The sequence below is a fragment of the Monodon monoceros genome, unplaced genomic scaffold (assembly GCF_005190385.1).
Source record: "Monodon monoceros isolate NGI ecotype Baffin Bay Population unplaced genomic scaffold, NGI_Narwhal_1 Super_Scaffold_3, whole genome shotgun sequence".
In the NCBI taxonomy this organism is placed as follows: Eukaryota; Metazoa; Chordata; class Mammalia; order Artiodactyla; family Monodontidae; genus Monodon; species Monodon monoceros.
Genome location: NW_021703780.1, coordinates 39,497,673 through 39,639,107, shown reverse-complemented (window position 1 = coordinate 39,639,107; position 141,435 = coordinate 39,497,673). Strand labels below are relative to the sequence as shown.

The 141,435-nt window shown below is 51.1% G+C and overlaps 3 protein-coding genes across 5 annotated transcripts in view; 1 reads left to right on the top strand and 2 right to left on the bottom strand.

The window, feature by feature from the left end:
* LOC114907390 (40S ribosomal protein S10) overlaps positions 1–2,361 on the bottom strand; it is a 5,796-nt gene extending 3,435 nt beyond the window's left edge. The window contains exons 1-3 of the mRNA XM_029242987.1: positions 2,298–2,361; positions 1,313–1,462; positions 916–1,087 (exon numbers count right to left, since the gene is read on the bottom strand). Coding sequence (XP_029098820.1) covers positions 916–1,087; positions 1,313–1,462 — 322 coding nt within the window. The 5' untranslated portion in view covers positions 2,298–2,361. The remainder of the gene's footprint in view (positions 1–915; positions 1,088–1,312; positions 1,463–2,297) is intronic.
* Positions 2,362–39,893: 37,532 nt separating this feature from the next.
* Positions 39,894–100,943, top strand: PACSIN1 (protein kinase C and casein kinase substrate in neurons 1). 2 transcript variants are annotated; one of them, XM_029244442.1, is made up of 10 exons: positions 39,894–40,079; positions 95,109–95,233; positions 96,157–96,313; positions 97,251–97,486; positions 97,886–98,041; positions 98,146–98,321; positions 98,695–98,815; positions 98,914–99,041; positions 100,007–100,194; positions 100,688–100,943. In XM_029244442.1, exons 2-10 carry the CDS (start codon positions 95,171–95,173, stop codon positions 100,795–100,797), a joined length of 1,335 nt encoding a protein of 444 aa, XP_029100275.1. In that variant the 5' UTR covers positions 39,894–40,079; positions 95,109–95,170; the 3' UTR covers positions 100,798–100,943. The 2 variants fall into 2 exon arrangements, with proteins under 2 accessions (XP_029100275.1, XP_029100277.1); XM_029244444.1 differs by lacking the exon at positions 39,894–40,079 and having other exon boundaries at positions 95,096–95,233.
* Positions 100,944–106,010: 5,067 nt separating this feature from the next.
* Positions 106,011–122,864, bottom strand: SPDEF (SAM pointed domain containing ETS transcription factor). 2 transcript variants are annotated; one of them, XM_029243963.1, is made up of 6 exons: positions 122,459–122,864; positions 112,596–113,066; positions 110,277–110,474; positions 108,859–108,906; positions 108,600–108,746; positions 106,011–106,683 (listed from the first exon to the last, which is right to left on the bottom strand). In XM_029243963.1, exons 2-6 carry the CDS (start codon positions 113,035–113,037, stop codon positions 106,505–106,507), a joined length of 1,014 nt encoding a protein of 337 aa, XP_029099796.1. In that variant the 5' UTR covers positions 113,038–113,066; positions 122,459–122,864; the 3' UTR covers positions 106,011–106,504. The 2 variants fall into 2 exon arrangements, with proteins under 2 accessions (XP_029099796.1, XP_029099798.1); XM_029243965.1 differs by lacking the exons at positions 108,859–108,906; positions 122,459–122,864 and having other exon boundaries at positions 106,505–106,683; positions 112,596–113,037.
* Positions 122,865–141,435: the final 18,571 nt, after the last annotated feature.

Sequence of the window (141,435 nt, the reverse complement as noted above, 5' to 3'; positions counted from 1 at the left end):
GATTTGAAAATGGACTTTTTTAGATTGAATCTGTAGTAAGTGGCCAAAGTAAATAAACGCCAGGCCCCACCTATGGCAAACTGGAATCTGTGTGGGAACAAACAATGGCATTGGCAACACTCCCATGCCCCCAAAGATTCCAAGATGCAGTGAAGAACCTTTGCTCTAAAGACATGTAATCCTGCCTAACCACCTAGGGAGCTTTCATAAAAAATGCAGATTCCTGAGCTCCATGAAGTGCCATTCCAGGGAACCTGACAGTCTGATTATCATCTGTTTTTAGGAATCTCTGCATCTCACCTCATCAAACTCACAAACTGCTCTTTCTACAGAGTTCCAGTGACAAATTTTTTCAAAACCTAAGGAAAAGGAACCATAGCCCTGAAAAATGCCAACTGTAAGCCAACAATGACCTCGAGTCAGAAGGTAATTCCCCACACACAGACCCCTTGCACACTGCTAATATACACACACGCACTCTCTACATCCATTCTCCCCTATCTGTCGTGATTATTTCTGCTCCCACTGCCAAGAAACTCTAGACAACTCTTCATTTATTTCACATGGTAAACAGCTTTGCTTTGGACTTCTTGGGGGGGATAAGCACCTCGCTCTACTGGAAAAATTTCAGGAGAAAATTTCAGTAATACTCTATCACATTTATCTTGCCACAGAATAATATCCTGTGTTTAATACCATTTCTAGGGATTGCCTAAAGACCTGAGTCCGGTTCCATTAAAGGTTCTAGGACTTGACCTAGGTCTTGCGTGTCAGAGTCCCTCAAGAGCTGATTCCAATGTTATATTACTAAGACCACCTCCATGCCCCACACAAAAAAACCCACTGTTTCACCTCTCTCCCCAGAAAGAGCAACTTCAGAGAATGCCTTCTCTGTGCATTATGTGGGCACTATACCTTTGGGCCGCGGCCTGCCAGTCTCAGGACGACTGCGGCGCAGGGTGGCAGGCACGATTTCAGGGGGCAGGTGAAGGTAATCCCGGAGATACTGGATACCCTCGTTGGTTAGGTACCAGTAGAAATGTCTCCAGGCAAACTGTTCCTTCACGTAGCCTCGTGATTTGAGAGACTGTAAGACAGAAAACCACGGTTAAGACATAACTAGAGGCTAGAAAAGCAGTGCAAATGGGAAGCTCAACTTCACAGTAGACAAATTTTCACAGTGTATCTACCTCACAGCCCTTCAAGGCAGCAAGCAGCTCTGGCTGTCCTGACTTCTCCTTGGAATTTGCCTTGAACACCAGTGGAAAATCCCTCCATCTGCCCCAGCAGCCACCCCCCCCACCCCCGCTACCTGCATGGCCTTCATGACATGAAGATTGGGCACATTCTTGTCTGCCAGCTCGGGGTGCTTAGGCATGTGGACGTCCTTCTTGGCCACCATCACTCCCTCCTTAAAAAGGAGTTCATAAATGGCGATCCGGTTCTTCTTAGGCATCAACATCTGCAGGAAGGAAGCGATTATCAAGAGCATTTTTGAGCAGTGTGGCCACGGGCCAGTAACCCAGTTCATCACCCCCAAAGACCACACACACACACACACACATCACTGTCCAATGGACTGAAATCTCAAACACACCATGAAAAACAAGAATTCAAACTCCGCTAACTTAAGTCCAACAGTGACTAGTTCCTTCCCCCACCCTCGAAAACACGATTCAGCTGAGAAATTGCCAGGACGTTAAAATAAAACGATGGAGGTACATACTCGCTGCAAGACTTTCACACTCACAACAAAGGTATAAAACGGGAAGCAGACCCTGTACGCTCGGACTATTTGGGGACCCTCAGCAACAGTACCTAATGCGGAATGGGCGCGGCGGTACCTTCAGGTGCGCGGGAATGACCCAGAGGAAAGCCCTCGATTCATAACAGGCCGCTGACCCCAAACCAAAGGGCTGAAACCTTCACAGCCTACCACTCTTCTCCCAAACTGAACTTCCATGACCAGGCAAAGAGGCAACTCAGGGTGCGGGGTTCTGCCCCGAAAAACAACGTGCAAGTGGAGCAGTCTCCCTAGCCTCGCCCGGATCTTCCCCGCCACGCAGGAGCTTCATCTTCCTCTCCCCTCCGCCTTCCACTATCGGGACGCCAATCTTCGCCTGCCAGGGCCCCACTACCCAGCGAAGTGCGGCCCTGGCTCCTCTCATTGCTCAGAAATGGACGTGAGGGGAGCGGGAGCGAGCAGCCTCCGCCACAACCCCGGGGAGGAGCAACGACTACGGCGGCGAGAAAGCCAGGATGGGGGCCGATGGAACCCGAACTCCAGAGGAACTAACCGCGACGGCTGCTGGGCCCGGGGCCGGAGCTGGAAAGGAAGGAGTATGTGCGGCGCGGCGTCTCTTCCGGGCTGCCGTGCCCCGCCCCCTGTCAGGACCCGCGCGCTGCCTGAGGTGGCCTCGGCGGTGCCTGAGGGACTGGCGTCTCCGGGCGACCGCGAACCCTGGCTGCCTTGAGGACGAACGCACGTGGAAACCGCCGCTGGGGGCTTCTGACACTGCGTGCTTTATCAATAAATGGTCAGTTTTATTGCGTGGGTAGGCCCTTTAGAAAGCCGTTACGTGTTTCTTTTGTTTCCCGTCGGTAACTTAACTTATTATTATGTAAATAATATATGGTCTTTGGGGGGGGGAAGAGAAACCAGACGGAATAATAATAACTGCAATAATAATAATAAAAGAATAAAAATAGAATCCCATCAACCGAAGGATCGCTATTAACATTTTGGTATATATTCTTACAAACTCAAAGGAAGTGTATTTTTTAACAAAAGTGGGATGTTTTGTATGTACGTTATGGTATGATGTTTGGAAACCTGCTTTTTTCATTTACTAATACATCATGAATCTCTTCTTGTTAATTAATACCTTCAATTGTAATGACTACGTAGTAGTCCGCTGATGGATGGTTTAATCAACACTCTATGACTGGATATATATTTTCGAATTTTTTCACTATTATAACTAACGATGCCACACACCTGCACACTTCTCAAATATTTTCCTTAGGACAAAGTCCTGGCAGTGTAATTGTTGAGTAACAAAGTACACATTTTTAGGTTTTTGACACATGCCACATTGACTTCTGGAAGGCGTTATCAATTACATTCTGGTCAGCTGTTATCAACAAGGCTCACTTCCTCATTATTAACCCTGCCGACATTGGACATTCATTTTTCTCAGTCTGATAGATAAGAAATATTAATCTCATTGCTCTTTTGATTTGCTTTTCTTGATTACTTCTGTGGTTAAATAGTTTTTCTTTTTAGGCATTTGTGTTCCTTCTTTTATAAATTCACTTCCATTATCTGTTGTCCTATTAAGTTTTTTCTTATTAATTTGAAATTACTCTATGTATTAAAGCTATTAACCCTTTGTCACATATTTTTCAAGAATTTCTCCCAGTTTTTTTTTCATTTGTTCAATTTAAATAGTATTTCGAAGAAGTTTCACTTTTTTTTCACATTTCTTTGTATTCAAATCTTTATGGTTTCAGACTTTGGTACAATGCTTAAAAAGTCACTCCACATCTGAATATCATATAAATATTCACCTAGGGACTTCCCAGGTGGTGCAGTGGTTAACAATCTGCCTGCCAATGCAGGGGACACGGGGTTGAGCCCTGGTGGGGTTGAGCCCTGGTCCGGGAAGATTCCACATGCCGCGGGGCAACTAAGCCCATGCGCCACAACTACTGAGCCTGCGCTCTAGAGCCTGTGCTCTGCAACAAGAGAAGCCACCGCAATGAAAAGCCCGTGCACCGCAACAAAGAATAGCCCCAGCTTGTCCCAACTAGAGAAAGCCCGCGCGCAGCAACGGGGGCCAATGAAGACCCAATGCAACCAAAAATAAATAAATTAATAAATTAATTTTAAAAATATTCACCTATGTTTCTTCAAGTATTTTTGTGGTTTCACTGTTTAAAAATAAGTATTTGTCAGTTTTGCAGGATGGAAAGAATTCTGGAGATTGGGTGCACAACAATGTGAATTACTTAACGCTACGGAAATGTACACTTAAAATGGTTAAGATGGTAAATTTTATGTGTATTTTGTCATAAGTTAAAAAATAAGTATTCATAACATGTTTACAGAAAATTTTTTTAAAACCTTGGACAACAAGAAACAAGGAAGAAGGAAAAACATAATCTAAGGACTGGTAAAGCAGATTTGGAAAAGAATACAATAAAATTCCTAGTAATGAAAACTAAAATGATTGAAATTTAAAACAATTTAAAAAAAAGAATAAACAATAGATCTGACACACTTGAAGAGAAAAATCATGAAAGGGAAGATAGATGTGAAAAAACAGAACATTCACAATGTAGTCCAGAGATTAAAAGAGATGGAATAAGTGGGTGTGGGCAGGAATAAATTAGGAGGCTGGAATTAACAAATACACACTACTATGTATAAAATAGATAGCCAACAAGGACCTACTGTATAGCACAGGGAACTCTACTCAATATTACATAATAACCTATAAGGGAAAAGAATCTGAAAAAGAATATATGTATATATGTATAACTGAATCACTGTGCTGTACATCTGAAACTTACACAATATTGTAAATCAACTATATTTCAGTAAAAAAATTTTTTTAATAAAAATATATATAACTGGAAAAAAAAAGAGATGGGATAGTTGAAAGAAAGGATTTGAGGTGTGAAGGATAGAGAGGGAAAGTCTAATACATGTCTATGTGAAGTCACATAAAATGATAGAGAATATGGGAAAGAGACACTGTCAGTATCCTCAAGAATTCTTGGAAGACAACACACTTCAGAGTCACTGTGATCATCAACTCTCAAGTTGGATAAATAAAAACAGATCCATGCCTAAACATATCATAATGAATTTGCAGGACATCAGAGACAAAGAGAAGACCTTGAAAGCAGCCAGCAGGAAGACACAGGGGTGATGGCTCACTTCCCAGCAGCAGCTCTGGGATGCAGTTTACTGAAATACAGTCTCGCAGGTCTCTTCCCTTACTGTGGCTAGAGTGATCCTGCTACAACATCAGACCATGTCACTCCTCTGCTTAAAATCCTCCAAGGACTCCCCAGTTCACTTACAAAAATATTCAAAGTCTTTACATGACTAAATTGTTTATGTTTAAATCTTTTAGGGACTTCCCTGGTGGTGCAGTGGTTAAGAATCTGCCTGCTAAATGCAGGGTACACGGGTTCAAGCCCTGGGCTGGGAAGGTCCCATCTGCCGAGGGGCAGCTAAGCCCATGTGCCACAACTACTGAGCCTCTGCTCTAGAGCCCAAGAGCCACAACTACTGAGCCCATGCACCTAGAGCCCAGGCTCCGCAGCAAGAGAAGCCACTGCAATGAGAAGCCCGCGCACTGCAACGAAGAGTAGCCCCTGCTCGCCGCAACTAGAGAACAGCCTGTGTACAGCAACGAAGACCCAACGCAGCCAAAAATAAGATTGATTAATTAATTAATTAAAAAATAAATCTTTTATCCTCCTGGAATGTCTTCTGGTATAAAAATTTTTCCTCCAAAGGGTAATATGGTTTCTCAGCATCATTACCTCAATAAGCTATGCTTTTATCTGAAATATCACTAAATTGTTTAGGAGAGATGGATTCAGTTTTAGATTCTGTTGCATTTGTGCCTGTGAGACACACTGGTGAAAACCAGGATGATTTTTTTTTCTTTTTTTATCTCCCTGTACTATGCAGCTGCTTCCCACTAGCTATCTACATTTGGTAGTGTATATATGTCAATGCTACTCTCACTTCATCTCAGCTTACCCTTCCCCCTCCCCATGTCCTCAAGTCCGTTCTCTACGTCTGCATCTTTATTCCTGTCCTGCCCCTAGGTTCATCAGAACCTTTTTATTTATTTTTTAAGATTCCATATATATGTGTTAGCACATGGTATTTGTTTTCCTCTTTCTGACTTACTTCACTCTGTATGACAAACTCTAGGTCCACCCACCTCACTACAAATAACTCGATTTTGTTTCTTTTTATGGCTGACTAATATTCCATTGTATATATATATATATATGCCACATCTTCTTCATCCATTCACCTATGGATGGACACTTAGATTGCTTCCATGTCCTGGCTATTGTAAATAGTGCTGCAATGAACATTGGGGTACATGTCTCTTTTTGAATTATGGTTTTCTCAGGGTATATGTCCAGTAGTGGGATTGCTGGGTCATACGGTAGTTCTGTTTTTAGTTTTTTAAGAAACCTCCATACTGTTCTCCATAGTTGCTGTATCAATTTACATTCCCACCAACAGTGCAAGAGGGTTCCCGTATCTCCACACCCTCTCCAGCATTTATTCCTTGTAGATTTTTTGGTGATGGCCATTCTGACCACTGTGAAGTGATACCTCATTGTAGTTTTGATTTGCATTTCTCTAATGATCAGTGATGTTGAGCATCCTTTCATGTGTTTGTTGGCAATCTGTATATCTTCTCTGGAGAAATGTCTATTCAGTTCTTCTGCCCATTTTTGGATTGGGTTGTTTGTTGTTTTTGATATTGAGCTGCATGAGCTGCTTGTATATTTTGAAGATTAACCCTTTGTCAGTTGTTTCGTTTACAAATATTTTCTCCCATTCAGAGGGTTGTCTTTTCGCCTTGCTTATGGTTTCCTTTGCTGTGCAAAAGCTTTTAAGTTTCATTAGGTCCCATTTGTTTATTTTTGTTTTTATTTCCATTTCTCTAGGAGGTGGATCAAAAAAGATCTTGCTGTGATTTATGACAAAGAGTGTTCTTCCTATGTTTTCCTCTAAGAGTTTTATATTGTCTGGTCTTACATTTAGGTCTCTAATCCATTTTGAGTTTATTTTTGTGTATGGTGTTAGGGAATGTTCTAATTTCATTCTTTTACATGTAGCTGTCCAGTTTTCCCAGCATCACTTATTGAAGAGATTGTGTTTTCTCCATTGTATATCCTTGCCTCCTTTGTCATAGATTAGTTGACCATAGGTGCGTGGGTTTATCTCTGGGCTTTCTATCCTGTTCCATTGATCTATATTTCTGTTTTGGTGCTGGTACCATATTGTCCTGATTACTGTAGCTTTGTAGTATAGTCTGAAGTCAGGGAGTCTGATTTCTCCAGCTCCATTTTTTTCCCTCAAGACTGCTTTGGCTATTCGCGGTCTTTTGTGTCTCCATAGAAATTTTAAGATTTTTTGTTCTAGTTTTGTAAAAAATGTCACTGGTAATTTGATAAGGATTGCATTGAATCTGTAGATTGCTTTGGGTAGTGTAGTCATTTTCATAGTGTTGATTCTTCCAATCCAAGAACATGGTATATCTCTCCATCTGTTTGTGTCGTCTTTGATTTCTTTCATCAGTGTCTTATAGTTTTCTGAGTACAGGTCTTTTGTCTCCCTAGGTAGGTTTATTCCTAGGTATTTTATTCTTTTTGTTGCAGTGGTGAATGGGATTGTTTCCTTAATTTCTCATTCTGATCTTTCATTGTTAGCGTATAGGAATGCAAGATATTTCTGTGCATTAATTTTGTATCCTGCAACCTTACCAAATTCATTGATGAGCTCTAGTAGTTTTCTGGTGGCACCTTTAGGATTCTCTATGTATGGTATCATGTCATCTGCGAATAGTGACAGTTTTACTTCCTTTTTCCAATTTGTATTCATTTTATTTCTTTTTCTTCTCTGATTTCTGTGGCTAGGACTTCCAAAACTATGTTGAATAATAGTGGCAAGAGTGGACATCCTGATCTTAGTGGAAATGGTTTCAGTTTTTCACCATTGAGAATGATGTTTTCTGTGGGTTTGTCGTATATGGCCTTTATTATGTTGAGGTAGGTTCCCTCTATGCCCACTTTCTGGAGAGTTTTTATCATAAATGGGTGTTGAATTTTTTCAAGAGCTTTTTCTGCATCTATTGAGATGATCATATGGTTTTTCTTCTTCAATTTGTTACAATGGTGTATCGCATTGATTGATTTGCATATACTGAAGGATCCTTGCATCCCTGGGATAAATTTTTTTTTTGCGGTACGCGGGCCTCTCACTGCTACGGCCTCTCCCGTTGAGGAGCACAGGCTCCGGATGCGCAGGCTCAGCGGCCATGGCTCACGGGCCCAGCCGCTCCGCGGCACGTGGGATCTTCCCGGACCGGGGCACGAACCCGTGTCCCCTGCATCGGCAGGCGGACTCTCAACCACTGCGCCACCAGGGAAGCCCATGATCCTTTAATGTTTTGTTGGATTCTGTTTCCTTGTATTTTATTTGAGGATTTTTGCATCTATATTCATCAGTGATATTGGTCTGTAATTTTCTTTTTTTGTAGTATGTTTGTCTGCTTTGGTATCAGGGTGATGGTGGGCTCATAGAATGAGTTTGGGAGTTTTCCTTCCTCTGCAATTTTTTGGAAGCTTTTGAGAAGGATGGGTGTTAGCTCTTCTCTAAATGTTTGATAGAATTCACCTGTGAAGCCATCTGGTCCTGGACTTTTGTTTGTTGGAAGATTTTTAATCACAGTTTCAATTTCGTTACTTGTGATTGGTCTGTTCATATTTTCTGTTTCTTCCTGGTTCAGTCTTGGAAGGTTATGCCTTTCTAAGAATTGTCCATTTCTTCCAGGTTGTCCGTTTTATTGGCATAGAGTTGCTTGTAGTAGTCTCTTAGGATGCTTTGTATTTCTGCAGTGTCTGTTGTAACTTCTCCGTTTTCATTTCTAATTTTATTGATTTGAGTCCTCTCCCTCTTTTTCTTGGTGTGTCTGGCTAATGGTTTATCAATTTTGTTTATCTTCTCAAAGAACCAGCTTATAGTTTTATTGATCTTTGCTATTGTTTTCTTTGTTTTTATTTCACTTACTTCTGCTCTGATCTTTATGATTTCTTTCCTTCTACTAACTTGGGGTTTTGTTTGTTCTTCTTTCTCTAGTTCCTTTAGGTGTAAGGTTAGATTGTTTATTTGAGATGTTTCTTGTTTCTTGAGGTAGGATTGTATTGCTATAAACTTCCCTGTTAAAACTGCTTTTGCTGTATCCCATAGGTTTTGGATCATCGTGTTTTCATTGTCATTTGTCTCTAGGTATTTTTTGATTTCCTCTTTGATTTCTTCAGCGATCTCTTGGTTATTCAGTAACGTATTGTTTAGCCTCCATGTGTTTGTGTTCTTTTCGTTTTTTTTCCCTGTAATTGATTTCTAATCTCATAGCATTGTGGTCAGAAAAGATGCTTGACATGATTTCAATTTTCTTAAATTTACCAAGGCTTGATTTGTGACCCAAGGTGTGATCTATCCTGGAGAATGTTCCATGTGCACATGAGAAGAAAGTGCAATCTGCTGTTTTTGGATGGAATGTCCTATAAATATCAATTAAATCTATCTGGTCTATTGTGTCATTTAAAGCTTGAGTTTCCTTATTAATTTTCATTTTGGATGATCTGTCCATTGGTGAAAGTGGGGTGTTAAACTCCCCTAGTATGATTGTGTTACTGTTGATTTCCTCTTTTATAGCTGTTAGCAGTTGCCTTATGTATTGAGGTGCTCCTATGTTGGGTGCATATATATTTATAATCATTATATCTTCTTGGATTGATCCCTTGATCATTATGTAGTGTCCTTCCTTGTCTCTTGTAACTTTCTTTATTTTAAAGTCTATTTTATCTGCTATGAGTATTGCTACTTCAGCTTTCTTTTGATTTCCATTTGCATGGAATATCTTTTTCCATCCCCTCACTTTCAGTCTGTATGTGTCCCTAGGTCTGAAGTGGGTCTCTTGTAGATGGCATATATATGGGTCTTGCTTTTGAATCCATTCAGTGAGCCTGTGTCTTTTGGTTGGAGCATTTAATCCATTCATGTTTAAGGTAATTATTGATATGTATGTTCTTATTACCATTTTCTTAATTGTTATGGGTTTGTTTTTGTAGGTCCTTTTCTTCTCTTGTGTTTCCCACTTAGAGAAGTTCCTTTAGCATTTGTTGTAGAGCAGGTTTGGTGGTGCTGAATTCTCTTAGCTTTTGCTTGCCTATTAAGCTTTTGATTTCTCCGTGGAATCTGAATGAGATCCTTGCCAGGTCGAGTAATCTTGGTTGTAGGTTCTTCCCTTTCATCACTTTAAATATGTTCTGCCACTCCCTTCTGGCTTGTAGATTTTCTGCTGAGAAATCAGCTGTTAACCTTATGGGAGTTCCCTTGTATGCTATTTGTCGTTTTTCCCTTGTTGCTTTCAATAATTTTTTCTTTGTCTTTAATTTTTGCCAATTTGATTACTATGTGCCTCAGCATGTTTCTCCTTGGGTTTATCCTGCCTGGGACTCTCTGTGCTTCCTGGACTTGGGTGGCTATTTCCTTTCCCATGTTAGGGAAGTTTTTGACTATAATCTCTTCAAATATTTTCTCGGGTCCTTTCTCTCTCTCTTCTCCTTCTGGGACCCATATAATGCGAACGTTGTTGCATTTAATGTTGTCCCAGAGGTCTCTTAGGCTGTCTTAACCTCTTTTCATTCTTTTTTCTTTATTCTGTTCCGTGGCAGTGAATTCCACCATTCTGTCTTCCAGGTCATTTATCCATTCTTCTGCCTCAGTTATTCTGCTATTGATTCCTTCTAGTGTATTTTTCATTTCAGTTAGTATATTATTCATCTCTGTTTGTTTTTTCTTTAATTCTTCTAGGTCTTTGTTAAACACTTCTTGCATTCTCAATCTTTGCCTCCATTCTTTTTCCGAGGTCCTGGATCATCTTCACTATCGTTATTCTGAATTCTTTTTCTGGAAGGTTGCCTATCTCCACTTCATTTTGTTGTTTTTCTGGGGCTTTATCTTGTTCTTTCATCTGGTCCAAAGTCCTCTGCCTTTTCATTTTGTCTGTCTTTCTGTGAATGTAGTTTTCCTTCCACAGGCTGCAGAATTGTAGTTCTACTTGTTTCTGCTGTCTGCCCTCTGGTGGATGAGGCTATCTAAGAGGCTTGTGCAAACTTCCTGATGGGAGGGACTGGTGGTGGGTAGAGCTCCCCAGGCTGATTTTAGATAAAGAGCTCAGAATTTGTCCTGTGGGAGAGAGCTGCATTACATTAGGTCAGGGAATCACCTAAGACCCTGTGAGGCTCTGAGATCACCTGGAGAGGATGTGGAGTGAGAAGAGGATGCGGAGGGACACTGCAGCACTTCCCAGCTCATCCTCAGATGAGGTTTCTGTGGTGTCTCCAGCCCTGGATGGAGCCTTCTCATGGGCAGGGGCCATGCCTTGCTCCTCTCTTTGTCCTCTCCAGCAGTTAGCATGATGTCTCACACATGATTGGGATACTAAATGTTTCAGGAGTAAACAGCAAACTCATGGTGAGCAGAGGATATTAGAGGTTACTGAGTCAGGAAGGAGGACGAATAATAATACCCTCTGACATTTAGAAAAGACTTCTCAAATGACAGCGCACCCTTGAGTTCACTGAATTCCATTCAGCCCTGGGCCAGGTGATGGGGTAAAAGTGGAGGCAAGAACACACTTGGATCCCACGCCCGGCAACAAATACCTCTATTATGTACTGGGAGCTATGAAGAAAAGGATCAGGGCGTGGTGACCCAAAGCTTGGGTTGAGAAAAACCAGGAGGAACAATTCCACTGCAAGGCCCTGCTGCAAAGAAGGGCTTGAACTGAGAGGCAAGCCAGCGGCCAGGACATGGTGAGCATGGTGAACCTGGACAGGCATGGTGGCCTCAGGAAGAGGTAGGATTTTATTCAAAGTGCGATGAAGAGCCACGGAAAGGTTTCAGGCAGTCGTGACAGTATCAGATGTATATTTTAAAGAGATTACCGTTATAAAGACCAACCCCATTTTTACCACTCCTGCGCTGTATTGTGCGTGAGATATAGGTCTATCACCTGCCCCGTGTTAACGACACACACACACACACAAACCCAAAAAACAAACGAACAAAAAACAGGCTTAGAGAAACAGATGTTTCTTGGTCAAGGTCGCAGAAGTAAGAATTGATGGAACTGGACTCTGTCTGCAGAGCCCGGAGCCTTTCCTGCTACCTCAGGCTGCCCCTCTGCAATGGGATGTTCCTCCTGGGGCCAAGGTCAGGGGCAGGGAGCCAGAGCCCAGGGTTCAGAAAAGTGAGAGGAAGGGCTCCGGCTCTTGCAGGGTTTGGTCTCATGCCTGCTGCTCAGTAGAACCCTTTGGGAAGCTTTTAAAAATCCATTTACCCAGGCCAAACCCCAGGCTGAGTTAAGTCAGACACAGGGGGTGGGGTCAAGGCATCAGTATTTTGCTTTTTTTTTTTTTTTTTTGGCTGCACCACGAGACTTGTGGGATCTTAGTTCCATCCACCCAGGGATGGAACCTGGGTCCCCTTCAGTGGCAGTGCAAAGTCCTAACCACTGGACCACCAGGGAATTCCCCCATTATTTTGCTTTCTAATTTTTCTTGATGTGTAGTATACTTACAGTACAATGCACAAATGTTAAGGTTACAACTCAATGTATTTTTATGTGTGTGTGTGTGTGTGTGTGTGTGTGTGTAAATCCATGTTAACTACCATTCAGATCAAGAGAGAGGATCTGACCAGTACCCCAGAAGTCTCCCTTTCTGGTCAGTGCCCCACCCCCACTCCCAGATACACACTATCCTGATGTCACCACAGTACGTATTGGTTTGTGTCTGGCTACCCGTCCCTCTCCATCATCAGGTCTGTGAGAATCCCCGTCACAGGCATCAGTACTTTGTTCCTTTTGGCTGCAGAGTGGCATTTCATTGTACAGCTACAGCACAATTTGTTCATCCATTTACCAGTTGATGGACCACCACCTAAGTGGTTTCCAGCATTTACAAATAAAACTGCTAAGGATGTACTTCGACATGTTTTCTGGTGAACATGGGTATGGGCAGCAGCAGTTTTAAAGCCACCAACATTGAGAACCACCGACTTTGCGAAGCTATAAAATCCTGCGGGCTGCTGGAAAGATGGAAGAATGGAAGTCAGGGTCTAGGTCCCCAGAGACCCCCTGGAGTCCCCCCAGATTGGAAATGAATAAACTACCTTATAGAGATTTTCTAGTTGCAGTTCCTTTTCTTTTGAGGTTCCAGAGCCTTGAATAAAATCTCCCTGGTCACAGAGGAAAGGGAAGGAGTCCTGGAGAGCAGTGCCCTCAGTGGTCAGCATGGTGGCCTCTATTTCTGTGACTCAGGGAACAGAGTGGAGGGCACCCTCTTAGGGCCCAGGTACAGTGAGGCCCTGGCTGTGACAACAGTAAACCAGATGTCCTCAATAGACACTATCTAGAATAGCTTCCTAATGCTGTAGCATGACACCTCCTCCCACTCCAGAAGAAAGCTCCTCGAAAGAGCCATCTCTGCTGTGAATTTTCATTTATAGCTCCCAAGGCATATATGAGTTTGTGATCTGTAGGTAGATGGCTGCTGATACATTCCCGGACACACACACACACACACACACACACACACACACACACACACACAGTCACCCACATCTGTTGCCATGGGGCTGAGGGTGTAATTTATTCTCTAAATGGAGCCTGACCCTCCCCTCCACATGGGCAAACCACACCGCAGATGACCTCTCCCTAATCAACTACCACCTCTTTGCCTGTCATTGTTTGGGGCAGCTCCTCTGACCTCACTTGCCTGAGGCTGCTGTGATTATTTTCCTGAATTATTTGATAATAAGCAATGTGGAGGCAAAAACTGCAGACAGAGTTCAGGGAATGCCACCTGTTGACAGCCTGTTGGATCTGTTGCCTGCAGAGGTGATCCATGTTGCTGTCAAGGTCTGGTTCATCCATTGTCACCTGTAACCCTCTGAGCATTTCTCATATTCCCTTGTTTTCTTTTTCACTGCCTAACTATTGGGTTGGCCAAAAAGTTTGTTCAGTTAGTGAATACATTAGTCAATAAAATTCTTGGTGAAAATGAAAAATGTGTCTTTTATTTTTATTTAAACCAAATGAACTTTTTGGCCAACCCAATACATTTTTGAGTACCCATTTTACAGCTGGAAAAACTGAGGCATGGGAAGGTTTGGAATCTCAGCTCCACAAGGGCACGGATTTGTGCCTGTGGTGCTGATGGCTGGACCCTCAGCAGCTTGGGACAGTGCCTGGCACACAGGAGAGGCTCAGTAAATATTTCTTTAGGAAATGAATGAAGCTTGTGATGCATTTTGGTTTTGAAACGTCTATCTCGATTTCCTCTTCCTGCTGGGCCTCCTTCCTCAGCACAGTCCACCAGGACAAGCAAGGCAGCCACACTTCCCTTGGGAGCGTTTCCTCTCCCATTGCCCATTGGAGCCTCTTTACCTCTGCATTTGAGAGCACAGAATCGAGAGCTACACTGCCTGGCAAACCTCTGCCACTGTGGGGCCTCTTAGCCTCTCTGTGCCTTGCTTTCTTCATTTCTTTGCTGGAAATAACAGTACCAACCTGGTGGAGTTGTAGGAAGGATTCAAAGAGTTTGTATAAATGATGCATTTGGAGCTGTGCCTTGCATGTGGCAGGTGCTCAAGAAAGTCAGTTATTAATATTACTTTAAATAAAAAAAAACTTTCCCCCTAGCTTTAATGAGGTATGATTGACAAATAAACATTGTATATACTTAAGGTCTAAGGCCTGATGTTTTGATATCCTCTTTTCTGAAAGATTTTTTCAAATCTTCTGCCCATTTAAATTTATTTTTCAGTTGTGGTAAAATATACACACCATAAAATTTACAATCTTAACCATATTTAAGTATACAGTTCAGTCTTTTGCCTGTTTTAAAAACTGGATCATTTTACTTCTTAATATTGAGTTGTAGGAGTTATTTATATAATCTGGATACCAGTCTTTTTTTCAGATATATGTAAATATTATGAATATTTTCTCCTAGTCTGTGGCTTATCTTTTTATCTTCTTAACAATGGCTTTTGAAGACCAGAAGCTTTCTTTTTTTTTTTTTTAAATAAATTTTATTGGAGTCTAGTTGATTTACAATGTTGTGTTAGTTTCAGGTATACAGCAAAGTGAATCAGTTATACATATACGTATAACCACTCTTTTTTTAAAATTAATTAATTAATTAATTAATTTTGGCTGCACCATGCGGCTCGTGGGGTTTTAGTTCCCCAACCAGGGATCGAACCCGGGCCCTTGGTAGTGAGACTTAAGAGTCCTAACCACTGGACCGCCAGGGAATTCCCTATCCACTCTTTTTTTAGATTCTTTTCCCATATAGGTCATTACAGAGTATTGAGTAGAGTTCCCTGTGCTATACAGTAGGTCTTTATTAGTTATCTATTTTATATGTAGGAGTGTGTATCTCAATCCCAATCTCCCAGAAGTTCTTTCTTTTTTTTTTAAACACAAAGATATAATTTTATTCATGCAAGAATATGAATACTGTTCAACATGTAGGGCTTTTTTCTGCCTGTTTAAATTGAATTTCAATCTGAACATCTAATATTGACAAGCATCAAGCTATTTTAATCAGGTTACTTTTTACGTTTATAAAAGTGGCACAAATGTCTCTGAATACCACTCCAGAGATACTAATACACAAGGCAAACAACTACCCAACTCCTCTTTAGCCTCATATCACAAAACAATGCAAAGACAGATGGAATAACATTCCCTGTGCTCTAGGGAAGGCACAATACAGGAAGAGGGTAAGAGGGTTTCTGGGTCCCTGCCACTGTTTCACATGCTTCTTTCATCTTCTGTCTTCCTTCCCCAGGCACGACGGGGCTCCTTTGATGGAAGGCAAGATGGCTGCTATCCCCAGAAGTTTTCAATTAATTAATTTATTAATAGACTAATTTGTTAATTTTTTAAATGACCTGTGCTTTTTGTGTCCTAAGAAATCTTTGCTTAGCCCAAGCTTACGAGAATATCCTCTTACGTTTTCCTTAGAAGAGTTTTTAGTACCCACCCTCCACCCCCGGCATGGCTTGTGGGATCTTAGCTCCTGGGCCAGGGATAGAACCCATGCCCCCTGCAGCGGAAGTGCAGAGTCCTAACCACTGGACCACCAGGGGATTCCCATTTTTTTAGTTTTTTGGTTTTTTTTTTAACATCTTTATTGGAGTATAATTGCTTTACAATGGTGTGTTAGTTTCCGCCGTATAACAAAGTGAATCAGCTATACATATACATATATCCCCATATCTCCTCCCTCTTGGGTCTCCCTCCCACCCTCCCTATCCCACCCCTCTAGGTGGACACAAAGCACAGAGCTGATCTCCCTGTGCTATGCGGCTGCTTCCCACTAGCTAGCTATTTTATATTTGGTAGTGTATATATGTCCATGCCACTCTCTCACTTCGTCCCAGCTTACTCTTCGCCCTCCCCGTATCCTCAAGTCCATTCTCTGTGTCTGCGTCTTTATTCCTGTCCTGCCCCTAGGTTCTTCATGACCTGTTTTTTTTTTTTTAGATTCCATATATATGTGTTAACATACGATATTTGTTTTTCTCTTTCTGACTTACTTCACTCTGTATGACAGACCCTAGGTCCATCCACCTCATTACAAATAACTCAATTTCGTTTCTTTTTATGGCTGAGTAATATTGCATTGTATATATGTGCCACATCTTCTTTATCCAGTCATCTGTCGATGGACACTTAGGTTGCTTCCATGTCCCGGCTATTGTAAATAGAGCTGCAATGAACATTGTGAATTTTTTTAGTTTTAACTTTTACACTTATGTCTATGATCGACTTCAAATTAAATTTTGTGTGTGGTATAAGGATTGAGATTCTTTTTGTTTCAAACGAATATCTAGTTCTTCCAGCATCATTTGTTGAAAAGACTATTCTTTCCGCATTGAATTAACTTTGTTGAAAATTAATAGATCACACATCAGTGGCTCTACTTCTGGGCTCTTTTTTCTCTTCCACTGATCTGTAGTGTTATCCTTACACCAACAGCACACTTTCTTGGTACTGTTGCTTTATAGATAGACTTGAAATCAGGTGGCATAAGTCTTCCAACTTCATTCATCCTTTAAAAGAAAATTGTTTTGGCTTGCTCGTTAAAAAAATATTTTGATCTGTGTCATAAAAGATGAGGAAAAATAGATAACCAACAAAGACCTACTGTATAGCACAGGGAACTATGCTCAATATTTTATAATAACCTATAAGGGGAAAGAATCTGGAAAAGATATATATAGATAGATAGATAGATCTGAATCACTGTGCTGTACACCTGAAACTAACACGATATTGTAAATCAACTGTACTTCAATTAAAAAAAAATTCAAGAAAAAAATTCCAAGGAATTCTCTGGCAGTCCAGTGGTTAGGACTCCGTGTTTTCACTGCCAAGGGCCCAGGTCCAATTCCTGGTCAGGGAACTGAGATCCCACAAGCTGCTCAGCGTGGCAAAAAAAAAAAAAAAAAAAAAAAGATGAGGAAAGCGTACAGATTGAAATAGACTAAGCAGAAATAACAACTAAATGCAATGTGGGATCATGGATCAGATCCCGGAAGCAAAAAGGGACATTAGTGGGAAATTCATATTAAAGTAAGGTCTGTAGTTTAACGAGTAATATTATACCAATGTTAACTTCCTATTCTCGATTATATAGATATTAATATTGAGGGAAGAAAGGTGAAGATACCAGAAAACTCTTTATTCTTGTAACTTTTCTCTAAGTCTAAAATTAGTTCAAAATAAAAAAATTTTTTAATTGTACAAATATTGATTGTAACAAATGTACCACTATGGTACTGGATTTGATAGTGGGGGAAGCTGAGAGGAGAGGGGCAGGGGGTACATGAGAACTCTTTGTACTTTCTGCTCAATTTTGCTATCCACCTAAAACTGCTCTACAACACAAGGTCTACTTAAAAACGAAAAAAGAGAAAAAAAGGTGCACATGAAAAAGAATGAGATAAGAAAAAAACTTGATGTTGTTTTTTTGCATATATTTTCCCCTTAATGTAAAAAATTGTGGTAAAATACACACAACAAAACATTTACTAGCTCAACCATTTTTAAGTGTATAGTTTGATGGTATTAAGTATATTCATATTGTTTTGCAACCATCACCACCATCCAGAACTCTTTTCATCTTACAAAACTGAAACTCTATACCCATTAAACAATAACTTCCCATTTGCCCCTCCAACCAGCCACTGAAAACTACCGTCTACTTTCTGTCTATGTTTTTGACTACTCTAAGTACCTCATATAAATGGAATCATACGTGTTTGTCTCCTGTGGCTGGTTTATTTTCACTTAGCATAATGTCCTCAAGGTTTATCCACACACAAAAAAGGGCACAAATAAAAAGAATGAGATAGAAGAAAAAAGTTGATGTCTTTTAAGTCTCTTTTAATCTATAGGTTCTCCCTCTGTATTAGTTTTTCTATGCTGTGTAACAAATTATCACAAATTTAGTGGGTTAAAACAACACACACATAGGGAATTCCCTGACGGTCCAGTAGTTAAGACTCCTTGCTTTCACTGCCGAGGGCCCGGGTTCAATCCCTGGTCAGGGAACTAAGATCCCGCAAGCTGTGAGACACAGCCAAAAAAAAAGAGAAAGAAACAAAAAAAACACACATATATTATCTCTCAGCTTCCATGGGTCAAAAGCCTGGGCACCACTGAGCTGGATCGTCCTCTCAGGGGCTCACAGGCTGCATTTAAGGTGTTGGTCAGGCTGCATTCTCATCTGGAGACTCAACTAGGGAAGAATCCACTTCTAAGCTCATTCTGGCTGGTTGGCAGTGCTCATTTCCTTGCAACTGCAAAACCGTGGTCTCCAGATGCTTCCCAGTGATTGCTGGAGACGGCCCTTAAGTTCTAGAAGCTGCCCCAAATTTCTTGTCATGTGGCCCTCTCCATATGCTGTTCATAGCCTGGATGTTTTCTTATTTAAGACTAATAGGGGAAATGGTGCTGGGAAAACTGGACAGGTACATGTAAAAGTATGAGATTAGATCACTCCCTAACACCATACACAAAAATAAGCTCAAAATGGATTAAAGACCTAAATGTAAGGCCAGAAACTATCAAACTCTTAGAGGAAAGCATAGGCAGAACACTCTATGACATAAATCACAGCAAGATCCTTTTTGACCCACCTCCTGGAGAAATGGAAATAAAAACAAAAATAAACAAATGGGACCTAATGAAACTTCAAAGCTTTTGCACAGCAAAGGAAACCATAATCAAGACTAAAAGACAACCCTCAGAATGGGAGAAAATATTTGCAAATGAAGCAACTGACAAAGGATTAATCTCCAAAATTTACAAGCAGCTCATGCAGCTCAATAACAAAAAAACAAACAACCCAATCCAAAAATGGGCAGAAGACCTAAATAGACATTTCTCCAAAGAAGATATACAGATTGCCAACAAACACATGAAAGAATGCTCAACATCATTAATCATCAGAGAAATGCAAATCAAAACTACAATGAGATATCATCTCACACCAGTCAGAATGGCCATCATCAAAAAATCTAGAAACAATAAATGCTGGAGAGGGTGTGGAGAAAAGGGAACACTCTTGCACTGCTGGTGGGAATGTGAATTGGTTCAGCCACTATGGAGAACAGTATGGAGGTTCCTTAAAAAACTACAAATAGAACTACCATATGACCCAGCAATCCCACTACTGGGCATATACCCTGAGAAAACCAAAATTCAAAAAGAGTCATGTACCAAAATGTTCATTGCAGCTCTATTTACAATAGCCCGGAGATGGAAACAACCTAAGTGCCCATCATCGGATGAATGGATAAAGAAGATGTGGCACATATATACAATGGAATATTACTCAGCCTTAAAAAGAAACTAAATTGAGCTATTTGTAATGAGATGGATAGACCTAGAGTCTGTCATACAGAGTGAAGTAAGTCAGAAAGAAAAAGACAAATACCATATGCTAACACATATATATGGAATTTAAGAAAAAAAAATGTCATGAAGAACCTAGGGGTAAGACAGGAATAAAGACGCAGACCTACTGGAGAACGGACTTGAGGATATGGGGAGGGGGAAGGGTGAGCTTTGACAGGGCGAGAGAGAGTCATGGACATATACACACTAACAAACGTAGTAAGGTAGATAGCTAGGGGGAAGCAGCCGCAAGGCACAGGGATATTAGCTCGGTGCTTTGTGACAGCCTGGAGGGGTGGGATAGGGAGAGTGGGAGGGGGGGAGACGCAAGAGGGAAGACATATGGGAACATATGTATATGTATAACTGATTCACTTTGTTATAAAGCAGAAACTAACACACCATTGTAAAGCAATTATACCCCAGTAAAGATGTTTAAAAAAAAAAAAAAAAGAATTTCAGGTAGGAACAATAGGATCTATTAAAAAAAAAAAAAAAAAAGACTAATAGGGGAGGACTTTGCTGGTGGTCCAATGGTTAAGACTCCGTGCTTCCACTGCAGGGGGTGTGTGGGTTTGATCCCTAGTCAGGGACGTTCTGCATGCTGCGTGGTAACGCCAAAAAAAAAAAAGAAAAAGAAAAAAAACAAACAAACAGGGGAGTCTCCCCTTCCAGTCTGCTAAGATGGAGTCATATAACAAAACATGCTTATGGGGGTGCCATCCTCTCACCTTTGCCATGGTCTATTGGTTAAGGGCAAGTTGCAGGTCGTACCCACACTCAAGAGGAAGAGATTATACAAGGGCACAACTCATTGGGGGGGGTCAGTTAGGGTATGTTGGCCGTACTCTCCATGCCCCCGCCCGCCCTTTTTTTTCCTTTACAATTAATTTGTTGGAGTATCTGAGTTGTTTGACCTGTAGATTTTCCCTTGGTCTAGATTTCGCTGATTGTACACACAGTGCAGTTCAACATGCTCCTCTGTCACCTGCATTTCTGGCAAACGGGCAGCTGGACCCCAAGGACTGATCAGACTCAGGTTGGATCCTTTTGGCAACATTTCAGGTGGTGACGTGGTCTTCCCTTGGGAGGCACATGGTGTCTGGCTGTCTCTCTTTTTGTGATATTAGCAGCCACTGATGTTCAATGTCTACACCAGTTAATTCACAGAGGGTAACAAAATGATGATGTCCTAATTCTATTATTTCATTTACTGGTTGCAATACTTTTATAAAGAGATGCTTCCCCTTATCTATTATTTGGTTACCCAGTGGCATAAGTCATATTGGGAAGGCAGGATAAATGCTTGATTCATTTCTTTTGTTTTTAAAATTAATTTATTCATTTATTTATTTTTGGCTGTATTGGGTCTTTGTTGTTGCATGCAAGCTTGTCTTTAGTTGTGGTGAGCGGGGGCTACTCTTTGTTGTGGTGCGTGGGCTTCTCATTGCGGTGGCTTCTCTTGTTGCGGAGCACAGGCTCTAGGCACATGGGCTTCAGTAGTTGTGGCATGCAGGCTCAGTAGTTATGGCTTGCGGGCTCTAGAGCGCAGGCTCAGTAGTTGTGGTGCACGGCCTTAGTTGCTCCGCGGCAGGCAGAATCTTCCCAGACCAGGGCTCGAACCCGTGTCCCCTGCATTGACAGGCAGATTCTTAACCGCTGAGCCACCAGGGAAGTCCTGATTCATTTCTTTTCTTTTATTTACCTGTTTCCAAGATAATAAATTGCCTCCCTATCAAGATGACCAATTAATTTTTAATAGCATTATGAAGCACAGATTTAAACATATTTGATTGATTTGAATCCATTGCAATTCTTATCCTTATTAAAGCTCACATGGGCCAGTGGGAGCCTCTTCAAACTGGCTTCTGAGTCCTTTTGACATCCTATTAGCCTTCAAGAGTCTCCTGCTAGCTGCTACATCAAGGTGGTCCAGCCTAATCTTGTATTTTTTTACCTTCCCGCTCCAGACTTGAAAAAGGCATTTCTCTAAGAAGCCCTGTCTTCTTTTTTTATTTTGTAATTTCTTTTTTCTTTCCTTTTCTCTTTCTTTTTTCTCCTGACTTCTTTTCATAGGAAATGGTATTTCAAGACCACATTTTGGGCTCTAGTGATGCTCATTGCTGTTGGGTCGATCACTGTGTCTAGCTTTCTGGCGGACAGAACTAGGAAATGTATACAGTTCCTTGTGAGCTCCTCTGCTATGAGGAAGAAAAGGGGTGTTGGAGCTGAGAGGCAATATATTCATCACTGGCACATCCACTTTTTTTCTGGCTCTTCTCTTTCTTTCATTTCTGTTGTCCCTATTCTGTAGCTCAATCTTATTCCACAAGCAGCAGTTTCTCTCCAGTGTGGGGTTCTGTCCTCACAGGGCAGGGAGCCTTGGGGCTGTTTCAGAAGTTTATAGCACCTCGACCGCTCAGCCCCTTCAAGCCCCTTGCTCTGAGCCACACTCCGGTGTCAGCTGTTCTTCTCAAACTGGCCACGGTGCTTTACCAGGAATATCTGTTGCTTATTTTGGGGTTCTCCTGTTTCCAGGTCACCAGATGCTGCACCATACCCCCTTGCTTCCTTCTGCTTCTTCCCCTACAGATGCAAGTCTTGTAGCTGTCCTTGCTTTGTCCTCACCCTTGTATTTTAAGCTTCATGGAGACAGCTTGTCACCCATTGCGTTGTGAACCTTGTTTGTGGTTTTTGGTCACAGCTAGGGTCACTCCCTCGGCTGGTGTCTGGGGCTAGGCTGGAAGGTCCAGCAGGCCTCACCTGGCATTTCCTCCACGTGGCCTTCCTTCCCCATGTGGAGGCTGGGCGTTCAGTCATGTAAGCTTCTTTAAAGCATGGTGGTGGCTTCCCAGGGAGAGAGTGCAGAAGCAGAAGCCGCTAGGTATCCGAGAAAGGTCACTCTCATTCCCTTCGGTTGATCAAAGCAAGTCACAAGACCCGCCCAGATTTCAGGGGAGGAGACAGACCCCACCCCCCATGGGAGGAGCAGCAGGTGCCGGCTGGTCTGAACCGGAGCCCAAGCTGATGCCCTTAGGAGACTGGGACCAACGGAGGCCTGCACCAGCCACTAAGGGGTGGGGCGGGGAGGGAGGGGTGGGTGGCCGCCAGTCCCAGAAGGAAATTCCAGTGTTCAACTTCACCCGGTATGGAGTTTCCACCTGGGGCTCTGGGGCACAGGGGGATGGGTGGGGCCCTCCTCCCGCGGGGCCAGCGCTGTGCAAAGGAAAGGAATTAGCTTTCAACTTTCCTCTCAACCCCTGTCACTTACAGGCCCTCGAGGGCTGGCAGGACATATGGCCCTGCCGGTGGTAAATCAAGCCGGGAGGCCGGCCAGGGAGAGCCAGATGGAGCAGGAGGCAGGCGCAGAACAACCCCGTGGCTAACGCTCCCGGGCGGCGTGGCAGCTCTGCGGTCCCGGTTCACCGGCCTTGGAGTATCCAGGCTGGGCTCCCTCCCTCGACCACGCCGCCTGGCAGACTAGCTCCTTGTGGTCTGCAGGGCCGGGGCTGCTGAAAGGGAAGGAAGATGATTTGACGACGTGTAAGGGCCACTCCAGCAGTCACGATTCTGTTCCTACCTCGCTGCTCCTCCGCGCGTGGGGCTGAGCCTACTGACTGAGTGTGGAGACAAGTCCGCCTGGAGCCCTGACATTGTGATGGACGAAAGGCAGGGCATTTTCCTCTCTGACACCTCAGCGTTTTTCTGCGGCTGTCTCGGAGCGCCGGCAAGGCTGAGGCCATATGGCAGTTCCACGTCCTCAGCAAGAGAAGTGGATTTTAGCAGATTGGAGAGCCGTTCCAGCTGTCTTTCTGTGCCTTCAAGGTGAAGATTTGACTTTCTGCCTCCGGGCAGATTCCACAGGCTATGCCTTTCGTCCTTAAGAAGCAGAAACAGGGAGTTCCTCCTGCCAGAACTCCCCAGATATCTTTGCCGGCAGGCTCTTGTTGTCAGGAGGATCAGAGGGGGCAAAGATGAGCGCGGATGAGCACCCTGAACTGTGGGAGCTCCGTGCTCCCTCCTCCCTTTGTGGGGCTTGTTCCCCCCAAACTCGGTGTCATTGAGTTGTTTTGAACTGGGAAACACCTTACAGCTCTGATTCTCGCTAGCCCAGGTGCCATCAAGGAATCACGTGGGGAGCTTTACAAAATGTCAGCTTCCAAATCAAAACCACCATGAGATACCACTTGACACCGGTTAGGATGGTTACTATTTAAAAAAACAACAGAAAACAGAGTGTGGGTGAGGGTGTGGAGAAATGGGAACCCTGGTGCACTATTGGTGGTGATGTAAAATGGGGCAGCCACTATGGAAAACAGTATGGAGGTTCCTCAAAAAAATTTTTTTTAAAAAATAAATTTTATTTATTTATTTTTGGCTGTGTTGGGTGTTCGTTCCTGCGCGTGGGCTTTCTCTAGTTGCGGCGAGCGGGGGTCTACTCTTCGTTGCAGTGCCAGGGCTTCTCATTGTGGTGGCTTCTCTCCTTGTGGAGCACCGGCTCTAGGTGTGCGGGCTTCAGTAGTTGCGGCACGCGGGCTCAATAGTTGTGGCACACTGGCTTAGTTGCTCTGCGGCATGTGGGATCTTCCTGGACCAGGGATCAAACACGTGTCCCCTGCATTGGCAGGCAGATTCTTAACCACTGCGCCACCAGGGAAGCCCCCTCAAAATATTAAAAATAGAATTACCCTATGATCCAGCAATCCCACTTCTGGGTATATACCGCAAAGAATTGAAAGCAGGGTCTCAAAGAGACGTTTGTACACCCATGTTCATTGCAGCTATTCACAATAGCCAAGAGGTGGAAGCAACCCACATGTCCATCAGTGGATGAAAGGATAAAGAGAAAGTGGTATGTATGTATGTATGTGATGGAGTATCATGCAGCCTTAAAAAGGAAATTCTGTCACATGGTACAACATAGATGAACCTCAAGGACATTACGCTAAACAAAATAAACCAGTCACAAAAGGACAAATACTGTATGATTCCACTCATATGAAGTACCTGAAGTAGTCAAAATTATAGCAACAGAAAATAGAATGGTGGTTGCCAAGAGCTGGGGGAGAGGAGAAGGGGAATTAGCGTTTAATGGGTATAGAGTTTCAGTTTTGTTTTTTTTTTAAGAGTTTCAGTTTTGCAAGATGAAAAAGTTCTCGAGATCTATTGCACAACAATGTAAATATACTTAACACGACTGAACTGTACACTAAAAACTAGTTAAGATGGTAAATTTAATGTTTTGTGTGTGTGTGTGTGTGTGTGTGTGTTTACCACAACTTTTTTAAAAAAGGGAACTCATTTACATTTGGAAATGCAAACATTAAAAAAAAAAAAGGCAAATTCCTGGGCTTTGCCAGACCTCTAGAATCATAATACCTACAAAAGAGGTTCAGGAAGCTGCTTTTTAAACAAGTCCTCAAGTAATTCTTAAGCCCAGTAATATTTCTTGTCTTAGATGTCGTGCTTAAGAAAACAGGCCCTAGGGCTTCCCTCGTGGTGCAGTGCTTAAGAATCCGCTTGCTAATGCAGGGGACACCGGTTCAAGCCCTGGTCCAGGAAGATCCCATACGCCGAGGAGCAACTAAGTGCGTGAGCCACAACTACTGAGCCTGCGCTCTGGAGGCTACGAGCCACAGCTACTGAGCCCCCGCACCTAGAGCCCATGCTCTGCAACAGGGGAAGCCACCACAGTAATAAGCCAGCACACCGCAACAAAGAGTAGCCCCGGGGCTTCCCTGGTGGTGCAGTGGTTGAGAATCTGCCTGCTGGTGCAGTGGACAGGGGTTCGAGCCTTGGTCTGGAAAGATCCCACATGCCGCGGAGCAACTAGGCCCGTGAGCCATAACTACTGAGCCTGCGCATCTGGAGGTTGTGCTCTGCAACAAGAGAGGCCGCGACAGTGAGAGTGCACCACGATGAAGAGTGGCCCCCGCTTGCCGCAACTAGAGAAAGCCCATGCACATAAACGAAGACCCAACACAGCCAAAAATAAATAAATAAATAAAATTAAAAAAAAAAAAAAGAGTAGCCCCTGCTCGCCGCAACTAGAGAAAGCCTGCGCACAGCAACTAAGACCCAACGCAGCCAAAAATAATTAATTAAAAAAAAAAAAGAAAAGAAAACAGACCCTGAAATCAAACTGCTGGGCAACCCAAACAACCCTAGAAAAACGACTTGTCCTCTCTGTGCCTTAGTTTTCTCATCTGCATAATGGGACTCACAGATAGGAGTGCTGTAAGGATTAAATTAGTTAATAATCACAAAGCATTTGATCCATGCATATATCATGACTATCAAAAATCGAGCGCCTCCTTTTGCCCGAAGGGAACTGAGGCCCAGAGTGGGGAGATGCCAGGTCTAAGCCCACCCCCCAATCCGGCACCAGAGCCAGGAGGAGGACACGGCTCCCAGGCCACAGTCACATGTGCCTCAGTCCCTGGGGTCCAGGCCCAGGGACCCAGAGTCCACAGCTCCTTCCTTGACTCGATGCATTGCAGGTGGGGTGAAGGGGACAAAGTGGGGTGAGGGGAACTGATGGGGCTCAGCGCCTCTATGTCCTGCCCAGCCTCCCTCCCCTTAGGGCTACTGCAGATTCAGCTGTCTGGGACAGGAACCCAGAGGCAGAGATGAGGGAAAGAAGGGAGAGGGACTCTTTTCTGCAGCAAGTGCCACACTCTCCTTCCCAGTACAGATCCCAAGTTTCCAGGAGAAAAATCCTTCCCTTCAGGAGGTGGAGTGCCTACTCGAATAGCAGAGCAATTTTATGGAGCATCGACTCTGCCCTCACAGTATTGCTAGTCCTTCTGACAACACAGCAAAGTGAACTGAGCTGTTCACTCCATTTTTCAGATGGGAAAGTTGAGCCCTGGGGGATCAGCCTGGGCCCAGGCTCACTCTCACACTGCCAGCATGTGGCAGGGCCAGGGTGAGGGCTTAGGACCACCTGGGCCCAAGGCTGTGCAGGCTTCTCCTGGACAGGCCAGGGGGCCTCAAAGAGGTAAGAAAAGGGGCTTCATGATAAACAGATTCAGTGTAATCCCTGTTAAGAGCCCAATAGTGTTTTTTACAGAAATAGAAAAGCTCATCATAAAATTCATATAGAATCTCAAGTGACTCCAGATAGACAAAACAACATTGAAAAAGGTCAGAGTTGGAGATCTCACACTTCCTGATTTCAAAACATACTTTGGAGTGACAGTAATCAAGATGGTACGGTACTGGTATAAAGACAGACATAGAGACAAATGGAACAGAATAGAGAGCCCAGAAATAAACACTTGTGGATATGGCCAAATGATTTCCGACAAGGGTACCAAGACTATGCAATAGGGAAAGGACAGTTTCTTTAACAAATGGCATTGGGAAAACTGGATATCCACACACCAAGGAATGAAGTTGGACCCCTACCTAACACCATGTACAAAAATTAACTCAAAATGCATCAAAGACCTAAACATAAGAGCTAAAACTAGAAAATTCTTAGAAGAAAACATAGGGGAAAATCTTCACGACATTGGATTTGGCAATAATTTCTTGGATATGACACCAAAAGCACAGGCAACAGAAGAAAAAAATAGATAAATTGGACTTCATCAAAATTAAAACCTTTTGGGAATTCCCTGGTGGTCCAGTGGTTAAGACTTGGCACTTCCACGGCTTGGGGCCCGGGTTCAACCCCTGGTCAGGGAACTGAGATCCCACAAGCCACGCGGTGCAGCCAAAAAAAAAAAAAAAAAAAATTAAAAACTTTTGTGCATCAAAGGACACTATCAAGAGAGTAGGGGAGGGAGGGGCAATATTCGGGGAGGGGATTAAGAGGTACAAACTATTAGGTGTAAAATAAGCTACAAGGATATATCGTACAACATGGGGAATATAGCCAATATTTTATAATAACTATAAATGGAGTATAACCTTTAAAAATTGTGAATCATTATATTTTATACCTGTAACATGTAATATTACTGTACAAGAAATATACTTCAATAAAAAATTTTTAAACATTTTTTAATTAAAAAAGAGTAGGGGAAAAATCTGACTGGTTTTTGCCATTTTTAACTGATATAATTCACTTAACATAATAAATTATATGAGATAATTCACATAAAATAAAATGCACCATTTTAAAGCATATAATTCAGTAGCATTTAGCATATTCAGAATGCTGTGCAACCATCACTACTGCTGAATTCCAGAACATTTCCATCACCCCAAAAAGAAATCCCATACCCTTTAGCAGTTATTCCCTCTTCACCCCTCTTCTCACCCCCTGGCAACCACTGATCTACTTTCTGTCTCTATGAATTTGTCAACTGACCTTATTTTTTTTAATATAAAATTTTAAACAGATTTATTTCCATTGTCAATTATCATTGAGAAAATATTTTCCAGAGTAAATGGTATTAACACAAGATCATTTTTCGAGCAATTTTCTATAGCATGCAGTAAAAAATTTTCCATTTTGATTTTTACCACGCTGAGATTATTGCCATTGGGATCCATTCTTTTCTAATCATTTAAAAAATTCCATATGATGTATTGCCTTTTTTTTTTTTTCCTGGGGGAGAGTACATATTAAGTTCCACTGTTTAGAGGTCTTGCAATTGTGAGTTTTCTTTGTGGTTGTATTTCAACTAAGTGTAATTTCCCCGATCAAATTTTGCAGATGTGAGTTTTGTCAAGTTTTGACGTACTGATGATTTCTCAGAACATTCACTGACCTCCCTTACAAAGAATATGCCGTCTCGAACTCTTGAACCCCTGCTATTCTTCATAGCACGATCACCACCTGACATTATTTTATATTTATTTGTGTATATGCTTATCATCTATCTTCCTACCAGACTGTGAGTTCCGTGAAGGTGGGAATTTTGACTGTCTTATGCATGACTGTGTTCCCAGCACCCAGAACAGTTCATGGGCCACAGTAGGCCCTCAATAGATGGAATCAAGGAAAAAATGAAGTATGGCTTGGATAGAACGCTACCAATCTGTATTTGTGTCTTAGTCTATGAGTAAAATCACAAGGAACTTTATTAGACAGAGAGAGAAATGATGCAGGATGGAGAAGGGTCCAGGGCCCACATGATGGGGCCAAACCATCCCACTCCACACTGAGGATAGGCCAAGTCCCAAAGAGCTTCCAGTATTCCCAGGGAGACAGATAATCAACAGAGCAGCCTCTGCTCCACTGGTTGACTTAACTGATGCGATAAAGTGGTGATTTATGGCTTAGGGGCAGCAGGGCACATGGTCAGCAAGACCGGAGATGGTGTGATGGTGCCACCAGACTATGAGGGCAAAAGGAGAGACAAGGGGGTGGAGCTTGGACAACACTTGAGCTGCCATCTCAAGTAGTCACTGGGCACCCAGAATGAAGGCAGGTGGAGAAACAGACCCCACCACTTGGACGAGCACGCGGATGGGAGCTAGTGTTGGGGACAGCTTGGGAAAATACACTCAGTCAGAGCCAAGATAAATAAAGATTTCCCACTTTGCAGGCCACTCGACTCTTCAAAGGGCTTTCGTGCCCACTCTCATCACATACCCGTGAGGGGCGTGGACTGGCTGTGAATGTGAGACAGTACAGCAGTGTGAGGCCACACCAAGCACCACTGCTTCCTTCCTGCATGACCTGCGCAAGCTATTCCACCTCTCTGTGCCCCAGTTTCCTCATCTGTAAAATGGGAGGATAATAATAACGAGTTCCTCATAGCCTTGTTGTGAGAACTAAGTGAGATATTGGCTGTGGTGCGCTTGGAATAGGATCGAGGATAGAGCAAGACCATGTGACCGGTGCTTATCATTACTCTCCCCTTGTATTCATTTTTATCTTTAAATGTACAATTGAATTTTTTGGAATAGGTGATACATTCAAACGGTTCAAACATCAAAAAGGAATACGAGGGTCCACAGAGCGGAGTCTCCCTGCCCTGCATCTGGCCACCCAATTCTCTTCTGGGGAGGTGTCCACTCCTTCCAGGTCCTTGTGTCCTGCCAGGAACGCCCTCTGCATTTACAAGCAGATATGGATATATATTCTTCCGCCATCACTTCGGACACATATATAGGCATGTAGTGACTGTACTCACAGCTTTGCACCTTTGCTTTTTCCTCTTGAAGCAGATATCTGGTGACTGTTTCATACCAGAATGTTAAGGACTGCCTCATTCTTTTTTTTTTTTTAATCACTATCTAACATGATATTTTCTAGCTATTTGTAGTTCTTTTCTGAATTTTTGAATTTTATTTATTTTTTAATACAGCAGGTTCTTATTAGTTATCCATTTTATACATATTAGTGTATGTATGTCAATCTCAATCTCCCAAATTCATCACACCACCCCCCCCACACCACCCCCTCCGCTTTCCCCCCTTGGTGTCCATACGTTTGTTCTCTACATCTGTGTCTCTATTTCTGCCCTGCAAACCAGTTCATCTGTGCTATTTTTCCAGGTTGCACATATATGCGTTAATATACGATATTTGTTTTTCTCTTTCTGACTTACTTCACTCTGTATGACAGTCTCCAGATCCATCCACATCTCTACAAATAACCCAGTTTCATTCCTTTTATGGCTGAGTAATATTCCATTGTATATATGTACCACATCTTCTTTATCCGTTCGTCTGTCGATGGGCATTTAGGTTGTTTCCATGTCCTGACTATTGTAAATAGAGCTACAATGAACATTGTGGTACACGACTCTTTTTGAATTATGGTTTTCTCTGGGTATATGCCCAGTAGTGGGATTGCTGGGTCATATGGTAATTCTATTTTTAGTTTTTTAAGGAACCTCCATACTGTTCTCCATAGTGGCTGTATCAATTTACACTCCCACCGACAGTGCAAGAGGGTTCCCTTTTCTCCACACCCTCTCCAGCATTTGTTGTTTCTAGATTTTTTGATGATGCCCATTCTAACTGGTGTGAGGTGATACATCATTGTAGTTTTGATTTGCATTTCTCTAATGATTAGTGATGTCGAGCAGCTTTTCATGTGCCTCTTGGCCATCTGTATGTCTTCTTTGGAGAAATGTCTGTTTAGGTCTTCTGCCCATTTTTGGATTGGGTTGTTTGTCTTTTTAATATTGAGCTGCATGAGCTGTTTATATATTTTGGAGATTAATACTTTTTTTTTTTTTTTTTTTTTTGCGGTACGCGGGCCTCTCACTGCTGTGGCCCCTCCTGCTGCGGAGCACAGGCTCCTGACGCGCAGGCTCAGTGGCCATGGCTCACGGGCCTAGCCGCTCCGCTGCATGTGGGATCTTCCCGGACCGGGGCACAAACCCGTGTACCCTGCATCGGCAGGTGGACTCTCAATCACTGTGCCACCAGGGAAGCCCCGGAGATTAATCCTTTGTCCGTTGATTCATTTGCAAATAATTTCTCCCATTCTGAGGGTTGTCTTTTTGTCTTGTTTATAGTTTCCTTTGCTGTGCAGAAGCTTTTAAGTTTCATTAGGTCCCATTTGTTTATTTTTGATTTTATTTCCATTACTCTAGGAGGTGGATCAAAAAAGATCTTGCTGGGCTTCCCTGGTGGCGCAATGGTTGAGAGTCCGCCTGCTGATGCAGGGGACACGGGTTCATGCCCCGGTCTGGGAAGATCCCACATGCCGCGGAGCGGCTGGGCCCGTGAGCCATTGCCGCTGAGCCTGCGCATCCGGAGCCTGGGCTCCGCAATGGGAGAGGCCACAACAGTGAGAGGCCCGTGTACTGCAAAAAAAAAAAAAAAATTATCTTGCTGTGATTTATGTCAAAGAGTGTTCTTCCTATGTTTTCCTCTAAGAGTTTTATAGTGTCCAGTCTTACATTAGGTCTCTAATCGATTTTGAGTTTATTTTTGTGTATGGTGTTAGGGAGTGTTCTAATTTCATTCTTTTACATGTAGCTGTCCAGTTTTCCCAGCACCACTTATTGAAGAGACTGTCTTTTATCCATTGTATATGCTTGCCTTCTTTGTCATAGATTAGTTGACCATAGATGTGTGGGTTTATTTCTGGGCTTTCTATCCGGTTCGGTTGATCTATATTTCTGTTTTTGTGTTGGTACTATATTGTCTCGATTACTGTAGCTTTGTAGTATAGTCTGAAGTCAGGGAGTCTGATTTCTCCAGCTCCGTTTTTTTCCCTCAAGACTGCTTTGGCTATTTGGGGTCTTTTGTGTCTCCATACAAATTTTAAAATTTTTTGTTCTAGTTCTGTAAAAAGTGCCATTGGTAATTTGATAGGGATTGCAATGAATCTGTAGATTGCTTTGGGTAGTATAGTCATTTTCACAATATTGATTCTTCCAATCCAAGAACATGGTATATCTCTCCATCTGTTTGTATCGTCTTTCATTTCTTTTATCAGTGTCTTATAATTTTCTGCATACAGGTCTTTTGTCTCCTTAGGTAGGTTTATTCCTAGGTATTTTATTCTTTTTGTTGCAATGGTAAATGGGAGTGTTTCCTTAATTTCTCTTTCAGATTTTTCATCATTAGTGTATAGGAATGCAAGAGATTTCTGTGCATTAATTTTGTATCCTGCTACTTTACCAAATTAGTTAGCTCTAGTAGTGTTCTGGTAGCATCTTTAGGATTCTCTATGTATAACATCACGTCATCTGCAAACAGTGACAGTTTTACTTCTTCTTTTCCAATTTGTATTCCTTTTATTCCTTTTTTTCTATGATTGCCATGGCTAGGACTTCCAAAACTATGTTGAATAATAGTGGTGAGAGTGGACATCCTTGTCCACTGACGAATGCTTTCAGTTTTTCACCATTGAGAATGATGTTTGCTGTGGGTCTGTCATATACGGCTTTTATTATTTTGAGGTAGGTTCCCTCAATGCCCACTTTCTGGAGAGTTTTTTATCATAAATGGATGTTGAATTTTGTCAGAAGCCTTTTCTGCATCACTTTTTTGCCCCAGTCTTTTTTTTTTTAATTAATTAATTTATTTATTTTTGGCTGCATTGTGTCCTCATTGCTGCTCGCGAGCTTTTCTCTAGCTGTGCCGAGTGGGGCCACTCCCCGCCGCAGTGCATGGGCCTCTCATTGCGGTGGCTTCTCTTGTTGCAGAGCACAGGCTCTAGGCACACGGGCTTCAGTAGTTGTGGCGTACGGGCTTAGTTGCTCCATGGCATGTGGAATCCTCCCCCACCAGGGTTCGAACTTGTGTCCCCTTCATTGGCAGGCGGATTCTTAACCACTGTGCCACCAGGGAAGTCCTCATTCTTTTTTATCAGCTGTATAATATTCCACTGCATGGCTGCACCATGATGTGTCTAAGAAACCAGCCATGGGGGGACTCAGGTGGTTTGCAGTCTTCATTGTAACACACCATGTTGTGATGCATCCCCATTGTGTTGGTGAGGAAACTGAGATCTGAGAGGCAAAGTGTCCTACCCCAGGCCACGTGGTGAGTTTGTGGCAGAACCAGGACCAGATCGCAGTGCCCGGCCCTACACCCCATGATGTATTCCCATCTCATCTGGGTTTGGGCCTCCTGGTTCTGGGACATGGAGGAGCTGGCATGAAAAGGGATGGGGGCCAGAGGGTGAGGGTGTTGAGAAGGCAAATGTACCAGAGCTGTTGTTTTCTTCTCCTTGGTCTAACACTTGGCTGCATGAGGAAGGAGAAACGGGAGGAAGGAACACCCCAGGCTCAGACTGAAAAGAAGCAAAGCAGAGACCATGGGCTGGAGTAGTGCTTTGCAAAAGTGAGCCTCGTGGCAGTGCTTTTGACTGACCTCATTTTCTCCTTCAGGTGAGGTTTGCTTTGGAGGAAGTAGAAGCTGAAACACTGCTCAGGATTGGAGAGGAACTCAGCCCTACAATTGAGGAGGCCCAGGATCGAGACCCAGGACAGCCACTGACTCACGAGATCTAGTCACCCAGACTCTCTGGGCCTGGAAGTGGGGGCTTTGACCCAATGGGCCTTTCCTGTCACAAGATCCAGGTTCTGGAGCCACCAGGGGTAGGTTCCAATGCCAACGCAATCGAGCTTCCTTGACAAGTCTCATTTCCTCATCAAAAAAAGTAGGAGTCAAAGTAATGCTGGGTGCAGTAAGAGTCCAATGGGACAATGTATATGGAAGCCCTTGGAAAAACTAAAAATCAACACATCATACAGATTCCCTTTCCCCCAGGTATTAATTCTGAAGCTGATATTACAAATGTTGAACTCTGCTCACAACCACGTCTTCATTATAAAAGATTATTATGAGCAAACCACACCTCTTTGTTGTTCAGAACACAGAAACTAAAAACCAAAGCAAACACAAATACAAAATCTATGTTGAACTCGGCACCCAGCACCTGCTTAGGTATTCTGCCTGCATTTAAGGTATACTGCCACTAGGTGGCGATAGTGTGCAGGCCCTGAAGTCTATTCCAGAGCAGATTCCTTAAGGATCATCTGAAACGTCCTTCCTTTTTATACTTTGAGCAGCTTCACCAAAGGACCCGCTGAGCCTCAGTTTCCTCATCTGTAAAATGGGGATAATAGTACTAAGATCATGTAAAATCCTCCTGTGCACAGCAAGACACTCAGTAAATGTCTGCTTCTTTCCTAGCTGAGTGATTATGACCCTGGCTTTTGGAACCAGAATGCCTGGGTTTGAATCCCAGCTCCACTACTTACCAGCTGTGTGACCTTGGGCAAATTACCTAGCCTCTCTGGGCCTTAGTTTCCTTGTTGGTAAATGGATCTAGTAATCGTAGTTTATATGTGTAAGGTGCTTACAAGTGCCTGGTCCAAGAAAAGTGCTTTGAGTTTGCCACTGTCTATGTATGTGCTGGGGTGAACCCTCTCTCAAGCATAGTCTGGGTCCTAACCCTGGGCACCTCCTAAGATTCAGTGCCTTGTCAAGATCATATGTCTTCAGGGCTTTTTTAACACCCCTGGCATCAGTCATGGACAGAGAAAGCTACAATTCCAAGAGTCCTAACACCCTGGTCTCCGGATTCAAGGTACAGCTGGCAACAGCCTCTGTCCACCAGGCAGGTGATAGAAACCAATTTGCAAGTGTGAAGCCAGCTGGTGGGAAGACAAGGAGGGGGCCGAAAGGGCTGTGAGGCTCTTTTTAAAAATAATTAATTAATTAGTTTCTTGGCTGCGTTGGGTCTCCGTCGCTGCTGGCAGGCCCCCCCAGGCTGCGAGGAGTGGGGGCCACTCTTCGCGGTGCGTGAGCTTCTCATTGCGGTGGCCTCCCCGCGTTGCGGAGCACAGGCTCCAGGCACACGGTCCTCAGCAGCTGTGGCTCGCGGGCTCCAAAGTGCAGGCTCAGCAGTTGTGGCGCACGGGCCCAGTTGCTCCGCGGCACGTGGGATCCTCCCGGACCAGGGCTCGATGCCATGTCCCCTGCATTGGCAGGCGGATTCTCAACCACTGTGCCACCAGGGAAGCCCTGTGAGGCTCTTTTTAAAGTACTTTTGTTCCTTGGCGGTGTGCTGCTCACCTCTGTGCCTACTGCTGGGAGGCAGCTCAGAAAATGAAACACCCTGGGGCTACAGGGCCAATCACTTTCCCGCTGGGTCGGGCCCCACCTCCATGCAGATTTGCGGGGGAGGTAGAGGAATCTGGTGACGACAGCACCTGACCGGAAGTCAGATCTGTTTTTAGCCCAGCTCTGTTACAGATGTGCTGTGTGACCTTGAAAGAGTCACTTTTCCTCTCTGGGCTTCAGTCCTGCTCTGCCAAAATTGGGACACACTCCCTGTCCTTCCTTTCCAACCAGCGATATGGTGAGAATAGAGGAAGTCCTCAAAATGTCACCTCCTCCTTGAAGCCTTCCATATCAGACAGAATTAAAGGGAACTGAAATCCTCCCCACCTCCTTCCATCTCTCCCAGGCTAAACATGCAATATTAACCACCAATTCGCTCGTTGATTAATTGAATCCACATGCATGTTCAGTGCTGGTCTGCCCTCCTGTCTACACGCCCTTTCTGTCTTGTTTGCAAAACTCCTCTGAAGTGGGCTGTGCCTGCCTCCTTGCTCTGAATGGCATGGAGAGTCTAGCAGAGGAGGCCTCTGACTGAGGGATGGCTCGGGGCTCCAGGTGAGAAACGAAGGTCCCATGGAATCCCAGATGGATCAGAACTTAATGAGGGCTTCCCTGGTGGTGCAGTGGTTAAGAATCCACCTGCCAATGCAAGGGACACAGGTTTGAGCCCTGGTGCAGGAAGATCCCACATGCCACAGAGCAACTAAGCCTGTGCGCCACAACTACCGAGCCTGAGCTCTAGAGCCTGCAAGCCACAACTACTGAGCCCACGTGCCACAACTACTGAAGCCTGCACGCCTAGAGCCCGTGCTCCGCAACAAGAGAAGCCACGACAATGAGAAGTCAGCGCACCGCAACAAAGAGTAGCCCCCACTCACCACAACTAGAGAAAGCTGGCACACAGCAACAAAGACCCAACACAGCCAAAAATAAATAAATAAACAAGTAAATTTATTTTTTTTAAAAAAAGAACTTAATAAGACTGAGAAAAGTAAGTTTTGGGGGAGATCAGAGATGGGAAAAGCACTTTGAAAAGTGAAAAGAGGAGATTCCCTGGTGGTCCAGTGGTTAGGATTCCGGGTTCTCACTGCCGAGGGCTGGGGTTCAATCCCTGGTCAGGGAACTAAGATCCTGCAAGCTGTGCAGTGCAGCCAAAAAAAAAAAAAAGAAAGAAAAAGTAAAAGAAAAAAAAGTGAAAGTGAAAAGAACTATGAAAATGGGAGAAAGTCTTAGTCTCTGGACAAGGGCACAACACAATAAGAGAGGGAGATGGGGAGGGGGGTTAGTTTAGCTTTGATGAATGCTAAGTTTTGCAGTAAGAAAATCTAGAAGGAAGCTAGTTTAATTTTAGGAAGCATGGAAGTTCTGTGTCAGTTTCCAAAATAACATTTTATTTTGGATTACACATGGGCAAGGGATGTGTGTGTGTGTGTGTGTGTGTGTGTGCTTTCCACTCATTTTTTTCAGGGCTTGGGGCTGCTAAGGTCTTAATTCAATGCTAGGCATACCTCAACTTCAAATGGAATAAGCCCAGCTCTTCTGCTCATCACCCCCTCTCCCCACCACCTACCCCCTCTCTCTATCATCTGCCTAATCAGGTCTCCGCCTCCAAGACCCGCCCCACGACGGCCCCAAACCGGGCCAGCTTCTGTGAACCTCCAGTCTCCAGCCTCTCGGAGCGCTTTGAATTATGACCCCATCACCTGTGAATACCTGCGCCCTTCCTGCTCTTGCCATCCTCCACCAAATGCCCGGCTGCCAAGGGACATTGAGTGTCCCGTGTTTTGGACTTCACTGCCTTTTCAAAACTTACCCCTCCTGGGCCCCATTCCATCTATACCAAAGCCCCGGATGACACACGTATAGTAGGGGAGGGGCACATATTCTAGTCTTTCCATCCTAGATTGCACTTTAAGACCCTCTTGGGGAATTAGCCTCTCACGGAAAGAATGTTCTGTCTGGGACTTCCCTGGTGGTCCAGTGGTTAAGACTCCGCGCTCCCAATGCAAGGGGCACAGGTTCAGGGAACTAAGATCCCGCATGCTACACTGTACAGCCAAAAAAAAAGCTCTGTCTAACAGGGGAATTTCGTAGCACTGAAGGAGACCAAAAGGAGAGATTTATTATCACTAACATGTAGTTAGTGATAATATAATCGACACCAATAACTGCACAACTGTGAAGTTCCAGGCACTATGCTAGGTGCATTACATTCTTTTTCTAATTCCGACAACCCTATGAGGCAAGTGTAATTATCATCATAATAAAGACAACAAAATTAACCGAGTACTTACATGCTAAGCGGTTCACCTGGATTGTCCTGTATAACACATAGCCTGTGAGGTAGGTGCTATTGCTGTTCCATTTTCCAAACGAGGGAACCAAGGCATAGATCAGTTAAGTAAGTTGTCACACAGCTATTAAAATAAGGGGTCTGAAAAAATAAAATAAAATAAAATAAGGGGTCTGAACCTCAGAGAGTTTAAGTAACATGTCCATCTTTACCCAGCAAACAAGCAACGGAGAAAAGTCTATGTTTTCCCCACTGCATGCTCACCATGCCTCCTCCTGGGGCAATGGAAAATGCCAGGTTGAGGTGAGGGCAGCTGGGACCAAGTACTGCTGGGGTGGAGATAGGGGTGGGACTTCGTCAGCTCCAGACATCAGCATACCCCTGACACAGAGGGTGTCCAGAAATGCTCCAGGACCCCAACTCCAGCCACCTGCCAAAAGTCCCTGGCTTTGCTGGCCTTTCCCAGTAATCCTTCCCTGCCTCCTGCCCATCTGGCTCATTAGAATCACAGCTATTGTTCAGCACCCCATTGGAATGCTGCCTCCTCCAGGAAGCCTCCTGGATGGCTTTAACCCAGAGCCATCTGACCTTCTCCGGAACATTGTCCACTCACTTGGCTGTCCTGTTCGTCCTTGGGGTAGGTACTGCCATCTGGCCTCCCCCACCAGGTACTGAGTTCCTTTAGACTCTAACGCCTAACACATGATCAGTGCTCAGAGAATTCTTTTTGAAGGAATACATGCTGCACTGGGGACTCCCCTGGGTCACTGGGGTCATGAATTTCAGTGCCTCTGGTGAGGGGTGATGGAGAGGGAGGGTAGGAAATACAAACGCGTGACAAGCCCAGGTGCAGAGATGAGGGAGTGGTGAGCTCTGTGGCAAACTAGAGTCTGCGTGCTCCCCTGAGGGGCCTACCATCACGTTCAGTTGCACCCACTCCCCGCAGGTGGCTGGGACCTATTCTCGCCCTGACCACCCTCACTTTCTTTCCCTTTCTCTAGCTTTATTTTCCTACTCTGTGCATATCACTTTAAAGCATACACTACATATTATTTATTATATTTAACATGTCTCCCCTCACAATGTGAAGTACCTAAGGGCAGAGACTTTGCTTTTTTTTTTCCCCCTGATGGTTAGCATTTTTTAGCAATAAAGTATTTTCGAGTAATTTTTATTGGAGTACAGTTGATCTACAATGTTGTGTTAGTTTCTGCTGTACAACAAAGTGAATCAGTTATACATATACATATATCCACTTTTTTTAAAGATTCTTTTCCCATATGGGTGATTATGGAGTACTGAGTAGAGTTCCCTGTGCTCTACGGTAGGTTCTTATTAGTTACCTATTTTAGATAGTAATGTGTACATGTCAATCCCAATCTCCCAATTTATCCGCCCCCCCCCATTTTGTCTGCTTTGTACTCTGGTGCAGTCCAACCTCTCATCAGTGCCCTGCACAATAGATAGGTGTTGAATAAATCCTATTTATAAATCCAAGACAGTTCTTTGCAAGTCTGCAGTGAACAGAGCTGCCCCAGGGCCCGCTGCAGTGTCCAGGCTTCCGGAAGCATTCAGGGTTCAAGGCAGGAAGGGTGAAGGCTTATGGGGGTCACAACGAACGAGCCCCGCAAAGAGCCCTCAGGAGGTGGCCTGGTCTGTCTTGGTGACAGCAGGGCCAGCTAGAAGCAGGGCAGGAGGGTTAGTGACTACCCTGGGGTCAATGGGGCATTTCTGGGCGAAGCTGATGTGGGGTGGGGGTGGGGGGTTATGCGTGGGATGGTGGTGGAGGAGGGGCACTCAATCCAGAGCACCCCCACCACCCCCCGCCAAACACACACACTAGCGCCAGACGTACCCACCATACACGCCCCCGCATGTACCAGAAGACGCAGGATTAAGAGAGGGCAGAAACAGATGGGGCCGGAAGAATGTCCTAAAAAGTAGGGAAAGGGCAAAGAGGGGGAGGGGAGAGACACCCCGGAGTCTACGATGCTCCCGCTGGAGGGCTGGGAAGGAGGGTGCAAGGGAGGTGCTCTCTGCACCCGCCCGCCGCAAAGCTCTTCTGCCCCCGCACCACCGAGCACCCCCTCGGAGGAGGGCGCCGGCCTGCGAGCTGGGGGGGCTGCGTGTCTCCCCCGACCCGCCCCCGCACCTCCTAAGCAGGTTGCAGCCGCCTCAGCAGCCGCAGCGCTTTCACCTGCGCAGCCCTGCGCCGCGCCGCCATTGGCTCGCTAAAAATGCCTCGCTAATCTGCGCCCATCTGTGCGCGCCTCCTCCCTCCGCCTCCTCCTCCTCCTCGGCTCTGACCTTCCTCCTTAGCGCAGCCCCTGCGAGATCTGGAGGGACGCGGTGGCGGCGACGGCGGCGCAGCCTCTCTTACCCCGGGAAGTCGTCCGGGCTTGAGGCCGGGTCCCCAACGCGCCGTTTGGCCCCGCGGCGCCGCGGATGGTGCCGGGCGCGCCTGCCCCCAGGTAGGAGGTCTGGCCCTTGGCTACAGGGTGGGGAGGGAGGGCTCCAGTCAGGGGGTGCGTGTGTGCGGTAGGCGCAGAGACTGACAGGGGAGAATTGGACAGTTACCTGCAGAGAGGTGAGCGCGCGGCCGGGGGTGCTTTGCAAACGCCGGGGTTCGCGGGCATCACCCGGGTAGTATCAGGGTATCCCTAAGCTGGGCCCCCTGGGAGAGGGACCTGGCGGAGACCTTTACCTGGGGGAAAACGCAGGAACTAGGTTCCTTGGGAAGGTGGGACGCACACCCCGGGTCCTGTCCGAGTCTCTGGCCTGGCTTGTTCCGGTACCAGCAGGGTGGGCGGGCTGATGCCAGCTTGGTGCGTAGGCTGTTTGTGGACCAGAGTGGGCTGGGGAGAAACACAGCAGCTGATCCGTGCCCTATGTCCTGTCTGGTTTACCATTAAAGGTATTTTCTTCCGTCCGTCTACCCCTTCCCCCACAGTTGGATGGGAGGGGGGAAGAGGAACAGGAGGTGACGATGAAGGGCCCGCAGATGCAGCAGAAGCCAGGGTCTGTCTGGCACTGCCCTCCTCCCCACCCCCGGGCCACTTGCTGCCTGTTAGAACTCTCTCTCCTTATTTTTGCCTTAGGGGAGGCCATGAAGAGATTAAAAGGTCATCAGGGTGTGAGAGACACAGAGACAAACCACAGAGCTTGGCCAGTCCAAATTTCGAGCACCAGCTGCCCCCCACACTCCACTGCCCAGCTCTGCACCCCACGTGCAGTGACACACATGGATGCTTTTCTCTGGGCACAACCATAAATAACTCACATTGTCCCCGCTCTGGCATGGCGGGTGTGCAAACAGAACTGTCAATGATTTTGGAGGTTCTATCCCTCACCCACCTGGCCTTCCCATAACAGGTCCATAAGCCACTCACAAGCCCCCCCTCCAGGCAGCTTCCTGATACCCCAGGTGAGATCCTTGCCTCCTGCCCTGCATTCTCCAGCCTAGCCTGCCTGTGGCTTGGTTATTTATGCCTTGTCTGTCGCCCACTGCACTGGAAGTGCTTTAGGGTAGGAATGTGTCTCATTTATCTGTCATCGCCCCTGTACCTGACCAGGGTCTGGCACCACGTTAATGTGGGATGAGTGAATGAATCAACCTGAACTCTGAGAAATAGCTGGCAACCTGAAGGAGGAGGGTGAGGCTATCGTGAGCTTTCCTCCCATCCCCCAGGACCGAAGAGCTACCAAAAACAGACAGTCCCATTCAGGCCCTTCCTGGGCCTAGAAGTGATGCGCATCTACGGCATTCAGAGATAAACATTGCAGTCCTGAGGGCTCCAAAGGGTCTTTTTGGGCCCCTGGTATGAGTCCCTGGCTGGTCCGGGCTTGGTGGAAGGCCCTGGTGAAGGTCTGGCTTTCCTCAGGCCCCTGGGTTGGCACTTTTCTCCTGGGGTGCTAAGCTCACTCCAGGGTCTCTGTCTCTGTCCCAGCCCTTGGGAGGGTCCTGGTCAGCATCAGGGCGTCTGTGAGGCCCAAGCCAGATCATCTTCAGCCCCTGAGGTCCTCATAGTGAGTTCTGAATAGATCTTAAGATTGTGTGGAGGAGCCGACCCAGGCCAGAAGAGGAGGCTGCCAGCAAGGGTTCTGGCCCAGCCACAAGGCTCTGTCTGTGACAGGGACATCCTCAGAGCTTCCCCAGCCCTTGTTGCTCCTTTGACAGCCATGCTGCTAAAATACCTGCAAGATGTTCTTATTCTTATCTCACAGAGGGGCAGACTGAGGCCCACAGAGGGTCAGCAGCAGAGCCAGGGCCAGCACTCAGCTCCTGGCCCCAAGTCCAGTGTTCTCTCCACTGGGCTCGAGGGAGCTGGGGTGAGGCCCCAGACCCAGGTCAGAGTGTCTAGTTGTCCTCAGTCCCGTCTGGCTCTGTCCTGGCCCCTAGTAATGGAGAGTAAGGGCGTGTTGCTTCAGGGCTAGTGGGGGGAGGTGGAGGATGGTTAGGTTAGTGCCTGCAAGTGGTTGGCCCTGGGGGCCTTTCGGGGAGGGATACAGTAAAAACAGTAGAAACTAACAGTGCACAGCGTCTGCCGCGTGTCAGAAGGCAACTATTTTTCGTGAATGGAGTCATTCAGTCTTCACATTAGCCCAATGAGGTAGGTACTACTATTACCCCCATTTTACAAATGAGGAGACTGAGGCACAGAGAGGTCATCTATCCAAGGTCACACGGTTTGAAATTGGAGGAGCTAGGATTTGAGCCTAGGCTCCAGAGTCCTTTATTCCCTAGTACATTCCCTAATGCAAGAGCAAGAGGGCTGTGGACCTTACTGCTGAAGGGCTCGTCTCTGTGGAGACACAGGTTTCAGGTACTCTGTGGCTAAAGTCCCCACATGTTAGGTAGTGTGTGCATGACTAAGTGTGACTGTGATGGTTTCGGATGCCCAGAATAATAACACCCATAGTAGTGGGGCTCTTTGGGCACCTACTGTGTGGCAGGCAGAAATCTTTATAAGATGCACATCTGAGTCTGTCACTCCCCTGCCCTGCATCCTTCATTGGCTCCCCATTGCCCTGAGCACAAAGTGCAGTCTCCCTCCTGTGGCCCCGCTGCCCTCCGCAAGCCTGGGTTTCCTCTCCCTTCTCACCCCACCTCTGCCCTCAGCTGCTCTGAACTGCTTTCAGTTCCTCAAATAAATCACACTTCTCTCACCTGCAGGCCTTTGCACAGGCTGAGCCCCTGCCTAAAACACGCTCCCTCCCCCCTCCTCCCTACCCATTCCTCCTCACCCTCAGGAGTCTGCTGAAACTTTTCTTCCTTCCAGAAGCTTCCATGAATTCCTCCTCCCCACACTTAGCTCACCTCGCCTCACACAATATCCTCTCTGGCTTTTCATTCCTCGCACCCACCCCCAGCTGTGGAGTCCTTGGGGGCAGGGTCTGTGTCCTGTTCCCGAAGTCCCCAGTGCCTAGCACACAGTAGCCCAGCTCCTACTTGTGGGATAAGTTAGCAAATATTGGTCCCCCTCATACACTTTCTCTCCTCACCAATTTCAGGACTTTTTAGCATTCTCCTCCCAAGAGGAGCTAAGGACCCCTTCAGAATTTGCCTATAACACCCCCAGCAAGGATGGGCTGGTGGTGGAAAGCCTTCAGTGGAGAAGTGAAACTGCTTGTGGGCCTGGCAGGACAGGGGAGGCATTGGGGTGGGAGTTGGCTGATCTGGGGGAAGTCCTCCCTGGGGAAGCAGGTAGGAGGGAGGGGGGAGGAGTGGGCGAGTCAGATAGGAGGAGGGCTGCTTGGTTTGGTTTTACATTTTTCTTAAAGAAAAAAAAGGCTTTTATTATTGGGTTTTTTTTTTTACATCTTTATTAGAGTATAATTGCTTTACAATGGTTATTGGGTTTTTTTTTTTATTACCAAAGTAATATGTGCCTGTGTGGAAAATCTAGAATGTACTGGAAAGCCAGATTAGAAAAAACTATTAGCTAGCACCAGACCTACCCACTTGTGGGCACTTTGTGGCTGGTTTCTAGCCAGGGACCCGTGGACCGGAAGGGGGAGGTGGGGACTGGGGTCTGGTGGGGCAGGTGAGGGTCCCAGGACTGGGACTTATGCGGGCAGGGGAGTGGTCCCCGGACCTGTGCATAGCAGAGGAAGGAAGCAGGACGGGTGGAAAGAGAAGCGGAGTTCTGGGAATTCCCTGGTGGCCCAGTGGTTAGGACTCCACGCTTCCACTGCAGAGGGCACGGGTTCAGTCCCTGGTTGGGGAACTAAGATCTTGCATGCCATGCAGCGTGGCCAAACTAACTAACTAACTAAATAGATAGATAGATAGATAGATAGATTTTTAAAAAGTGGAGCTCTGATGCAGGCCCAAAAGGGAACCCCAGGGCGCTCTGGAGCTGGAGGGGCCCTTCCCAGTCGCTTTGGAATGGTTGGGCCTTAGGACCTCAGCGTCCTTTCAGCACTGGGTGTGGCCCACGGTGTGCCCTTAGGCAGGTGGCTCTGCAGCAGCTGCCATCCCTGAAGGGGCTGCCAGCTGAGGGTCATGTGCTGACTGCACCCCCAACAGAAAGGATGGGTGGGAAGGCGGGAGATGGGCCGAATGGAGAAGACCAGCAGGAAGCTGGCCCCAGGTGGCTCTGGGGAGACAGGAACTCTAATGCCAAGGAAGTTGGTGGGGCATCTCTGGGTGGGGAGCCTGTCAGTGGGGGTTGGGGGATGCCTGTGGAGACCTCGAGCTTGGGTGTGGGGGTAGCAGGATGCCTAAAGACTGGGAGGGCAGAGGGGGCCTCAGCTCCTATTTATTTATTTAAAATTGAGAATTATGTGGGGTTTTTTTTTTTGCATTTAATATTCGTTTGTTTGTTTGCCCCCAGTCTTAGTTGCAGCACGTGTGCTGCTTAGTTGCGGCTCGCCGGCTCCTTAGTTGTGGCATGCTGGCTCCTTACTTGTGGCATGCAAACTCTTAGTTGCAGCATGCATGTGGGATCTAGTTCCCTGACCTGGGATGGAACCCGGGCCCCCTGCATTGGGAGCACGGAGTCTTAACCACTGCGCCACAAGGGAAGTCCCTCGGCTCCTATTCTAAAATTACTTGAGACTTCTCTGGCCGTCTGGTGGTTAAGACTCCGTGCTCCCAATGCAGGGGGCTCAGGTTCGACCCCTGGTCGGGGAACTAAGATCCCACGTGGCATGTGGCATGGCCAAAAAAATAAAAATTACTTGATATTGGGACCCTCCTGGTGGCGCAGTGATTAAGAATCGGCCTTCCAATGCAGGGGACACAGGTTCGATCCCTGGTCTGGGAAGATCCCACATGCTGTGGAGCAACTAAGCCCATGTGCCATAACTACTGAGCCTGCACTCTAGAGCCCGTGAGCCACAACTACTGAGCCCGTGTGCCACAGCTACTGAAGCCCGCTCGCCTAGAGCCTGTGCTCTGCAACAAGAGAAGCCACCGCAATGAGAAGCCCCTGCTTGCTGCAACTAGAGAAGGCCCATGCGCAGCAACAAAGACCCAACGCAGCCAAAAATAAATAAATAAAATATAAATAAATTTATGAAAAAAATTAAAAATTACTTGATATTTAAATACTGGATGGGGGCTGTGGTCGGCTTGCCAGATAAACTCAGTTAAATTTGACTTTCAGATAACCAACAAATTTGGTGGTTATCTGAAATTTTTTTTTTAGTATAAGTATGTCCCAAATAGTGCATGGGACATAGTTGTACTAAAATTTTTTTTTTTAATATTTATTTATTGGGAGAGCAGAGTCCCAACCATTTTGTTTATCTGAAAGTCAGATTTAACTGAGTGTCCTGTATTTTCATTTGTTAAATCTGGCTACCCTAGACTGGGCTGGGGGGCTGGGGGGCTGGGGGGAGGGGTAGAGAGAGAGGGAGGGAGCCTAGGGGTCCTAATTTTCTCTTGTTTTGGGGGAAAGGTCAATGGATACTTGTTTGAAGTTGACAGTTTAAAAAAATTAACATGTCCATTATTAGAAATGAATGAGATTTTTAAAATTTTACATCTGTAAATGTTTGGACCTGTAAAATCTTTTTTAATTAATTAAATTTTGGCTGCGTTGGGTCTTCGTTGCTGCATGCGGGCTTTCTCTAGTTGCAGCAAGCGGGGGGCTACTCTTTGTTGCGGTGCATGGGCTCCTCATTGCAGTGGCTTCTCTTGTGAAGCATGGGCTGTAGGCGAGCGGGCTTCAGTATTTGCAGCACGTGGGCTCAGTAGTTGAGGTGCATGGGCTGTAGAGCGCAGGCTCAGTAGTTGTGGCCCATGGGCTTAGTTGCTCCATGGCATGTGGGATCTTCCCGGATCAGGGTTTGAACCCGTGTCCCCTGCATTGGCAGGCGGATTCTTAACCACTGTGCCACCAGGGAAGTCCCTGCACCTGTAAAATTTTGCATTTGTTTCTGTTCACTGTCCAGAGAGTAACTCCCCATTTGTGGATTTTGGCTCCCCAGTGCTGCTCAGAAATAATAAACTGATCCATCCCATTATTTATTCAGGAGGGACAAAGGAGATTTGATGATCAAGGGTGGAGTCACTAAATAAGACTAATCCATTGAGGAAATGAAAGTCATCATCATAATAAAGCTCTTAGGTGGCAGAGGGTGTGGGAAACTGGAACTCTCCCATCAGCTGGAGGATAGGTCGGCAGTACCTCTTTGGCAGTAGCCACCAAAGTTTTAACCCGGCAGTTCCACGTCCCAGGATTTCTCCTACAGGCACCCCCTTAGTAGGATACAGAGAGCTGGGTGGAATGGTCTGTGTGGCAAAACTAAACATCCATCAGGAGGGCTGGTGACGTATCAGGACCTCGCGAGATGCTGTGATTTTGGCAGCTGTTCATTCTTTCATTTGGTCAGTGAATGTGGACTGAATGTTTTCTGTGTGCTGGGGACCCAGAGAAAAGAATGGGCAGAGCTTAATATCAGGATGGAAAGATGGTCAGAACGTATTGGCAAGTCAAAGCAAGTAGCTTTGTAGAACAATGTGTATAGTATGATCCCACTTAACGAAATATACATATGTATGTTGTGTTCACATTTGTGTAAAAATGTCGAGAAGGCTGCACACCTGATGGTTATTAGAGCTTATCTCTGGGGCAGGTATTGGGAGGTCAAATGCCAGGCAAGAGGGGGAACATTTCCTCTTTATTTTAGCGCCCTGTGCTGTTTGCGTTTTATACAGCAAACATCATTGCTCCTACAAAACGTCATTAAAACTCTACTTCATAATACCTGGGATTTTTCTTGGAAATCTAAAAAAAGTGAGCATTTGAATTGCACTCCCCTCAAATGCAAATTTGATGCCATTTGAGTCGGATGCTGCCACCTGGGTTTGAAGAGTTTTTATTTGTGGCTGGTTTCTCACTGGTTTCCTCATGGGCTTGTTTCTCCTCTCCTTCCTCCTCCCAATCCTGGGGTGGATGAAAACTGGTGGAATGGGAAAGGAGTTAAGTGTGGGTATCAGGAGGGCACAGAGAAGGGAGGCAGGCCCTGGACAGCAGTGCCAGGGGGCCTGAGGGGGCCGAGATCCTCTGACCTGTGCCAGGCACTGTTCTATTTATTCATGTTTATTAACTCATTTAGTTGTCTCAGTAACTTTATGAGGTTATCCCATTTTACAGATGTGGAAACTGAGGTTAAGTGACTTGGCTGAGGTCACACTGGCTGGCAAGTAAGTGGCTGAGGCAGGATTCACACCCATGCAGTCTGGATCCAGAGGCTGTGCTCTTAACCTGAAGGCCACAGCCCTTCTCGTTAGGGAGTAGAGATGACCACTCTCAGAGAAGAGAGTCCTTGGCAGGCCCTGCTCCCTAAGGCTGGGGGTGATTGATCATGGCAGGTCTTCGGCAGGAGTAGACCTGGAGGGAAAAGATGGTAGATCCAGAGCGGTGGACACTGGGGCAGGGGAGGAATCAGCACAGGAACCCAAAGGAAGAAGTGGGAGATGGGGCTGGTGGGGCAGGTGCTGGATAGTTTAGGTGATTGGCCTCATTGGCCTGGCTGGGGCAGGTGGCCCAGGGCTCTCCCTGCTCCTTGCAGGGCCTGGCAGAGGCCCAGCATCCCTAGGCCCACTCTGCCCCACATGGGCCTTCTCTGGGACCACACACCCTATCCCTGGCCTGCCTGTGTCCAGCCTTGACTGGCCTCCCGAGAGGAGAGACAGCTGAGGTGGGGCAGGAGCAAGGGCTGGGTGTCAGGAGGCCCAGGGTGAGGTCCTGTACCTGACACTGACATACGGAGGGGCCTTGGGACATTCAACACCCCCCCCTTGGACTTGGTTTCCTCCTCTTTTATTTTTAAACTTTTTATCATGGAAAAATATAAGCATTTACAAAAGCAGAGAGAATAGTGTAATAAACCATCATGTACCTACCACTCAGCTTCAAATGCTATCAACTCATGGCCAGTCTTGTTGTACCCCCCACCCTGGAATAATTCAAATCCCAGGCATCATTTCATCGTAAGTATATCAAGATATATCTCTCAAAGATGAGGACTTTTCCTAACATAATCACAATACCATCATCACACCTAAGAAGAAACCATTTCTTTATATCATCAAATATCCACTCAGCATTCACATTCCCTGTTGTCACAGACATGTCTTTTTTTTACATCTAGTTTGACTCAAGATCCAAATCAGGTCCACACACAGTGTGATTGGTTGATAAGTCTTAGTCTCTATTAATCCATACTTTTCCCGCTCCATCCTTTTCTTTGTCCTTGGCAATTTATCTGTTGGAGAAGCCAGGTTGTTTGTCTCGTAGGATTTCCCACAGTCTGGATTTTGTGGATTGCATCCCCATGGTGCAGTTTAACATGTTCCTCTGTCCCCTCTGCAAATTGGTAGTTGGGTTCACCCCTCTTCTGACCCCTCCTTGTGCAGTCACGCATAAATCCTCCAGCTCTATCTTTAAGACACCCAGAATCCCACCACTTCTCACCACCTACACTGTTGCCCTCCCTCTAAGCCCCCACCATTTCTCTCCTGGATCATTGCAGCAGCCTCTAACTGGTCTCTGTGCGCATCCCTTGCCCCAGCAGCCAAAGAGATCCTTATAAAACCTAAATGTGATCATATCCCTCCTCTGCTCAAAACTTCAATGACTCCCTCTTATTTGGTATAAAACCTAAAGTCCTATAACAGGTCCTACAAGACCCTGTGTGATCTGGCTGTCCAGTACTTCTGACCTCATGTCATGTCATTCCCTCTTCACTGGGCTCCTAGCCATTTCTTGGGCATATCAAATATCCTCCTGCCTCAGGGCCTTTGCACTGCTCTTCCCTGTGCCTGACCTCAGAGGTCCACATGGCGCATCCCTGCACATGTCATCTCCTCAGAGAGGCCTTCCCAGAGCACGTCATCTAAAACAGCCCCTGTTATTCTCCATCCCCTGACCCTGCTCTGTTTTCCATCATAGCACTTATGCATCCCTCGTGTTAGAGTCTCGTTAGTTTCTGGTCTGTCTCCCCTACCTGCCTGTGAGTCCCATGAGGGCAGGGCGGCACGACTCTGCCTACAGAGCAGACCTCCTCTGCCACTTAGATCCCTCCCTGTCAGCTCCTCTCCTTCCAGCATTTCCTGGAAAATTAAACAACCCCGTACTTGCGCGTGGCACTTCATAGTTTACAAAATACTTCCTGTCTTAGGTCAGATTCCTTGGAAGCTGTACCTAGGACAGAGATTCCTGGGTCACTGGTTTCCTTCAGGCATGCGCACGGAAGGGAGAGAGGGCGCCTGATGGGGCCAGGAAGGAGCTGGAGAAAGATGTGCTTTCAGCTAAGGCTAGCTGTGATCCCACAGGGAGCTCTGGAGTGGGAGCAGCAAGTGCAGGGTTGGCCTTCCTTGAGGCAAGGGGCCAGGCCTTTGTACCCTCTTATCAGGGCTGGGGGAGGGCATAACCTCCCAGGCACTTCTAGGTGAGGCTGCTCACCTATAAGCCGCCGTCAAAACACTAATTTGAAAAGATACATGCACCCCAGTGATCATAGAAGCATTATTTACCATAGCCAAGATATGGAAGCAACCAAGGTGCCTATCAACAGACAAATGGGTAAAGAAGATGTGGTATATACACACACACACTCACACACACACACACACACACACACACACACACAATGGAATATTACTCAGCCATAAAAAAGAATGAAATTCTGCCATTTGCAGCCACGTGGGTGAGCCTAGAGAATATTATGCTTTGTGAAATAAAGTCAGAAAGAAAGACAAATATTGTATAATATCACTTATGTGTGGAATCTAAAAAATAATACAAACAAATGTATACAGAAAACAGAAACAGACTCACAGATATAGAAAACAAACTAGTGGTTACCAGTGGGGAGAGGGAAGGGGGAGAGGCAAGATAAGGGCATGGGATTAAGAGATACAAATTACTATGTTTAAAATAGATAAGCAACAAGGGTATATTATATAACACAGAATTACAGCCATTATCTTATAATGTCTTTTAATGGGGTATAAACGATACAAATACTGAATCACTATGCTGTACACCTGAAACTAATATTGTAAATCAACTATACTTCAATAAAAAAATAACATCTGTCAGGAGAAGGGGGCATCTGTGAGCCACCTGCAGCAGCTTGGGGATGGTACCCCATATGATAAAGGGCTGCTGACAGTACCTCCTCCACCTTCATATCCATTTTCTGCTTTGAGCCCTGCCATTAGCTTGTGAGGAAGGTATTTATTAATTAGCATTATTCCTATTTGATAGATGAGGAAGCTGAGGTTGGGAGCAGGGATGACTTGCCTGGGGTTGCACAGTCAGGAACAGGGCAGACCTGGGATTCAATTCATTCTTACTTGGGATCCCCTGATTAGTTGATAAATTGTCTCAGTGGCTACTGGATCATTGTTTTACTCTCATGCATTCATTCAACAAATATGTATTGAGTGCTGTGTGCCCAGGCTGAACTGGGCACCGGCCATTCAGTGGTGAATGAAACCCACCTTGTCCTTGCCCCCTGGAGCTTTCACTCTGGATCTGCCAGCATTTAGCTGACCGCCCCTCTGGCCCCCTGCTTACCCCTGTTGAGCCCTCAGCAGCCCCAGCTTCCATAGTGACAGCATGTGATGTTTGTTGAGCACTTACTATGTGCTGGGCACTGTGTAAGTCTCTTTGTGTTGATGAGCTCGCTTCACCTTCCCAGCGCCCCGTTTTCAGATGGGTAAGTTGAGGCTGCAGAGGGGCCTAAGGCTCCTAGTCCAGGTCCCTCCATGAGTGTGTTATAGAGCCCTCTGAACACTGCTCTTTCCACTCCTGCCTCCCCTCCCACGGCCCCACCTACAGAAGGATATCTGGTGTCACCTCTATCAGCAGCTCCATCGGACACCAGGCTGCCACCGCCGCCTGCTCTCCGAGTGTAAGGTGACCAGCTGCCATCTCACCTGCCCCACTTGGCCCTGCCCCAGCTGGGGCACTTCTGATGGGAGGCCTCCCCACCATACAGGGCCCAGGATCCCTGCCTCTGCCCCCGTTCCCAGCACCTTTGTCACTGGCCCCGACTGACTGAGTGGCCCTTCAGCCAGCCCCAGCTGGGCCCGGGCATTGGGGGCCCCTCCCCCCTCACACCAGCTGGCCTGGTAAGCTGCAAAGCTGGCTCAGGTGCCCCTGGACAGGGCCACAGGGGCGGGGTGGCAAATCACAGTGGGGCTTCCTTCCCTTCTCACCACTCCCCAAGCAGGGCCAAGACAAGCCCAGCAGGGAGAAATCAAGTCACGACATTTCCACCTGAGGGGTTGAGGTGTGGGGAGGGCCCCTCAGGCTGCCTTGGTGATGGGGATTTATGAAGCAGTAGAATGGGGGTGGGCACCCCAGCTTGCATCAGTCCCCTGCTCCTCCTAGGACCCCCTGACTGCCCCACCACTAGGCTGCTCTGAACCATTGCTCAGCTGTGCTGGGCCGTGATGGCTGGGCCTCTGTCCTTTGCTTCAGGCCTGGAGGCTTCCTCCAGGGGCCATGCTAAGGAGGTGCCTGCCCGCCCCCCCGCCCCCTTTGGCAGAATTCTGAGAATATTTGTGCAAATTTTGGAAACAAAATAGCATAGAAAGCGCATGCAGGTAAGCCCATCTCCCTGTTGGCATGGCCATTGGAGCGGTTAGTCTGCTCACAGCCTGGGCGCTGTGGCTGCGGTCAGCAGGGGGGATGCAGGGGCTGGAAGACGGGAGTAGCCCTGAGAGCCGTGGCCCTCCCACCTTCGCTGCAAGTTAACGTCAGATTTCCAGCACATTCTTCTTCCCACCAGATGGTGAATTTTCTAATTTGATCATTTCGTTTGCTAGACTTCTATAAAGAAATTTCCCTCTTTACCGATTGTGTTATTCTGAAATATGGCATATACAGTAGGATAAAGGCTTGATTCTTTCCCTTTATCATTTTTCAGAGAAATGAGTTGGTACTTTAGCAACCTCCAAAGGTGACCAGTGAGTAATATTCCTAGTTTTAAAATACAAAAGTATATAAAATAGGTTATACATTTTAACAAATTAATATAAAGCCAACACCCGTGTCCCCACCATTTAGGTCAAAAATAGAGAATTGCTGCTGCTTCAAAAGACCCCCACGGACCCTTCCCCACCACAAGCCCCTCTCTCTCCCTGGAGGGACCCACCATTCTAAATAGTTGGGGTTATTATCTGCTTTGTTTTTGGTTCTACCACGTAAGTCTGCATCTAAAACCGAATAGTTCTTTCTGTCTCTTTTTGATTGTTTTTTGTTTTTTTGCAGTACGCGGGCCTCTCGCCGCTGTGGCCTCTCCCGTTGCGGAGCACAGGCTCCGGACGCGCAGGCTCAGCGGCCATGGCTCACGGGCCCAGCCGCTCCGCGGCATGTGGGATCTTCCCGGACCGGGGCACGAACCCGTGTCCACTGCATTGGCAGGCGGACTCCCAACCACTGCGCCACCAGGGAAGCCCTCTGTCTCTTTTTGAATTTTAATTAATGGAATTACGTATTCTTTTATGTCTTTTTTTGTTGTTGTTTTCAATCAACATTTTCTTTTTACCATGCATCTACATCGTTCTTTGTAGCGGTAGTCCTTTTGTTTTTTTGTTTGTTTTTTATTATTTATTTATTTAGGCTGCACCGGGTCTTAGTTGCGACATGCGGGATCTTCATTGCAGCATGTTTCTAGTTGCTGCATGCAGGCTGTTAGTTGCGGCATGAATATGGGATCTAGTTCCCCGATCAGGGATTGAACCTGGGTCCCCTGCATTGGGAGCACAGGAACCTCTGGACCACCAGGGAAGTCCCAGTCCTTTCGTTTTTTATCATTGCATAGTGTTCTGATATGTAGATGTATCATGATTTACTTATCCAGTTTACTGTTTACAGACATCAGGATTGTTTTCTGACCGTGGCTCTTGTGAAAAATGCTACTCAGAACATTCTTATGCACGACTCTGGGTAAATACATGAGTGCAGTTCTGCAGGGTGTATTCCTAGGAGTGGAATTGCTGGGTCATGGGGAATGTGTATTTTCAAATTTACTAGATAATGCTAAACTGTTTTCCAAAGTGGTTGTACCAACTCACAAGCAGTGTGTGCAGGATCCCAGTGCTCCACATTCTTTTTTTTTTTTTTAATTTTATTTACTTATTTATTTTTGGCTGCATCGGGTCTTCGTTGCTGCGTGCAGGCTTTCTCTAGTTGCAGTGAGCAGGGGCTGCTCTTTGTTGCAGTGTGCGGTCTTCTCATTGCAGTGGCTTCTCTTGTTGCAGAGCCAGGGCTCTAGGCACGCGGGCTTTAGTAGTTGTGGCTCACAGGCTCAGTAGTTGTGGCACACGGCCTTAGTTGCTCCGTAGCACGTGGGATCTTCCCGGACCAGGGCTCAAACCTGTGTCCCCTGCATTGGCAGGCGGATTCCCAACCACTGCGCCACCAGGGAAGCCCCCAGTGCTCACATTCTTGCAGATATTTGGTTATTAGCCGACTTTTTTGGTTTGTTTTTTTTTTAGATTTTGATTATCATTATGGATTTTTATAAATCTTATGAGTTTCAGTCCTTGGACTCATTATTCTCAGTGATGCTCAAATTTTCCCATCTTTGGCCATGGGAGCCTCTTGAAGTTGACTCTGGCATCCATTCACACAACTTTGGAAGTGTCCTTGCTTTCTGGAATGAAGATGTTCCTGGCTCATCTGAGCTGCAATCAGCCATTTCTCCAAAGAGCTGGAGATTTTATATATATATATATATATATATATATATATATATATATATATATATATAATTTGTTGTTGTTTTAAATTGAGATATAATTCATATACCATAATTTTCATAATGTATAATTCGGTGGCTTTTAGCACATGCACGAAGTTGTGCACCCATCACCACTATCTAATTCCAGAACATTTCCATTTCTCCAGAAAGAAACCCCATGCCCATCAGCAGTTACTGCTCAGTTCCCCCTTCCTCAACCACCAGTCTACTTTCTGTCTCTGTCAATTTGCCTGTTCTGGATATTTCATATAAGTGGAATCATATCTTTTGTGTCCGGCTCCTTGAACTTAGCGTAATGTTTATAAGGGTCTTCCATGTTGTAGCATATAACAGTACTTCATTCCTTTTTATGACTAAATAATATTGCATTGTGTGTATATACATTTTGTTTATCCATTCATTGATGGACATTTGAGTTGTTTTCACTTTTTGGTTATTATTAATAATGCTTCCGTGAGCACTAGTGTACACGTTTTTGTGTAGACATGTCTTCATTTCTCTTGGATATATATCTAGGAGTGGAATTGTTGGATCATTTCATAACTCTATGTTTAATCTTTTGAGGAACTGCCAGACTGTTCTCTAGACTGTACCATTTACATTCCCCCTTATTGTGGGTCTGATTTGCATTTCTCTAAGGACTAATAATATTGAGCATCTTTTCCTGTGCTTATTGGCCTTTTGTATCTTCTTTGGAGAAATGTCTTTTCATATACTTTGCCCATTTTTTTTTTTTTTTGCGGTACGTGGGCCTCTCACTGTTGTGGCCTCTCCCGTTGCGGAGCACAGGCTCTGGACGCGCAGGCTCAGCGGCCATGGCTCACGGGCCCAGCCGCTCCGCGGCATGTGGGGGATCTTCCCGGACCGGGGCACGAACCCGTGTCCCCTGCATCGGCAGGCGGACTCTCAACCACTGCGCCACCAGGGAAGCCCTGCCCATTTTTAAATTGGGTAATTTGTCTTTTTATTGTCGACTTGTTAGAGTTCTTTATGTATTCTAGATACCAGCCCCTTATCAGATAGATGATTTGCAAATATATTTTTCCCCATTTCCGTGGGTTGTCTTTTCCTTGTGGATCCATTTAATGGGGAATGGTCTTTGAGACTCAGTCTGGGTGTTGGAGGCATTAGGCTTTTTGAATTCTAGAAACCAACCTAAGGACTCACTTATAGCCTCAGCAGTTCTGGGCAGTAGGGCCTCATCTTACAGTGACACTGAGGCACAGAGGAGGGAGGTGGCCCGCCCAGGGGCACCCAGCTGCTATGTGGCTGCAGGGCACCAGAGTCAGGTCTCCAGTTTAGTTCCCATAGCTTCTCTTGGGGTCCTCACTCCAGCCCAACCTCCATCCTCCAAACCCCCAAACTCAACCATTTCCTTTCCCTGGGTGCCTCCCACTCTGCTTTGGTGCTCTCAGCTCTTCTCCTTCAAGGAAAACCCTACTTTGGCTGCCCTAGCCCAGAAGGGCCCTCCTAGGATGAGCTCCAGGAGGTGGGAAGCTGCACTTGGACACATTGTCAGTGGTCAAATTTGGGAAAAAGCAAATGCAACCAAGGTAAAGAATTTTCTTTACTGCAGGACTCATCCGTGCCTTTAGCTTGCTGTTGTGTATTGTGAACATTAAGGAATTTAATTGCCAAAACTTAGAAGCAACCAGGATGTCCTGCAATAGGTGAATGGATAAACAAACTGTGGTACACCCAGACAATGGAATGCTTTTCCATGATAAAAAGAAATGAGCTATCAAGCCGTGAAAGACATGGAGGAACCTTAGAAGACGCATTACTAAATGAAAGAAGCCAATCTGCAAAGGCTACCTACGGTATGATTCCAATTATATGACATTCTGGAAAAGGCAAAACTTCAGAGACAATAAAAAGGCCATGGTTGCCAGGGGTTTGGAGAGAGGGAGGAATAAATGGAGCACAGGGGATATTTAGGGCAATGAAACTGTTCTGTATGATACTATAGTGGTGGATACATGCCATTACACATTTGCCAAAATCCATAGACTACAACATCAAGAGTGAACCCTAATGTACAGGATGGACTTTGGTTGATAATAATGTGTCAGTGTTGGTTCGTGGATTGTACCAAATGAACCACACTGATGAGGGATGTTGAGGGCAGGGGAGTATATGTGTGTGTGTGTTGGTGGGGGCGGGGGGGCTATGTGGGAATTCTGTTTTCTGCTCAATTCTGCTGTGAACCTGAAACTGCTCTGAAAAATAAAGTCTGTTAATTTAAAAAAGTAACATCAGGGAGTGATAAGTGTTACAATGGAAAAATAGAACAGGGGAAAGGGGCTAGGGAGCCATGGGGGTGGGCTGGCTGTTTTAGATGAGGTGGGGGGTCAGGGACATTGATCGGAGACCTAAACAGGGCAGGGAATAAGCCTGCGGATACCAGGGGAAGGGCAGCCCAGCACAGGGAGTAGCAAATGCGAAGGCCCGGAGGCAGGGCGGAGCCTGATTTGTGTCAGGGACACAGTAAGGACAAACTGCCAGGAGGGGAGTGAGGGGGTGTGGGGAGAGGTCGGAGGTGAAGACAAGCAAACAGCTCGGTCCGTTCCACATTGGCCTGTAGGCCTGGCAAGCCTGAGCAACTTGTTCTCAGTGCAATGGTGAGTCACTGGGGGGTTTCAGCAGGGGTGTGACACGTCAAAATTATACTTATATTTTAAAAAGATGACTGTCATGCAAACAGACAGAAGGGGCAAGGGTGGAAGTAGGGAGACCTTTTAGGAAACTACACATCCTCCAGGGGAGAGACGATGGTGGTGCGGACCCACCGTCCATGGCAGGGGGCTGCAGGGTGGCTGGATTCTGGGTCTGGTGAAGGGAGAGTCAGTGGGGGCTATGGGGGTGAGGGAAGGAGAGGAACCTAGGTCTTTGGTTTGAGCATGTGGGTGAACAGTGGTGTCCTTTTCTGAAGGGCGAAGACCAGAGCGATAGAGAGTTCCACTGGGACGTGTCTACCTGTTCAACATCCAAATGGGGCATTAAGGAGGTGGTTGGGTTTACAGGCTGGAATTCAGCGGCAGAGTTGGGGCTGGAAATATGAGTGAGGTACTAAAGCCACAGGCCGGATGAGCTCCCCTTGAGAGCAGGTGTAGACGGGGAAGACGAGGGGCCCCAGGCCCGGGCTGGGTGCACAGGCTTAGAGGTTGGAGAGACCAAGGAGTGACCCAGGTGGTGGCGTGGTGTCAGAGAAGCTGAGGGGCCACGTGTTTCAGGGCCAACGATGGGGTGGCCGCTGAGCACGGCAGGAGGAGGATTAGACGGGGACGGGGTGCTTTGGCACGGTGGGGGCCAGAGCCCTATTGGAGGGGCTTCGGGAAGGGGTGGAGACAGGGCGGGTGGGCGGCCTTCCCAGGGGTGTCCTCTAGGAGCCAAGGAGCAGTCCCACCGGGCAGGGGCTGAGGGCAGCTTGCAGTCTGCGGAGAGACTTTTTTTTTTTTAGTGATGGAAAAACCACCGTTTCTCCCTTGATGGGAAAGTTTCCCTATGTGAGGGAAAAACCGATCATGTGGGGGCGGGGAGAGAATTGTTGGGGCGATGCAGTTGGGGAGCTGGGGGGGGCTGGTGCCCAGTGGGAGGGAGGCGGAGCCTGGGGGTGGGGAGCAGTGGCGGGGGAGCCAGTGTGGGCCGTTCTCTTTAGGCTCCTGTTTTCTCAGCATCTTCATCACAGCCTCGGCTGAGAGCTCGGGAGGAGGAGGTGGTGTGAAGCGCTGGTCTTCACCATGGTTCTCATGGCCTCTGTGTGGAGCAGGTGCCCTCGCCCCGCTTTGCAGGTGAGGAAATCAAGGGTCACTTGCCAGGAAGGGGCAGGACTGGGATTTTGAACAGGGTCTGGTGGGTTCCAAGGACACTCCTCTGGGTGTTCACAGGGGAGTGTGGATCTCAGGATGTGAATCTACATCCCACTCTTCCAGCCTCTCCGCCTAGGGCAGCCCTTCACCTGCAGGGCAGACATCAGACCCAGACAGCGAGGTGACTGCCCCCACATAATACAGAGGGACACAGGGTAGACCCAGTGGACTCCCTGGGAGCTAGACCTGGGCCAGAAATCCATTTATCACCTGGTCCCCATATGCTCCCATCCTAACGAGGGCCCATGATGACTTTCAGGGCCCCTGGTACCTAGGTCCGTTTGGACCCTGTGTCTAATAGTCCTTGAATTGCCTGGGTATTTGGGTATCCTCTTTCTCCACTGGTGGTTTCCCTAATGAATGGCTGTGTGAGTCCCTCTGGGGAGGGCCTGGTGGAATCATTACCATATATACTTGTTCTGGGGTCGCAGGGCCCTCGCTCTCCTTCAGTCAGTTGGACCTGAAACCTTGCTCAGGTGTGGAAACTGGGCAAAGGATCAGGACTTTTTACTGGGGTGCAGCCCTCAGATCCAGATCATCAGGCCTTGGTTTCTTTCTTTCTTTCTTTTGGCCACAACGCGAGGCTTGCAGGATCTTAGTTCCCACACTAGGGATTGAACCTGCACCCTTGGCAGTGAAAGTGCTGAGTCCTAACCTCTGGACCGCCAGGGAATTCCCAGGCCTTGGTTTCTTTTGATTACAGAGAGTGGGCAGTGTCCTGGTTGGCTGCCCATCTGGCTTGCCTCTAGGGATGCCGGTTCTAGTAACCATTTCCAAAGCTGTGCATGTCAGGCCCTCCCAACTGCCCTCTGACCTCGCCAAAAGCTGTGATAAATGCACTCACCTTGCTTCTGATCAGTATGTGTTGCCACCTGGCTTCTTATTTGGGCATCCTGTCCTCTCCATTGCTGTCAGGGTGCCCAGTTCCGTAACAGCGGCTCCTAGTCTCAGGTCCTCAGAGGACACTCATCCCTGAGCTTGTCAGGCTGCTGGCACACACCCCCTGCCCCGTAACCAGCACTTTCCTATGTCTTTGGCAAATGGAGAGTCGGTCAGACTGTCCTGCAGAAGATGGACATCTGGTGGGTTTTCCAGCCTGACACGCCATATTCACCTGACACTGTGACTTCTCTGAGCCTTTTGGCTCCTCTTCCACCGTCTGACCTGGCAGCCCTGGCATTTCTACTTCTTGTGCTGTGATACCACTTTGTTCCTGGCCCCGCTGCGCAGCATGCGGGATCTTAGTTCCCCAACCAGAGATCGAACCCGTGCCTTTGGCCGTGGAAGCGTGGAGTCCTAACCACAGACCTCCAGGGAACTCCCTGGGATACCACTTTCTCCAAGCAATGTGCTAACACCATCGTTCGGGGTCCTTGTCAGGGTGTCAGTGCTTGTTTATGGTATTAACTCTCCCTTATCCGGCTCTACATCCCCACCCCCAACCTTGATCCAGCCCCTTAGATCGCATCCCCTGTGCTCTCCTGGTTCTGCCAATGCAGGGCTCCTTCAAGCCTCCGGCTGAGGTGTGACTTACCTTAGCTATTGCTCTGGTGGCCAGGAGAGGAGGGGGGCAATTCTAAGGGAGGTTCCTCAGCATCATCCTCAAGCAGGGCGTGTTCTGTGCTCTGAGGGGTCACTTCCAAGTCCCACTGTTTCCGGAGCAGGGCCTGACCTTGGTGCTGCAGTCTCATGGTTGGCTGAGACTCCAACCTTCTCTGACATTCTGCTCTGCTTATAATTAAGCCCTGCGCCTGCCCCTCAGCTTTTCCCTCCCCTGCACCTGCAGGAGAGGAGAATTTATATGCAGCTAAGGAGGTCCTTGGCTTCCACGTTTGGCCTTAAATTAGTGATTAATTACTCTCAGCCTTTTAGAACTGTCTTTCTCGGGTGCATAAGAGCCCCAGCAAGAGCCGGCCCATTCCTTGGGCTTTATAATCAATTATGACTCCCCTAGCCTCTCAAACTCCAGAGAAATTCCCCGCCCCCTCAGCGCGCTCCCTCCGAGTCCAACCTGGAAAGGTGTGCGCAGCTTCATTGCTGCTACTTGCAGGCTGCCAGTCCTGCCCCAGCTGTGGTCCTCACTGCCCGCCATCAGTGGGTGACCCAGCTCCATCCCACTGTTCAGGGGCTGCTTCCTAGAGCTACTGGCTAGGTTGGGTTCCGGGCAAACAGACTCTGAAATGATTTGTGCGAGGGAGGGTCATGGGATCTTGCTCTGGTTGTAAGAGGGCAGGGAAGCAGGACAGGCCAGAGAGAGGGAGGGGTTGGACCGACGGTGCACTTTTAACACCGGCCTCACTTGATCGCCTGGGGAGCGCTGAGGCTGGGATGGTGCTTCAGAGTCGTCCTGAATTAAGGATCCAGGGATCCAGGCCCGTGTCAACCAGTTATTGGATGCGAGCTTCCCCTGCGACAGGGCTGTAAGGTGGAGGGCAGTCCTTGGGGAGGGACTGAGACTTGTCAGCAGTAAGTATTCCCCACAGCTGGGGGATACTTTTGTCCTGAAGCAGGGCTTCCGGGCGGTGCAGCACACAGGCCAGCACACAATTTATCAATATTTAGTTTTTCATGTACTGGTGGACATTTGGGTTGTTTGGGGGCTAGTGTGAATCCTACTGCTGTGTGCATTTGTGTACATGCCCTTTTTTTTCTTTGGCCACGCCCCACGGTATGTGGGATCTTAGTTCCCTGACCATGGTCCAACAAACCCACACCCCCTGCAGTGGAAGTGTGGAATCTTAATCACTGGACCGCCAGGGATGTCCCTCGTGTACATGTCTTTCGGTGGCCGTGTGCACTCGTTACTGTTGGGTGTCTACTCGAGAGTGGCAGGGTTGGTGAACTTTAGTAGATATTGCCAAATAGTTTTCTTTTTCTTTCTTATTTTTTAAATTTGGTTGCATGGGGTGTTAGCTGTGGCAGGTGGGCTCCTTAGTTGTGACTCATGGGTTCCTTAGTTGTGACTCACTGGCTCCTTAGTTGCGGCATGCGAACTCTTAGTTGTGGCATGCATGTGGGATCTAGTTCCCTGACCAGGGTTTGAACCCAGGCCCCTGCATTGGGAGCACGGAGTCTTAACCACTGCACCACCAGGGAAATCCCTGCTGAATAGTTTTCCAAAGTGGCTGCACCATTTTTTTTTTTTTTTTTTTTTTTTTGCGGTACGCGGGCCTCTCACTGTTGTGGCCTCTCCCGTTGCGGAGCACAGGCTCCGGACGCGCAGGCTCAGTGGCCATGGCTCACGGGCCCAGCTGCTCCACGGTATGTGGGATCCTCCTGGACCGGGGCACAAACCCGCGTCCCCTGCATCGGCAGGCGGACTCTCAACCACTGTGCCACCAGGGAAGCCCTCTGCACCATTTTATATTCTCACCAGCAGTGTTCCAGAGTTCTGGTTGCTCTGCATCCTCACCAACACTTGGTATTGTCTGCCCTTTTATTTTAGCCATTCTGGTGGTCCAGACATCAGTGATACTTATGTGCAGTCAGGGTGGGAAACCACTGCTCCCTGGCAGGTGGGTGGGTGTGAGATTTGGGGAGCCCTGGGACCACCCCCACTTTTTTTTTTGGCTGTGCCATGCAGCTTGTGGAATCTTATTTCCTTGATCAGGAATCAAACCCAGGCCCTTGGCAGTGAAAGCACGAGTCCTACCCACTGGACCGCCAGGGAATTCCAGGACCACCCCCACTTGACTGTACCTGATATTCATTTCCAAGTGTCTTCTTCAAAACCAAATCCTGGCAGATACATTAAAATGTTATCAGATAATAACACCCTCAGGTAACTTGGTTTGGCCATCTCCTTTCAGCCTGAGATTCCAGCTCTGAAGGGTTGTGGAAGGAAGCAGGTCAGTTTTGCTGCCTGTGAGGCCACGCTTCTGTGGATCTCATGAGGACAGCCAGAAGCATCCACGGTGACGCACCCTGTCCAGTGTTTCATGGTTTCCAAAATGCTTTCTCATCCGAGCTCCTTTGGGCTTCACAGCAGCCCCCAAAGGCAGCAAGAGAACATAGTATCAGCCCCATAGGACAGAAGGGGAAACTGAGGCTAATCACGTGTACAAAGTCATGCAGCAAGTTAGTGGCAAAGTGACCATGAACCCAGCAGTGGATTCCAAGTCCAGGGCCCCAGATTTCCTTCTTAGTTTTATTGGCCTTTGGCTCCCCCCTTCCTTTAGAAAGCAACTCAGGGCCAGCCCCACAGCAACCCCCTTCCTTGTTTCATGGTGTACCCCTGCCTGTTGCCCATCAAGGTCCTCTTAGAAGCAGGTAATTCCAAGGGCTCTCTGGGCCTAACTTCTCCAACCTTGATGTTCTCAGCAGTCTCCTGGGGACCTTGCTCGAAGATCTTGAGTTAGGAGGTCTTGTGGGCCCAAGATTCTGCATTTCTCACGAACTCCCGTGTGATGTCAGTGCTGCTGGTCCATGGACCACACTTCGGGTGGTGAGGATTCAGACCACTTCCCAGCCAAGGGCTTTATAGGCGGGTCTTTATGCTGTGCTTGGAATGCCTCCTGGAACGTGGGCAAACACTGGTTAGTTACTGTCTGGATTCTGGCATGAGTGTTAGTTACTACAAGTTCAAGCCTGTCTCCAGTTCCCCTTATGGGATGTACCATTCAAGTCATTTGGCTCAGTTCAAAGTCCCTTACTCTTGACACCCCTCTCAGGAGCACCTCTTTCCTCTCCCACTTCCTGCTCTCTTCTCTTTCCTCTTCTATCAACACTCCTAATTTCCACCCCCATCCCCAAATGGGCAGGATGTCAGCTAGGCATCAGGCAGAAAGCTGGCTGTGTAAACTTATTATACTAGAGTGTGAATGACTCACATCTTGTCCCTTAACTCTTCCAGTGGTTATTTAGATGTGGGACAAAAAGGAGCTTTCAGTTGTTGGAAAAGTTGACAGTGAGGGAAAGAATAGGAAATATTCAGGAATCCCTTCCTGTACCCCCTAACATTTCCCAAACCTAGGTTGATGATTGAGCCCCCAGCCCACCCTGCCGTTGTAGCTGGAGAGGCAGCCGGTCATGCAGATGCAGGAGATTATGCCGTGGGACAAAGGACAGCCTGTGAGGGGGAAGGCAGGGGCTAAAGCATGTTGGGGGCCCAGCACCTGCACTGAAGCCTTGGTCACAATGGCTCATTGCAGATAACTGCTGTGGTAACGATGAAGATTGTACAGGCAAACGGATTCCAGTTTACATTCTGCTCCCTGCAAAGGTCATCTATAATTGCCCTGCTTCCTCCCTGTGGCGAGTACAGGGCTGCAGTGGGGGCCTGTCAGGGGGTTTCTGGGCTGCAGGCCCCGACTGAGGGGTTTGGGAGCTGGGAGCCCGCTCGGGGTGATCTCTGCCAGCCTGAATGGGGAGGCAGGTGGTGAGCTCTCAGCGCAGAGGCAGCCTCCTCCCCCTGGGTGACGCTCCAGCTCCCCAGCACTCTCCGGGCTGGGCTGGCTGGAAGCAGGGCAGGTGGTGCTCGCTGACCTGGTGAGCGGTGACCACTGGCGGGGGCAGTGACTGGTTCTGCTCATCGGTCTTTCTAGAAGCTTCAGCCCCAGATCCCTCTAGCTTGACATGCTGTGGGGCCTTGTGCTCACCTCCCTTCTCTGGTTGTCTTTCTCTACAAAACGAAAGAGTTGGTCCAGACACAGTGGCCCTTCCAGATCTGGATCCCAGGAATCCAGCCTTTGGTGCCCCAGTTTTGTGGAAGATTCGTGCATGGGCTTTGGAGTCAGAATAGAGTTTGAATCATGGCTCATTCCTGCTGTGTGACATTGGCCTGCTGACTTCACCTCCCTGACCCCCAGTTTCCTCTTTAAAAAATAAAGATAGGGGTTTCCCTGGTGGCTCAGTGGTTGAGAGTCTGCCTGCCGATGCAGGGGACACAGGTTCGTGCCCCGGTCCGGGAAGATCCCACATGCCGCGGAGCGCCTACGCCCGTGAGCCATGGCCGCTGAGCCTGCGCATCCGGAGCCTGTGCTCCGCAGCGGGAGAGGCCACGACAGTGAGAGGCCCGCGTACCGCAAAAAAAAGATAATGGTAGACATCTCTTAGTGTTGTTTTTGAGATTAAAGGGGACAATAACAATGGACTCTAGCTGGCATAATTGAGTGCTTCCTCTGCGTCAGGCATGGTTCTGGGGCTTTTCCTGTCCCCCCAGCTGCCCTGTGAGGTCAGTGCTGCCATTACCCCCATTTTAAGATGAGGAAACATAATGGTGGAAAGCAGACAGGTTTCCAATAGATGTCGGCTGCTGCTAAGATTACTCCTTCTGTGCTCCTTGGGAGGCTCCCCCATTTGCTCCATATGAGCTCACCTCTACACCTCTGCTCAAGCTCCTCCTGCCCTGAGCTCCCCTTCCTCCCTGCCCCTCCAAGGCTGCACCCCAGCCCTGCCCCTGGCAGCCCTCCCCAGCAGCCAGACCTCTCTGATTCCAGCCTGTCCCGCACCGTCCAGTAGGCTGTTTCCATTGGACTCTGTGACTTCTCCCGAGGCCACCCATGCTCCCCTGGGGCTGAGCCTCTGGCTGATCCTGCTTCATCTCCTTGGATGCACCTGTCACAGCCCTGGGCCTGGACATGTGTTTGAGAAGCCCATGTGTTTGAGAAGTTCCAGGGCTAGAGTCTACCATGATCACCCCAAGCCCAGCATAAACCCCATTGAATGTCTCATGGACCATGCCTTGTGCTAGAAAGTGGGAATACAGAGACCAACACGAGATGGCCTGGGACTAAGAAGGCTTCAGTGCAGTAGGACAGTGGCTCTCAGCCTGGGATGCTCTTGGGAACCACCTGAGGACCTTGGAATTGCTGATGCCTGGGCCCCACCACAGAGAGTCTGGGGTGCAGCATGGACTTGAGGAGTTTTAAAAGAGTCATGGGTAAGGGACTTCCATGGTGGCATAGTGGTTAAGAATCCGCCTGCCAGGGCTTCCCTGGTGGCGCAGTGGTTGAGAGTCCGCCTGCCGATGCAGGCGACACGGGTTCGTGTCCTGGTCTGGGAGGATCCCACATGCCGCGGAGCGGCTGGGCCCGTGAGCCATGGCCACTGAGCCTGCGCGTCCGGAGCCTGTGCTCTGCAGCGGGAGAGGCCACAACAGTGAGAGGCCCGCGTATCGCAAAAAAAAAAAAAAAGAAAAAGAAAGAAAGAAAGAAAGAATCTGCCTGCCAATGCAGGGGAAATGGGTTTGAGCCCTGGTCCGGGAAGATCCCACATGCCGCGGAGCAACAAAACCTGTGCGCCACAAGTACTGAGCCTGTGCTCTAGAGCCTGCGAGCCACAACTACTGAAACCCGCGTGCCTAGAGCCTGTGCTCCTCAACAAGAGAAGCCACCGCAATGAGAAGCCCGCGCACCGCAAGGAAGAGTAGCCCCTGCTCGCTGCAACTAGAGAAAAGCCCACGCGCAGCAATGAAGACCCAACATAGCCAAAAATAAGAAAAAGAAACAAAAGAAAAACCCTTGAGGATATTAAAAAAAAAAAAAGAGTCATAGGTAAGAAAATTGGACATCCACATGCAAAAGAATAAAGTTGGACTCTTACCTGACACCATATACAAAAATGGATCAAAGACCTAAATGTAAGAACTAAAGTGATAAAACTCTTAGAAGAAAATGAAGGGAGGGATCTTCATAATATTGGATTTGGCAATGATTTCTTGGATATGACACGAAAAGCAAGGCAGCAAAAGAAAAAATAAATAAATAAATTGGACTTCATCAAAATTTAAAACTCTACCAAGAGAGTGAAAAGACAACATACAGAATGAGAGAAAATATTTGCAAATGATATATCTAGTTAGGGATTAATATTCAGAATGTATAAACAACTCCTACAACTCAACAGCAAAGAACCAAACAACCGGTTTAAAAAATAAGCAAAGGACTTGAATAGACATTTCTACAAAGAAGATATACAGATGGCTAATAAGCACATGAAAAGATGTTCAATATCATTAATCATTAGGGAAATGCAAATCAAAACTACAATGAGATACCACTTCACACCCATTAGGATGGCCATTATCAAAAAAAGCAGAAAATAACAAGTGTTAGTGAGGATGTGGAGAAATTGGAACTCTTCTGCATTGCTGATGGGAATGTAAACGGGTACAGCTGCTGTGGAAAACAGTTTGATGGTTCATCAAAAAGTTAGAATATGATCCAAAATCCCACTTCTAGGTATCTACCCAAAAGAATCGAAAGCAGGGACTCAAACAGATACTGAAACACCATTGTTCATAGCAGCGTTATTAATAGCCAAAAGGTGAAAACAGCCCAGATGTCCATTGGTGGATGAAGGCTGAACAAAATGTGGTAAATCCATACAATGAAAGATGATTCACCCTTGAACAGGAGTGAAATTCTGATACATGCTGCAACATGGATGAACACTGAAAACATTATGCTAAGTGAAAGAAGCCAGACACAAAAGGACGAGTATTGTGTGATTCCACTAATATGAGGTTCCTAGAATTGGCAAATTCATAGACACAGAAGGTAGAATGGTGGTTGCCAGGGGCTGGAGGGAAGGCAGGGAATGGGGAGTTTCTAATAGGTACAGACTTTCAGTTTGGGGTGATGCAAAGCTCTAGAGATGGATTGTGGTAATGGTTGTATAACAATGTGAATACACCTAATTGTACGATTAAAAATGGTTAAAGGGCTTCCCTGGTGGCGCAGTGGTTGAGAGTCCACCGATGCAGGGGACACGGGTTCGTGTCCCGGTCCGGGAAGATCCCACATGCCGCGGAGCGGCTGGGCCCGTGAGCCATGGCCGCTGAGCCTGCGCGTCCGGAGCCTGTGCTCCGCAACGGGAGAGGCCACAACAGTGAGAGGCCCGCGTACCGCAAAAAAAAAAGGTTAAAGTGGTAAAGTTTATGTTATATATATTTCACCACAGGTTTTCTTTTGGCCGCGCCACGTGTCTTGCGGAATCTTAGCTCCCCAACCAGGGAGGAACCCTAGCCCCTGCCAGTGAGAGCATGGAGGCCTAACCATTGGACCACCAGGGAATTCCCTCACCACAGTTTTTTAAAAAAAAGTGTTCCAGGTGATTCTCATGTGCGTTTGGGTTGAGAGCACTCTAAGAAGGGCCAGCAGACCAGTATGAAAATAATAGTTGCAGTTAAGTACTACAGGTGCTGGGATAGACATGAGTGTGTATGTGGAAAGGATGGGCATATCTGTGTAAAAAGGTCAGAGGGTCAGGGAAGATTTTTTTCCCCATGAGGCAGGCTACTGTAATGATTCGGTCAGTTCTAGAGCCAGACTGCTTGGTCTCAAATCCTGTCTAGCTCAGTGAGTTCTGTGCAGTAACTTAGGCAAGTTACTGCTCTGTACCTTAGTTTCCTCATCTATAAAATGGGAATAATAATAATGCCGGCCTTATAGGGAAGCTATGAAGTTAAACAAGGCCATCCATGTAAAGCATTTAGGACAGTTCCTGCTCAGTAAATGTTAGATAATATTATGGTAATGAATATACCATAATTTATCAATTTCGCCAACTATGGACATTTAGGTTTTCTTCCTTTTCTGATTTAACAAGATTGCAAAGGACATTTTTGTGTTTGTTTTCTTGAGGACATAAGATTTTCTCAAGAATGTATGCCAAGAAGTAGAATCCTAAGTTGTTGGGATGGGCATGGTCAACTTTATGACCCACCATTGTGATGTGTGCCCACCATCACAGTGCTCTCCAGTGTTGGGGAAACTACTGGGGTCTCTTGAAAGAATTATTTCAACATGATATTTTAAAATCTGTGAACCCTGTGTTCAGACGTGTGAGCCTTGCAGATGGTAACAGTTGGGATGCCAGTAACAGAAAAAACAACTCAAAATGGTTTAAATCATTGTGACTCAAATTTTATTGTGTAAATAGATCACATATTACCTGTTAAAATGCAAACTCTGAGTCAGTAGGTCTCAGAGTGTCGGGTGGGGCCTGAGAGTCTCCATTTCTAATAAGCTGTCGGGTGATACTAATGCTGATGGTCTACCAGCCACACTTTCAGTAGCAAGGGTTCTTAAACTTGGCTGAAATACCTGGGGGAGGTTTAAAAAATGCTGATTGTTGGGTCCTTCACTCAGAGATTCTGACTTAATTCGTTATGGGGTGAGTTTTTAAAGCTTCCCAGTTATTCTAATGGGCAGCAAAGTTTGGGAACTACTTACTTAAACAAAAAGGGAGACTCATTACCTTGGTTACCAGGATCTCCCAAGGACAGCTCCAGCATTGGTTAGTTCTGTGATTCAATCACCTCCAGAAACCACTTCTTTCTGGCCTTCCTCCTAGCTCCTCTTAGGCTGCCACAGCTCCAGACATCACATGCAGACTCCACAATGTCTAAGAAGATGAGACTATTTCTTCCTAAATGTCTCTTATCATCAACAAGGAATCCTCTCCTGGAAAGTCTTTCTCTCTGGTCTCACTGGCCAGGGGAACAGGTGTGCCACAAATCACTTAGAGAGCAGTGGTTCTTAAAGTGGGGTCCCCGCATCAGGATCAGGATCATCAGCATCACCTGAGCACTCAATAGGAAGGCAAATTCTTGAGCCCCACCACAGACCTATTGAATCAGAAACTTTGGGGGTGAGGCCCAGCAATCTGTTTTAACAAGTCTTTCGGGTGATTCTGCTGAATGTTCAAGTTTGAGAACCACTGGCTTAGAGTTTGTATCTTGGACCAGTGGTTCTCAATCTGGGTTGATTTCGCCCCCCCCAGGGGACATTCAGCATCTGAAGAAGCTTTTGTTTGTTATAACTGGGGGGTAGGTGCTACTGAAATCTAGTGCGTAGAGGCCCAACATCCTACAGTGCATAGGACAACCCCCCAGCAAAGAATTATCCAGCACCAAGTGCCCGCAGTGCTGAAGTTGAGAGACCCTGTCTTAGGCCAGTCAGCATCTCTTCGGAGTCACTTGTTATGTAGTCAGGACTCTGGTCAGCAAGAGCCAAAGAGGAATGACTGTTGGTTACAGAACCAACAGTGTCTGCTCCTGGAAATTACTTTCACAATAAATCAGACATCCCCACCATCTTTCCCACCCTGCCCCCTTGTGGCGAAGCCCTTTCTTTAGAAATAGAGAAATACTATAGAATGAGAAATAGAGAAATACAAAGAATGGGGTTGGCAGGGTCAAAGAAGTTTCTGTTTGTCAGGAGGAGCAAACACACAGCCCCTGGCTCTCTCCTTTTTTTTGGTGGTGGTGGGGGGGGATCCTGGCCAGGGGAGGGGGGTGTTGACAGGGGTCATACTTGGTGGCTTGCTCCAAATATTATTGGTCATGCAGTTTTGTCAGGAGATTAATCATCTCTCTGTAAACATAACACATGATTTTAAAGGTTGGCAATATCCCTAAATGTGACTTTTGCACTGTTTTGGAGCCATTTTCTTTTTTTTTTTTTTTTTTTTGGTCTAAGAAGTGCAGCCCCATCGTGTCGTATGAGCAGGGGAACAACTAGAACGTAATGTGCAGGGAACTTGTCTTTTGGGCCCCATCAAGTGTGTGACACTGGAACATGCCTGCATTTGTATGGACTACCTTCTAGCACTGTTTCTTTAAATTTTCTGCAATGATGGAAATGTTCTATTTCTTTTTTAAAAATAATTATTTAATTAATTTTGGCTGCATTGGGTCTCTGTTGCTGCGCGTGGGCTTTCTCTAGTTGCGGTGAGTGGGGGCTACTCTTTGTTGCAGTGCGTGGGCTTCTCATTGCGGTGGCTTCTCTTGTTGCAGAGCATGGACTCTAGGTGCGCATGCTTCAGTAGTTGTGGCTCGCGGGCTCTAGAGCATAGGCTCAGTAGTTGTGGCGCACGGACTCTCTTTTTTTTTGGCTGCGTTGGGTCTTTGTTGCTGCACTCGGGCTTTCTTTAGTTGCGGTGAGCAGGGGCTACTCTTTGTTGCGGAGCACGGGCTCCAGGGCGCATGGGCCTCAGTAGTTGTGGCACGCGGGCTCAGTAGTTGTGGCACGCGGGCTCCAGAGTGCAGGCTCAGTCGTTGTGGAGCACAGGCTTAGTTGCTCTGTGGCATGTGGGATCTTCCCGGACCAGGGCTTGAACCCGTGTCCCCTGCATTGGCAGGCAGATTCATAACCACTGCGCCACCAGGGAAGCCCAGAAATGTTCTATTTCTGCACTAAGATGGTAGCCACTAGCCACATGTGGCTGTTGAACACATGAAATGTGGCTAGTGCAGCTGAGGAACTGATTTTTTTTTTTTTGGAATTGAATTTTCAAATTTATTTAAATCTATTTAACTGAATGGACAGTGGCAACTGGCAACTGTAATGGACCGTATCACCTTAGATGCCCTGAGTTGTCCCCATGGTTCTCCACAGTGTGCTGGCTTGTGGTGGGCCCCGAGAAGCACTCAGCATACAGACTACTTAGAGCTGGATGGGTTCATACTCAGAGGATTCCCTGTTCAGCCGATCTCAGTTGGCATCCCCTGCCCACCGGCCCCAGATTCCAGAGAGAGGCTCGGTTATTTTGGGTTTTTTTTTTTGTTTTTTTTTTTTTGGCCACGCCATGCGGCCTGTGGGATCTTAGTTCCCCGACCAGGGATTGAACCTGAGCCCTTGGCAGTGAAAGCGCCGAGTCCTAACCACTGGACTGCTTGGGAATTCCTGAGGCTTGGTTGTTTTGAATGTTGTGAAAAGCTGCCCCAACATTGAGCATTTCCCAGCTGAGGCAGCTCAGTCCACCCAATATTTCAGAGCTGTGCTTTTGGTGAGAATTTTCTCAGTTCAGCGTAGAAATGTTGATTATACCATACCAGTCAAGAACGCTACCTGGTAATTAATTGAGTAAAAAGTCAAGGCACTTCCCTGGCAGTCCAGTGGTTAAGAGTCCACCTTTCAATGCAGGGGACACAGGTTCGATCCCTGGTCCGGGAAGATCCCACATGACGCGGAGCAACTAAGCCCGTACGCCACAACTACTGATCCTGCGCTCTAGAGACCGCAAGCCACAAATACTGAGCCTGCATGCCACAACTGCTGAGCCCTTGTGCCACAACTACTGAAGCCTGCACGCCTAGAGCCTGTGCTCTGCCACAAGAGAAGCCACCTCAATGAGAAGCCGTGGCACTGCAACGAAGAGTAGCCCCCGCTCGCCGCAACTAGAGAAAGCCAGCGTGCAGCAAAGAAGACCCAACGCAGCCAAAAATAAATAAATTTAATAAAAAAATAAAAAAGACTCTGTGTTCCACTGCAGGGGGTGTGGGTTCGATCCCTGGTTGGGGGAACTAAGATCCTGCGTGGTGCGTGGTGCGGCAAAAAAAAAAAAAAAAACGTCAATTTGTTTTCCAGTTGAAAAAATTACTTAGCATGTGCGGTTGTGGTAGACAAAAATCTTTCAAAACGTGGGGTTCCTTGGGTCAAAAAATATGCAAAGTGTCCCTGAGTGGTGCAGAAGTTGGAAATTGATAATCTAGTCCAACCCCCTCACTTTGAGGGAGGAATCTGATACCGGCAGAGAGGGGAGACCCATGCCAGGGCTTTGGGCTGGGATGGGGCTGAGTCAGGACTAAAAGCCAGAGCCCTAGGCTTGTGGGAGAGGCCAGTGTCTGAACAGGCTTCTTGTGTCACAGTGTGTGTGTGTCTGTCCTGGGCTGTCTGCCCCCCAGGACAACGATTGTGGCATTCCTTTTGATCGGTGCCCAGACAGGTGGGGAGGTGTAAAAGCCTCTTCGATGACGGTGTCATGGAATAGGTGTTATAGGATAGGAGCAGTGCTGCAGGTATGCTCACTGGGCTGCCTGTATCACAGTGGGGAGCTACGTGGAAAGAAAGTCATAAAAAATGCCAATTCTTGGGCCCTGTTATAGACCTACTGTGGTGGTCGGGTACACTGGTGCTCCCTAACCCCACCTGTGAGCCCCAGCTCCTGCTATTCACACCCTAGGTAAGCCTCACTCCCCAATTCCCCCCACTTCCCCACCCCTGTCCACCTGCCACATGGACGCTGGGCTTGGCCATGTTGACTTGCTTTGGCCAGTGAGGTACTGGCCAGCGTGATAGAAGCAGAGGCTTGCTTGATAGGTAAGTGACCACACATTAGAACTTGTCCTTTTGGAATGTGTGCTCTTGGAGCCCTGAGCTATCATGTTAAGTAGGGCCAGGTACCCCGTTGGAGAGAGCACGTGGGAGGGAAGGCAGAGAGGGAAGGGGGGAGGGGGAGGGACAGGGTCAGTTGTGTGAATGAAGAAGCTGTCTTGGACATTTTAGCCCCAGCTGAGGCCATGTGGGAAAGCACCACCCAGCGAACCCACCACCCCACACCCTGGTGGTAGGGGATGGGGCACTGGTTACTGCCAGGCAAGGCTCCCCACTTGACCCCTGCTCAAAAAAAAAAAAATAGAATCCACTATGTATGTTCTTCTCAGTTTGTGCTTCTCTTGCTCATCATGATGTCTTGAGATTTTTTTCATGTGGTTGTGTGTAGTTGGATGCTTTTCATTGCTGTATAGTATTCAACTATGTAAGCAAACCACACGGTAGCATTTGCACAGTGGAGTCCTAGACAGCAGTGAAAAAGCAAACTACCTCAACTGCATGCAATAACTACACGAGTTTTTTCTTTTCTTTTCTTGCGGTACGTGGGCCTCTCACCACCGCGGCCTCTCCCGTTGCGGAGCACAGGCTCCGGACGCGCAGGCCCAGCGGCCATGACTCACGGGCCCAGCCGCTCTGCGGCATGTGGGATCCTCCTGGACCCAGGCACGAACCCGTGTCCCCTGCATCGGCAGGCGGACTCTCAACCACTGTGCCACCAGGGAAGCCCCCACACGAATTTTTGATCAGTCCTTTTGTGGATGGGCATTTGGGTTGCTTCCAGTTTGGAGCTACTATGAGTAAAGCTGCTACAAATGCCCTTGGTCATGGGTTTCAGTGACCACAAACACTCATTTCTGTTGGGAATAAATATTGCAAAAGCCTCTTAACTGGTCTCTTTGTTTTAGCCTGTTGCCTCCTTCTAGTTACTTTTCCATATCAAAGCCACAGTGATCTTTCAAAAACATTAACTGGACCTCTTCTCCACCCTTGCTCAAAAATACCAGTGCCTTCCTTTCTTGCTTAGAATAAAACCAGATCCTCACCATGGTCCACAGGGCCCTACAGGATCTAGCCCCTGCCTGTTCTTTGTTCCTACCTTGTTTACTCCCCTCTCTGCTGTCCTTTCACCGACCCACCCACCTGTCCACCCACCCATTCAGTTTTGGGTGCCTTCAGTGTGCCGAGCTCACTCCCACTTCAGGACATGTGCCCTTGCTGTCCCCTCTGCCAGAAACAGTCTCCCCCCAAATTATCACATACTTCCTTTGCCCCTTTATATAGGTCTTTGTTCAAATGTTATCTCTTCAAAGAGGGATTCTAAAATGGCCCCCACTTACTCTCTCTATCCCTTTACCCACATTATTTTTCTTGATGGTTCCCATCATCACTTGAACTTTTTACTCTTTATTTGTTGAGTGTCTCCCACTTTGGCATGAAACATCCATGGGGTTATCTCATGGTTGGTTATGTGCTGTGTCTCGCTGCCTAGAGCAGCGCTGCACGTAGTAGGTGATCAGGAAATGTTTGTTAAATGTATTAAAGACACTGACATGGGATTTGGTCAGATGCCTCAGTTCTGACACCATTATCAACTTCAAGCTATATCACGGGCCAAGTCCCTTAGACTGTAATCTCCTGGGATCTTGTGACAATGCAGATTCTGATCAGGAGGTCTGGGGTGGGACCTGAGATTCTGCCTTTCCTACCAACTCCCAGGTGATGCCCAAGCTGTGGGACCTGGGACCCAGGCTTTGAATAGTGAGGCCGTAACTGCTCTGAGCCTCAGTTTCCACACCTGTAAAATGGCTCATTGTTGAAAACAAGTGGGTGAAGTGTGTAAAGCACTGTGCATGGTGCCTGGCCTTAGCACACACTCAGTAAGTTTCAACTGCCCCTCCTCTGGGGACCTTTCAGGGTCTGAAACTCAAAGCAGTTGGTTTTCTCCCTCTGATTCTTTCCATCCCCATGTGTTTAGTCCTCTACACAGACCCTCAGCAGAGCCTTGTCCAGTTTATTTCTCCATTGCTGGCGAGCAGTCTGCTCCATTCTCCTGTCATGGGCAGAGGTTTTGGGAGGATTCTGGCATTTTGACAGTCATGGGGGCATTATGCAAATGAGATACAAAGCAGCAGTTAATGAACACTGATTGCATTTGCCCAGCACTGGGGAACACGGAGGATAACTGCTGGGCTGGGGAGGGGGGCAATTATACTCTTTGGGCTGAACAAGGAGGTGGTGACAGAACAGGTTGGCTGCTCCTGGGGGGCACGAGAGCAGCTGCCCTGTGGCCTGGGTGAGGCCCCCTCCTCATTTGTAGACTGATCCCACCTGTGGGACTGGAACACGATTAAGGTCCAGGAGCAGGGGCTGAGGTCGGGCATGGTGTGTGTGTGGGGGGGGGGGGGGGGGGGTCGGGGGGGGTGTCCCTGGGCCTGTCCAGGGCCTATAAGTAGGGGAGTGGAGGCTGCAGATGGTGACTCCTTGATATTTTTCTAGCCCAATTAACATGCAGAGGAAAGTTGCAACAAAACTGTGGCAGGGGACAATTTTCCCCTGAATGGGGTTCACTTGGGAAGAAGGAGACGAGGGAGGTAGGAGACAGTTAAAGGCGGAGTAGTTTCAAAGGGCACAGGCTGACATGGCGTAACCTATTACCCGTATTTTTGCTGGTTTTGGGGGAGCCTCTTATCGATGTCAACTTTGACAAAAACTAAGGATATCCCAATCTTGTCTTCTACCCCTATGATACCTGTCTTGGGGGGCCTCCCAACAGCAGATGGGGCTGATCAGGCTGACAGTAGGGTGGGGTGGGGTGGATGCTCTCTGGCCTGGGGAAGGTGGGGGGCGACAGAAGGGGTCAGCTTCTCAGAAGCACAGAACCTCCCTGAGTGTGGGAGGGCAGAACTCAGGGGTCTGCCAGGCAGCAGATGGGGCTGGATCAGGCTGATGGCGGTGGGTCGGGGGCAGCTATCTTTGGTATCCCTGGATGGAACCGGCTCTTTAGGAGAAAGATGATCCGGGGCTGGGGGCTGGCAGGTGGGCAGGGGGCTCTGCTTACAGGGCCTGGGAACTCAATCCCTCCCCACCCCCTAGCTCTCCCGGGAATCTGCTCTCAGGCACCAGGCATCCCCACCCTCTTGGCCTGGGTGTCGACCTCACTGGCTACTGAGGACCTCCAGTCCTGGGGACACGCAGCGTCAGGCTTCTGGCCCAAGTAGGCCAGGCTGGAAGTCACCTCTGAGGTTGTTTGGGGGAGGGGTCCTCACTCACGCCCACTATGTCACTGGCACTTCAGGTACTTATGACCCTGTCCTGCCTTTGACCTAAGGATGAGAAGCACCCTGGCTGTGAAACTCCTAGAAAATGGGTGGCTGTTACTGTGTTTCCTAATCAGATCTTTCCTAATGGAACCAACATAGAGCATCGGGAAAAGCTTGGCAGGCATAGGGTTCAAATCCCAGCCCAGGCATTTTCTGGCTTTGTTCCCTTGGGCAAATTGCTCAATCTCTCAGAGCCGTTGTTTCCTAATCAATCCTGTGACCACATCTGCAGTGCTGCCGTGACAGCCGGACACGGAGACGCTACAGGAGAACTGGAATCAGTAAATCCACTAGCTCATCACTCCTAAGGGCAGGGACTTTGTTTTGCCCACGGCCTGTGTCCCAGCACCTAGAACAGTTCGTGGCACATGGTGCGTGCCTAGCAAATATCGGTTGAATGAATGAAATGCCCTATTTTCATCTATTCTAAGATGATCTCCGCCTCACATTTGACATCGCTGATATTAGGATGCTTCATACAATTTATAGCATGTCTTGGTTTAATTGGCAGCAGTCTTATGATTGAGACGGGTCTTAGATGGGATGAACTATGGAAGAGGCTGTCATTATTAACAGGCACTTTTTGGCTTAATTTTTGGTGGGCTTCTCGTTCTTTCTGATTGTGTGTGCCCTCTCTAGGCTGTGTGGGGTCCCTGAGAATCACTCTAGGGCACAGGGGCTGCAGTGATCCTGCCTGAGGTCTTTCTGAGGCAGTGCTGGGCTGGGGTCAGCACATCCTGTGGGGAACACTGTGTGTCCCGGGCCCCTTTCTCCACTTGATCTACAGACCCTGCTCTGGCCCCCACTGCATGCTATCCCTCCTGGGGAGGAGGGGGTGGCAGGGCTGTTTGAACCTGGAACTCCCTCTGGGGAGGAGGGTCCCATTTTACTCAATCCTGTCATAATTCCAAGTACCAGGACTGGACAGCAGCTAGGAGGGTGGGGGGAATATCTGTGAGCCTCCTAGGCTGAGGGGGCTCTAGGTAGGATCTAGTCTGGACCAGGCAGAGGACTGAGGGAGAGGGAGTGGGGGAGGGTGAACCCCGTCTCCTCCCAACCCCAGTCCCTCCAGCAGCCAAGCTAAGACACGGTGGGCAGATTAGTGTCTAGAAGAGCAGACAGATCCTCTCCTGGTTGGGACACTTACTGGTGTCACCGATCCGTCCCATAAGGCTAGGGTTGGGGGCTTGCGTGTATAGCTGTGATTTTATGTAGGAAGGGTTTGTGTGATACATGTTCTGGATCCGTGTAGATGTGTGTACACTGATATTAGTGTTAGAGTTATGTGTAAGTATGTGTGTGTGTTACCTGTGCGTGTATAGGTAGATCCACAGATTTGTGGAAATGCACATGTGCAAATACACGTAATGTGTGTATATATGTGTCGTTGGGGTGCACATGTGCATGGACACGTCGGTGCTAATGAGTCATACGTGTGTGGTACAAGCCTAGATGTTTGCTCTAAGGGGTGTGTGACAGCTGTGGCGTGTGGGAGCAGCACCAGAATTCAGATCACAAAGCCTTGCTGCCAATAACAAGCCCAGGAGCCTTGGATGCCCAGACGAGTTGTTTCACAATACTGTGGGCCTCAGTTTCCAATCTGTAAAATGGGTATGGAATCTCATGGAATGAGATTGTAGACGAGCATCTCACACTCGGCCTGACACAGAAAAATCTCAGAGTAAAAGTTTGGAATTGAGGAATGACTGAATGAGAATAAATGATTAAGCAAGTGGAAATGTTTTACAGAGAGGCACGCGGTAAGATTTTAAGGACCTGAGGGAAGCATGTGGAAAGGTGCAGCTTACAGTGCCTTGAAGGGATGCTGGGGGAGCAGGGTCTCAGGCAGAAAGAGGAGACGGGGCTGGAGCAGGGACCCCCCCACCCCGTGGGGCGTGGCTGCAAGAGCCTGGGAAGGTGAAGTGTGCGCGTGCCCAACAGCCCGGGGATGCAGGAGCCGCAACGTAGGCGGGCGTCCCCGGGTGTACGCGGGGAGGAGGCTGGCTGAGCGAGCATTGCCCGGTTGCCATAGAAACGAGAAGGAGGTGGGTGGCGGGAGAAGGAGGCGGGTCGGGAGGCGGGAGGGGGAGGAGGCGGCCGTGGGGGCGGGGAGCTGGCTTCTGCAGTTCGGGCGCTGCTGCCTTCCCGAGCAGCGAGCGGTGGAGGGAACCCAAGAGGACAGAGCTCCCGGCCCGGGCGCCAGGCCCCCTCCCTGCCCGCCACCACGGAGAAGGAAGAGGACAGCCGGCCCCTCCGGCCCTGGCCTGGCCCAGTGGGGACAGTGCACTCCTACGTGGCCCTGGCTAGGTGCCCAGACGGGCCCAGGTAGGCATTCCGGTGGGGACAGCCAGAAGAGGCTGCACGGAGAGTGGGGGCCCGGGGCTGCCCTGCCCTCCTACCGGCAGTACCTGGTGGCAAGCACAGGGGCCGAGGAGCCAGGGCCAGTAGAACTGGTGGGGAGCAGCGTGCATCCTGGGAGGCCTCTTCAGAACCTGGGTCCTCCCCATCAGGAGGACTGTGCCCCTGCTACCTCTCCTCCTCTGCACTTCTGTCCCTCTCTCCACCCCTGCCACAGGTCCCGACTGGAGAAATGCCTCTTCCCAGGCAGAGCAGGCCAAGGGGGCTGGAACTCCCAGGAACCCAAAGTGACTGCTCCCTATTCTGAGGCTGGGGGGGGGGGGCGTGGGTGAGGCTACCCCCCGGCCCCGCTCAGGGCACTGCTGGGCCCTGGCCATTTGGAACCAGCAGACCCCACCACCACCACCACCATCAGCAGCCTCCCTGCTGGCCCCGTTGCTCTCAGGCCCTGGGCTTAGAGCCCCGGTCAGGGGAGAGGCATCTCTCTTCTCCCCCAAGCTGAGGCCCTTACCCCTCCTTGTTCCCCTGCAGACCCAGTTCCCCCAGGACCCCTGTCCCACCGCCCCAGCAAGCCCAGGGACTCCATGCTGGGGTATAGGAGAGCGGGCCCTGATTGGGTGGGGGTTGCCTGTGACCCTCCCTCCCCCTCTCTCTGTGCCTCTGCTGCATTGCTTCTGGGGATGACTCCACTGCTGCTGGGGGAGCTCGGGGCACTGCAGAGGAGCCGCTGCCTGCTGCCCAGGAGGGGGTGGGGCCGGGCCTGGGGAGGAGCTGGGCCGCACTGCCTGGCTCTGGGCACAGTGGGGGCAGGAGGGCCTGCAGCAGCGCAGTGGGTGGAGTGCACCTGGTCCTGGCGGGCCCTGGGCCACAGCTAAAGTGCCTCGGCCAGCGTGGGGAGGAGGTCCCAGCCTGAGGGGGCGGGGGTGGTGTGTGCAATCTCACGCGTGCCTAGGGTACCTGGGCCTTGGAGGGTCTGCCCCCTTCTCCTGCCTGCCTTCAGTCCCCAGCACCCCCTGAGAGCTTGGCTGGGTCCTGGTACCACTCTGTGGAGCTTCCCCTTCTCGGGCACTTGGGGAGTGAGAGCACCCGGGACAGGGCCCAGTGTGATGGGGCCGGGGAATACGTGCTGAGAGGCTGACGTGGCTCCATTCATTTCTGCAAACCTTAGTTGCACCTGCTGAGTATAGGCACAAGGGCCTCCCACTTCAGGGTTAAGGGCCCAGGAGGTGAGAGGGCGGGTCTCAGATGGCAGGAGCTTGGGTGAGGGTTGCAGATCTGCCCAGAAGCTGGCAGTCCAGTAACCCGTGTGCACTGTCACCATCTGCCCCCTGCTTCTCTGAGCCCCGGCACAGATCAGGGCCTGGGGCTGGCACTGGCGTCTATCCTGCTTCACCTCCTACAGCTGGGCCAGCCTCCATCCCGGCCACAACAAGGGCCCGTGAGGCCTGGAGGTCAAGAGCTGGAAGGATCTGTCCCTTCCCCAGGCCCTTCAGGCCTGGCCCTGACCACTGCCCCCACCCCACTCCTGTTTGGCCTTCTCTAGGCCACATTCCCCTTCTCTTCAATTTTTTTCTGTCCCGTGCCCCCCTGGGGTCTGTTTTTGCTTGCTCTGTCTCTCTCCTACCCTTTTTGCCCCCAGGCTCTGGGGCAGTTAGCCAGCAGAATGGCCTCCTGGGGCCCATTTCCCAGCCCCACCCCATCACCCCCAGTGGGCTCACAGCCCAGGGCACATGCCCCCCACCTCCAGCAGCCTTCCCAGCATCAGAGGGAGCTGAAGGGAAGCCCCAGGATCACTCAGAGGCCGGGACCCCAGGACTAGAGGAACAGTTTGGCCCAGGGGGGCCCCTCCCCACGTGCCCCCAGTGCAGGAACTCTGGGGAGAAGAAGGAACATCTCCACTTGGCTCTCAGGGCGCCAAAACTGAGCTCCCACCTCCCTTAAATCGTTCCTCCCACTGTGCTCTCCAGCTCAGGAGACAGCACCCCACCTGCTGGCTGCTCCAGCCCAAACCCTGATGCCACGCTTGACTCCTCCTCCCTCTCGCACTCACAGCCAAACCATCAGCAAATTCTGTTGGCCCCACGTCAGAGTACTTCCCACCCCACCCGCCCCTCACTGCTTCTGGCATTACTACCTTGGTCTGAGCCCCCATCTTCCCTGATGGGAGGGCTACAGCCACCTGCCAGCAGGTGCCCTGTACTTCTTGCCCCCTATAGTCCCCTATTCCTATGCCCCCAGCAGCCAGGGATCCTTTAAGACCTAAGCCAGGGACTTTCCTGGTGGTCCAGTGGCTAAGACGCCACACTGCCGATGCAGAGGGCCTGGGTTCAATCCCTGGTCAGAGAACTAGATCCCACGTGCCGCAACTAAAAGAAAGATCCCGCACGCGGCAACTAAGACCCGGTGCAGCCAAATAAATAAATGAATAAATATTAAAAACAACAGCAACAACAAAAACTCTAAGCCAGATCACATCCCACCTCTTCTCACACCCTGCAGTAGCTCCCATCTCACTTGATGGGGGAAAAGCCACAGGCCTCGCTCTGACCTACAAGGCATCACGTGTCTGCATTCTCTCCCCGCCTTCCCCACCAACCTCTCTGACCTCAGCCTTCCCCTCTCCTCACTCCCTCTGTTTCAGCCACATGGCCCCCTTGTTCCTTAACCATGGCAGCCATGCTTGTGCCTCAGGGCCTTTGCACTGGCTGTTCCCTCAACCTGGATGCTCTTCCCCCGGATATCTGCATGGTGCCCTCCCTCACCTCCTTCAGGTCTTTGCTCAAATGCTACTTTCTGAGAATGGCCTTCTCTGACCAGCCTGTGTAAAACAGCATTGCTCCTAAGTCCCCACCATCCCTCCCTGACCCCTTCACTGCCTTATTCTTCTCCAGAGCTTTTGTCACCTTCTACCGCACTTGATCATTTACTTTTTCATCTGGTTTCTTGTCTGTCTAGCCCTCTAGAATGTCAGCTCCATGAGGCAGGCGGGTTTCTGGTTTGCTCATGCTGTAGCCCAGAGCTGCACTATGAGGATCAGGGCTGCAGTTAAAGCCAGGAGTCTCTGCCTCAGTGGCTGGCCCCCTGCATCCGTGCTGTAATGGTTTCAGCCCTCACAGGGGAAGGGATGCAATGCCCCCCTGGCTGGGCAGTTGCCCCAGGGCATCGAGTTGGACAGGATGTCCTGCATGGACTGGGTGCACACTTCTTGCCTTTTTCTGACCCAGCCATGGCCAGGACAGTTCTACCCGGCCAGGAAGGGGAGAAGAGTGGGCTGCATGCATCCCACCCCCAGTGCTGCTCAAGATGGAGGGCCCCTTCTTCCTGGTCAGAGTTCTGTGCCTCGGGAAAGCCTGCTGTGCACCCACCAGGAGCATCATCCACAGGGCGGGCAGACCTGGTTCCTGCCCTCCAGGAGACCACAGATGCAGAGGGCTCAGGACAGGACACACCCTGTGAGGACAGAGGGCCCATGTGTGGGATGACTGGTCTCGAGGAGACGCATCCAGAGCAGGGAGGATGGGGGCCTGTCTTCCCACCAGCTCCCACTCCTGCCTCCTCATCTGTGGAGGCTGAGACAAGGCTATGATTAGAGTGGCTCATTGGGAGGTGGTCCCTGGAAACACAGAGTGTGGAGGTGAGGCATGAAGGGAGCTTGAGTGAGCCGGTTCCCACTGTGGGCAGCTGGGGCTCGATCCCACTGGGCACCTCTGAGAGTCAGTGTAGCCAGGAAGGTGCGGAGCTGGGGTGTGTGTACACCTGTTCCACCAGTCATTACTTGAGACTGCCCCTGACCACCCTCTTCCCTGCCTGGTTTTTTCAACTGTTGTTAATGTTAATCACCTAATGTGGTGATGTTTATCCACTGCCTGGCTTCCTGTCTGCACTGGGGTGTAGGCTCCATGGGGGGAAGGCCTGGTCTCCTTCCCTGCTGAGCCTGAAGCACCTAGAATGGTCTTAGAGGCTCCCTAGAGACGGGTGGGCCTAAGGAGACGTGGCCCCATCCGCGGCCTGGGAGCAGGGGAGTGCGGAGGGCTGCCTTTGGGGGTGATTTTCTGGAGGAGAGAGAGGGCCTGGGGCCTGACGGGGCTGGAGGGAGAAGGGATAAGATAGGGGTGGTGAGGGCTGAAGGTTGGAGTCAGGGGAGTGGCCGGGAGGAGGGGAGGGGAGGCCAGCCAGGGCCGGCTGGGGTGCAGTGCCTTCAACCCTTTCCCGCAGGGACGAACCCCGTGGCCCACCCGTTCCCTCAGCTCTGCGTCCCTCTGGGGCCCTCCAGCCTCAAGTGAGACCCAGGCTCTGCCTCCCTCAGTCTCCCCATTTACCTCCATCCTCTTCCTGCCTCCCCACCTTGGAGTTTATTGTTTCTGAAGGCAGGGCGCTTTGGGGACTGCCCTGGGGACCTACCTCACAGGAGATGGAGGTTGGGGAGCCTGTTTTATAGACCCGAAGAGAAGGCAAGAGAAAGCCAGGCCTGGGATCTTCTCTTCACAGGGGACCTGGAGACCTGGGGTTCCAGACGAGACCCAACCGTCATGGAAGGTGGTCTTAGCTCAGGCTGCTGTAACAAAATACCACAGTTTTGGCAGCTTGAACAACAGACGCTTATTTCTCACAGTCTGGAGGCTGGAAGTCCAATATGAAGATGCCAGCCTATCAGGGCCCTGGTGAGACCTCTCTTCCGGGCTTGTAGATACAGCCTTCCCGCTGTGTCCCCACACGGCCTTCCCTCTGCTTGATCCCGGGGAGAGGGGGCGAGCTCTTCCTCTTCTTATAAGGACGCCAATCCTGTTGGATTAGGACCTCATCCTTATGAACTCGTTTAGCCATAATTACCTCCTAAAGCCCTATCTCCAAATACAGTCACTTTGCGGAGGTAGAGTATCAAAATATAAATTGGAGGGGAACACAAGTCAGTCCTTAGCAAAGGTCTGTGGGGATGTTAGTCCAAAGAGGGGAGAAGGAGACATGAGGTCATCCAGAGAGATCATCCAGACAGTCTCCTGTTTTGAAAGCTCTGCAGCTGTGGCAAGAGCGGGTAATAAAACCCATAGTAATAATAACAGTTAACATGGTGCTTTCCGTGGCTACTCATTTCACCCTCACGCCAACCCCATGGGGCTGGTGGTATCGTCATCTCCATTTTGCAGATGAGGAAACTGAGGCGCAGAGAGTTTAAGCAATTTGCCAAAGTCACACAGCCAGTAAAGTGGCAGAGCCGGGATTTGAACCCAGTCGCTCTGTCTGGCCCCAAGGCAGGGCCCTTAACTAATTTGTTCGTAGTGCTGATCTGGTGGGAGGTGCTGTGCATGTCGGGAGGGCAGGCTGCATCCTGAAGCCAGCAGGACGTGGTTGACGGTGGGGTGTGATGAGGAACCGCACCCGGGTGGGGGCTGAGGTAGGCTTCTGGCGGGGGACTGAGCTGGCCCTTGAAGGGAAGCAGGGTTGTTCTGGGGAGGGGTGATCCATGGGAGGGAGGATAGCATGCGCCCCAGGCAGGAGAGAAGGCGTGAGCAAAGGAGCAGAGCCCGGAATGAGCTTGGGGTGTGTATCACAGGGAGGGGTTTGGTCGGACAGCATATTCCAGCTGACCTGGATCCTTCTCGCTGCATCTGAAGCCCCAGCAGAGGCTGGTAAGTGTCCTTGGGCGGCCCCACGTCAGGCACAGTGAGCCCCTCCATCTCTGGGTGAGGTGAGGGGTGGGGGAGCTGCTGGGAATGTTTGTGGGATCGGAGACCCACCCTGGGTGGGGGGGAGGCAGCTCTGGCTTCTCATGGCCCCACCCAGGTTTGAGCTGAGCCAGTCCCTTAGGCCAGGAGGGCTGGGGTGACACCCATGGAGTACGGGCTCTGGACCGGGCACCTGTCAATGTGTCAGGGTCTGGGTCTGACTCTGCCTCCTCCCTGCTGTGTGACCTTGGACATGTTATTTAACCTCTCTGAGTCTCGGAGAAGGCAGGGAAGTCATCACTCATCTCAATGGGTTGTTATGAGAATTAGAAATAAAGTGCATCAAGAGGTTGGCACATAGTAGGTATTCAAAAATGGTTGTGGTTAATATGAAGAGAGAGTGAAGAGAGGGTGACGTGACAGCCCGATTGCTACCTATTCTGTCTGTGCTGCGGGATCCCTAGGGATGGAGGGCACCATCCCGAGGGCAGAATCATCACGGGGGGATCAAGGAGGAAGAGACCCTGGAACTGGACCCTGAGGGTTGACCAAGAGGAGAGGAGGGGCTCGGAAACAGAGGACAGGAGGGATCTGGGACCCCCTCCTCTGGGATTTGGCTCTTGGTTGTGTCACCATCATTATCAACATTGATTGAACACCGACTGTGTGCAGGTGACTATGTTTGGCTCTAGGGTACAGAATTCAGTGTTTCTGCTATTTAATGAAGGAATGTTCCAGAAGGTCCTTAGCATTTATTCATCATTCTACAAATAAGGATCATGCACTTACTACGTGCCAGGCACTGCTCAGGATCTGCTGATGGGTTGGGTGTGGGGTGCGAGAAGAAAGAGGAGCTGGGTGACTCCGAGGCCTGTGGTGGTTAGTGGCTAATGCCTAGGAATCTACACGGTGCCATCCACACCCTCCTGCCTCCCTGGGCTCATGCTTTTAATTCCTCTATCCCTTCTCCAAGCCAGGGGTCAAGGGAACATGACCAAGGCCTCTGCCCCCCAAGGTCTTTTAGAGGCAGCTGGCAGTGGGCCTGGGGCCTGAGGGGGAACACCTTTCACCTTCAGGCTCTTTTCTCCTTAAAGGCAAGTTCAAGGCCTGCATTAAAACTTCAAATTTCCATAGTGGTCTGTGTTTTTCAAAAAGAACTTACCACCCTTTTATCATTTGCTCTTTGAAGACTCAAGTGTTGTTTTCTCATCATACGAGTAAGAAAACTGAGACACCCATGACGCAACCCGGCCGAGATCTCACTGGTAAAAGAGGTCAAGCTGGGGCCAGAGCCCAATACCACCCGTGCCACATGTGTGCCAAGGGCTACAGCATCCTTGGGGGTGAGAAAGGCCTGGCACCTTCCCTGGCTCCACAGACAGAGAGGGCCCATCCTGAAATGGGACTCTCACCCCTATTCCAGCAACAGAGGTGACAAATCAGAAGTGAGAGCTGACAGGCTCTTTCAGTCGGGTCTCAGCCTCTGGGCGCTCATCTACAATGTGGGGGTGAGAACGGCCCCCGCCTTACAGGGCTGCAGTGGGGATTAGAGGCACTGAGACATGCCGACAGGCCCTGGCACCAAGTCCGTGCTCCATAAATGCCAGCTGTTATTATTAACGATACAGGGCTTCCAGGACCACAGTAGCTGTACAACCACAATGAGAAAAGTCAGATAGGCGTTGTGCCCGTTTGATGGGCTGAGGACAGCTGAGAGCAGATGGGGCTTGTCCCCCGGGAGCAGCAGATTGCGGCCACGCCAGCTTCCTGACCTGAGAGATGCCGTACTCTCAGTGATGGCAGCCCTTGACCGCCATTCAGGAAGGACCTGGCATTTGCCAGAGTTAAGCCCCTGGGTGCCGGTGTGTGGAGGAGGCAAGGGCGGGGTGGGGTGGCATGTCTGGCCACGGGGTGATGGGGTGCTCCCATGCCCCCTCCCACGTCCCTTCCCTGACGCTGCCTGCCTGTCTTCCTGGGCCACCTCTGTGTGGGTCTTTCCCAGGGTGTGGGCTGGACCCTCACCGCCGGCTCATCTAATCCTTAAGTCTGGTTGCATCACCCACATTTCACAGCAAGGCCATGTGAGTCACCCAGCATCACACAGCAGTTTGGTGGCAGAGCAGGGACCCCAAGGGTAGAGCTATTTCTACTAGACGTGCTACCTCAGCCGGGAGGCTGGGAAACCCTGCCTACACCCAGGGTGGGGCCGCAGCCAGTCCCACCCTCCCTGGATCTGGACAAGGTGGAGAGTGGCCTCTGCCTTCTTGCATTCCCTTCTAGCCTGACTTGCCAGATCTGCACTGCTCTGTCCCCTCCCTCCACGGCTCAAGTGCACCCTCGGTCCTGGCTCCCAGCTCCCTCAGCTCTTCTCCAGCACTGGCTGGAGGCTTTTTAAAAAATATACAATTTATGCAAGGCAACATCTAAAGGACACAAAAGGACCCATGGTGAAAAATCCCTCCCTGTTCCCGTTCCCCAGCCACCTAGTTCCCTGAAGGCAACTACCATTACTCAGCTTTCCAAAAATATTCTCTGCTCATATGTTTCCCCCCATAAAAATGGAAGCATCCAGCCACACTGTGCTGAACCTGGCTCGTTCTGCTTTAGTGACATGGCTTGGAGGGTTCCTTCCATTCAAGACCGGAGCATTGTGTTGCAGGCCTGCATGGTAAATTACTTAACTGGTCCCCTGCGGCCGCGCATTTGGGTTGTTTCCAGCCTTTGGTTTTTACAAGCAGTGCTGCAGTAGATAAAATTGGGTGGCACTACCTTCCAGGTAAATTCCTAGGGGTGGTGCTGCTGGGTGAAGGGTGTGTGCCTCTAAGGGTGGGAGAGAGCACCAAGTTGCCCTCCGTCAAGGTTGTGTGGAGTCACTTCCCCACTACCAGGGGTGGGTTCAACCGTGTCGCCGTTGCTCCCATAACCAAATGTCCCTACCCCCCCTCCCGCCCCCACCGCCAGCTGCTAACAGCTGTACGTGCTGGAGATCCCAAAGAGCAGAGCTCTGTGACTCCAAGGGTTCTAGATGGTCTAAGTCTTTCATTAAATATCCCTGCCCTTTACTTCTTCAAACCTAAATTCAAAATGTTCTTTATGAAGCAAGTACTGCTTTATAAGTGAAAAGTGCCAAATGAAGAAGAAAAAAAATTTAGACTCATTTCTTTGTCCCTTGATGAATTCAGCTGCCTTCCTGCCCACCTACCACCACTGTGCGTGAGTGTGGGAAGGTGTGTCTGAGGCTTTGCTAAGGCAAAAGGAACAAAATATATTTAGTGCCTGAGAGGAGCAAGGAGCAAAAGAGCACCAGCCTCTGAACAGATGGGGAAGCTGAGGCCCGAGAAGGGGAGAGACACCCTTGACCAAGTATCCTTAGGTGTTGGTGCCACATGTCTGCCCAGAGCCTGAGGGCCAGCCTGGATCCCCTGGTTGGGCTGAATCTTGCAGAGACTAGCCCTCGCCCAGCATCCTCACTGGTCAGGGTTCACAGTGTCCAAGGCTGCGGTGCAGAAGGAGTGAGCTGTCCCTTGCTCAAGGCTCACAGCTCCTAGTAGTGTTGTTACTGAAAGTGGAGTCCAGCTACTCGCCACTCTAAAGCCAATTAAAAGGCAAGGTTGGTGGAAAGGAAAGTTTGCTTTATTTCAGAGGCCGGCAACCTGTGGGGGGAGGGTGGATTCCTGTCCAAATGCCAACCCCCCGCCCCCAATGACAATCAGTAGGCAAGAACTTTTATAGACAGACGGAAGGGGCTACATGCAGAAACAGCATTCACTTCTGACAGTCATCTTGAAAGAGTTGATTTACAGTGTTGTGCTAGTTTCAGGTGTACAGCAAAGTCATTCAGTTCTACATATAGTATATTTGTTCTTTTTCCAATTTTTTACCCATATAGGTTATTACAGAATATTGAGTAGAGTTCCCTGTGCTGTAGGTCCTTGTTGGTTATCTATTTTATATATAGTAGTGTGTGTATGTTAATCGTAAACTCCTAATTTATCCTCCCCCCCCCACCGCCATGTTTCCCCTTTGGTAACCATAAGTTTGTTTTAGAAATCTGTGAGTCTGTTTCTGTTTTATAAATCAGTTCATTTGTATCATTTAAAAAAATTAGATTCCACATATGAGTGATGTCATATGATGTGTGTCTTTCTCTGTCTGACTTAACTTCACTTAGTATGATAATCTCTAGGTCCATCCATATTGCTGCAAATGGCATTATTTCGTTCTTTTTTGTGGCTGAGTAATATTCTATTGTATATATGTACTACATCTTCTTTATCCATTCCTCTGTGGATGGACATTTAAGTTGCTTTCACGTCTTGGCTATTGTAGATAGTGCTGCAATGAATATTGGGGTGCATGTGTCTTTTTATATATATATTTATTTTTGGCAGCATTGGGTCTTTGTTGCTGTGCATGGGCTTTCTCTAATTGTGGTGAGCAGGGGCCACTCCTCGTTGTGGTGCGCGGGCTTCTCATTGCAGTGGCCTCTCTTGTTGTGGAGCACGGGCTCCAGGCGCGCAGGCTTCAGTAGTTGTGGCACATGGGCTCAGCAATTGTGGCTCGCGGGCTCCAGAGTGCAGGCTTAGCAGCTGTGGTGCATGGCCTAGTTGCTCCGCAGCATGTGGGATCTTCCCGGACCAGGGCTTGAACTCGTGTCCCCAGCATTCGCAGGCAGACTCTTAACCACTGCGTCACCAGGGAAGCCCACATGCCTTTTTGAAGTATGGTTTTCTTCGGGTATATGCCCAGGAGTGCGATTGGTAGACCATATGGTAGCTCTATTTTTGTTTTTTTAAGGAACCTCCATACTATTTTCCATAGTGACTATACCAATTTACATTCCCACCAATAGTGTAGGAGGGTTCCCTTTTCTCCACACCCTCTCCAGCATTTATTGTTTGTAGACTTTTTGATATGGCCATTCTGACCAGTGTGAGGTGATACCTCACTGTAGTTTTGATTTGCATTTCTCTGATAATTAGTGATATTGAGCATCTTTTCATGTGCTTTTTGGCCATCTCTGTGTCTTCTTTGGAGAAATGTCTATTTAGATCTTCTGCCCATTTTCTGATTGGCTTGTTTGTTTTTTTGACATAGAGCATCTTGATTATTTTAACTACAGTTAATCTTCAGTTCCAGGGTTGGTTTATTCCCATTTCTTTGAGGCCAGCTCTCAGAATTGAGGCCAGTTCTCAGCTTATGTCATGGCTAGAGCCTGGTCATCATGTAGGTAACTTCTTCCACCTGGTGGGGTTTTAGTATCTATAAGACAGCTCATAGGATATGGCTCAGAGTATTATCTATAGCCCTTGAGGAGGAACTAATGGTCCTTGACTATGCTTAATGACTAATCTATTATTATTTAGTCTTATTGGACTGTTTTCCTTTGTTTCTTCATTTTCTCACTTCTCTGATTAAACTTGCTCTTTGGCTAAAGTTTTTCCACACTCAAAAGGCAGGCTGAGGACATGTGGGGCAAGGACCATAGGGTCCTGCTCCATTTCAATACCCCGTTTTCTTTGATACTCCTTAGTCTTGAGGAGGGACAGGTACAAAACAAGAAAGGGAATAAAGTTTTGGATAGAGAGGTTAATTGTAGACTTGGTAGAGGAATTCTGTTTTAGTTCCATTTCTGTTCCAGTTTCCCCCAAATCTTTGAGTGTTGCAACTGCTCTCACTACTTCCTGCTGAAGTGGGGCATAGTCCTGCCTCATTTTGGGAATGGACATAGAGTTGGAAATAATCTCAAGTTGCAAGCTTAGCATCAACATTTTTTTTTAAATTTATTTATTGGCTGCGTTGGGTCTTTGTTGCTGCGCGCGGGCTTTCTCTAGTTGTGACGAGTGGGGGCTACTCTTTGTTGCAGTGTGCCGTCTTCTCATTGTGGTGGCTTCTCGTTGCAGAGCATGGACCCTAGGTACGCAGGCTTCAGTAGTTGTGGCACGCAGGTTCAGTAGTTGTGGCTCGCGGGCTCTAGAGCACAGGCTCAGTAGTTGTCTCGCACGGGCTTAGTTGCTCTGCAGCATGTGGGATCTTCCTGGACCAGGGATCGAATCCATGTCCGCTGCATTGGCAGGTAGATTCTTTTTTTTTTTTTGCGGTATGCGGGCATCTCTCTGTCGTGGCCTCTCCCGTTGCGGAGCACAGGCTCCGGACGCGCAGGCCCAGCGGCCATGGCTCACGGGCCCAGCCGCTCCGCGGCATGTGGGATCTTCTCGGACCGGGACACGAACCCGTGTCCCCTGCATCAGCAGGTGGACTCCCAACCACTGCGCCACCAGGGAAGCCCAAGCAGGTAGATTCTTAACCACTGCGCCACTGGGGAAGTCCCCAACATTTTATATTATGAAAACATTAACTCTCTCTTTGATTACTTGTCATAGTACCTGGACAAACATTTGAAAATTAGTAGACATATTACAATGAGGATAACAGTAAAAATGCATCTTTGTATTATTCTCTGAATGTGTTTTTTTTTTTTCCCTTAATGGTTAAAGCAGATATACAATGTATGTTTACTAGGCCACAAACAGGCTGTTTTGGTTAGTCTAAAGTTCATATTAAACCATGTGTAAGCCAGAATGACTTCCCCATACCTCAATATGTGAAAATTTCTTCCATCATTTCCCCCCCACTTTAACTGCAAATGTTTGCATAGAAAGCATTGATAATCAATATATTTTTCCAGCACTGCCAGATGTAGCTCCATTGCCTGCTCTGGGTTCATTCATGTCCCTCAGTGCTAGACCTACTTTTTGGTTATATATTGGCCTAGTTATCCATGATGGGGGAAAACTAATCAGACATAACAAACTAATACAGGGGTATGCTGATGGGGAAACATTTTATAGGCTACACATTTTAGCACTAATACCCAATTGTCACACAAGCACTGTACATGTGCTTTTATTTTTTTTCAAATATATATATATATTTTTTTAATGTTGAGCCTTCATTTAATTTATTTATTTTTATTTTTGGCTGTGTTGGGTCTTCGTTTCTGTGCAAGGGCTTTCTCTAGTTGTGGCAAGTGGGGGCCACTCTTCATCGCGGTGCGCGGGCCTCTCACTGTCGTGGCCTTTCTTGTTGCGGAGCACAGGCTCCAGACGCGCAGGCTCAGCAGTTGTGGCTCATGGGCCTAATTGCTCTGTGGCATGTGGGATCTTCCCAGACCAGGGCTCGAACCCGTGTCCCCTGCATTAGCAGGCAGATTCTCAACCACTGCGCCACCAGGGAAGCCCCATATTCTTTTATTTTTAAAAAATATTTATTTGGTTGCATTGTGTCTTAGTTGCGGCAGGTGGGCTCCTTAGTTGCGGCTCGAGGGCCCCTTAGTTGTGGCTCGCCAGCTCCTTAGTTGCGGCTTGTGGGCTCCTTAGTTGTGGCATGCAAACTCTTAGTTGAGGCATGCATGTGGGATCTAGTTCCCAGACCAGGGGTCAAACCTGGGCCCCCTGCATTATAAGCATAGAGTCTTAACCTCTGTGTCACCAGGGAAGTCCCTGTACATGTTCTTTTAGTAGTAAACTTAAAGCCAGCAGTGATACACGTCATAAGTAATTATACTCTATGATAACTTAACTAGCCAATTTTTTCCATCCTGAGCATTGGGGTCAAAAATGTGGTTTTAGGGACTTCCTTGGCAGTCCAGTGGTTAAGACTCTGCACTCCTAATGCAGGGGGACACAGGTTCAATCCCTGGTCAGGGAACTAAGGTCCTGCATGCTGCACGGCACAGCCAAATACATATATACATATGGTTTGAAGCAAAACAATAGCTTTTCATTAGAATTCTTTAAATTTCTTACCCAGTTCAGCAGTACGATCTGAAAGTTATCAAATGTTGTCCATATAATTTAACTTACGACATTCTAGTTGCTTTAATATTTCTTCTGAGATGCCTAGAGGCCTTTTGGAATACTCAAAGTTGGCTAGAGAAAGAAACTTATGGGCTTCCCTGGTGGCACAGTGGTTAAGAATCCGCCTGCCAATGCAGGGGACACAGGTTCGAGCCCTGGTCCGGGAAGATCCCACATGCTGTGGAGCAACTAAGCCCGTGCACCACAACTACTGAGCCTGTGCTCTAGAGCCTGTGTGCCACAACTACTGAAGCCGGCGCGCCTAGAGCCCGTGCTCTGCAACAAGAGAAGCCACCGCAATGAGAAGCCTGCAAACTGCAACGAAGAGTAGCCCCTGCTACTAGAGAAAGCCCATGCACTGCAATGAAGACCCAATGCAGCCAAAAAATAAATAAATTAATTAATTAATTAATTTTAAAAATATTGGTGTTATTTAAAAAAAAAAAGAAAGAAACTTATAATCTGTTATTAAAAGCAGCTCAGTATTCCAGGAAAATTTGTTCTCTTAACAGGGAGAAAGAAACCAAATTCCAGTCTTTACCAGCTTACTATAGATATTTACCTAATTAAATCCAATCTAATCTTAATCACTCCTGACAGTGTACAAAATTCTTTTCTCAAGGTTCCCTTTTTTTGCAAACCTTTTATCACTTTTGTATCCATATGATTTCCCCATCCAGAAATAACCAGCTCTAAGACAAGATTATTACCATCATTTTTCCTCAACAAAAATATCTCCATTCTTTATACCTTCTCTGCCGACCATGCATATCCTACTTGCTTTACACAACTGAAATGCTTCCCTTATCATCTTTAGTAGCTTTAATTACATATTTCAGTTTTTAACACTTAAAAGCCTTAAAAAAACCAAGAAATAAGTAATTGAACTGTTATACCAGCATTTACTGATTGGCAAACTTAAGAACATATTCTGGGACTTCCCTGGTGGCACAGTGGTTGAGAATCCATCTGCCAATGCAGGGGACACGGGTTCAATCCCTGGTCCAGGAAGCTCCCACATGCCATGGAGCAGCTAAGCCCATGTGCCATAACTACTGAGCCTGTGCTCTAGAGCATGCGAGCCACAACTACTGAGCCCGCCTGCCACAACTACTGAAGCCTGTGCAACTAGATCCCATGCTCCGCAACAAAAGAAGCCACCACAATGAGAAGCCCGTCCACTGCAACGAAGAGTAGCCCCCACTCGCCGCAACTACAGAAAGCCCGCACGCAGCAATGAAGACCCAACGCAGCCAAAAATAAAATAATTAATTTTTAAAAGAACATATTCCATAACCTCTAAAAACTCATTTTTTCGCATAGCATAGTTTCTCTTTATTGTGGTACAAAATGCATGTTTAATAAACCCAAACATCTTTTGAAGTTCTACTAATTAACCCAAGGCTGAAGTCTCAGGCAAAGTGGGCTGTGTTTGTATTTCAAGGACATGATAAGAGTTAACTTCAAGTTTTCTCCTAGGCATATTTTTGTTCTCTGAGGGTCAGAATTCTGAAAAGAGTATTTTATCAAGCTAGCTTTCTCAAACTGCAGATGCAGAAAGAACCAGAAGAATTTCAAAACTCTTGGAATTTCAAAAGAGTTTCATCTTAACCAGTTTTCTCCAGAGTCTAAAGAATACTGTTGTCTTATATTGGTAACAAAAAATATCTTTGGGACTTCCCTGGTGGTCCAGTTCTTGAGACTCTGTGCTTCCACTGCAGGGGACACAGGTTCGATCCCTGTTCAGGGAACTAGGATCCTGTATGTCAAGCAGTGTGGCCAAAAAAAAATTGTCTTTTTTCTTTAGCCATAATCTCATAGCTAAAATTTTTCCAATCACACAAATGGAATATATATACACTCACACACCAGAAGACAGAACTGTCACAAATCCTCCAAGAGGATGACTGGTACAGAGTCCCAAACAAATATTTCCCCAACACAAATGGTCCTCAGTGTCAGACACATGTCAGAACCAATTGGCAAAATGCCCAGATAGCACTTTGTGCTCAAAATAGAAGTTTGCCTGGGTACACACCAGTGGACTTACTCTGTCTTGGAGCTTGTCAGGTCGTCTAGATGCATGTTTCCGTTCCACCAAGGAAAAACGTACATTGGCAGCCAGTGCTGAGCAGGGGAGAAACAGGGAGGATTCCTGAAACAAATGGTTTTGGCAGCTGCTAGGAACGCCCCCCCAAATCCCTCTCTCAGGACCAGCTAGCCACGAGCAGCGGGCTCCTCGCAGCCATCCCAGCACTCGGTCACGGTGGGCGGGTCTGCTCGGGAAAACCCCAGGGAGCCAGATGCTGTGAGAGTGCGGCAGCCCTACGTCGGGTGCCAAAAACTGTTACCGAAATTGGGGATCTGGCTGCTCGCTGCTGTAAAGCCAATTAAGAGGCAAGTTTGGTGGAAAGGAAAGTTTGCTTTATTTTGGAGGCCAGCAACCTGGGGGGAGGGCGGATTCCTGTCCAAAGGCCAATTCTCCCCCACTGACAATCAGTGGGCAAGAGCTTCTATAGGTGAAGGGAAGGGGCTACTTGCAGAAACAGCACAGTCAGCTGTGACAGTCATCTTGAAATTGGTCATCGGTGGCCTGATCAGTGTCATCTTGATTACGTACAGTTAGTTTTCAGTTCCAGGGTCGGTTTGTTCCCGTTTCTTTGAGGCCAGCTCTTGGAATTGTGGCAGCTTACGTCATGGCTACAGCCTGGTCATCATGTAGTTAACTTCTTCCACCTGGTGGGGGTTTTAGTATCTGTAAGACAGCTCACAGGATATGGCTCAGAATATTATCTATAGCCCTTGAAGAAGAACTAAAGGTCCTTGACTATGCTTAATGACTAAACTATTACTATTTTCTCTTGTTGGACTTGTTTAGACTCAGATTTTTAGTCTTGTTTCTGCATTTTCTCACTTATCTGATTAAACTTTACTGTTTGGCTAAAGTTTTTCCACAGACAAAAGGCAGGCTGAGGACATGGGCAGCAAGGATCATAGGGTCCTGCTCCATTTCAGGGTCAGACCCAGCCTGGACTCGCTGCCCCTTTGAAGACCAGGCCCCTAGCTCTCTGAGTCCTGTCTCCTAACTACTGAGCCATTCTTGTCCAGGGTGGCAATGAGGACTGGGGGATGGGAGTAGGGCAGTGCCTGTCCTGGCCCGGGGGCAGCACATGGCCTAGATTGAACAGCCGTGATGCCTGCTGACAGATCCATGGCACACGCAGCCACCCTGATGTTCACGCAGATTGCGGTGCTCTGACCTGTGGGCCAGGAAGCCACATGTCTGGGACTCAGGAGATACGTAAGCGGCTAATGGAGGCTTTGAGGCTGGGCACCAGGGCAGCCGGAAGGGCATTTACAGGAGCCCAGTAGCTCAGAGAACTGAGGAGGCGCTGAGCCTGGGTGGGAGGTAGGAGGGGCCCTGCTGCCAGCTTTCCAGGGGGCTTGGGTCCAGGCTTCAGGTGGTGGTGGGGGGTTCAGGGAGGTTCTAGGGGCTGAGACCAGGGGTTCTGCGTCAATTGGGGATTGGGGGGGAGCTGAGGTGGGTCTTTTGCACCAGGTGCAAGGATTCAGCTATGTCAGGGTGGGCAGTACCGAGGTGGGCAGATTGAGAAGCCTTCTAGGGTTCATCATTGAGCCCCAGGTGCCAGGTCCTGGGGAGGGAGTGCAGGACACGCACAGAGATAAGTCTGATTGCTGGCTTTGAGGAGTTGTGTGTGTCTGTGAAGCAAACTGCGGACTTATATAAAGCAAATATGTAATTACGTGGCCCTAGGTTTTAGCTCTCAGAGTCCAGGAGCACAAAAACAGTTGCAGGCACCATGGTTCTGGTGGCTGCAGCAGGCTTCTGAGAAGAGGTGCCCACGCTTGAGCTGGATGACGGACTTAGGGGAGAGGGGAGGGACAGGATGTGGAGTGAAGGGCTTATGGTGGAGAGACCGGGTGGTGGGCACGAGGGGTGCTACAGGGTGGCTCTTGGGGTTACCCTAGGGATGGGGAGCCAGTCTCTGGGCAGGAAGCCCCCATCCAATGCGAGCTCATGCCTGTAGAGCCCCCACAGCAAGTTGGGGCCCCGGGCCTGGAATGGGGCATGCGGGGAGCTGCCCTCATCTCCAGGATCTCTCTCCTGCCCTCCCAGCACATGAGCAGCCAGCCTGCTGACTGCCACTCCACACCTGTCCACCCCGCAACGGCCACACCATGTCTGGCTCCTACGATGAGGCCTCGCTCGCTCCAGAGGAGACCACCGACAGCTTCTGGGAGGTGAGGCTTAGATGCTCCCCAGGTCCTGGGGACCAGGCAGCCTGGCTGCGTGGAGGCCCAGGCTCCCACCCACCCGTGACCTCAGATCTTGCTCCCCAGCCCCACGGACCCCTCCAAAGCCCTCCATGTCCAGCGGGCAGTTGTTGCCACCAAGTGGTTCCTACAGACCATTGAGCCCAGAGCCCCTCTGCCTCACAGCTGCCCCTGGAGAGATCCTGTGGAATTTATGATGTGGAACAGGGCCCTCCTGACCCTCTGCTCTGGGGGCCGCGGCTCAGACTCCTTGTGTTTCACGCAGGCAGGTGCAGCACTTTACAGCTTACGTGGCCTTTCACAGCTGTGCCCCGCCTCCTACCCTATGCAGTGGGCAGGGGGCGGAGCACTGGTCACAGAGAAGTGTTACAAGTTCAGGGAGCCCCGCAGCGACAAAGAGGTGGAGTCAGCATTGCAGGAGCCTTCCAAAATATTGGAGACCCAGAAAGAAATTTTCCATCGGCTTCCAAAACCCAAAGTAAAAACTGCCAAACCTAAATTAATAAGTGTTTAATGAGATGTCTACAAAACATAATATTGTGTCAGGAAGCTGCAGATCAGCTCAACGCTTATATGACTCTATATAAATATAATAGATTTAGCACGGCAAGTACAAAATGAATAATTCATCTGAGTCTAAGTCCAAATTATAAATATCCTTCTGCACTTGGTGGCAGTGAGGAAATTCTGTTTAAAGTGGGATGAGGGAGTGTATAGACGGTGGGGTGTGAGGGGGGTGTCCAAGTCTCCATCAGTTTGAGGGTCCAGAGCCCCCAGGGTGTGAGCGCGGGGTGGCCCGGCGGGCGCCCCCTGCAGGACAGGGTGGCCAGGGCGGCCGGGCGGGCGAGGCGGGGAGCCCGCGGGAGTCGTGCTCGCTGCTCGGCCGCCAGGTGGGGAACTACAAGCGGACGGTGAAGCGCATCGATGACGGGCACCGGCTGTGCAACGACCTGATGAACTGCGTGCAGGAGCGCGCCAAGATCGAGAAGGCGTATGCGCAGCAGCTCACCGACTGGGCCAAGCGCTGGCGCCAGCTCATCGAGAAAGGTGCACCTCCCCCTCCTGCCCCATGCCCAGCCCTCGCGCACACCCCAGGCGCTAACCGGCCCCCCACTGTCTGGGTCCCGGGAGCGCCCTGCCTCTGCACACTTCCCCTCCCAAACCACGCAGGCCTCCCTGTCCCCGGTCAACTCTACTTTCTGCAATTTTAGGTTGGATTAAAAACAAACAACTTTTTATTTTGAAATAATTTAAGCTTAGAGAACAGTTGCTAGAATAGTACAGAGAATTACATACCTTTCACCTAGACTCACCAGCTCACATTTTAGCACGTTTGTTTTCTCACTCCCTCTCTATTTATAGGCATAGCTTTTCTGAACCATTCAAGTTAGAGACATGCCCCTTCACCCTAAATTCTTCATGTATCACCAAAGAATAAGAACATTTGTTTACATAACCATAGTTCAGCTATCAAATTCAGGGCGTTTAATGTGGCCCATATGCAAATTTTATTATAGCAATTGTTCTTGCTGGTCCAGATCCTGTGGGATGTCTGGTCCCGGTGGCTTCCTGTTATCTGTCACCAGTTGGTTCTTCAGTTTTACCTTCAGTCAACATTCCTGGAGCACCGACTGTGTGCCTGGTGCTGTGCTGGCTTGTGAGAGCTCATGGGGGTCCAGGCTGCCGCCCATGGGGCTCACAAGCTGATGGGGGAGACAGGGAGTAGGCCCAGAGATGGACGCTGTAAGAAGAATTCATGAGGGCTGGAGGCCGAGGTGTGTGAGGATAGAGTACTCAGAAAAGGCTTCCTGAAGGAGGTGGCTGTTCTTGGGCCCTGGAAGATGGATAAAACTGTAGGGAGAGCAGAGGAGGGCATTTCTGCTGCCATGGGAAGTATGGGGAAAGCCTTAGAGAAAGGAGGCATGAGGCGAGCCTCTGGGCCAGGGGTAATGAGGACCCGGTGACCACATGGCCATTTCCTCAGGCCCACAGTATGGCAGCCTGGAACGGGCCTGGGGTGCCATGATGACGGAGGCGGACAAGGTGAGCGAACTGCACCAGGAGGTGAAGAACAGCCTGCTGAACGAGGACCTGGAGAAGGTCAAGAACTGGCAGAAGGATGCCTATCACAAGCAGATCATGGGCGGCTTCAAGGAGAGCAAGGAGGCTGAAGACGGCTTCCGCAAGGCCCAGAAGCCCTGGGCCAAGAAGATGAAGGAGGTGCCTGGTGGGCGGCTGCCACGGAAGGGGCGAGGCTGGGCAGCTGGGCTCAGAGGGGCAGACTGATCAGAGGGAGGGTCTCTACAGATGTGGCAGGCAGTGCACTGCCCGCTGGTATTGGGCCCACAGGAGAGCAGCACTGCCTGCCAGAGAGAAACACCCACAGATGGGGCAGGCACTGCAGTGCCCGAGGGGAGGGCGTCCATAGGGGCAGGCGGTGCAGGGAAATGCACAGATGGGTGGGCACTGCTCCTGAATACCTGGAGCTGGGGCCTGCATCCCTTCTGCCTTTTAAGAATGTGTGCTCACAGCTCCCGGTGGAGTGGGCAGGTGGGAGGGGTTGAAAGTGAACACGTTTGCTTCTGCTTACACCCTGCCCCCTCTCCCCCCTCCCCACAGCTAGAGGCAGCCAAGAAGGCCTACCATCTGGCCTGCAAAGAGGAGAAGCTGGCCATGACCCGGGAGATGAATAGCAAGACGGAGCAGTCGGTGACACCTGAGCAGCAGAAGAAGCTGCAGGACAAAGTGGACAAGTGCAAGCAGGATGTGCAGAAGGTGCTGGTCGGGCTGGGGTCTCAGGGCCCCTTGGAGTGGGTGGCAGCTGGGAGCTGCAGGCCTGGCTCTCACCACCACCCCCCACTTTGCCCTGGTTCCTATAGACACAGGAGAAGTATGAGAAGGTGCTGGATGACGTGGGCAAGACCACACCCCAGTACATGGAGGGCATGGAGCAGGTGTTTGAACAGTGCCAGCAATTTGAGGAAAGGAGGCTGGTCTTCCTCAAGGAGGTGCTGCTAGACATCAAACGTCACCTCAACCTAGCTGAGAATAGCAGGTAGCTGGGCGTGGCGGCACGGTGGGCACAGGCAGAGGCAGCAGGGCATCCTGGGCCCTATGTTATAGTGACAGGAAGGGGAGGGCGGGGCTGCAGGGGCCAGTAGCTGCCTGGGTGTAAGCTGACGCACACCAGATACTCAAGAAACGTGCTTGGATGGATGGGTGAGTGGCTAAGGTGGGGATGGAGAAAGGTGCCCACTGGGCATACCTGGAGCTGCCCACTCAGAGATTGCTCCTTGGGAAGCAGCCTGATTCCCAGCTGGGGGGCACGCCAGCACCCTGGTCTCCTGAACAGGCCCTGGCCCTCACTGAGGCTGAGATGGGGCCATGGTGCATCTTGCCCTGCACCTCTCCATCTCCCCCGTGCACAGCTATGTTCAAGTGTACCGGGAGCTGGAGCAGGCCATCCGGGGGGCCGACGCCCAGGACGACCTCAGATGGTTCCGCAGCACCAGCGGCCCTGGCATGCCCATGAATTGGCCCCAGTTTGAGGTGAGGATGTGTGGGGATGGGGAAGGGGAATCTGAAACAGCTGGAAGGAGCCTCGGGGGGCAGCCCCCCAGCCTGACTGCTCCCCTGACACCCCCCAGGAGTGGAACCCAGACCTCCCGCACACCACCACCAAGAAGGAGAAACAGCCCAAGAAGGCAGAGGGGGTAGTGCTGACCAATGCTGCTGGGATGGTGGAGTCCACATCCCAGGCTGGGGACCGTGGCAGGTAAGTGCCTCCTACGGAGCTTCCTGGGGGCCAGGGGGGTCCACATACTGGGACAGCTGAGTTTTACCTCAGGAGACAAGAAATGGTCTAAATCATGGCAAGCTTGGGCTCCTCTCAAAGGTAGTGATAGATAACCCCATGAGAGCACCTACTGTGTGCCAGGTACTGTTCTAAGCATTTTCCATAAATTAGCTCCTTGATGTCTCTCAACACTCTGAGGAGTGTGTAAATATTCCCATTTTACAGATGGAGAAATCAACACCCAGAGAGGTTAAGTGACTTGCCCAAGGTCACACAGCTGGTTAGTAAGCCTCAGAGCCAAGATATGATGCCCAAGAGGTCTGGCTCCAGAATCCTCACTCATATATTTGCCTTGGCCTTCTTTCTTTCTTTTCTTGTTTTGTTTTTTTTTCTTCCAGTTTTATTGAGATATAATTGATACATAGCACTGTATAAGGTTAAGGTGTACAGCATAATGGTCTGACTCACATATGTCATGAAATGATTATCACAATAAGTTTAGTGAGCATCCGTCATCTCATATAGATACAAAGTTAAAGAATTAGAAAAGAATTGTTCTCCTGGTGGTGAGAACTCTTAGGATTTACTGTTGTAACTTTCATAGATAACATACAGCAGTGTTATCATGTTGTACATTACATCCCTAGTGCTAGTGATCCTCAGTCTTACCCACTGGGCTGTAATAATACCCCTTTCAGATGAGGGGTCAGATGTTCTCTGGGGTCTCCTTCAGCACCTCCTCACTCAAGGGCTGAGTAATGCTAATAGTCCTGCCTCCCATCTGGTTAAAGAGCTGTCAGTGAGGGTCACTGGCTCCGGACCCCTGCTCTGTAGAACCACTGGCCTTGGTGGACTTTAGGGTCAGGGCTCTGGTTGGGAGGAGGGGGCAGCCCGAAGGACAGGGTGAGAGGCCACTCATGCTGGGTCCTCTCTCTGCCTCTCAGTGTTAGCAGCTACGACAGGGGCCAGACTTACGCCACTGAGTGGTCGGACGACGAGAGCGGGAATCCATTTGGGGGAAATGAAGCCAACGGGGGCTCCAACCCCTTCGATGAAGACGCCAAGGGAGTGCGTGTGCGGGCGCTCTACGACTACGACGGCCAGGAGCAGGACGAGCTCAGCTTCAAGGCTGGTAAGGGGGCGGGGCCGGTCGAACCTGGGGTGGGGCCTGTCGCATGGGCGCGGCCAAGACCTGGAGGGCGACCTGTGCCTCGGGGGCAAGACTTCAATTGGAGAGCAAGGGCAGGGCCTGAGAGTGGCAACTGGGTGCCAGGGGCAGAATCTGGACCTGAGACTAGGGTGGGGGTAGGGCCAGAACAAGTATTGGGGGCGGAGCCTGCGGGCAGGGCTGCCAGGAGGACGGACAGGACTAGGGCAGTGAAGCTGGAGGCGGGGCCTGGGTTTCTGGGGTGGAGCCGAGATTAGGTGGTTGGCTGGGCCGCCCGTGGGCGTTGAGGTGTGGGTGGGGCTGATCTCGTGGTGGTGGGGGGGGCTGGCATACGGGCAGTAATGGGAGGGGCACTGGGGTCGGCCCAGTTTAATCAGAGGGCTTGCCCAGCAGGTGGGGGTGGGCGTCAGTCCTCTCCGAGTCCCTGTCAACCAGCTCCTCTGTGTCCCCTCCCTAGGAGATGAGCTCACCAAGCTTGGCGAGGAGGACGAGCAGGGCTGGTGCCGCGGGCGGCTGGACAGCGGGCAGCTGGGCCTCTATCCCGCCAACTACGTGGAGGCCATCTAGCTACCCTGCTCCCCTCCACATCACTCCCACTACTCACCCACCGCCTCCCCTCCCTGCCCACTCTTGTCCTCCTCCCCTCGCCATAGAGTTCCAGACATATTTTCCAATCAAGCTTTTATTTTTTTAAAAGTCAAAACAGAACAAAACAAAAAAATACTAAGAGACAGAGCATTTGCCTGGAGGCCAGGGTGGTGGGACTTGGGGTGATGGCCCCAGGGTAGGTGAGGGTCTTAGGACTTAGCCCAACAGCGACATCACAACATCCTCTCTTCAGATCCCACCAGAGAGTCTCCTGAGCCCAGAGGGGTGTCTCCTGGACCCTTTCACCCTGCCTCAGTCCCCCCAGCCTTCCCCTCCCCACCCCAGGCTGCCAGCACCTGCCTCCATTTTCTGGGCCTGGTTTTATGACCTCTGCCTCCAGCCCCACCCTGCTCCCCTCCCACCACCTCCCTATTGTGAAAGACCTCCCCTGCAGACCCCCAAGAAGGGGGCCTCCTCTTTAGTCTTCCACTCTGCCTGGGGAGTACCCTTCTCCTAGCCTTGCGCCTCCGGACTGGTGGGGCTGGAGGAGGGATAGTCACCCTCTTCTCCTATAGAGCTTTCCAGGGGTCCCTAGACTCCCCAGGACATGAAGAGGGGTGAGTTGGAGTTGGTGACAGTGTGACTGGGGTGTAGGAGGGTGAGTGAACAGGGAGCAGGCTCAGCGGAAGGACCAGGACCCTGCTGGGGCCCTTCTTTGCAGCTGTCAGTACTTCCCGCACAGGCTCTTCCTCAGACCCCCGCCCCCGCTCTTGTAAGGCCTTAGGCCGTGGGGAGGGGCCCCAAAGCCCAGCGCAAAGCCAACAACAGTAGCAGCCTCCTGGGGAGGAGGGCCTCTTGCCCTCCCTGCCTCCCTCCCTCCCTCCATGTCCCTCTAAAACTGTAGAACCACTGGGCTAAGCTGGCCTCCCATGCCTCTCTCCCCTGCTCTGGCCTGCCTGCGGAGGCACTGGGGACCCGGTGCCTGTGGCCAATGGGAGAGGCATGGGTTTGCAGGAGGGAGGAGCCCCGGCCTCAGGAGCAGGACAGTCGCCAGGTCTTTCTTCCTTGTCCCCTCTCGCCCAACCCCAGCCCCTGGCAGCCCCTCCTGCTGGCAGCCCCTCCATCTCTCCAAGCCTGGGTCTCAGTTAAAGAACTTTTGTGGGTGGGAGGAGGCAAAGGGCCTCCTGCAAGAGCAGGAGTGTTTCCTGTGGTTGGTGAAAGGAAGTGGTGCTGGATTACCAGGTATTCGTACCAGGTACCAACCAGCCTTGCCCATAGGAGTGGGGCGAGGGTGCTTGAGAAGCCGACCAGGGCAGGACAAGACCCAATGAGGTAGGGGAATGATGGGAAGAGGAGTCTCGGGAACCTCCGGGGTGAGGCCTTGAGGCTTCCTGCAGCACCAGGTGAGGTTACTGCTCACAGCTGACGCCACTTCTGAGCTTCGGGCCTGCAGACACCCTACCCGCTCAGCTCCAGCAGCACCTGGACCCCGGGCCTCCAGGTAAAGACAGTGTGATACCCCAGCCCCCCCATCAGCCTCCGTCCTCTTTTGCTCCGTGCTTCTTCTCCCAGCAGCCCACTCAGGAGGTCGCAGACCCCAGCCTCAGGGCCCTGAGCCTGGTCATGTGAGGACCTGGGCAGAGTCACAGGGGCCTGAGCTGGTGCAGGCCTCCTTTGGGGCCAGGGGAGTTGGGGGTTTGGGGACAATGGCACCCCCAGGGTCGGGCAGACTCCCCTCTCAGCACCCCTGTTCTTGTTATTGTCTGCCTTCTGGGCCTCTGCTGCGGCCTGAGATGTGCCCTCGGCCCCTCAGAGCCTGAACTAAGATTTCGGAAGCCTCAGGCCTCCGGACTCCAGAACAAAAGCCTCTTCAGCCTCTCCCCAAGGGCAGGAGTTGGGGTTGGAGGCCTCTGCCCCTTGGAAGGCAGGAAGCGAGCACATCTGCACCTTGGGTCTGGGCTCCCCCTCTCTGTGCCCGCGGCTTCCTGGTACCTGGGGAGGGGCTGTGGCCCTGGCTGGACCCCAGGCCTGTCCCCCTCAGCACTCTAGCAGCCCACTCCGGGGCGGGGACTCGAAACCCATTCCTTCTGAGCAACCACCTCCACGGCCCTGTTGGGGACCACTCCCTCTCAGTCCCCAGGCTCCTCAGGACCCCAGGGCAGGAGGGTCTCCCACCCGGAAGTCCCCCTGAGCCCCACCTGTCAGTGCTGGTGTCAGTCACTCAACGCCCACCGCCTCCTGCAGCCCCCGTCCGCCCCCTGGATGCTGCGCAGGGCGCTCTGCGGGGCTCGGCGTGTACCGTGTTTTGTCCCCAGTTAAGCGCCCTTTCTGCGGCCTGGCTCTGCGAGGAGCCGGGGCTGCCCCGCCGCCTGCCACCCTAGGCTTCCTGACTCCATTAGTCCAACACCTGTGAAACTCCGAGAAGTGCTGTGGTCTCAGCAATGCACCCGTTTTGTACATGATTGTGTAATTTAAAGGTATATAAATACAAATATATATATATATAAGCTGTGACTGTATGACTGTGGATAAAATCCAGAACTGTGTCAACCTGGCTGGACGTTGTCATCCTGAGTCTTGTGTGTCTTGCGAGCGCTCTGAGAGTTGCCTGCGGTTGGACGTCTGTTGGGGAGCATGCTGGGTACTGTCCTGGCGACCACCACGGGCTGGGGGCCTGAGGGCTGGTCCCTTCACCTTCCAGGGCCCTGGGTCCTGTCTGTACAGGGAAGGTCACACCTGATGCTCTCTAAGGCTCCAAGGCTGTGGCCTTTAGAATCCGGGTGCCTGGTGATGAGCACTGACCAGGAGACCTGGGGCATCCGGGGTCCCAAACTCATGGTTCAAGGATGAATTTGACCCCTAAATAGGTTTCCATTTTTAAAGCAAAATTCTAAAAGTGGCCGCTGAGGCCTGTGGCTTCTGGTGTTCACAGTCCCGGCTCCCTGTGGTGTGACATCAGGCCATGCCGCACTTTCCTGTGTCCTGCCTGACCTCGGACAGCACTTCTGTGTGGGGCCCCTTGTGGGGCAGGACAGGGGCTCTGGGCTCCTAACTCTGTTATAACCGGGGCTCAGCCCCCAGCCCAGCTTCAGCTCCAGTCCTAGCCCCTGCTCCATCTTCCCCACTCCGGCCAGATCCCCTCTGGGGCAGGGCAGGAGTCCCTGTCCCAGTCCTGCCATCAGGTCACTGTGTCCCCACCCTGGGTCTCAGCCTCCCCCGTCTGGTTAGATGTCTCTCTGAGGCCCTTCTGGCCTTGACAGCCTGACAGGGTCCTGACACAAACCCTCGTTCAAGGTAAATATACTATAGTCCCCTCACCCCTACTGTTTTCCCCCAGCCTCGGGGCATGCTCAGGGCAGGGAGAAAAGGTCCATTTGGGGATTGGATCTGTTCTCTCCCCCGTATTCTTCATCCCCCAGATCCACCTCCAGGGCCAAACCCCTGGTTTTAGCCGGAGGACTCTTCAAGTAAAGATAAAAGTTTGCCTTATTTGGACAGGCTGTTCCATGCAGTTATGGGGAGCCCTGGAGGCAGGCTCCCCTGCAGAAGGTCAGGGAGTACCTAGGCTAGATGGAGTTCTGACAGGCAGGTGTGTGAAGGAGAAAAAGGATTCCGGAGTTTGCTGCCAGCACGCGAGGTGTCACTGGATGCGTGTGTGCCTCTGTGCCTCGTGCAGATCCACACAGCAGGGAGCTGCCCCACCCAAGCCCCCCCGCAGCTCCGCGTTCTGGAGTGCCTCCAGCTCCCCACTCCTCACCCCTAATCCTCCTCCCTCCCTCCCAGCCCCAGCCTGAGATCCGAGGCCTCTCCAGGCCCAGGCCCAGCTGGGGACGTGCAAGCAGGTGGCTCCAGGGACTTGGGGGCAGGGTGGGCAGGCCGGAGACAAAACCAGTTCAGCAGTTCAGCAGAGCCGAGCTGGGTTCTGGCCAGGGCTCAGTCTGCCCCCTCCCCGGGGGTGGGCAGACAGCAGGGGCCCAGCGAGGCACTGGCCTGGGGCAGGGCCTCCTCCTCCTCCCAGTGCAATCCCAGCTGACAGATGCCAAGGTGCTGTTTGCTCACTGCCAGGAGTAAACTTTCTTCTGGAGACAATAAAATTGCTGAGGGCAGAAGGTGCAGTACAGGGCAGCATTTAACCCTCAGTGGTCTGGGTGGCGCTGGGCTGTCTCCTGGAAGCCTGTCATCAGAAGCTAAGCGTTACAGAGGCTAAGGGCGCTGACAGAGCAGGAGGCATGGAGGAACAGGGAGAGAGAGCCCTGTCCTTGTGCGCTCAGCTCTCGGCTCTGCCGCTGATTGGCTGTGTGACTGTGAGCGAGCACTTAACTGCTCTGAGCCTCAGTTCACCAGCTGCCAAGTAGCGTGTGGGGGGGACCCTCACCTCACAGTTTTGTTGGGAAGGTTAATGACAAAGAGCAGTGGAAGCACCTGGCTGCCTAGTCGGCCCTCAGGTCAGCTGAGCTGGATGAACAAACGTGAGGGGAGCATGAGGAAGCCGAGTTGCTTTGCCCAGGAAAGAAGGCGGTGGGTTCCATCTCCCTCAGCACACAGATGAACACTCAGACCCACCCCTTTTTCCCGTCAGGAGCCCTGGCCCCTCACACCTAGCTTGCAGGGCTCACAGCTTCCGGGCCCCTGAGGAGGTCTGTGGCTTCTCTCAAGAGAGGAATTGCCAGCAAGCCAACCTCTCTTCCACTCTTGTTTGCTGCAGAGCCAGTGTCCCATGAGGAAGACTGAAGGCTCCATCCTCTCCCACAGCCCTGCTGCCCAGCCCAGAGCCCCTTCAGGTGGCCAAGCAGAGGCAAGGGCTGTGGACCCCCTCACGAGAGGGGCAGCCCTCGGCCCACCCCAGGGGAAAGTCCTGATCTAAAGCAGGGCAGGAGGATGGGAAGGACGCCACCATCTCTCCAGTCCTGCCGTAGACCCTTTTCAGCCCCAGCCCACGCCCTCCTTCCAGCTGACACCAGGTCAGGGGAGATGAGGGCCAGTCCAGCCCCTCGCTGGCCTTGAGGACTCACTGTCTCTCTCCCACTGCTTCTACCAATCAACTGCCCCTTTCCTTTTAGGCTCAGCTCAAGGCCACCTCCCCCAGGAAGCCTCCCTTGACCACCCCAGGCCCCTGTGACCACAGCCTTTTGAGCATTGATGGCCTCCAGGCTGTGCCACTCCCTCACCGTACGTAGGACACTGGGGCCATGTCAATTCTCTAGTATCTTTATTATCCATCCCCAGGGCACCCCTGGCTTCCCAACTTGGGGGGTGTAGGTCCCTGCACCATGCCAGGCATGGTACAGAATGGGTGGCAGAGGGCACTGGACTGCGAGTGGCCTTGGCCAAGTCACTGCGGTTCTGTCGGCTCTGCTCTGGAACTTCTGGGGTCAGAGGCTGGGTGGAGGGAGGGCCTTCCCTGGGGTGCCATGAACACTGAGAACAGCCCTGGCTTCCACCGTCCTCCAGTGGACTGGGCGCAGGAGCAGCGAGGCCCAAAGAGAAAGCACGCCCACCCCGGGGTCCCTCGGGCCCCGGAGAGCTCACTGACACCCGTGGAGCGAGGGGCCATCCCCTCCCTGACCTTGAACTCCGGATGCCAGCAGACTGCCCCGTCGCCCAGCTCCGGGTCTGGCTGAGGCAGGGCAGGCAGGAGGGAGGTCTGGCGAGGGCAAGGTCCGGGCCCGGGGCCCGGCCGCAGCACTCAGATGGGGTGCACGAACTGGTAGACCAGGCGCTGGGAGATGTCCGGCTTGCGGATGATACCCTTCTTGTAGTACTGGCGGATGGAGCGGCTCAGCTTGTCGTAGTTCATGGCGGGGCGGTTCTTGCGGATGCCCCACAGCCGGGCCACCTGCGCGGAGTCCTCGATTTTGAAGATGCCTGGGGCAGCAGGAGGGCCCAGAGAGAGCCAGCAGTGCAGGCGGGGCGGCAGGAAGGAGAAAGACCAAGACCAGCAGGTCAGTCTCTCGCAGCCAGGGGGGCTAGAGTCGCCCGGGGTAGGGCCAGGCGCTGGGCCACGATACCTTCTCCCATGGTTGTGGTGAGGGTTAAAGGAACATGTGGGAAGGGTGTTCCACAGGGCCCAGGAAGTGGTAAATCCTACCACGGACTCACAGACCTCCTGGTGCAGGGTGAACCTGCATTACGTTGGTTGGCGACTTAGGGCCCTGAAGGCCTGATCCTTGCCAGCCTCTGCTCCTAAGTGTGGGGTGTGCACACCCTACGCAGAAGCCCTGCGGGGCTCCGGGCTGCAGACATGGCTCATTTGGCAAGGTCACCCGTGCAGTTCCCGAGCCTGAAAGACCGCTTTGCGATTCTCAGACACTTCAAGCCCACACAGCCCTTTCTGGCAGGATTAATTGGTAGGAGATGGTGGAAAGGGTGGATCTGGAGCCAGGCTGACCTGGGTTGGAATCCTGGCTCTGCCATTTTCTACCTTTAGAAGTTGTCTGAGACCCCGTTTTCCTGTCAGTAAGAGGGGGTTGTAGTGATCATCGTGTTGTTGAGTGCGTACGGAAAGCGCTTAGAGCAGAGCCTGAAGGAAGTACCCCTTAGGATGAACTATTACTCATTAATACCCCCAGTTCTCATTCTAAACCACCTGGCAAAGCCCAGGTCAGCACACCCTCTCCAGGCAGGCTCCCCAGACCACGCCACCCTCCCTGATCTCCCTGCCCTCATGGGACAGTCTCCCTGGAGCACCGGCTCACTGTCAGTCTCAAATATACACACGGGATCACCACACCTTGTGCAGGAACTTTTCCACCCCTCCTAACCCCTTCCCGTGCTCCACACTCAGCCCCAAAGTCACTCCTCTGTGAAGCCCTCCTGGACCCAGGCACAGCTGACCCCATCACAGCCCAACACATTCTGCACACCAGCTCATTTCACTGCTGGTTCTCCTGCAAGACTGTAGGTCCCTGGAGGATGGGGTACCGCTGAATTCTCCCCACACCCTCAGGACACTGTAACCCTCCATAAATGTCGGCTGAGCAAGTGTGGAACCAGAGGAGGTGCACAGGGAAGGTTTGCTGGATGAATGAATCTAGTCCATTTCACAAACATGAAGACTGGGGTCCAGGAGCCCACGGCTACTAATGGCAGGAGGGGGCCTAGAACCCAGGTTTCTTGGCTCCGAGCCTTTTCTAAAACACACACCCGCACACCATCCAGCCTTGCTGCTGTCCAATGTGGTCCCCACTAGCCACATGTGGCTCTTAGCCCTTGAAATGTGGCTGGTCTGAAGTGAGGTGTGCTGTAAGCATAAAATGTATACCAGATTTCAAAGACTTAGGAAATATCTCATTAATAATTTTTGTATCGATCATATGTTGAAATTATACGAATTTATAACATTGGATTAAACAGATGTATTATTAAAATTAAATTCACCTGTTTAAAAAAATTTTTAATTGTGGCTACTTGAAAATCTAATATTACCTCTGTTGCCCACACTGTAGTTTTCATTGGATACCATCAGTCTCCTCCGTCAAGCTCTGCTGTTTTGAGGGTAAAGACCGTGTCCGGTTCTCAGCAGAGTCTTAAGGCCCTGCTATGTCCCAGGCACTGTGTGTCACTGGGGACCCTCAACAGGCAGAGCCCAGCCGGGGAACACGCGTGGACACAGACGGCACACAGACCCTGGGCCGGTCCAGTAAGAGTGCGTGTGCGGCATTCAGGGCAAAGGTGGGGGCAGCTCCAGCCCTCTGCCCTGCCCCCAACCCTCCCTGCCCAGCGCCTGGCAGGACCACAGGCTCCCAGCAGCCCCCTCCCCTCCTGCCCCTGGCACTGCTCACCCTTCTCCTTGTTGAGCCACCGGATGAAGCGGCCATAGCTGTATGGCTTCAGCAGCAGCTCCTTGAGAAACTGCCACAGGTGGATGGGCTGCGCGGAGCAGGATGAGCCCACCTCGCTGTCCGTCCAGCTCTCTTCGCTGGTCGACGCTGGGCAGCCAGGGAGGGTGGCGGTGAGTGGGGAGCCCCCTTCTCCAATGGCTGCCCCAGCCCACCCCCAGACCCCAGAGCCCCGGCCGCCTCCCTGCCCTGCCTGACTCACCACAGTAGTGAATCGCCCCCAGGGACGTCCTCTCTTTCATCCAGGCCGCTGCGGGACAAGGAGAGGAAGTTGGGGACCAGAGAGACCCCCCAAGGGAGGAGGAGGGCATTTGGGTGGAACTGTGGGGCCAGAGAAGCCCCCCACGTGGCTCCCTCCCTCCTGCCAGCCTGTGAAGACCAGCTGTTTACAAAGCCTCCTCCTGGAAGAAAAGGTAGGATTTCGGAGCTGGGAGGGGCCTTAGAGGCCCTGCAGGCAGCCCCTTGTTCAGAGAGGAGTGGAAGTCAAGCCTTGCTTTGCCTCCCTTCTGTCACCTGTGAAATGGGGCTGGGACACCCCCTCACAGGTCTTGCAAGGATGCAGGGTGGTGAAGCCTGCACGGTGCCCAGCATAATAAAAACACTCCCTGCCCTCCAGCTGCCAAGCTCCCCGAGCACCACCATCCCCTCCTGCTCTCCACCTGACCCCCCCCCCCCAGACAAGCAGTGGGAGGCGGAAGCTGCCAGCTTCTGTCCACACCACCCGGCTTATAGCCTGGCACTGTCCACTGCTCTTGCCAGACCCCGGCAAGGGGCCTGGGCTGGGGCAGGACACTGGTTTCTGAGCCATGAGAGTGGGACCTGAGGGGCAGGGGCCTTGACTCGTGGAGCGAGGACTGACCCCTCTGAAGTGCACGGCTCTGTGCAGGGCACACTGGGCGCCCGATAAGATTGAGACCAAGTAAACATTAAGGGGTTGGCATGCAGCCATCAAAACTGGGGCAGCTGTATAGAGAGTGATGGGAAACAAGACCCAGGATACGCTGTTCAGTACAGAACAGCGTGATACTCGTACTATTCACGTTAGAAAGGGGTAGAAGTCACACTTACTCCTGCTTGTATATGCATAGACTTTCCTTGGCAATGTACTCACAAAACTGGCAACAGTGGTTGCCTCTAGGGAGGGGGATTGGAGGGCCGGGGTAGGTGGGAGGGAGGATTATTCTTCATGGTATACTGTTGTTCACGATGGTCTTTTAAAAAATCCTGCACATTTATTACCTCATTTCTTCTTTAATGAAAACAACACAAAACAAACACAAAATTTTAAAAAGGACAAAGAAGGACTTAGAGTATCTGATGTCCTGTGTCCTCACAGTCTAACTTCTAATTTTAACTTCCCATGTGCTCTGTCCTAAGTTCTGTGGCCTTGACCAGGGTAGGCAGTGGGTCAGGGCTGGAGAGTTCACCCAGGATCCGGGGAGGCAGCTGTCATTGGGGTTGGGATTCAGAACAGAACCCAGATTGGGACAAGGGGCTGCCTACCCAGTGGAGTGTAGCCTCCGGACAGGCATGCTGACCTAACTGTTCCCCTTGGTGTCCCTGGCTTGGAGCCCGCAGTGGGGGGTGGGGGGTGGGGCATTCTACCCACGCCTGTCCCACCTGATTTCCAGATGTCCAGGTGGGCGTGCAGCACGTCCCCGCCCAGGGGCGAGCGCTGGCGGAACTGCTCCTCCGACATGGCACACAGCTCTTTACCCCCCAGCTCCTGGAAGGCCTTGCCCACGGAGGGCAGCCGGTACTGGTGCTCTGTCCACAGGAGCCACTTCTGCACGTTGCCAGGGCTCCAGTCCACAGGGTCTGGGCAAGAGACACTCCTTCAGCCCTGGAGGCTGCTTGAGGGCACCACCCCCAAGGTGGCCCCTCTGCTCTGATGCAGCCTCCATAGGAACTGGTGGCCTGGGACCATGCACTCCTGAGATGGGGCCAGGCCAGGCCACATGGGGCCTTGAGGGGCTCTGTGGAGGGGGTACCGAAGAAGGGGGCAGTGGCAGGAAGGAACCAGGGCCCTTGAAGCAAACATGGCTCAGGGCAGGGCAGCCTGGGGCCTCTGCACCCCCATCTCACCTGGACCTCAGGTCCTCCCAGACCCCTCCAGCCCCTCCAAAGGGCCTTTTGGGGAGCCACAGCCCTGGAGGGGACAGTGACATTAAACCAGAAACACCCAAGCTTCTTTCTTTCCCAGATGCCTCTTGCCTTCCCCAAACCCTTCAAAGAACCAGAGAAAAACCCAACCAAGAATTAGCTCTACAAACCCCACTCTCCACCCGCACTGTATTTTACAGATGAGGAAACTGAGGCACAGAGAGAGTTCCATTCCCTCGTCCAACACCTAACAAAGGGCTGGGTGCTGGGGAGCTGCTCAGTGCACGTGCACCAAATGTGGGGGAGCGGTGGCAGGGTACAGGGTGGCCATGGGGCCAAGGCCCGGAGGCGAGTGGCTGGCTTGGTCCTATAAGTTTCCCTGGGGAGCTGCCCTGGGGTGAGCCCAGCAGGGCACGTGGGTGGTGGCCAAGCTGCAGGCACAGACACAATGGGGCCTCCAAGTGAACGCTGTGGTCTAAGCTGGGTGACCTGCAGGCTGGCCTGCCCTCACTTAATAAACCTGTTTTCTTCCTCAGGGTCAAAGCAATTTGTTTCTGTCCCTATTGTTTAGAGGGCAGGGCCCTCCCCAACTCGGTGTGGGAGCGGAGGCACCGTGGGAAAAGCTCCTGGGTTGGGGGCTGGCATTGGGCCACTGGAGGATGGGGCCTGGGCAGGAGCTGCCTCAAGGCGGGACCTCAGCTGGGACTACTAGGTGGCAGGGGCTGGGCCTGGGTGACTGAGGAGGAGGAGCCAGGCCTAAGCGATGCCTGAAGACCCTTCCTGTGTGCGAGTCTCAGATGCCAGGGCCCAAAGGCCAAGGAGATGGGTCAGGCTTGCCCAAAGCTGGAGAGATGATGGAGGGACAGGGGACCGGAGACCCAGCAGCCCCTCAACCAGTAGCATAAGCTCCGTAACCACACCTTCCAGGCCCTCGCAGACACGTGCCTGGCCTCCTGATGTGCCCCCCTCATCAGAGCCCTCATCCCCACTGGACCAGTGATACATTATCCTATTTATTTATGATCTGTTTTGTCACTGTAACATTAGCTTCGTGAACGAAGGAGCCTTTGTGCTATGTTCACGCTGAATTCCCCAGTGCTAGAACAGGGCTTGGTATATTAAGTTATTGTTTATTGAGCATCTATTATGTACAAGGTAACATCCTAGGAACTGGGGATGTAGCAGTGAACAAAACAAATGAAAATCCCTGCCCTTGGGGCATGTACATTCCAGTGGGGGAAACAGTCAGTAAACAAGATACATATGCAGCATATCAGACGGTAGGAAACGTGAGAGAAATAAAGCAGGTTGGAGGAATAAGACGTGGGGGTATGGGCAGCAATTTCAATAGAGGGGTCAGGAAAGGCCTCATCGAGATGGTGCCATTTGAATCAAGACCTGAAGGAGGTGAGGGGTGAGCCAGGTAGGTATGTAGGGGAAGAGTGCTCTGGGTTGAGGGGCCAGCAAGTGCAAAGGTCCTGAGGTGTGTGTGTTGCGGTAACAGCAAAGAGGCAGGAGTGGCTGGAGCAGAGTGAATAAGGGGAGAGTGGATTTAAGTGTGAGAGGAGGAGGTGGGCCAGATGGTGTAGAGCTCGTATTTGCTTCACCCGGCACCTACCAAGTGGGGACACTGGGCTGGTGCGGCTGGGGCACAGAGAGAGTGGGAACCTTGGATCCCAGGCTCGCAGCTGCTGTGTGTTAGGGGCTGAGTGTACGTGTAGAAGCACCAGCATCTCTGGGGGTGACCACAGTGCACCAGGCGGTGCCCCCACACCTCCCTGTGACCTCCGCTGGCCTGTGTCCCCCTGGCGGAGGGGGGCATGAGGAGGGGCTCACCTGCCGTGATGTTGAGCAGCTTGCAGGCCGTCTCGATGTCCTTGAGCACCTCGCCCACCACCATGGACTGCACCTGCTCCAGTGAATGCTCCTCCAGGGTCAGCCCACCCGGCGCCAGGTCCAGGCTGCCCCCCGGGGCTTGGCTGTCGATGACGGGGCACTGCTCGGGCTCGTCGGGCGGCTCTTCCCGAGTGCTGGCCCCGGGGCCCTTGGCCACCCAGCTGCTGTCCTCGGAGTACAGCATGTCGAAGTAGGAGAGGTAGAAGGTGGACAGGCCCTGCTCAGGTGTGGCAGGTGGGCTGGGGCTCCAGTCCCGTCTCTCGGGCCCCATTGCCCCTGCCCCTACTGCCACCTTCTCCAGGCCAGTCCGTAGCACAGTGTCGGGGGGCAGCAGGAGGCGGCTTGGGGGGACGCCACTCAGGCCCGGGCTGGCACTGCCCATGCCGCTGCTGCTTGGGCTGGCGGCTGCGTCTACAGAAATAAAAAAGGAAGGAGAGTCAGGTCCTGGCTGCTTCCCCATCCCCATGGGGGCTGCTAAGCTGGTTACAGAGATGAGGAGCCCAGCGGGCAGTGGCTGGGCCTGGGAGAGAGTTGGGGCTTCCGGGTCACTGGGCAGCTAGGACAGGGCTGGGAAGACAGGTCTTGTGGCTGGAAAGCCAGTGGGGTGGGAGTGGGCAGGACGGTAAACAGACAGCTCCCTTACTCCCCAGGGAAGCCAGGTTGGCTGCAAGCAGCAAATCTTTACACGTGTAGCCTGTTTAAAACAATCTTCTGAGGTTCTTGACCTCTTTCAGTCCTCACAATGGAAGGCACAATTAGTCCCATTTGGCAGATGAGCAAACTGAGGCCTGGACAAGAAGTCTTTAATATCCAGCCCTCTGTCCCTGGGCCGGCCCCCACCCAGATCCCAGTCCCCTGTCCTGTCGAGGAAGCTCCTTCTAAGAGCTAACCTAATCTTTTCTGCTGTAGCAAAGCTTGTTTTCTTTTACTCTGACCTTGGAGCGGGTAGGGAAGGGAGAAGGTCACCATCATCTCCACCAGCCGGGTGAAGAATGAAAGGAGCAAGTGAGGGGTGTGGCAGGGTAGAATCTCCTCCCAGGTTGGGGAGGCGGACCCCCTTCCTCTCCCACAGGGCCACTTGGCGGGTGCGAATAAATTCCCGGCCTAACGCTGCTGAGGTGGTCACTGAACAACAACGTACACGTGTGCTTGGCCCCGCCCCTACTCAGGGTTGGGTTCCTGGTACCTACCCTCCTTGTCCTTTCCTGAAAGGTGCTTCCCCAGCCCCTCCCAGCTCCCAGGCCCTCTTCTCTCCCCTCACGCCCAGGAGAACTCACAGCTCCCAAGGTGGGAGGTGCCAGGTGCAGACCTACAGGCCCACTTTCCCCACAGCTGCAGGGGCTGGTCAGAAGGCCCAGGCCCTGGGGGACAAATGGGTCCCTCAGCAAGTCAGACCCCACTCCTCTCCTACCTGCCGCCCCAATAGCTCCCAAGGGGCACCATTTGGCCTCAACACGAGGAACTACAGTGTCCCTCCCCATGGGTCTCCAGGCTCTGCTTCCCCTGGACCCTTTTCTCTGAGCCCCATATTGGAGTCCGTGGTTTGGGTGAGGCAGGGAACTTGCGAGATGTACATACACCAAAGAACTGGGGTCCCTGGGATATTTCCATGATTTGTGGGCTCAAAACTCAAGAATAAATCAGGACAGAGGTGGAAGATTACCAACAACATACGTTCCCCATAACACAGGGGATCATTCCGAAAGGAGGAAAGGAGCAGGTAAACCTGTTAAGGGCAAGTTAATGTGTGCCCTTTCTTGGGGGTATTTACATTTTAAACAGTGTTCTCAAAATGTGGTGCCCGGAGCAGCCGCATCAGCACCACCCGGGAACTTTTGAGGAACTTGAATTCTTAGGCCCTCATCAGAGTAACTGAATCAGAAGCTCGGGGGTGGGGGGGGAAAGTAGGGCGGGGGGAGGCCCAGCAATGCGTTTCTTTTTTTTTTTCCAGCAATGCATTTCTTTCTTTTTTTTTCTTTTTTTTTTGGCTGCGCCGCACTGCTTGTGGGAACTTCGTTCCCTGATCATTGAACCTGGGCCCCCTGCCGTGGGAGCACAGAGTCCTAACCACTGTGCCGCCAGGGAATTCCTGGCGATGCGTTTCTACAGGTCCGTTGGGTGGTTCTGATGAGTGCTCAAGTTTGCAAATTGCTGCTTTGAAGGCATCTGGCCAGTAAGAGGGGTAGGCTTTACTGGAACGAGTGGTAGGCTCTCTAACGGTGGGATTTGCTGCGCTGCACCAGGACCGTGGGGCGGGGGCTCCCTGGCCCTTCTCCAGTCACCTCGTGAGACTGACTTGCTCAGCCTCAACGTGCAAGTGAGGCAGAGAGAGAACCCCGTTTGGAAGGCTCTGGCTTCTCTAGGGCCACAGCTAGTGCAACTGCGTACAACTCAGAAAATGATGCCCTTTTCTCTCTGGGTGGCATGGCTTGGTGAATGGAGCCCAAGCGGAACTTCAGCTCACCCTTGTCCCCCATCTTGTGCAGTGCCCAACCTTCCCAACTGTACACGGCGGCCCTGCTTTTCCGTGGCGGAGAGAACGCAAGAAAGAGAGAAGAGTGTTTGTTCACTTTCATTTTGCATCTCCCTTTCAAGGGCTCCTTTAAGTGACAAGGAAGGAGAGGTCAGGGTGGGGTGGGGTGGGCAGGGATCGGGGAGCCGGGCTTGCGGGGGACAGAGGGCAGGCCTGGAATCATTTCAAGTCCTTCTGTGCAAACACACGTGTGTGCTGTGGGTCCACATTATTTACCCAAGCAGAGCCAACAGCCCGCTCTATCCCTGGGTCCCCGCCCCAGCCTGTGTCCACACCCTACCCCCTGGGTGGCCCCACCCCTGGAGAGCCCCTCTCAACCCCACCCTTCCCTCATCACCCCCTTCCTGCTTCCCGCCCCATCCACGTCCCCAGAACTCCCCGGCCTGCCACGTTAGGACAGTCCCTGCCAACACCTTGGGCCGGGTGCCAGGGAGACGGAACCTTTCCCAAGAAGCGGGGGAACTTGCTTCCCTCGTGGCCCTCCTGTTTGCTTGGCCTCGGCCACAGGTAGGATGGGAGGCAGCTGCTGTGCTTCGGGGCACAGTGTGAGGGGTCAGTGAGGATGAATGGGCAGGACGGGTGGCAGCATTTGCCAGGTGGGGACGTGATGACACATCCCTGACACATTTGTCAAGTGAGCTTTGAAGCCCTCGCCTTCGTTCCCTCCCGGGAGAGCGGCAGCTCAGGCCTTAGGCTCATTCCTACGCTGTGGTGGGGAAGTTATGGTGCAGAGAACTAAACGACTTCCGGCTCCTGGCCCGGGGCTCCTTCACCAGCAGAGAACTCCCACCTCCTCCTCCACACCCCACATTCCAGCTCCCCGTCACCTTGCTCCTAAACGCCAAGGAACCTGCTCTCAACCAAGGTTTGGTCCCAGCTCCAACACCTATCTAGTGAAAAAAAAGTTAATGATTAACCATGCGGCAGGAGGCAAGAGCCGATTGTCCGCAGGTGGGGAGGTGGTGCAGAAGGCTCGGACCCCGGCAGCCAAGCGTGGGGGACCTGGGTTTACTGATCAGGGAGCCAGGGGCTGGTGTGCCCAGTCTGCATCCCTGGCACCTCCTCCAGGCTCTAGGACTGGACTTGGGAGGGAAGAGAACACACGGGGAGCACCTCCTGGGCCCAGAGCGTTGGTACACGTTACCCTTTTACTACCCACTGGGGACTCGAGAGCCCTGTTTTATAGACGTGGACTGTGAGGCTCAGAGAGGTTGTGCAGCTTTTGCCCGAGGTCCCCAGCTGGCCATGTGCGGGCTCTGCTCATTGTACCACGTTCCCTCTGAGGCTCCGGACGGTCCCATCTTCCCAGGGTCCTGCCCACCTCCTGATCAGGCAGCTTGGTCCTCCAAAGTTCATGCCCGCCTCCTAGCTGCTCACTCCACTGCACTGTCAAGTTCATTTCCCTCCAAAACCCTTTCATCAGGCACCCCTGGGCTCTAGAACCTCCCATGGTTCCCCACTGCCTGCCCTGCCTGATCCCAGTGGCTGGCGCCTACCTCTGAGCCAGATAATCAGAGCTGGAAGGGACCGTATACTATGTGATCCCTATAGGTGGGAACAGTGAAGGCCAGAGCGGGAAACAGATGTATTCAGTGGTTAAGGGCAGGGTCTGGACCAGAACCAGAGATCAACATGGTGACCACACATCCAGGCTCTGATGAGAACGGTGCTTCTCCCTTGGCCCCTGTGCTGTGGGCATGACATGGCTATTTTCTCTTGTTTTGTCGTCCCCCTGCCCAAGATGCCCCTTTCTTCTCATCACAGTTTAGCCCAAAACCCTCCTCCCCCAGGGAGCCGTCCCCAGCAGCTTTCTCCTCTGACTTTCCAGCTCTCCCCATTTGTGCCATGCAATTCAGCTGTGATTACATTCATGGGTGATTGTCTACCCATGGGGACACATGTGCCCTGGGAAAATAAGGCTCAGAGGGTGGCAGGGATGTGTCCACAGTCACACAGCAGAGCCAGGACCACTGCACCATAGGCCTAGGGTCCTGGGACAAGCCCAGGCTTTGCCAGGTCCAGGTCCCTCCTGACAGCCTCTGGCCCCGAGGGGCTGCCCGTCTCCTGAGCGATGGCTCCAGCTTCCAAACCTCGAGCTGGTCTTTTCTGGATTAAGCCACGTGTCTGGATTAAGGCTCAGCATGTCCTGCCTCCCTCCTGCCTCAGAGGCACTGGCTCTGACTCCAGACAAAGAAATTTGATAACAGCTGGCGGAGGCCAAGGCCCAGAAACGAGGCGGGTTCGCAGGGTAGCAGCCAGAGGGATTAGCCACCTGGGCCACTTCTTTTCAGTGCCTCGAATTCTCCCAGGAAGGCAGAGCAAGGAGAGAAGGCAGAGGGACCCAAAGTTAGAGACTTACAGCAGCTGTTTCCTGCCCCTTGGGAGGCAACTCCCCGGCCTCCAGGTTCTCACTCCCATCCTGACATGCAAAAGATGCTCAGATATCTCCTGAAACCACAGCCCCAGGGAAATGGAGTTACCAGAGTCTTTACTAAGGCCCTGGGCTGTCATGGGGTTGGAGCCTGTCTCTCACGTCCTGCTCAATCCAGGCTCAGATCTTACCCCCAAGGGGGTGGTGGGTAGGGTAAATATGCCTGAGCCCCCACCTCAATCCTGAGACACAACCTTAGTCTGCCCAGAGCCCAGCACCCCAGCTGCAGGCCCCGTGAGAAGAGCGCTGAGGGCGAGAGGCTGGGGCCAGGGTGAGACAGAGCCTGCCACTCTGCCCAGAGCCGCCTACTCCACCAACTGGGGGCAGACCTCCTCCAGTTTCCCCACTGTTGTCAGCCCTTCCCTCCCTCCCTCCAAACCTCTGGGCCTGCATTCATGGGTTGGAATCAGGGGGCTTTGGGGGTGCGATCAGGACCTGGCCAGGAGCCATGCAGAGTGGGCAGGGGCCACAGGGGCCTGTCCCCCCAACCCCCAGTCAGCTGGTCAGCACCTTGGAGAGAAGCCGGGCCTGCCCAGTCCAGTGCCCTGGGCCTGCCTGCACCTGTCTAGCTTCCTTGAACCCTCCCTGCCTCTGGCCTCAGCCTTCCTGCTCCCCTAGACATTCCCTTCCCACGCTGCTACTCTCCCTCCAGCCCCCTCACTGCTCCTTGGACAACTCCTGCCCTCCCATGAAAACCCAGCTCCCTCGTCCTTTGAAACTGCTCTTCATACTAGCTGGATCCAGGGAATTCCCTGGCGGTCCAGTGGTTAGGACTCCACGCTTTCATTGCTGAGGGCGCGGGTTTGATCCCTGGTCAGGGAACTAAGACCCCACATGCTGCGTGGCGCGGGCAAAAAAGGAAAAGAAAAGAAGAGAAACTAGCTGGATCCAATTAGCAGGAGCAAAGGTTCAACTTGGGAAGATTTAACTTGGGGAGCCAGCCCACGGGCCCAGGGAGACTTGGGAGTAGGGAGTTAGGGAACAGGGCCAGGTAGCAGGAGGATGGGGGACAGGAAACAAACGAGTCAGGGAACATCAAGGAATTATGGTCAGGTCTGCTTTGCCCACAGTTCCCGGGGGCAGCCAGGAGCCCGAAGGCGTGTTTGTACCAGCACTGTCTCCCATTTGCTCCCGTGGTGTGGGTACCATGGGCATCCAACACCCCCAATCCCCCCACACACACCCCGCCACTGACATCGCCTCCAGCTCTTCCAGGGACAAAGTGAAGTCCAACTAAATAAACTGCTTTGGCTCTCCCACTGTCTTCTGGGGCAGTGGCGCAGCCAGGATTATTCCCACCTGACAGGCAGGGGGCGGTGGCTGCCTCAGGGCACGTGTCCATGGTGACCGGGCAGGGATTGGAACTCAAGGTGCCCTCTTTCCAGATGGTGCTGATGACTTGGCATTTTCCGACCTCTAGGATCACCCCTGCTGACCACCCCTGTCGCCTCGCTCAGGCTACCTGCGGGCCCAGCCCTAGAAAACCCCAGCCCCACAAAAGTCGCACTGGGGGGGTCTGGGTGGCACCGATGCCTGAAGCCTGGAGGTACGGGGACCCACCTCAGCCCCAAGCTCACCCCTGTATTTGAGTTTGCTCCAAAGGGTGTGTGGTCTGGAAAGAACTCGAGGCCTCAGCATCTGGAGATGTGGATTCATATTCTGCCCTGTTCCCACCATATGTAAGGCCTTGGGGGCAGCCCCTGGTCCCCTCTGGGCCTCAGTCTCCTCCTCTGTTCTCCCACTGGGTAAGTCATCTCCCAGAGCTTTTCTGGCCCAGACACTGTCTGGAGTCTATGACCCCATGACCTCCGTCTTGCCCGTCAGCCTGACTTGGAATGGAAGTCAGAGGCAGGAAGAGCTGGATCTCAGCAGCCCTCAGACCAACTCGCTGCCCCAAGAGCAGAGACCTGGGCCCCACCCCTGTCACCAGTCCCAGGTACTGGGACCCTAACGCAGACTGTCACTCCCAGACCACTCTCCTCAACCCCAGAGCTGGAGGGAAAAGGAAGGGCCCCTTCGATTCTGGTGGTGCCCAGAGAAACCTCATTACTCCTTTCTACAGCCCGGGGTGGGCTCTGGTCCATTAGGCCCCCACCAGAGTCCCTGGCCTGGAAGGAGTGATCCAGAGGGAAGAGGAGGCTCACCTTCCCCTAGTCCGGAGGCCCCTGAGAAGCGGGAGAGGAGAATCTGGCAGGGGGCACCTCCTGGGCTGGGAACATGCAAACGAGGCAGGGGAAGGAGATTGGCATTAAATGTCAGGAAGAGCCCAGGGCAACTCGGCTTGTGCAAAGTTTGCTTTGGGAAGAGTTGTTCCACCCGACAGGTCACTCACCTGGCTGGGGGCACAGGGTGGGGCATGAAATGTGGTGTGGGTGGGGGCAGGGGGAGGGTCCCGCACTGTTTGGAGCCCTGACTCCCTGCTCTCTAGGTCTGGCACTGGGGCAAGAGACTCAGTTGTCCCATCTATTGAATTGTCTGTCAAGGGCATGTCTTAAAGGGGTTGTGGTGATTCAGGGGGAGGGCAAATGGAAATTCCTTGTGAATTATGATGGGCTGAGCAGGCATGAAGGTGGCACCTGGGAGCAGGTGAGGGGATGGGGCTGGAGAAGAGGGGAGGGAAAGGTAATAAGGTGAAGAGTGAGGGGAATAAAGGAAGAAGCAGGTGGTGATGGTGGAGGGAGGGGCAGGGCCAAAGGGTGGAGTCTGGGGGAGAGCTGAAAACGGTGGTGGGAGAGGCCTGGACCTTGCTCCGAGGTCAGCCTGCTCTCTAGCCCAGACCAGGGCAGCTGCTGGCCTCACTCACTCCTCCCTGGCCTCTAGGAGGAGCCAGAGCCAGAGTCCCCTACCTCCCCTGACCTCAGCCTAGGAGACGAGGCTTGGAAAGCACACAAGTCTTGTAAAGCTGGCAAATCCAGACAGACAGCCTGCCTCCACCAGCTCCTACACAGCCTTCAGAACCCCACTCCAGGTTGCCTCTTCCATGAAGCCTCCGTTAACAAAGGAGGCCACCTTGTCCAACCCTCTCATTTCACAGACAAGGAGCTGCAAGTGCAGGGAGGAAAAGTGACTTGCCTAGGGTCACACACTGTGGGTCCTAACCCGCCCCTTCTTGCCCTCCACCAGAGGGCCTTGTCCCCAGGTTATACTCAAGCTGCACCAAGTCGTTTAGCACAAAGTTGTGCTCTAGTTGTTTCAGGGTTATTAATGTTTTAACTGCAGTGACCTCAGTGGCAGACAGTGGGTTCTCCTGGTTCTTCTACTTACTGCCAGCATCACACATTCTGCATTGACTGAGCATCTACTGAGTGCCACCCTATTCTCTCAGGCTCGGTTGACAAGAGAAGTTCTATAATTCAGAGGGTCCTTGTGACAACCAAATGACATCACATCTGCCAACGTGTTTTATAATCAGTAATACAATAACCAAGTCTGGCAGGGACTGAGTTTTCAGCTCTGGGACCCTCATAGCGCCTGTCAGGCTCTCAAAGGGGAGGGTGGTCGCCCACCCCGCGAGAGACCACCCCAACCTCCCTGGGGGCTCTGAGGATGCTCCCTCTCCCCGAAGTTCCCTGAGTTGGGGGTGGGGGGGCTCCAAGCTGGGAGTTCCTGGCTCCAACCCCTCCCCCAGGTGGGCAGGGGTCGAGTGGGACTGGCCAGCCAGGCTGAGCCGTGGCCTGGGCACCCCCGTCTGGTGGGGGGTCTCCTGCCCATCCCTGCCCGCCACCTTGGGACTGGCGCAGCTCGGATGCCTGTTTGCTTTGTTACTCAGCCGAGCAGCTGGTGTGGGGAGATGTTGCTTTATTGGGGGTTGCTGTGAAGCTGTTTATTGGGGAGGTGGGGGCAGGAAATGAGGCCAAGTCCCAGGCCTAAGCAAGAAGGAACAGAAAGGCCATGACCATCATACAGGGGACAGGCCACTCGACGCCTGTGGCCTGGGTGCGGGCTGCTGGCTGGGCCCAGAGGGCAGCGAGGTGAGAGGCCCGGGACTAGCTCAGGGTGCTTCCCCCTCCCCAACATGCACAAGCACGCACACACCTTGTCCAGCTTAGGGGGAGCCCCCAGCCATCCAGACCCTTCAGCTTTCTACCCTGTCATCCTCACCACCCACTTCCCTCTCTCCCCACAGGAGGCATCTGGCAAATCTAGAAATGAGCACCTTCAAGCACCCCTGTCCCTCCACAACCCATTGCTTTCCTCACGTGCCCAGACTCCGGTCCACAGGCCCCATGCTTCCCTGGGGACCCAAGCACCCAGGTGGTTACTCCCCAGCTTCCCAGATCCCCTGGCTCCTGTGCCCACCACTGCCCCACCCAGCCCCTGGGCTCTGGGACTGTACCCCCTGCTGCAACCTGGACCCTGGCCCTGGCCCTGAGCCTCTAGGCTCCAGCAAACCCCTGCCAACTCGTGACTAGGCCCCAGAGAGACCCTTCCCTTGGCAGAGCAGCTGTGGCTGGCAGCAGCAGAAAGGCTGCTTGTGTTTCGTTAGCCAAGCAGAACTGGCCCGGTCTCAGGGCTGCGGCTCCGCACCTACAAAGCTGCCTCCCCTCAGGCTGGACAAGGCTGGGCTCAATGTGGAGCCCAGATGGGGTCGTCACAGACATGGGGTACCCCAGGCCTCTCCAGGCCAGGGGGGCTCACCCAGGCTCTGGGGTCAGCCCAGGGAGGCAGACTGGGCAGCATGCAGAGGGATCAGGGGCTTCTGAAGGTGAAGGACCCAGATCAGGGTCACTGATGTCCAGGAGACCAGTTCTGGCTTTGAAAGCACCCTCAACCACCCACCTCCCCACTGCTGGAAGGGGAAGGCCGCCATGGCAGGGCACTGCCCCCCACTGGACTTACCCGTTAGCTGCCTGGTGCCCAAGGAGTCGTCTGCTGCAGTGCCAACCTCAGGGGCCAGGAGGAGGTGTGGGCAGCTTGGGTCACTGCTGGGTCTCAGCCAGGCATCTGGGGGGCCAGTGGTACCAGGGGCCAGCAGGGCTGGGGTCAGAGGTGGCAATCGGGTGGGCCGCTGGGGGCCTGGCCACCCTCGAGGTGTGGCCCTCTGAGATCTCAGGGCTGCGTGCCCTTGTAGGGAGCCCCCTGCCCCCAGTCCAGGGCCACCTGCTGACACCACAGCAAGACCCAGCCGGAGGGGCTTACGAGGGAGGCCACGGTGGGCTCAGGGGACTGGGTCTGTGGGGCAGTGTGGACACGGGCAGAGTACAGGAATGTGCTGGGAGGAAGTCAGGCAGCATGAGATGAAGAGTTGGCTGGGGCCTGATTTCCCATTATAAGTAATCCTTCCTTATTTACCTGAACAAATACGCTCCCTGCTTACCTCAGACTACAGGCGGGCTCCTGGTTAACCCTTGCAGGTCTCTGCCTCCTTGCTGGGGGACCCACACCCTGGCAGCCAGGGAACTCACTCACTCACTCATTCATTCATTCACTCACTTGTTCATTAGTTGATGCATAGCTACAGAGCTCATCTCGTGTGCAAGGCACTGGGGATATATTGAGAGGGATCAGCCAAGGGTGGGGGACAGTTGAGCAAGCAGCATTGGAAAAAGCCCAGTGGAGGGCTGTGGGAGAACAATGAGGGTGGGCACCTGGCAAGGGAAATCAGTGAGGGCTTCCTGGAGGAGGTGTTATCTGGCTCCCCAGGTCAGCGATGGAGGGAGCTTTCAGAGAACCCTGGGGAAAGGGACCTGAGGCTCATGGGCTCACCCACCCCATGCTCTCTGTGCCCCACAGGCCTGGCACAGGCCTGTCATACACTGGTGCTCAGGAAGGACTGGTAGCTCGTCTTCCCAGGCCTGGAGTGGCGGTCAGCCAGCAGCAGCTTGCTCTCCACAGTCCCTGTAGAGGGAGGGAACGAGGTACCCAAGCCCAGGCACCCACTGCCCAGGCTCCTCCACCTCCACGAGTCCAAGGAAGGCCGTGTAGCTGAGCTCTCAGCTTCTTCCTCATCCTGCCCTGGGTTGAGGGTTGTCCCCGGAGGGCAGAGTCTGGCATTTCCTTCCTCTGGATCACCTTAGAAGGGTGCAGAGCATCTGCAACCCCCATGCTGTCAGATGGAGGCGTTTTAGTGTTATTTTCCAATTTCAGAAGTAATTGTGTGACTGCCTACAGTATGAGTATTCTAGGGCTTCAGGAAGATTCCAGGGTCTTCAGAACTAGCCCCCTCACCCTAACCGATGCCAAATTTCTCCAACATATGGTTGCACTTTTCACCCTGGAGAGCCTATGCTTAGGGTGTTATCAGAGTTATCAGAGTCGTTCCCCAGAGAAGGTTGAGGTGGGACGGGATGGAGGTCAGGGAGGTAACACAAGGTCCTAAAGTGGCTACAGTTGACCATCCCAGCCCTCCAGGATCAAGCAAAAAGAAAGACCTCCTACGTTCCCAGGTGGGACCTCCTCTCCACTCTCACAGAAGCTTGTGCTTATATCAGCACTCTGATGCAGTAATACTAATGGTCACTGAGCAATTATTATATGCCAGGCACTGTTCATAGCTCATGAGATACTAAGGTATTAATCATATTAGTACTATAGCATGGGTAAGTACAAGGAGTATCCAATAAATGCTTATTGAAGGGATGGGGTATCAGAGATAGTTACCCCCAATGTCCATTTTCCTCTGTAAACAAGCCCTACTTTTCACCTGGGAACTTGGCTACCTGGAATTAAAACTATCCCAGACTCCCTTGCAGCTAGTTGTGTGACTAAGTAGAAGTGTCATGTGTCATTTTCTAGGAATCTTTCTTTTTTTTTTTTTTTTTTTGCTGTACGCAGGTCTCTCACTGTTGTGGCCTCTCCCATTGCGGAGCACGGGCTCTGGACGCGCAGGCTCAGCGGCCATGGCTCACGGGCCCAGCCGCTCCGCGGCATGTGGGATCTTCCCGGACCGGGGCACGAACCCGTGTCCCCTGCATCGGCAGGCAGACTCTCAACCACTGCGCCACCAGGGAAGCCCTAGGAATCTTTCTTAAAAGTAAAGTACCAAGAAAAAAAAAAAGTAAACTAGCATGTACCATTCACCTCCTTCTTCTTTATCCTTCCTCTGTCTTACTGCCTTCACGGTCTTGTCTTCAAGACAAGACCTTACTTGTCTTCATGGTCCAAAATGCAGCTGTGATGGCTGGAATCTTGGCTGCCATTTTGGACCATGAAGACAAGATGGAGGAGCAGTGAGCTGGAAGGAGCTTAGGTCTCTGAGGACTGCATAAAACCTTCAAAGTGGCTTTGGACCGCCTGCCTCAGGACTTTTATGAGAAAAATAGACCTTTGGCTTTTGTTAAGTGGGGTCTTTATTATTCAAAGCCCAGTCTGATTCTATTTGAGATAGACCAGAAGATGGGTAGATAGATGAAGATAGAATACTCTTGCAGCCAGAGAGGATATTTCACTGCTGGGTGGCATTTGTAAGGGGACTGATTATACTACAGAAAACCCTGATTTTGGGAAGGCTGCCCCTTGAATGCTGGTACAGCTTTGCTCTGGGACCAAAGGAGCACTTCATAGGTGTCCTCAGGAATGAGTAGGCCTGAATGGATGGGCCAGACTAAGCTGTGCTAAGCATGGACTGTGATTCTACCAGCCCAGGCCTGGAGTAACGAAACAAAGGGTGCCTCTGGAAGCTCGAAAGATCCAAGAGGTAGCAAGGAGAGGACTCTCCATCTGCTCAGCTGGGGCTCACATGGGCTAAGGTGCTAAGAGGCTGCTTGGGGTGGATGTCAGTGGTGGGCTCAAGGCAGTTTGGTGCCCACCTGGGGCAACTCCGGTGGGCTCCAGGGGAAGGGAGGGCCAATTAGGGGACTCTGGGTGACACACACCCCTCAGCACCTTGATCCATCCAGCATGGTGTTGTGACACCAGCTCAGGATCTGACCCGAATACACATCCTAGTTCTGTCACCTTCCAGCTTTGTGACTTTGGCTGGAACCTGCTGGACTCCCCTCTGCCCATGCCCTGGGAACCCTCAGAGCTGTGGTGAGGGGTGAGATAATCTTGTGAAAGTGCTCTGTGAACAAGCAAGTTCCAGGGCTTGCTGACCACCAGCTACAGGCCACGTCATCTTACTCCCCACAGCAGCCCTTCCAGGTAACTATTACTGTGCCCATTTTTCAGGTGAAGAAACTGAGGCCCAAATGTTTAAAATGCCTTGCCCAAGGTCATAGCTGGGAAGCAGATATAAGCTCAAATCTGAAGTTTCCTCAATCACCTTGCGCCTGATAGGACCCTCTTACTACCCGCCTTGTCCCCTTGGGGTCAAGTCCCAGGTCTCTCGCACAGGTCATTTGGTCTACTAGACCTCCTGCCTCCTGCCCACAGCTCCTCAAGGCTGGTCCTCCTCTTCAATTCTCCTCTGGCCAAACCCTCAGGGGGTGAAATGTGCCCCCTCCTGTTCTCCCCCATCCAGACCCCACCCATCTGTTACGGGCAATACCTTCTCTACATCACCTGCTGCAGACCTGGGGTCCAACACACCACCCACTCCATCCTGGAACTTTGCTCTGACCTACTGAGATAACATTCCCTCTGGTCACTGGGGTTTCTAAGCCTTGAGAGTGAGTATTGGGAGCTGTCACCTCCAGGGGGTGTGAGCTGAGACAGCCAGAGAAGGAGCCTGGCAGAGCCATCACTCCATGGACACCTGGATGAACCAGTAATGCTCTTTTTCTGTTGTTCAAATGGAGCTGAGTTCCTTCTACGTCGATTGAAAGCATCCTCATCCTTCGAGCCCCATCTCAAGAGCTTTCTCCTCCAGAAAGCTTTCCCACGTCCCCTCTAGTGCTTGCAGACCTCACATGTCCCAATTCTTTGTGCTCTAATTGTTTCCCAGTGTTTCTTTTCTTCCCAAGATTCTACTCCTCGAGGGCAGGGACCCTCGAGCAGCCCGCAGCCTCAGACCCAACACAGATTATGATTTCTGGAGCAGCCAGCTCCAGAGCTTCCCTCCCTGCGTGCATCCTCTCTTGCACTAGTCCATCAGAGAGTGAAGAGCGCTGGATGGGAGGCAGGCCCCAGGGCTTGGTTTGGCGCTGCCACTTACTAGCCCCCTCTGGGCCTCCCTCACCTCCCCTGTGAAATGGAAATAATACTTGCCCTGCTGATCCTGCCTTGGGGGATCCTGGTGGGGCCTTGTGATGGGTGAATGACAAAGGAAGTGGATGTACTTTGGAAAGGGCAGTCTGTCTTTGTCTGTTGGTCAGTTGGTCAGTGAGATTGCCGTCTCCATCTCCTTGGATCCCCACCCTCGCAGGAGCTGTAGCCTGGGAGTGATGGCAAGGACAAGGCTGGGACCTGCGTCAGCCACAGAGAGACAGGGCTTCCAGTTGGTTCTTGCCCTCCCCCTGCCTGGTGGACACCAGGCCCTGCCCTGCCCCAGACTCCAGCTATGAGAAGGGAACAGCCTGGGAAAGGGCTCCCTTGCTGAAGAGTCTGGGGCTGGTCACCCAGATGGGGCCGTGGGGGCAGTGTGGGCAGAAAGCCTGGTTTGTGGGACCCAGAGACCACCCAGCCCTTGCAGTCCAGAGGAAGCCCCTGAGACCAGAGGGGTTAGGGGACAGACCTGAAGGACACACAGTAGGGTGGGGATCTGAGTCCAGACCCCAACCATGCTCTGGAGGGGGGCATGCACTATCTCATCTCATCCTAGCAAGTCCAGCAACTGGTGGCTTCACTGACCTTTCTCACGGCAGATGAGGAACAGAGGCTCCAAAGTCAAGGCTGGGAAGTGGCAGAGGCAGGATTCGGGCTGGGTCTGCTGGAGTCTTCTTTCCAGGACACTGTACTGCAGCTGGATGGTGGACGAGGAGACCAGGAATAGCCAACGGGCGGGGGGCTGTGTCCTCAGGCCCACATATCCATGCATTGCATTTCCATCACCTGGAGCACGCAGGGCCCCCTGGGCCATGACATGGTGCTCTGCGCAGGCCAGCAAGCATTTACTGAGCACCTATTCTGTGCCAGGCCCTGGACAGGCACTAGGGGCAGGGTGGCCGGGCACAATCTGTCCTGTAGGTGTTCATGGCCTGGTGGCCTCAGAGGGCACAGATGACCTCCAGCATCTCTCCCATCTGTGGGTTACTGGTTTCAGGAGCACCTTACTGTGTGCATGACCCTCTCCACTCTGGGAAAAACCAAAAGGTAGGAGATGCCAAAGGCTTTCCCAGATCGGGGCCTGGCTCCCCAGGCCCTGGGCTTCCTCACCAATGCCATCTCCTCCTCCTCCTCAGACACTCCCCCCAACCGTGGCTGAGTAGATGGGCCAGTCTTTCCTGTGTCCAAGGCCTGGGTGTACCCACCCTTCCAACCCCGACACACACTCTTGCCTATAGCCTCATCCACCCACCCCATCACTGATTCACACCTGGGATGCCATCTAAGGAGGCCTCACTCCACCCCAGGGCCCCAGCACAGCTCTCAGGGTCCCCAGACTTCCCTGTGAACTGAGTCATGCAGAGCTCCTGCCAGAGATGGGCTCCAAGCCTGCGGAACACTGCAGGCCTATCTGGGGGTCAAAGAAGACACACACATACATGCACAAACACACGCACACACACACACACACACACACACACACACACACACACACGGAACATCCTCTCCTCCCCCTTAGGCCCCTGCGATGGTACAGCAGGGTGCTGTCCCAAGATACAACCTCAGCCCTGGCCTGATCTCTGCCTTCTGAATCCATTCACTCCACACATATGTGCTGAAGGCCTATTGTGGGCCAGGCATGGTTCCCTGGGACATAGCACTGAACTTTGGTTGGTTTACATTCTAGAGGAGAAAGATAGTCAACAGGAAAAGTAATAAATGAGTAAATTATATAGTACCCTAGACTCTGATGAGTGCCATGAAAAACAGGGTGTCAGGGGTGCTGGGTGGGGCATGGGGAGCAGCATGGAATATGGTGGTCAGGGCAGACCTCCTTGAGAAGGTGGGATTTGAGCAAAAACAGGAAGCCCTGAGTAACCTGTAAGCATTCCAGGTAGGGGCAAAGCTTGAGCAAAGGCCCTGAGGTGGGCTCATGCCTGGTGTGTTTGAGGAACGTCAGGAAGCCGGTGTGGCTTGCGCAGAGAGCGGGGAGTGGAGAGCGAAAAGGCCAGGGAGGCAGCGTGGCCAGATGGCAGGGCCTGGAAGCCTTGGCCCCTCAATTTCCCGGGTCCTCCTGCCAAGCACCTCCCTTATCCGGGGCTCACTATGAGCCCGGGGCCACGTCAGTTGCTCTACAGAGCGTAACTCATGTCAGTGTCCTGACAGCCCTTGGAGGCAGCACCCCTCTCATCAGTGTCCCTATTCAAACATCAGTGAGGAAACTGAGGCAGGGAGAGGGAGGCAGCTCACCTGGCGAGCCGTGGAGCCAGGAGCCGAAGCCAAGCCTGGCCCTCGGCCGTGGCAGCCCCCCCCCCACCTCGGTGCGTCAGTCGCCCCTCCCGACCCCGCTCCCAGGTGCCAGGTACACCCCCTGGCCCGGCCCCTCGTGGGGGGTGGAGGTAGAGGGGCCGCGTCACTACCCACGCCCGCGAGCTGGCTGCTGCCTTTTCCCCATTAGTGCGGGGCTGGCAGCCCTGACAAAACCGCAGGCCCAGATAAGAGCACAATTGAACCTGTTTTGCTCGCAGGCCGGCAGGGGGGCTGGGCCGAGGGGTGGTGGGAAGTGAGGGGAGGCCGCTGGCAGCGCCCCGGTCCTGCTATCAGCGGCCCTGCCCCATTAGCCCCTTTGAAATTTACCCACCTTATCAGGGCTGCGTGCTTTCCGAGTCGGGGGCAGGCGGGCCTTCGTGTCCCGACCAGGAGGCTGCCTTCCGCCCGCTTGCCCGCCCCAGGAGATGATGAGGGGGGCCGCAAGCTGGGAAGGGGCCCCTCTCTCACACGGGCTCAGGCTGCCCGGTCACTGCCCGGTGGGCGCCTCCCGGGCAGAGGGACACCCTGCCCAGGCGCCCCCTCTCACCCTGCCCTGACACCGCACCTCACGCCCAGACTGCAGCACCCACTCTCCAGTCCCCCTCCTTGGCCGCCCAGGCCTGTTACATGGCCGACCCCCAAGTCACACCCTCAGCAAACGTTTATTTGCTGAGCACCTGCTGCCCGCCAGGCGCTGGGGCGCAGCAGTGAAGGGACAGACCAATCCCACTCCCCCAGTCTCACTCCCCCATGGGGAGAGACAACAAATAAACACAAATAAGTAAGCTAAGAGGGTGTCCGAAGGTGATGACTGTACAATGGGGCAAAAATGAAGCAGGGGTGTAGGATAGGAAGTGTCGGGCAATTTTAAGCGTGTGTGTGGGGGGGGTGGTGGTGAGGGGTCAGGGAAAGCCTGCCTGAGAAGGTGATATTTGAATCAAGACCTGAAGGATTCTAACTCTCTTCCTCCATGGGGTTAGAATCACAGACACAGAAGGGCTGAACCAGGAGAATAGAGATCAACCAGTCCTCCAAGATCCCTTTATACTGAGGATCAGAGAGGGCAATGAAGTGCCCAAGGTCACACAGCACAACGGCAGCAGAGCCGAGCAGGAGTTAGAGATAGCCAGGATCTCTCTCTGCACGCTTGCTGCCCCCAGCCTGGGGCACTGCTGGGGCCTGGGCAGGACAGTCTGGCCATTGTTGGACAGTCTGGGGGCTGGGCTGAGCCTGGGCGTGCAGCGCTCACAGCCATTTGACTCTGCCTTTTGTAGACAAGGCGCCCACCACGTCGTGTTTGAGGCTGAGGGTCGGGGCTCAGGCCCTGGTTGGAGGACTGCAGGGTGCATGTGGATGGTGCTGTGGGCTGGGGGGTCTGCCCTCAGTGCCCCCTGCCCAGTGTCATGGTCCTCTGGCTCCCTTACCACCCTCTGTGTTCTCCATCTGCCTCTGGAGGTCCAGGTCCACCAATGGCCTGACCTTGACAGCATGTTCTTCCAGTAGAAGCCCCTTTCTACCCCTCAACCCCCTCCCTCCTGACACACACCTGCTCTCCCGAAGGATGAGTGGCCTGGAGGGAAGAAGGGGCAGCCACGGGCATGGTGGCCTGTGCAGTCATGGGGCCAGGATGGGCAGACCCCAGGGCCTGGCTCAGGCCAGATGAGCTCTAAGGAGACAGATGAGAAAACAGAGCTGAGGGGGCTCAAACTAGTGGGCTGCTGGGTAGGCCATCCCCTCAGGGCCCTGGGGTGGTGGCGGAAGCGGTCCAGAGACCCTTAGGGCACTGTTTCTATTGAGCTGGAGAAGCCCGAAGCATCTGGGCTGCTGGGGAAGAGCACTGAGTCTGGAAATGGAGTTCAAATCCCAGCTCTGCTGCAGTCCCACAGTGTGACCTTGGGCAAGTCACTTCCCCTCTCAGCCTCAGTTTCTCTTCTCAGTGAAAGAGGAACAAGGATTCCTTCTTCAAAGGGATGCTGTAAGGAGCAAATGAGAGAAAGTGCAAGTGCCTGGCATACAGCCAGGCCCTGTCGACCCTGGAAGGTTCTCCCTGTGGGGACCTCTGTCTCTGTCATCTACATTGTGGCCAGGGTTAGGGAGCACTCAGCGTGTGTCAAGCACTTTAGAGGCTTTTTTTAGGACCAATGTTAATTGGATTAACCATAATCCTGGGTCTATGACCCACACTCACCAAGAGTCCATGCATGGCCCTTTCAAAAAAATTTTTTTAAAGGGATATCCCTTTTTAATTTATTTTTTATTTTTGGCTGTGTTGGGGTCTTCATTGCTGCATGCAGGCTTTCTGTAGTTGCGGTGAGTGGGGGCTACTCTTCGTTGCAGTGCGCGGGCTTCTCATTGCAGTGGCTTCTCTTGCTGCGGAGCACGGGCTCTAGGTGCACGGGCTTTAGTAGTTGCAGCATGTGGGCTCAGTAGTTGCAGCACACGGGCCCTAGAGTACACAGGCTTCAGTAGTTGTGACGCTTGGGCTCAGTAGTTGTGGCTCGCGGGCTTTAGAGCGCAGGCTCAGTAGTTGTGGCACACGGGCTTAGTTGCTCCACGGCATATGGGATCGTCCCGGACAAGGGATTGAACCCGTGTCCCCTGCGGATTCTTAACCACTGTGCCACCAGTAAAGCCCTCAATTTTTAATCATACAATGAACACAGGGAACCCACTGCCAACCCAGAAACAAGGTTATTACCAGCAATGCTAAGTGAATTAATTCATTTATTTCTCACATTTTAAAAAAGATTTATTATTTATTTATTTTTGGCTGTGTTGGGTCTTAGTTGCAGCACGCAGGATCTTCGTTGAGGCATGCGGGATCTTTCATTGCAGCACGCGGGCCTCTCTCTAGTTGTGGCATGCGCGTTTTCTCTTCTCCAGTTGTGGCACGCAGGCTCCAGGACGTGTGGGCTCTGTAGCTGTGGCGCGCGGGCTCTCTAGTTGAGGTGTGCGAGCTCAGTAGTTGTGGCACGCGGGCTTAGTTGCCCCGCAGCACATGGGATCTTAGTTCCCCAACCAGGGATCGAACCTGCGTCCCCTGCATTGTAAGGGACATTCTTTACCACTGGACCACCAGGGAAGTCCCTTATTTCTCACATTAATCCTCCTATACTTTGACCCCAACTTGTCCCCATTTTACAGATGAGGAAATTGAGGCACAATTGAGGGTTCAGGGCATCCTCTCCACTGAATGGTGCTGGAGGTTCATTGGGTACATTCTTCCAGTTGACTCCTGTTCTGCTCCAGAGCCCTAGATGATGAGGTTCCCACATGAGCCCCACCCCACCCCTGCCATGCTCTGTAGCTCAGCTCAGGGGGTTACAGTCATGGGCTCAGCCCCCACCTCCCTGCAGGGCCCCAGCTTGGATGCCTGGGGACACCGTGGGGAGTACCCTGGCTGGCCCCATGCTCCCTGCTGGCCTCCCCTGGCCTCCTCTCCCCGTCACCCCCCACCAAGTGCTTCCTCCAGCCCAGCTTGGTGACGTACGAGCCTGGTGCTCCTAGTCAGTCTCCTATTCTCCTTCTAGGTGCTCAAGAATAAATGAAAGAAATGAATAAGTGAATGAAATGAATGAAGATGCTAAAAGGGGAAAAGGGATATGAAAAGAAAAAAATATAAAGCATTTCTGAGGGCTGGCAGGGAGAGGTTGGGGGAGGGTGGGGTGGGACTTAGTGTTGAAAGATGTCCCTTTGCCAGCTGCTGCAGTCAGGGAGCCGCTGTGCCCTTTGGTTGTGTGGATCCGATCCTCAGATCCTACTGCCCGTGCCCTGACCCTGAGTCCTGCCCCTCCCCCATGGTGACTTTCCAGATACAGTGGCAGCCACAGGTTCCCAGAACCATCCTAAGCTGACCCAGCTAAAGCTGCTCCAGGGGCCAGGGCTGTGGGCGGCACACCCCGGCCAGGCAGCTGCACCACCAGGCAGGAAGTGCTTGGGGCTCTCATCTGCTGCCAGGAATGGCCAGCTCCTGACACAGGGTTGGCAGGGTTTGGGGTCCAGGGCAGAGTCAGGGTTAAGCTAAGATTGGGAGGTCCTGGGACCTGACGTCTCTCAACAGCAACCAGATGCAATGCTGGGAAAGCAACTTTCTTTCCTACACATGTGGGCCTTGACCTGTGTGGGGAGCTGGTCACTCTTGAGAATCTACTAAAAGCTGTAGATCTCCCACCTCAGAATACACACACAATTCCAGGGGCTCACAGACCCCCTGCAGCCCCTCCATGAACCCCAGATTAAGAGGCCCTGTCCTCCTAAGAAGAGAGTTGCCATATAATCCAGCAATCCCACTCCTGAGCATATATCTGGACAAAACTCTCATTAGAAAAGACACATATGCACCCCAGTGTTCACTGGAAACAACCTACGTGTCCATCAATAGATGAATGGATAAAGAATATATATATATATATATATATATATACACACCTATATATATGCAGCGGAATATTACTCAGCCATAAAAAAGAGTGAGATAATGAATGCCGTTTTCAGCAACATGGATGGACCTAAGGATTATCATACTAAGTGAAGTAAGTCAGAAAGAGAAATACAAATACCATATGATATCACTTATATGTGGAATCTAAAATATGGCACAAATGAATTTATTTACAAAACAGAAACAGACTCAGAAAACAAACTTATGATTACCAAAGGGGAAAGGGGGTGGGGGAGGGACAAATTAGGAGTTTGGGATTAGTAGATACAAACTACTATGTATAAAATAGATAGACAACAAGGTCCCCTAGCACAGGGGACTACATTCAACATCCTGTGATAAACCAAAATGGAAAAGAATATGAAAAATAATGTATATATATGTATAACTGAATCACTTTGCTGTACACCAGAAACTAACACAACACTGTAAATCAACCATACTTCAATTAAAAAAATTTTTTTTTTAAAAAAGAGTCCCTGTCCTGGATTGTGGGTAATGTGTGGGCAATACTGTCCAATTCACCTCCAGCTCACAGCAAAACATCTGGCATGCAGTAGGTGCTTAATATGTGCTTATTTCCACAAACCAACAGATATGGACTTGGATGAGGGAAGGGGCAGCTGCAGCTGGGCCGTGCAGGGGCTCAGAAAGTCAGAGTCAGGGGAAGGGAACGGAGGGTGAGGCGGAGTGTCACTCGGCTGCTTACAGCCCCCATGGCTCCTCACTGCCCTCAGAGCAAGTGCACAGGGTCTGTGGGCCCGGCGTGGTCCTGCCCCCATCGCCCACGCCACTTCAGCTCACAATCACAGCTGCCGCTTCAGGTCTAGGAAGCTCTGCCCAAACACTGATTCTAATACCTACTGAGCATCTATTGCATGTCACACTGTTCTAGACACTAGTGACACAACAATGAACAAAACGGGCCCTGCCCTTGTGGGGCTGACGGTAGCTCTTGCTTCCAGACTTCTCCACATGCCCTTGTTCTTAATCTGCACAATCCAGCATGGGCATCATGTCCTCTGAGAAGCCTTCCCTGATCCTGCCAGTGTCAGGGCCCTGGGATCAGGGTACAAATCCCACCTTATCAAATAGTTCTCCTAGTCTGTCTCCTGCCCTGGGCTGGGAATCCATAGAGACAGATGCTTTGTCTTACTTGCTGGGCATCCTTGGACTCTAGTGCAGTGCCTGGCAAATAGCTATGCATGGAATAAAGGTACGGATGGATGGATGGATAGATAGATGGATGGAATTTGTTGGGGCTAGGGGTACCAACCAGGAAGTGGGAGGGAAATGGGAGATGGGGCTGAGGTAGGCCTGGGAATATCCCTGGGGAGTGCAGAGGGTGTGGGGAGGATGCAGGGCCAGGTTCCCTCCTCCTGGTTCCCATGTGAAGCCTGATTTCCTTGGACAACAATGGCCACAGGTGTGGGAAGAAGGAGGGTCATGGGAGGGGTGACAGAGAATAGGCTTTGTTTCCTGGTGTAGGGTTTCCAGTTGCTCCCACCTCACCCTGAGGCTCTGGTCAGAGGCACCATTCCCTAAAGTGACTCAAGCCCAGCCAGGCGGGGAGGGCTGCAGGTGAGGTGTGCGATAAGACCACCTGCATCAGGCCCCTGGGGGAGGGGGACACTGAGCTCTTACCGCCCTGAGTTATGAGCTCTCTGTCAACAGGTCCAGCAGGGGCCGAGACATTGCCCTCCTGTGCTCAGACCCCAAGACAAGCTCAGAGAGAATCAGGGGTCTGCCTGAGGTCCCACAGCTGTCAGGGCTTGATTCCTGGCCTCTGCTGTCTTCATTCTTGGGCAAGGCCTGCCTGGCTCTGCCAAGCCAAGAAGGGGGCTTCTCTGGGGATTCTCCCTCCTGATGGAGGGGGCAAGCCAGCTCTGCCTCTGTGGGTCCCACCCTGGTCAGAGATGAGCAGAGGCCTGGCCCAGCTGCCCATCCATGGGGCACCAGTGGGCAGTGGGAACAGGATAGAGGGTTGGTGGGAGGGGGGATGCATCGCCTCCCCACTGTCCCAACCCTGTGACTGCCTCCCCGCCTCCTCACCACCAAGGCTGCCCCTCTTCTTTGGCTCCTTTGGCTCTCCTGGAGGAGGAGAAAGGAGAGGGGGAGGAATAGAGGCTGAGGACAGGTCCTGCCCTCCGGTGTGTGGGACGAGGGTTCTGGGGAGTGCCTCCACTCCCCAGAACTACGGATCTCAAAGCTGGAAGGAAGGAGCCTCCAGCTGAACTAGTCTCATGATTCATTTTACAGAGATGAAGCAGAGGCCCAGAGAGGGAAAGGACTTGCTCAGGGTCACATAGCCCGATAACTGCTGAGCTTATGGAGTGTTTCCTCAGTACAAGAAACTCTTCCATGCACTTTACACAAATTAACTCAATCCTTCCAGCAACTCTATGAGGCAGGTGCACTATTATAATCCCTATTTCACAGATGGAGAAAACGAGGCACAGATGGGCACATGAGGCACAGAGAGGTTAAGGAAGTTGCCCAAGGTCACACAGCTTGTGAGTGGCAGAGTTGACCTGCACGACCAGGCAGCCTGGCTTCAGGGTCTCATGCACAGCCCCATGCTTTGTTGCCTCTTGCTATAGTTACTAAGTAGGAGTCTCGGTCCCTCCTTGGCTTTGCCTGCTGTGGGGCTTCAATTCAGTCTCTCATGGTCTCTGTGCCTATAGCTAATAAATACAATAATATCACTTTTTGCATTTGTTGAACCCCTTCTATGGTATAGGCACTGTGAACAAATGCCTTTTCTACATAATGTCATTTAATTCTCATAATAATCCTATGGGGGTAGGTATCATACTTCCACCTGCAGATGAGAAAACTGAGGCCCAGAGAGGTTGATTAACTTGCCCAGTGACACATATCTAGTAAGAAACAGCCAGGATGCGAAGCCAGCCAAGCCCAGACTCTGATCACAGCTCCGTCTGGCCTGTACATGGGCTGGGATATTCAAGGGGTCACAGAGTCAGTCGGTCCCAGCAAGGTCGTTCTGTCCAGCCCCACCCTTCACCGTAGTGGACAGCTTGCCACGTGCACCTTTCACTGGGCTCAGTAGCTTGGTGGCCCCCAGAAGCTGCCCTACCCCCAAATGATGACCCTTGCCCCCTTCGGCCATCTGACGTTGCTCCTGCGTCATGCAGGGGAAGCCAGGATCCCCGCGCCCAGTCTGGGACGCAGTTGGCAGCAGCTGCAGGAAGCGGACCCACCCAGCATCTCGGGTATCACTCATAAACCTTCACTCTGCCATCAGGGCTCAACCCCTCCCTCACATGCCCCCCCCCCCCCACCCCCATGCTCATTCACCACTTCTTGTTCAGCCACAGCTGTGTGCCCAGCGGAGTGCCCTGCCCTCAGGTAGCTTATGGTCTGGCTGGTGAGCCAAGGCCAGCTGCCCGGTGTGAACAGGACAGGGCAGACAGGAAGGACTCCAGGGCAGGAGGAGGGGGCTGGGAGGGCATCATGGCAGAGGCGGCCGGGAGGCGGGCCTCAAGGGACCAGCTAGGACTTGGAGAGGCATGAGGAGGGGAGGAATGTGCTGAGCTTTCTGAGGTGGCCCTGTGCTTGGCTCTCTCGCGTGAGCCGATACATGAGTGGGCAGGGGGACAGACAACCTACGTGACCTCAGGTGAGTCACCCCACCTCCCTGGGCCTCTTAGGCTGAGGTAAGGATTAGTCTCGCTGACACACGTGGGGTGGGAAGTACTGTGTGTACATGTGTATGTGGGGGTGGATCACCCACTGGGTCCTCATGACAATCCTGTGCAGGGTCCTATTCTAAACTGAAGTGACCTGCCCAGAGCTGGGCAGTAGCAGAGCTGTTTAGAGCAAGGGTCTGCCTAACCAGGCATCCTAGAGCATTTGAGGCAGGAGTGGGCGGGAAGCCTGGGGGCTGGAGGGGAGCAGAGGCTGGAGACCCTCTCTTTGTACCCCTCAAGGTGGGCAGGCCAAGGGCCTGGGCCAGGGGGCTCAAGACCTGGCTCTAGCCCCAGTTCTGCCTGACTTGCTGTGCAAACTCCACAAGTTCCTTTTCCTCTTTGGGCCTCAGCCTGGTCTTCTGAACGCCGAGAGGCTGGATTAGACAGTCAGTCACTAGGTCCCTGTGGGCCCTCCTAGTACCTGCCCACAAGCCCCCTCACTGTGGGAGGGACCCACCTGCCCCTTGCTGAGTTTACTTTCCATTGCTGTCCTCAACAGCACTCACATTGACCGGGCAGGCTCTTCATACATGCTGTCTCATTTCATCCCCACATACCCTTGAGAGGAAGCTCTCGTTTCCTGCTTACAGATGAAGAAACTGAGACCCAGAGGAGGCAAGTGGGCAGCCAAGACCCCACAGAGGGGAGGTGAGCAGGCAGAATCAGGAACCCAGATCTCCATGCCCCTGTCTCTCCTCCCAGGGCGGGCAGTCACCTGGCCCAGAAAAGACCACCACTGGCTTGTCCTCCAGCCACCAGACCTGCGGAGGGAGGTTCCAGGACAGGTGTCTTCACTCGCCTGCCTGGTGGCCATGCACCGCCTGGGGCCATCTTTCTGTGGTTCAGCCTTTCTAGATGCAGGGGCTGGTGGCGTGGATCAAGGCGAACCCTCTGGGACCAGGTGGACAAGAAGAGTAACGATGAGCCCAGGCACAGACCCTCACGGTTCCCAGCACTTTACACATTTTAACATTAGCGCTGTATATTGACCCTATGAGGTGGGCACTACGACTATCAACCCCGTTTTACAGATAAGGAAGCTGAGGCAGAGGAGAGGCCACATTACCTCCCAGTAACACAGCCAGCAAGCAGAGTGAGGACTGAACCCTGGCAGCTTGGCCAGAGAACTACTGTGCTCTATTCCTCCCAACACACATGAAACAAAAGAAAACAATAGCACACAGGCAATCTGTAATTAAGAATTTCACTGTACAAGACAGACTCTCTCTGCCGGAGGGAAGCTGAGCAGGGAGGAGATCAAAGTTTCAGAGAAGAAAGCCTGAGCCTTGGTGACCAAGGTGTTGGGAGAGGTGCATCAGGCTTGAGGCACAGGTCTGCCGGTACAGGTATTTGATCCATTCCAGATACTGGGGCTGAGCCCCATAGGGCCAGGCACTTTACCCAGCCCACCTCCCTCCCCCCACACCAACCCTGCCCATCCCACTGCACAGATAGGAAAAATGAGGCCCGAGTTCTGTCCAGCAGGGCCCTCTGAGAAGGGTGGGGGCTCTCGAGCTGAAGGGAGGAGTTCCTGGGGGGCCAGAAGGAGGGGAAATGGACCCTGCTTGCCTGGCCTGGGACCTTAGCTCTCCAAACTTCCAGTCCCTGCTCACCCAGGGAAGGATCACCCCTCCTCCGCCCCCCAACAGTAGGGGGTAGCAGATGAGAGGCCAGCAGGCTGCCCTTCACCTGAGGCCTCCCGAAGCATTCTTCAGCCTCTACAGCCAGCCCAGGAAAGGGGCCACTTCACAGATGGAGAAACTAGCTCAGAGAGATTCAGTGACTTGCCCAAGGTCACAGAGCAGATTGGAAGTGGGTCTCTCTTGAGAAGGGGGAGGAAGAGCAGAGAACAGAGAGGAGAGGAGAGAGGAAGGAGGGTTAGGAAGAGAAAGGGGAGGGGGCGGTCTCAGGGGTCCTGAGGCCTGTTCTCACAGCTCCCTGCCCTGGCCTCAGTCTCCCAGGTTGGCTTCCCCTCCACCTTTTCAGAAAGGGCAGACCACAGCCCTGGCCCTGAGTGGCTGCCCCTCACCCCTGGCCCCAGGCATGAGGCATCCTGCTGGTGAGGGCTCCAGTGGGGTGGGGCCTCCTGGGAGGGGCCGGGAAGGGCTGTTTGTTCCTGGGCAGCCCAGGTTTGGGTATGGATTTATGGTACCATCTGGGAGATGTGGCACGGGCGGGCCTAGCTGGCACAGGCCCAGGGCAGGGAAGGGGGCACCAGGGCACAGTGAAAAGCTGCCCCCCAGCTGTTACCTGGCCCCAAGAGGGCAGGGGCCTCAGGTGGGCATGAGCCAAGTACAGTTTGACGAAGACCTTGTGAAGCAGGAACTAGCCCCATTTCATGGGTGGGGACGCCGAGGCCCAGCAGATCAGTGAACTGACCCAAATCACACCTGGCCAGGTATAAGTGACATGAAGCCCATGTCCTACTCGTCTACCTGCCTCTCAGCACTGCCACAGGGGCGCTGGGCACCAAGGGCAGGCCTGGAACCAGAGGACCTGGACCAGATGCCCTGAAACTTTGGGCAAGGGTCTCTACCTCCTTAGCGTTCCGTTTTCTGTACTGTTAAATGGGGATACAGTACATCTTCTGGGCCAATTGATGGGAGAAACAGGTAAGACAGTATTTGTGAATGCTGTCAGAAGCTGAGATAGTATTTGTGCACAAGGGCAGTAGTCCCAGGGAGGGATGTGGGGGTGTTTCTACCATGTGTGTTTGTAGTCAATGACCCCACAGGGTAAAGTCCTACCCCGGCATCCAAGACCCTTGACCGCAGGATGCAGCTCTGGCCCTCCCCCCTTGGCCATTGCCCCTTTTCCTCTGGGGAGTTTGAGCAAGTCCATCTCCTCTCTGAGCCTCAGTGTTCTCATGTGTTAGGTGGCGGGGGGTGGGGGCAGACAACATTCTCTGTAGGGGGTTCATGGAGGCTCCAGGGAGCCCCTGCGGGAGAAAAGGCATCATATACATATATGGTATTGTTACTCAATAACAGCATCACCCCTTAAGCAGAATCAGTCCTTAGCTCCTCACTGAGAAGTTCACTTGATCTTCCTAAGGGCCTCAGAAATGTTATGGTGAGAGACAAGGTCTGGGACAGCAGGACTTGCAGGAAGGGACGACTTGAGGAACCAGCCGGTTCTCTTTCCTCCCCCAGCACGCTGAGTCCACTTTCTCTAAGGAGAAGAGTGCTCAGGGCACAGTGTCTCTGCCCCCAGTGGTGAAAGCCACTTCTCTCCCACGGCCAGTAGGGGTAGGGCTGGCTCCCCTCCAAGCTGAGTGGGCTGCCAGGAGGTCTGCCTGGCATGTGAGGGTCTGGGGGAAAGGAGGCCCTGCCTCCTTCATCAGGCCTCCGGGAGTCCATTCAACCACACACCTGGGACCCGGTCTGCGAGGGAGGACCACTCAGGGTGGCCCACAGGAACCACAGTCTTGGACCTTCGGCATTTGCTAAGTGTCTGGATCCAGCAGCTTTTCTGAACAGCTTCAGCACTGATGCAGGACCCCCGACACACACTCCGCTGTGATTTTTTTGGTCTCTTCTCCAGGCTTGGGCCAGCGCCTGGGCTGAGACCTCCAGCACCTGACACCTGCCCTGGGGCGTTCCATGTGGAGCTGTGTTCATCCCCTGCCCCTCAGGAGTCTACAGCCTTTGGAATCTGGGCCACTTTCCTGAGGGCTACATTCAACACACACTTATTAAGTGCTGGCTGTGTGCCTGGTGCTCCCTGACCACCCCGTTAATCTCTATCTACCATCTTTCCCTGATTTATCTTCTTGGTACTCAGGGCAGCCTGAACCGATCTTCTTTAGGTTTTGGTCTGTATGATGACTGTCTCTCCCCATCAGAATGTCAGCTCCTTGGAGGCAGGGACTGGCCTGGCTTGTCCACTGCTGTGTCTCCAGCTCTGACCTCTGCTGAGCAGGGGAGTGGGGAGGCCCTGCCCCTCCCCTATGACGGACACCATAGGCTGGTATTCTGCGTTCTTACAATTAACTCCACCCTCCCCCTTTCACTTGAGCAACTCTGGGGGGTTTCTGTCACGGTAACCCCAGTATGTTCAGAAAATGTGCTGTGTGCTCCTTACCAGGGAATAGATGACTGGGGGTGAGGGTAGAAGGCTTCGCAGGTAGAGGGAACAGTGTGAGTTTTTTTAAGGCACAGAGATGAAAAAATACAGGGTATATATACGGAAGAGAGTGCTAGTTGCCTCCCCAATATCCATTCTCTTCTTTCTTACTAATGGAATCCCAATTATCTTGGATGAAGTCATGC

Coding starts and splice junctions, on each gene's coding strand:
- PACSIN1 (XM_029244442.1), top strand. CDS start 95,171: ATGTCTGGCTCCTACGATGAGGCCTCGCTCGCTCCAGAGGAGACCACC. Junction 95,234..96,156: donor CCACCGACAGCTTCTGGGAG/GTGAGGCTTAGA, acceptor CTCGGCCGCCAG/GTGGGGAACTACAAGCGGAC. Junction 99,042..100,006: donor CAGGCTGGGGACCGTGGCAG/GTAAGTGCCTCC, acceptor TCTGCCTCTCAG/TGTTAGCAGCTACGACAGGG.
- SPDEF (XM_029243963.1), bottom strand. CDS start 113,037: ATGGGCAGTGCCAGCCCGGGCCTGAGTGGCGTCCCCCCAAGCCGCCTC. Junction 110,475..112,595: donor GCTGCTCAACATCACGGCAG/GTGAGCCCCTCC, acceptor TCTCTTGCCCAG/ACCCTGTGGACTGGAGCCCT. Junction 106,684..108,599: donor GTGGCTCAACAAGGAGAAGG/GTGAGCAGTGCC, acceptor CTGCTGCCCCAG/GCATCTTCAAAATCGAGGAC.